General features: G+C 41.9%; 1 protein-coding gene across 1 annotated transcript; it reads right to left on the reverse strand.

Annotated features, from left to right (window-relative positions):
• Positions 1–22,835: 22,835 nt before the first annotated feature.
• usp10 (ubiquitin specific peptidase 10) lies at positions 22,836–96,077 on the reverse strand. The gene is made up of 14 exons (XM_078210596.1): positions 95,955–96,077; positions 64,079–64,147; positions 62,209–62,254; positions 60,462–61,553; positions 56,416–56,507; positions 54,413–54,522; positions 54,077–54,132; positions 53,697–53,800; positions 50,456–50,555; positions 43,185–43,362; positions 41,421–41,586; positions 40,159–40,303; positions 35,043–35,108; positions 22,836–24,737 (listed from the first exon to the last, which is right to left on the reverse strand). The coding sequence occupies exons 1-14, from the start codon at positions 95,973–95,975 to the stop codon at positions 24,550–24,552; spliced, it is 2,433 nt and encodes an 810-aa protein (XP_078066722.1). The 5' UTR covers positions 95,976–96,077; the 3' UTR covers positions 22,836–24,549.
• Positions 96,078–120,664: the final 24,587 nt, after the last annotated feature.

A 120,664-nucleotide genomic window follows, 5' to 3' on the forward strand; every position in this document is an offset into this window, starting at 1 on the left:
CCAACAGTTCCCTCTTGGCAAAAAAAAAAGCGTCTTAATCACAACATGCTGAAGACCCAATGATGAAACATAAATAACTTTATTCTAAGAGTAATATCTTTCAACCCACACAGCTTCGGTTCTTCTGCTAAGAGGATTACGATCAAGCTTTTTTTAAAACAAATATACTGTGGAGACTGGAAATCTGAAATAAAAACAGAAAATGCTGGAAAGACTCAGATGGTCTGGCAGCATCTGTGGAGAGAGAAACACAGTTAAGGTTGAAAAGTCACATCAGACTGGGAACATTAATTCTGCTTTCTTTCTCCACACAATTGCTGCCAGACCTACTGAGTTTTCCCAGCAATTTCTGTTATTATTATTGCTGTGACAGTGGGGTAGGACTCAGGGCTGAGAATTGTCGCTAGCTTTCAGATAACATACCCTTTTCCGCTGGATAATAAAGTACACTTCATTTAGAATGCCCTTCAATGCGTACTTGCTGTTCTATCCCACTTTCCTACACATACACAAAGAGCCGCCAGCTTTATCAATCTTTCCCTCATTCTGCATTTAAAATATGGGTGCAATGATGAATGAAGTAATTTAGGGAAACACGTTAAATTTTCAGGGAATATGTTGGAATGTTGATGCCTGATGAGCATTATATGCTTAGTGAAAATTAGGATGGAATCGAGGTGGGGATTTTCGGTCCAATTGGATAGGTCAGCACTTCTGCTTGACCGTGGTGTTGAATGAGTGTGAGTTCTATCCTGGGTTTGAGTTCCATCCTGGGTGTGAGTTCTATCCTGGGTTTGAGTTCCGTCCTGGGTGTGAGTTCTGTCCTGGGTTTGGGTTCTGTCCTGGGTGTGAGTTCTGTCCTGGGTGTGAGTTCTGTCCTGGGTGTGAGTTCTATCCTGGGTTTGAGTTCCATCCTGGGTGTGAGTTCTGTCCTGGGTGTGAGTTCTGTCCTGGGTTTGAGTTCCATCCTGGGTGTGAGTTCTGTCCTGGGTTTGAGTTCTATCCTGGGTTTGAGTTCTGTCCTGGGTGTGAGTTCTGTCCTGGGTGTGAGTTCTATCCTGGGTTTGAGTTCTGTCCTGGGTGTGAGTTCTGTCCTGGGTGTGAGTTCTATCCTGGGTTTGAGTTCCATCCTGGGTGTGAGTTCTATCCTGGGTGTGACTTCTGTCCTGGGTTGGAGTTCTATCCTGGGTGTGAGTTCCATCCTGGGTGTGAGTTCCATCCTGGGTGTGAGTTCTATCCTGGGTGTGACTTCTGTCCTGGGTTGGAGTTCTATCCTGGGTGTGAGTTCCATCCTGGGTGTGAGTTCTATCCTGGGTTTGGGTTCTATCCTCGGTTTGAGTTCTGTCCTGGGTTTGGGTTCTATCCTGGGTGTGAGTTCTATCCTGGGTGTGAGTTCTATCCTGGGTTTGAGTTCTGTCCAGGGTTGGAGTTCTATCCTGGGTTTGAGTTCTATCCTGGGTGTGAGTTCTATGCTGGGTGTGAGTTCTATCCTGGGTTTGAGTTCTGTCCAGGGTTGGAGTTCTATCCTGGGTTTGAGTTCTGTCCTGGGGTTGGAGTTCTTCCCTGGGTGTCAGTTCTGTTCTGGGTTTGAGTTCTATCCTGGATTTGAGTTCTATCCTGCTTGTGAGTTCTCTCCTGGGTTTGAGTTCTACCCTGGATTTGAGTTCTATCCTGCTTGTGAGTTCTCTCCTGGGTTTGAGTTCTACCCTGGATTTGAGTTCTATCCTGCTTGTGAGTTCTCTCCTGGGTTTGAGTTCTACCCTGGGTTCGAGTTCTCTCCTGGGTTTGAGTTCTACCCTGGATTTGAGTTCTATCCTGCTTGTGAGTTCTCTCCTGGGTTTGAGTTCTACCCTGGGTTTGAGTTCTCTCCTGGGTTTGAGTTCTATCCTGGGTGTCAGTTCTATCCTGGGTTTGAGTTCTATCCTGGGTTTGAGTTCTACCCTGGGTTTGAGTTCCATTCTGGGTTTGGGTTCTACCCTGGGTTTGAGTCCTATCCTGGGTTTGAGTTCTATCCTGGGTGTGAGTTCTATCCTGGGTTTGAGTTCTACCCTGGGTTTGAGTTCCATTCTGGGTTTGGGTTCTATCCTGGGTTTGAGTTCCATTCTGGGTTTGAGTTCTATCCTGGGTGTGAGTTCTACCCTGGGTTTGAGTTCCATTCTGGGTTTGAGTTCTATCCTGGGTTTGAGTTCTATCCTGGGTGTGAGTTCTATCCTGGGTTTGAGTTCTACCCTGGGTTTGAGTTCCATTCTGGGTTTGGGTTCTATCCTGGGTTTGAGTTCCATTCTGGGTTTGAGTTCTATCCTGGGTTTGAGTTCTATCCTGGGTTTGAGTTCTATCCTGGGTGTGAGTTCTATCCTGGGTTTGAGTTCTACCCTGGGTTTGAGTTCCATTCTGGGTTTGGGTTCTACCCTGGGTTTGAGTTCCATTCTGGGTTTGAGTTCTATCCTGGGTTTGAGTTCTATCCTGGGTTTGAGTTCTATCCTGGGTTTGAGTTCTATCCTGGGTGTGAGTTCTATCCTGGGTTTGAGTTCTATCCTGGGTGTGAGTTCTACCCTGGGTCTGAGTTCCATTCTGGGTTTGGGTTCTACCCTGGGTTTGAGTTCCATTCTGGGTTTGGGTTCTACCCTGGGTTTGAGTTCTATCCTGGGTTTGAGTTCTATCCTGGGTGTGAGTTCTATCCTGGGTTTGAGTTCTACCCTGGGTTTGAGTTCCATTCTGGGTTTGGGTTCTACCCTGGGTTTGAGTTCTATCCTGGGTTTGAGTTCTATCCTGGGTGTGAGTTCTATCCTGGGTTTGAGTTCTACCCTGGGTTTGAGTTCCATTCTGGGTTTGGGTTCTATCCTGGGTTTGAGTTCCATTCTGGGTTTCAGTTCTATCCTGGGTGTGAGTTCTACCCTGGGTTTGAGTTCCATTCTGGGTTTGAGTTCTATCCTGGGTTTGAGTTCTATCCTGGGTGTGAGTTCTATCCTGGGTTTGAGTTCTACCCTGGGTTTAAGTTCCATTCTGGGTTTGTGTTCTATCCTGGGTTTGAGTTCCATTCTGGGTTTGAGTTCTATCCTGGGTTTGAGTTCTATCCTGGGTTTGAGTTCTATCCTGGGTGTGAGTTCTATCCTGGGTTTGAGTTCTACCCTGGGTTTGAGTTCCATTCTGGGTTTGGGTTCTACCCTGGGTTTGAGTTCCATTCTGGGTTTGAGTTCTATCCTGGGTTTGAGTTCTATCCTGGGTTTGAGTTCTATCCTGGGTTTGAGTTCTATCCTGGGTGTGAGTTCTATCCTGGGTTTGAGTTCTATCCTGGGTGTGAGTTCTACCCTGGGTCTGAGTTCCATTCTGGGTTTGGGTTCTACCCTGGGTTTGAGTTCCATTCTGGGTTTGGGTTCTACCCTGGGTTTGAGTTCTATCCTGGGTTTGAGTTCTATCCTGGGTGTGAGTTCTATCCTGGGTTTGAGTTCTACCCTGGGTTTGAGTTCCATTCTGGGTTTGGGTTCTATCCTGGGTTTGAGTTCTACCCTGGGTGTGAGTTCTATCCCGGGTTTGAGTTCTATCCTGGGTGTGAGTTCTATCCTGGGTTTGAGTTCTACCCTGGGTTTGAGTTCCATTCTGGGTTTGGGTTCTATCCTGGGTTTGAGTTCTACCCTGGGTGTGAGTTCTATCCTGGGTTTGAGTTCTACCCTGGGTGTGAGTTCTATCCTGGGTTTGAGTTCTACCCTGGGTTTGAGTTCCATTCTAGGTTTGAGTTCTACCCTGGGTTTGAGTTCCATTCTGGGTTTGAGTTCTACCCTGGGTTTGAGTTCTACCCTGGGTGTGAGTTCTATCCTGGGTTTGAGTTCTACCCTGGGTTTGAGTTCTACCCTGGGTGAGTTTGTTTCGAGTCAAATACATGGGTTTCTGTCTGAACACGCGAGATTCTACTGGAGCTGCCCTCTAGTGGCGGCCGATGAAATTCGCCTTTTCTGTGCCCACAGCTCAGAGAGCTGAACTCCCAACATAATTAGCAGTCAGCCTTCCAAAAAAAATTATGGAATCCCTACAATGCAAAAGGAGGCCATTCATTTTCCAGTAGAGCATCCCACCCAGGCACTATCCCCGTAACCCCAATATTTACCCCACTAATCCACCAACCTACAAATTTTTGTTTTGATTTGATTTGATTTATTATTGTCACATTTATTAGTATACAGTGAAAAGTATTGTTTCTTGACCTATACAGATACCGTACATAGAGAACGAAAGGAGAAGGTGCATAATGTAGTGTTTCAGTCATAGCATGGGTGTAGAGAAAGATCAACTTTTGATCACTAAGGGGAAATTTAGCACAGCCGATCCACCTGACCAATACATCTTTGGACTGTGGCAGGAAACAGGAGCACACAGAGGAAACCTATGCAGACACGGGGAGAATGTGCAAACGCCACACATTCACCCGAGGCTGGAATCAAACCCAGGTCGCTGGCGCTGTGAGGCAGCGTGCTAATCACTGTGCCACATGCTGCCCACTGTACCTTTTTTAAAGAAATCAAAAGATTTTCTGGTTGTTGACAAACTCAGGCGCTCAGTAAAGTGATTGGAGGTTCATGTCAAAGGGCAGATCTGCTCTCCTGGTTACAAAGAGAACGTCCATTAGGCCGAGAGGGGTTTGGTTGTCAGTCAAAATACAAAAGGATTTTGACTCAGCCAAATATTGTATTGCAAGAAGAAAATAAATGTACACATTTAACACAAAATAATATTTAGCATAGCAATGGAGAGTCAGACAAATTGTATACAAGAATGATCCCTGAAATGCAGAGCTTGTTGTATGAGGAACGGTTGCGGACTCTGGGTCTGTGTTCGTTGGAGTTTAGAACAATGAGGGGGGATCTTACTGAAACTTACAGGATACTGCGAGGCCTGGATAGAGTGGACATGGAAAGGGTGTTTCCATTAGTAGGGAAAACTAGAACCAGAGGGCACAACTTCAGGCTAAAGGGACAATCCTTTAAAACAGAGATGAGGAGGAATTTCTTCAGCCAGAGAGTGGTGAATCTGTGGAACGTTTTGCTACAGAAGGCTGTGGAGGCCAGGTCATTGAGTGTCTTTAAGACAGAGATAGATAGGTTCTTGATTAATAAGGGGATCAGGGGTTATGGGGAAAAGGCAGGAGAATGGGGATGAGAAAAATATCAGCCATGATTGAATGGGGGAGCAGACCCGATGGGCCGAGTGGCCTAATTCCACTCCTATGTCATGTGGTCTTATGGTATATGTGTTTCAAATATCCGACAGAGCCAGCCTGGATATAATTGCCTCCTGCTGTGCTATAAGATTCATCACCCAGAGTGATGTTCTCATATAATCATAGAAACCCCACAGTGCAGAAGGAGGCCATTCGGCCCATTAAGCTTTCACTGACAACAATCCCACCCAGGCCCCATCCTCGTAACCCCACATATTTACCCTGCTAATCCCTGACACTAAGGGACAATTTACCATGGCCAATCCACCTAACCCACACATCTTTGGAGTATTTGGAGACATGCTGGTCAGGTGTACTGGCCATGCTAAATTCTCCCTCAGTGTACCCGAACAGGAGCCTGAGTGTGACGACTGGGGGATTTTCACAGTAACTTCATTGCGGTGTTAATGTAAGCCTACTTGTGACACTAATAAATAAATTAAACTAAACTAAGTTATCTTCAAGTTAATATCACTCATTAATAGGACAATAACCTGTTTAACGCTGCCCATATTCTGTAAGTCCTTGTTAACATAGATTTATTGAAATTCCTTTTTGTTACCTACTTCCAGTTTTGTACCATTTATCACTTAATTTTACAGATCTAAATTTACAAAATAAAGCTAGTAAAATATTGGGATTGGACTTTGAGACATTTGAAAGAATTGAGAAAGCCACAACCTATGCAGTTACCATTATTGAATAATCATGGAATTTTAAAATATAGATCGTTAAAAGTTTTAAAACTATTTAAATGTTTGGCATTTCATAGAAATCATAGAATCCCTACAGTGCAGGCGGAGGCCATTCAGCCCATTGAGTCTGCACCAACAACAATCCTATCCTCGTAACCCCACATATTTCCTCTGCTAGTCACCTTGACACTAAGGATCAATTTAGCATGGCTACTCAACCTAACTTGCAGACCTTTGAGTTGTGGGAGGAAACCAGAGCACCCGGAGAAAACCCACACAGACACGGGGAGAATGTGTAAACTCCACACAGGCAGTGACCCAAGGCCGGAATTGAACCCGGGTCCCTGGCGCTGTGAGGCAGCCGTGCTAACCACTGTGCCACCATATTAATGATGTGGTAATGCCGGCATTGGACTGGGGTGGGCACAGTAAGAAGTCTCACAACACCAGGTTAAAGTCAAACAGGTTTATTTGGAATCACGAGCTTTCGGAGCGCTGCTCATTCATCAGGTGAGTGGAGAGGTAGGTTTCACAAACACAGCATATATAGGCAAAGACACAATTGCAAGATAATGGTTGGAATGCGAGTCTTTTCAGGTAATCAAGTCTTTACAGTTACAGACAGTGCGAGTGGAGAGAGGGATAATCACAGGTTAAAGAGATGTGAGTTGTCTCAAGCCAGGACAGTTAGTAGGACTTTGCAAGCCCAGGTCAAAAGGCAGCCTTCAAGACACATGACAACGCAGAATCACCGAGCAGAAACTAATAGACAAGTTCCGCACGCCTGAGGATGGCCTCAACTGGGATCTTGTGTTCATATTACACTACATGTAATCCCCACCATATTCCTCTATTCCCTCCCTATTCATGCACCCATCCAGATGCATCTTAAATGTTGCTAATGTGCCTGCTTCCACCATCTCCTCCGGCAGCACGTTCCAGGCACCCACCATCTCTGCGTGAAAAACTTCCCCTGCACATCTCCCTTAAATTTTCCCCTCTCACCTTGAACCTGTGCCCCCTTGTAATTGACACTTCCACCCTGGGAAAAAGCCTCTGACTATCCACCCTGTTTATGCCTCTCATAATTTTGTAGACCTCTATCAGATCTCCCCTTAACTACCATCTTTCCAGAGAAAACGATCCTAGTTTATTCAATCTCTCATAGTCAATGCCCTCGAGACCAGGCAACATTCTGGTGAACCCCTTCTTTGTACCCTCTCCAAAGCTTCCACATCTTTCTGGTAATGTGGCGACCAGAAATGAACGCAACACTCCAAATGTTGCCTAACCATGGTTTTATAAGTATGATTAGTTGTGATTAATTAGCATGTAAGCAAAAGAGAACACTTGTCAAATGGAATAATCATATAGCTCATCATAGGTTGATAGGCTATTGTGGATAAATCAACAAAACCAGTGCATTGCCTTTGAGAATCACAAAGCTTTCTATCTCAGTATGCAGACGTAGGTGTCAACCATTATGGGCGGCAAGGTGGCGCTGCGGTTAGCACCGCTGCCTCACAGCTTCAGGGACCTGAATTCAATTCTGGCCTTAGGTGACTGTGTGGAGTTTGCATGTTCTCTCCGTGTCTGCGTGGGTTTCCTCCGGGTGCCCCAGTTTCCTCCCACAGTCGAAAGATGTGCAGGTTAGGTGGACTGGCTAAATTGCCCCTTAGTGTCCCAAGATGTATAGGTTATATGGATTAGCCATGGTAAATACGTGGGGTTACAAGAATAGGGCAGGGATAGTGCCTGGGTAAGATGCTCTGTCAGAGAGTCGGTGCAGACTCAATTGACCGAATGGCCTCTTCTGCACTGGATTCTATGATTCTAGGACAAATCTAATGCATTGTCAATGAAAAAGAATAAGTACCGGCATGCATTAGAAAAGGGACAGAGGCAAGTCAAACATGATTATATTGTAGGTAGTATTCAGTTTGAGCCCATGTTTTCACATTGTGCCCTAAGTTGTAAGATTTTGAGTTCAAGCCCCACTCCACACAGCCCTGTGGCCAGAGACAAATATCCCAGACCCTGAATGCTTGGGGAGAGGGAAGAGATACAAAAGGGTCCAGAGGGGCAATTTTTTCGCACAGAGGGTGGTGAGTGTCTGGAACAAGCTGCCAGAGGTAGTAGTAGAGGCAGGTACAATTTTATCTTTTGAAAAGCGTTTAGACAGTTACATAGGTAAGATGTGTATAGAGGGATATGGGCCAAACGCAGGCAATTGGGACTAGCTTAGGGGTTGAAAAAAAGGGTGGCATGAACAAGTTGGGCTGAAGGGCCTGTTTCCATGCTGTAAACCTCTATCACTCTATGATTCTATCCAGTGGGATATTCCTATCCAACAGGGGCAGAGTGGCAACTTACAGTCACGACCTTTGAAGATAGCTGGCCACCCTGGGGGTCGGTTAGTTCTATTCTCATCAGAACACAAGTGGACAAGAAACAGGAGCAGGAGTAGACCAAATGGCCTGACAAGCTTGCTTCAATACCACCCTGGCTGAACTTGGGCTTCAATCGTTCATCCAGTCATAGCCAGAGGATCACCTGCAATGGACCTCCGGTGTCACCCAAGGACCTATCATTTGCCTTCTATTTCTCACCTACATGGTGCATATTAGCCACACAATATGCAAACAGAGTGTCAGGTTCCACTTGCACTCACATCACCCAGTTCTACCTCACCATTACTTTTCTCAACCCTCCACTGTCTCTGCATTATCAGACTGCTTGCCTGGCATCCAGTACCGGATGAGTAGAAATTTCTTCCAATTAAATATGGAAGATTGAAGCCATTGTCTTTGGTTCCCAGCACAAACACTAATCCTGAGGGACTGATTCCAGCCCACTCCCTGACAACTATTAGTGGCTGAACTAGACTATTCACAACTGCTGTCAACCCAAGGTGAGCTTCCGCACATATAACTATAGAATCTGGGGAGGCGATGGCCGTGTGGTATTATTGCTCGGCTATTAATCCAGAAACTCAGCTAATGTTCTGGGGACCTGGGTTCGAATCCTGCCACGGCAGATGGTGGAATTTGAATTCAATTTTTAAAAATCTGCAATTAAGAATCTACTGATGACCGTGAAACCATTGTCGATTATCAGGAAAAGCCATCGGGTTCATTAATGCCCTTTAGGGAAGGAAATCTCTCGTCCTTACCTGGCCTGGCCAACATGTGATTCCAGAGCCTTGGCAATGTGGTTGACTTTCAACTGCCCTCTGAATAAGGGCAACTAGCGATGGGCAATAAATGCTGGCCCAGCCAATGACACCATGTCCCACGAAGAAATAAAAAAAATCACTAAAATGGCCTGTTTCCACCTTCATAACATCTCTCTTCAACCTTGCTTCAGCTCATCTGCTTCAGAAACCATTTGTCATCTCCAGACTTCACTAGTTCTCCACTATTCTGGTAGGTTGCCCATTCTCTACCTTCCACAAACTTAGGGTCATCTGACCTTCTGCTCCCCAAATCCCATCACCAACCTTCATTGGCTCCCGGTTAAGCAATACCCCTTTCCATATCTCCAGTGCCTTGTCCCTCTTTATCTCTGTAACTTCCCACAGTTGAGAGCTACAACCCCCCCAGACATCTGTTCCCCTCCAATTCAGGAGTTTTGTCCATTGCTGAACTTAAACTTTGGCAGTTATTCTCTAAATTCTGGAATTTCCTCCTTAAACCTCTCCACCTCTTTACCCCTCTTTGCTTAATGTTTATTTATTAATGTCACAAGTAGGCTTACATTAACACTGCAATGAAGTTACTGTGAAAATACCCTAGTCGCCTCACTCCGTCGCCTGTTCGGATACACTGAGGGAGAATTTAGAATAGCCAATCCACCTAACCAGCACGTCTTTCGGACTGTGGGAGGAAACCGGAGCACCCGGAGAAAACCCACGCAGACACGGGGAGAACGTGCAGACTCCGCACAGACAGTGACCCAAGTCGGGAATCGAAACTGGGTCCCAGGCGCTGTGAGGCAGCAGTGCTAACCACTGTGCCAAGGTACCACTCATAATACACTCTCCTGTATTACACTCCTTAATATTCACCTCCTTGATAAATCTTTCTGTCGACTGTCCTAGTATCACCTCATATGGCTCAATGTCAAATTTGGTTTGTACTGCTCCTGTGAAGCACCTTGGATGAATTACACCCAAAGACAATATATAAATGCAACTTATTGCTGATTACGAATCAAAGCAGCAGCTCCACCACATAAGAGTGGTCTCTGTTCCAGAAACATAAGACAGACTGGAGGAGCAGAGAGGAAAGCAAGAAAAATAATCCTCATCAGGCTAAGTTTTTAAAAATTTGTTCATGGGATGTGGGCGTCACTGGCTGGGCCAGAATATATAGCCCATCCCTGAGGAGCAATTAAGAGTCAACCACATTGCTGTGGATCTGAAGTCACATGTAGGCCAGGCCAGGTAAGGACGACAGATTTCCTTCCCCTAAAGGACATTAGTGAACCAGACGGCTTTTTATAAAAAGCAATGATGGTTTCCATTAGACTTTTCAATTCCAGATTTTTATTGAATTCAAGTTTCACTATCTGCCATGGCGGGATTTGAACCCCAGTCCCCAGAGCATTACCATGGGTCTCTGGATTACTAGTCCAGCAGCAATACCATCATGCCGCTGCCTCCCCTAAAGTTATCAGTATCAATCATTAACTATTCTTTCACAGGATTATGGGCATCGCTTGCTAGGCCAGAAACTTGTTGCCCATCCCTAATTGCCCTTGGGTGGTGAGCCACCTTCTTGAACCCCCACTGCAGTCCATGTGGTGTCAGTATTCCCTCAGCATTATTAGGAAGGGAGTTCCAGGATTTTGATCCAACAACAGTGAAGAAAAGGTGACATGTTCCCAAGTCAGGATGGTGTGTGGCTTGGAGGAGAACTTGCAGGTTGTGGAATTCCCATGCATCTTCTGCTCTTGCCCTTCTAGCTGGTTGAGGTCACAAGGATGGAGAGTACTGTCAAATTGATGAGTGCATCCTGTATCTGGTACACACTGCTCCTTAAAATCGCCTTAGAAAAAGCTGTGGAACTGGCCCAGGCGACTGAATGAGCGGAGCAGGGTGTAACAAGAGTTGCAAGAGTTGTGGGCAGCGCGGTGGTTAACACTGCTGCTTCACAGCACCAGGAACCCGGGTTCGATTCTGGCTTGCATCACTGTCTGTGCAGAGTCTGTACGTTCTCCCCGTGTCTGCGTGGGTTCCCTTCGGGTGCTCCAGTTTCCTCCCACAGTCTGAAAGGTGTGCTAGTTAGGTGCATTGGCCATGCTAAATTCTCCCTCAGTGTACCCAAACAAGTGCTGGAATGTGGATGTTCACAGTAACTTCATTGCAGTGTTAATGTAAGCCTACTTATTACACTAATAAATAAACTTAAAAAACTTTTAAACAATGTTTGCAAGGTGGCCGAGCGAGGTAAATCGTTTGTGGCAGAAAATGGCTGAGATGCAAAACAGCCCAGAATTGGGTGCAACAGAGCCCGAGAGAAGAAGTACCACAGTGAGGGCTGAAGCGTATGTGGGGGAGAACACTCCCAAGAAATTTGTCAATGCATGAATTGCGTGTGCTTTAAGTGTAATAGAAAAGTTCACTTAAAAACATGGTTAAAACTACCAGTACAGTCAGTAGAAAATGAAATGGCTGTGACTATTAGTTTAACTCCGTGAAAGAAATTGGATCAGGATCCTGACAAGAGACCAGAGTCATTCACCCTAAACCAGGTCCACCTAAGTGAAGTAACCCCTACAGTGATTACCTGGCTGGGAAATGGCAAGACACTTAAAATGGAAGTCGATACAGGGGAGGCAGCTACAGTCATAGGAGAATGCTATTTAGTTATCTTAAAAAGGGCTCTAATCATTAAGGCATTTACTAGAGAGATATTGCAGTCTTTGGGTGCAGCAACAGTAACAAAGGCATATCAGGACCAGTGTAATGATATTGTATCTTTAAGAAATGTATTTTCATCATGCTTTTCATCTGCATCATATTTTGTTGGCACCGTGTTGTCTGTAGCTGGTGTCCTTTATTGTTACTGAAGCAGTATAATTGACTCAGCTGATGAAGGAGCAGCGCTCCGAAAGCTCATGATACCAAATAAACCTGTTGAACTTTAACCTGGTGTTGTGAGACATCTTACTGTGCCCACCCCAGTCCAATGCTGGCATCTCCACATTATCAGTATCATCGACATCATGTTGATTTTAATCTGAAATAATGTTCTGTGGTTTTAACATTCCCCTAAGTGGAGCTTGATTGGTGGCGATTGACAGCTCATCTCATGGGGCGGCACGGTAGCACAGTGGTTAGCACTGCTGCTTCACAGCTCCAGGGACCTGGGTTCGAATCCCGGCTCGGGTCACTGTCTGTGTGGAGTTTGCACATTCTCCTCGTGTCTGCGTGGGTTTCCTCCGGGTGCTCCGGTTTCCTCCCATAGTCCAAAGATGTGCGGGTTAGGTTGATTGGCCATGCTAAAATTGCCCCTTAGTGTCCTGGGATGCATAGATTAGAGGGATTAGCGGGTAAAATATGTAGGGATGTGGGGGTAGGGCCTGGGTGGGATTGTGGTCGGTGCAGACTCGATGGGCCGAATGGCCTCTTTCTGTACTGTAGGGTTTCTATGATTCATGTGACTATTTTTCACGAGCATTTCAGTTTTAGTTGTGTTTTCAGATGCAGCTTGAAGCAAAGAAACAACAGCGTTTTTTTCCTCTTTCTGGAGCCTGAAGACTGGAAGTCCCCAGAGATTAAGTTTACCTCTCTGAAGTTTGGCTGTTTTGAAGAATTATCCTTCTCTGCAAACAACTGGCTTGGATTTCTGTCCATAGGCGTAACAAAGCAGAAAATTCAGCATCACGTTAGCATACTTGTTTTGTGCTAAGTCTGAAGAAGAGTGTACGTCTATGGGATGGTGTTTACATTGGAACAACAGAGATAGCTAGCTGTTAGGAGTTATACTGTGCCCTGATTAAGTCCTGTAAAGTCCTGTCGATTGCTGCCCCCATTCACCCCTCCACAGCCCCACTCCCGGTCAATTGCCACCCATTCCCCCCTGCGTCAATCACCACCCACTCCCCTCCCCCCCACGTCAATCACCGTCCATTTTCCACACCTCCTCCCCACCCCGGTCAATCACCACCCCGGCAATGCCCAATTGCAGAGTGTGCAGCTCCCCACATGAAGCCTCCCTTCAGGGCCTGCACCTTCCCTTTCAAGGACCCATCCCATGGCACTGCCCAGTGCCCAGTGAGCAGCTCCAAAGTGCCTAGTAGACACTGCCAGGGTGCCAAGCTGACAGTGCCAAGGTGTCAGGCTGGCACTACCTAAGGGGCAATGCTCACCCCTGCCCACAGCTACCCAGTGGGCCTCAATGGCCTCTGGTCCTACCGGCGAGGTCAACATGTCTGGTCCCCGTTGTGGGTCATGCGTGATCCTTGCCAGTGAGGACTCCCATTGCTGAGGCTGTTACGGTAAGTGAGCCCGGACGATTCTGTCCCAGGCTAATAATACTGAAATTAATATTAAATATTTAAATCAGCCTTGCTCACTTACTGGGCATGAGGCTGATATTGCAGTCAGCCCAGCACCAATATCATTGCGAGAGGTGAGAAATTGGGTGTGAGCTCAGTTTTTTGCCTTTCTTGCGATCTTACCGGCTTGCCACACCAATCGTCTAGCATGGCGAGCCGGTAAGAACACCCGCGTGATCTTTGAAAGTAAAAAGTTTGAAAACCCCTCATGAAGGAGACAGTTTTAATGGGATTGCGTAACTCACAGTGGAGACTGACATCTCAATGACTTACTGATAAATCCGAGGGATCTGCCTCGGTCACATCTGTCATATATTGTACAGTGTGGTGCATTTGACCGCCATTTGCCTGTTAATTTATATGGCGCTGATGTTAATTCAGTAAGTTAGATAGATATTGTAAATTCTTTTACTTTCCTGGCTTTGCCTGGGAACATTTATTTTGTTTGATCAAAAACTGAAAACCCGTGGCTTTATTCTCTCAGCCAGTACCCGAGGTCGCAAACCTTGTCCACTTTAAACGAAAAGTTATTGATTCCTAACCCAATTGCACCAAAAAGAAAGTTTTTTAGAGTTAATGTTTCTTTATTAGTCACAATTAAGCCTTACATTAACATTGCAATGAAGTTACTGTGAAATTCCCCTAGTCACCACACTGAACATTTGCCTGTTCGGGTCAATGCACGTCTTTCAGACTGTGGGAGGAAACCGGAGTACCTGGAGGAAACCCACACAGACAGAGGGGGAACGTGCAAACTCCACACAGACAGTGACCCAAGCCGGGAATCGAACCCGGGTCTCTGGCGCTGTGAGGCAGCAGTGCTAACCACTGTGCCCCACCGTGCCGCCCATAAATTGGGGGTGGTCTGGTCCAGGAGCATAACAGAAGGCAGATTAGGGTTAGAATTGAAATCCCTCAAGTAGATGGGTCTGTTAGACAAAATAACTCTTTCCTGTTACAAAAAGTGCCTGTCTTTATGAACTGTTAAATGTACACGACCTCATTTATTGAGTGCTGGTGTCTGCCATCTGGAACTAATCTTTCTTATTTACAAAAATTAAGACTATTTGTGCAAACGTATTGTTCCAGTCCTGATGAATACCTCACACCACTTCCTTGGTCGTCAACTGAGGAAAACAAGGAGTTTTAAAAATACAAAAAATTCTGCAGATACAAAAAATCTGAAATAAAAGCAGCCAGTACTGTCAATAATCATCAGGTCAGGCAGTTCTGATGGAAGGTCACTGAACTGAAATATTGATTCCGTTTCTTTCGTCACAGATGGTGCCTAACCTGCTGTGTATTTCCAAGAAATTTAGAGTACTCGACTAAGCAATTTTGTTTAATTCTTTTCTTGTGTTCATTTGGCCAGACTTGCTCCAATAGCCAGCCAGGAGTCAAAATATGTGTGATTCCAGTAATAGACCGGTGCAAATCGCAAACCAGGTTCAGGCATGCGTAACAGAAAGCACCAGCCATATATTGTTTAAATCGAAGCTTAATTCAAGTCTAACCAGGTGTAAAGTTTCACAGCAGCTTGCTGAGGAGAAAATACTGTTTTAAATTTGACAATCTTTCCAGATAGACAGCATTCAAAATTTAATCAAATGCAATAGGGATGCAGCACAGATACAAAAAATATCCATTCAGATATTAGGTGGGGGGGAGGGGGTGAACGCAATGTTCCAACAGCGTCCAAAGACTGAATGCAACGTTACTCAACAGCTGCAAGAACAAAAACAAAAGAGTAGCGTTCGCAGAGATTATGGTTCAAAAGAAATAACAGAACTCTCCCAATGGCTCAGTGACCGATTTCAGTGATTTTTTAATTCATTCCTAGGACATGGGCGTCACTGGCTGGCCAGCATTTATTGCCCATTCCTAGTTGCCCTTGAGAAGATGGTGGTGAGCTGCCTTCTTGAATCGCTGCTGTCCATGTGCTGTGGGTTGCCCCACAATGCCATTAGGGAGGGAATTCCAAGATTTTGACCCAGCGACTGCGAAGGAACGGCGATATATTTCCAAGCCAGGATGGTGAGTGGTTTGGAGGGGAACTTGTAGGTGGTGGTGTTCCCATGTATCTGCTGCCTTTGTCCTTCTAGGTGGAAGTGGTCATGGGTTTGGAAGGTGCTGCCTAAGGATCTTTGGTGAATTGCTGCAGTGCAACTTGTAGATAGTACACACTGCTACTACTGAGCATTGGTGGTGGTGGGAGTGGATGTGGTGCCAATGAAGTGGGGTGCTTTGTCCTGGATGGTGGCAAGCTTCTTGAGTGTTGTTGGAGCTGCACCCATCCAGGCAAGTGGGGAGTATTCCATCACACTCTTGACTTGTGCCTTGTAGATGGTGGATAGGTTTTGGGAAGTCAGGAGGTGAGTTACTCACCAGAGTATCCCGAGCCTCTGACCTGCTCTTGTAGCCACACCATTCCGATCAGAAGTGTCAGGTTCTATCTCTCATGAATTGAGTTGGCAGCTCTCAACTGGGATAGAAGCTGAGCATAAAAGATCAGTTTGTTACAAGATAAGACTGGAAATATTTGCTCATTTTTGCCAATTGGTAACTAGCAGCATTTATTGCAAATAAAGTACCTACGGATTGTCCAACTGTATGTTGACATTTTTAAGTCAGGATGGAAACATAAAGAACGGCCTTTAGGAGAGAAAGCAAACACTTGAACTTATTTATCTATAAAACAATATTCCTCATCAATCTTCAACTCAAGTGGTATTATAGGGAATAGATATTTCAAATTTTCATTTGCGGTGAATCATTGGTTACTTGCTTTGTTAAGTATCTCTCTCTGGCTCCATACTTGGTTCCTTTCCTCCTATCAGATATCAGACTTACTTTGTTCAAAGCTCTTTCACGCAGGTTTGATATCATACTGGTTCCAACCATTAAAAATCCCTGTTTAAGTTAACTCTTCCACAAACAGAAGAGCAATTTACCATTATATAATCCCGTTCTAAGGAAATAGCTGAAGATTTGATTTGATTTATTATTGTCACATGAATTAACATAGTGAAAAGTATTGTTTCTTGCGCGCTATACAGCCAAAGCATACCGTTCATAGAGAAAGAAACGAGAGAGTGCAGAATGTAGTGTTACAGTCATAGCTAGGGTGTAGAGAAAGAGCAACTTAATGCAAGGTAAGTCCATTCAAAAGTCTGATGGCAGCAGGGAAGAAGCTGTTCTTGAGTCGGTTGGTACGTGACCTCAGACTTTTGTATCTTTCTCCCGACGGAAGGAGGTGGAAGAGAGAATATCCGTGGTGTGTGGGGCCCTTAATTACGCTGGCTGCTTTGCCGAGGCAGCGGGAAGTATAGACATAGTCAATGGATGGGAGGCTGGCTTGCGTGATGGATTGGGCTACATTCATGACCTTTTGTAGTTTGTTCCGGTCTTGGGCAGCGCAGGAGCCCTACCAAGCTGTGGTACAACTGAAACAAATGCTTCCTATGGTGCATCTGTAAAAGTTGGTGAGAGTTGTAGCTGACATGCCAAATTTCCTTAGTCTTCTGAGAAAGTAGAGTCGTTCATTAAGGAGCAGTTTAGCATGGCTAATCCCCCTAACCTACACATCTTGGGGCAATTTAGCACGATCAATTCAACTAACCTGCACATCTTTGGACTGCGGGAGGAAACCCACACAGTCACGAGGAGAATGTGCAAACTTTTTCATTCATGTTTGTTTACTGTCAGTATTGGCTACTTTTTCTTTTTCTGTCACAGTCCAGCTGTTTGGCAAAAGTCCGTTAGTGACCTGCTAACCCTATTGCCGTTATTCAGAGGTTTCCTGGCTTTTGACTTCCTTTTCCTCTTTTGCCAACCTTTGGAGTGAAACGAAAGAACATTTTACCTGCTGTGGTGACATCAAAGCCTGAGAGAATGAGCAGGGGAAGGACATTTATATAGCAGATTGGAGGCTCAGTAGTACACCTCGACCCTCCCTCCCCCCGCCCCCCACAAATGAACCACGCAGCGCAGAAGGCCATTTGGTTTAATCTTCCTGATTCCACCCTCTGAAAAGGTCCCACCACTCCTGTTCTTTCTTGATAGCTCTGTAAATCTTTCCTATTGATTATAAGTCCAATTCCCTTTTGAAAGGGGCCATTGATTTTGTCCATCACCCTTTCAGACAATAAATTGAGACAATGAATGACAAAAAAATCAGCCATGATTGAATGGCGGAGCAGACTCGATGGGCCGAGTGGCCTAATTCTGCTCCTATGTCTTACGGTCTTGTCTTATGGTCTAATTTCAGATTTTAACTCAATAAGAAAAACTTTTTTCTGCCAATTATCTTTCAACGTTGTCCTCTGCTCACAGACACTTACGCTACTGAAAAGTTCCTCCCTGTCTCTCCCATGAAAGCCCCATAATTTTGAACACCTCTATCAAATCTTGGTTTAATCTTTTTCGATCCAAAGTCAACGAATGCAGCTTCTTCACTCCTTCCACACAATTAAATCGCCTCATCCAGCAGATCTGAACAGCACACCTCAGGAAACATACATAGGATTTGGAGAGAGGCAGCAGAGATTTACCATGGGCGGCACGGTGGCACAATGGTCAACACTGCTGCCTCATAGCTCCAGAGACCTGGGTTCAATTCTGGCCTCGGGTCACTGTCTATGTTGCCCGTTCTCCGCAAGTCTGCGTGGGTTTCCCCCCAGGTGCTCTGGTTTCCTCCACAATCCAAAGATTTCTCTGAAGCTTTCTCTACACCCTAGCTATGACTGTAACACTACATTTGGCGCACTCTCGTTTCTTTCTCTATGAACGGTATGCTTAGTCTGTATAGTGCGCAAGAAACAATACTTTTCACTGTATGTTAATACATGTGACAATAATAAATCAAATCAAAGATGTGCGGGTTAAGTGCATTGGCTATACTAAATTGCCCCTTAGTGTTCCAGGATGCATAAATTAGAGGGATTAGTGGGGTAAATGTGTGGGGCTGCGGGGATGGGGCCTGGGTGGGATTGTTGTCCGTGCAGACCCAATGATACAAAGTGCCCCCTCCTGCGCGATAGGGATTCTATGATCTATGAGAATAACACAAAAGCAAAATTTTGCAAACAATGGAAATTTGAAAATAGCAAACACTACAAAAGCTCAGTACGATTTGGAGCATCTGTGGCGAGAAATAGAATTGTTTCAGGTTGATGACTCTGACCGGAGACATCTATTGTTTCTCCCCAGATGTTGCCTGACCTGCTGAGTATTTCCAACATTTTCTGTTTTATTTACTAGCATGATGCCAGGACATCAAGGAATACATTTAGAGGAGAGATTACAGAGCTAGGGCCACATTCTCTGGAATTTAGCAGGAGTTATTTGAGTTTTCCAAATATTACGGGCAACAGATAGATTATCTCTATCTACCCTATCTTTGCTGGTGAGGAAATGTGGGACTTGGGGATATCGCTGAACGAACAAACGGGCACCACTGTATACTTCCTTCCAGTCTGAAGTAGAACTGTTCATTACTTTGCTTGTTGTCCCTCAGCCAATTTCATATCCATGCAGCCACGGCCCCCTTCAATCCCATAGGTTTTCTTGTAATGTGCAAAAGTGCAAAGAGCAACAATGCAACCCTTTATATATCAACAGCAAGTTAAAGCCAAAGGATACATGATGCAGGGGTTATCTGCCCAAGACTCCAGACATGGCTTACTAAGCACATTGACTAATGTTTCCTAGTAAGCAAACTACCCAAAACTGGCATAGCATCAATTTAACTCAATCCCTTGTTTGTCAATTCAATCCAATACACTACACAGTTTAACTTTGCGGTCTAGGCAATAAGTCAAAGACACTATAGATGCAGTTATTAGGGCAACAGTTGGCCAAGGAGATCACACAATACAGATTTGCCCATTTGAAAGCTTCTCATCCAATTGTGAAAAGCAGGAAAGTTGTTTGGTGAACAGATTGAAGTCACTTCACATAACAGTGCTGTACCTATCATAATGACAATTCAGAATAAGACAAATGGTGTGTAAACCTATAGAATACTCTTTCTCTTTTATGGAAGAGTTCAATTATGATAGAAAGCAGATGGTATCCATAGCAACTCTCGCTGTTCTAACATTGGTATAATTCATCTTGGGAGTAGAGGGGTTGAAAGAGCAATCCACAAGATTCATGGGGCGGAATAGTAGCAGTGGTTAGCACTGCTGCTTCACAGCACCAGGGCCCTGGGCTCGATTTCCGCTTGGGTCACTGCCTGTGTGGAGTTTGCATGTTCTCCCCGTCTCTGCATGGATTTCCTCCGGGTGCTCCGGTTTCCTCCCAGTCTGAAAGACGTGCTGGTTAGGTGCATTGAACTGAACAGGCGCTGGACTGTGGTGACTAGGGGAATTTCACAGCAACTTCATTGCAGTGTTAACGTAAGCCTTACTTGTGACTAATAAATAAACTTGGGGGTTTGAATTAATCTGTCAGCACCGTACACAAGAACAATTTTTCTGATTCAATGGATTTATAATCCTGCTGAAACTTTGTGGTGTGTTTTCAGGACTTGTATCCTGAGTACAGAAACCTTCTTTAATTTTGATTCTGACATCAGATCAGAATAAGCTGAATGCTGCAGGAAGTAGTTTGCATCATAACTTTTGCAAAATGAAGTTAATTAGATTCATGATGACACCACCTTTCAGTGCATTTATCTTCTGTGCAAAAGTTCAACGTTTACCTACAAGCTGCATTTCTTTAGCACATTTAGGGAAGAACTATGTACAAAGGTGTACATTCCACTGACGTGAAAGAAAAGTGAACACTGTTCCTGAGGAGCGATTAGGAGATAAGTCTATAAACAAGCCAAAGGCTATTAAAACAGATCTTAAAGGAAACAGATGAAAGTGAAGTTTGTTGGGTTTAGGGTGGAAATTTCAGTGCAAAGTCAAGACTGCTAATGGTAGGGCAAAGTGGAGACACACTTACGAAATTAAGACTCACCACACTTAAAAATATACGCAACACTTGAATGGACAAACCCCAAATTTTCTTCTGATGTGAAGCTGACCCACGAGATGCACGTGTAGGTGAATGCAATTGCCGAGATACCAGTGCAGCAAAACATCTGGGGGGAGTAGGACAACATAGACAAACTGATTCCTGTGTTTAGCTGGGAATGTGTTTAAACCAGAAGTTGCTGTGATTTAATCCTTAATAGCAAGCAATGATAGCCTCACCATTATTCTCAACTCAAAATCTGGAGACATAATATTCTATACCCAGTGTATTTCTGGGGAATTTTGTGACTGAAGTAAGAAAAATTCAGCTATTCAGAGTTTTATTTAGCTTTACGAGTGGTCTCCTTGTGTGAAAAGATATAACTGCATTAGCAGTTCAGAGAAGGTAGACTGGACTCATTTCTGGAATGGGGAACTTATGAAGAAAGGTTGAACAGGTTGGACCTATATCCATTGGAGGTCAGAAGAATGAGAGGTGATCTTATTCAAACACAAGATCCTGAGGGGATTTGATGGGGTAGATACTGGGAAGATGTCGCCATTTGTGGGAGATGGGAACGCAGGGACACTTTAAAATTAAGAGGTCTAACATTTAAGATGGAGATAAGAAATTCTCTCAAAAGGGTCATTAGTATGTGGAATTCTCTTCCCCAGGAAACAGTGGGGGCCTGAATCATTGAACTTATTCATGCAGAATAAAACATTAACAGTCAAGGGTATTGGGGGGACAGACGGCAAAGTGGAGTTGAGACCACAACCAGATCAGCCAATGATTTTATTGAATAGCGCTGTAGACTTTAAGGTATCACCGGGCTCCTATTTTCCTGTCTTGGGTTCCTAAAAACAAAAAATTATGAGAGTTCATAGTTGAACTCTAATCTTGACCACATCTTCTGCTGTATCAGCAAAATCAAATTGAAATTAAAAACTATAAAGGAACTCAACATAATTACAAAATTAAGCTTTTTGTTAAAAAAATGTTGACTTAATTTTAATTCAGAGTAACTTGCAGCTTGCTTGGAGGACTGGTTTCCTGGGCTCTGCAGCCAAATCAAACATTGTCCCAAGAACTGAACACCAATTATGTCAGTTTTATGAATGAAGTTCATATAGTGCTACCAAATGATTATGCACCATACACAAACTCGCAGCAACTTTTGAGACAGTGTATTCAACTTCACCTCAATCTGCCCAACTAAAGCAAACAAAGCAAAGAAAATAAACAACTTTTCCCCCCACAAATGATCCATCTGTTGCATGCCACTGGGCTGCTAAAATTACTTAAGTAAACCATCGCTGTGGTGTAATCGGTTTTGTGGTTCAGTGCTGGCTCTAATTGGAGATTTTAAGCTTTATCAGCTGTCTCAAGTCGGAAAGTTTCACAAATTCCTTGTGTGTCAATGTGACAGAGGCTTCAGATAACAGAGGGATAAAGTGCATCCCTGGGTGAGCTCGAACCACCAACCTTCCGGTTAACAGGTGAACGCACTAATCGATTGCGCCAGAGACAAGCTCTCACTCACCTGATGAAGGAGCGGCGCTCCGAAAGCTCGTGCTACCAAATAAACCTGTTGGACTTTAACCTGGTGTTGTGTGACTACTTATTGTGTGTCAATAGGTAGTCCATCTGTAGCATAATGCATTACTTTGAGCAAGGTGATAAAATCAATTCCAATTATTAATGGTACTGATCTTTTATTTTTAGTCAGTGTTCAGTTCTTCTGCTCCCATCAGAATTGGAAAATGGTAACAAGTTAATGGAGGGAGGAGAGAAAAGAGTCATTGGCAAGGGTGACACGGTGGTACAGTGGGAGCACTGCTGCCTCACAGCGCCAGGGACCCGAGTTCGATTCCTGGCTTGGGTCACTTGTCTGTGCAGAGTCTACATGTTCTCCCCATGTTTGAGTGGGTTTACTCCAGGTGCTTTGGTTTTGCCCCACAGTCAGAAAGACATGCTGGTTAGATGCATTGGCCATGCTAAATTCCCCCTCAGTGTATCCAAACAGGCGTCGGAGAGTGGCAAGTAGGGAATTTTCACAGTAACTTCTTTGCAGTGTTAATGTAAGCCTACTTGTGACTAAAATATATTTTACTTTTACTTTCTAATTTAAACCTCTGAGGAAGGAACAATTCTAATAGTCAATCTTCAGGTTTAATATTAACCACACACTTTAACCAAGAAATGGTTAAAAAAAAAGTTGTAACTGAATTTATTGTAACATTTGCAGGGTTAAATCTTCAAATAGCAAGCAACATGGAACTATTGTGCAAATATGGAACTATTTTTGCCATTATGCTGATAAATAAAGCACATTACATAAATGAGGACTTGAGTAGAATATTAAAAGAAACTCCTTGGTAAATAGATTACACATTGCAATACTTCATAGTAATAGACTTTTATTCAAGGTAGTTTTTCTGCAAGACAACAAATTAACTCAAGATCAAGTTCACAGAATCTAAAAGCAAATCATTTGGTTACCACATATGTATAGATCTTAAAAAGCTCTGAAAATATCTCACATTAAAATGTCAGCCATGTTTGGTCATTTAAGAAAGGATTTCAAGGTACTGGGGAAAGTCTTTAATTAGGGAATGCACAAGTTAGAGATAAAAAGATTGGGAAAATAAACCTTTGAATATATGAACTGAACAGATCATCAAGCAAAAATTGCAGATAGCTGTCTATCAATCCCTGGCAACCAAACATGGAAAAGGTTTTCGAAACAGAGACCAATCCCCAGCACCAGCTACCCTCCAACCCAACAGAAACCTACATCCTCAAAACCAATAACTAAAAGCATTTGTCACGGCCGAATGGCTCGAATGAAATTTCTTACGGCAGTAATACAAGGTCAGTCCATTAAAATGCAGGTGCACTTTAATTCAACGGTTAGCTCATGGAAAGCATGGCAATAATGAGGACTTCTTTTGATGAGACAATTACTAGCTTATTGGACAGGTGGTAATATTGAATTGACCCAAACAAACAACCAATTCCATTGGCATGTGAATAAGTTGGCGAGATCTATATAATGGGCTGTGAGGCAATCAATAGTGGAATGAGTTGCCAGTTAACTGCAAGTTTGTAAGAATGTTACAATTAGCAAACAAAAACATAGCATTTCTTAAAAGTACAGGAGAATTTCACAGGGAAGTGTTTTATTTTTGTTACGGCCCCACGGAGGTTGCACAAAAAAAGGCGGTTTGTCTGAATATTTTTGAATGGGTAACTATCTTAGAACTGCAGGAGGGGATTTGAAAGTTCATCAATTCCTGGTACCAATACAGGCCAAGTTTAAACAGACTTGTTCTCAAATTGGCCTTCTTTGCACCATTGCGAACGCGTGTCCAATTCAGGCCCCAAACAGTTATTTAGAGAGCTTGCAATGAATTTATTAACTGATGGGTGACGAACTCAATTTTCTATAAATATCACTAAATTGTGTACAGCTCCATTTCAACAATTAGAGAAGAGCAAAACCACAGAAAGTAAACAAAGCCAGACTGAACTGTTAATGGAATTATATCAATCATCTTTTTTTATATCAAGTTTCAATTGTGTACACAGAAGCATAATTGCAATCAGAAGTCTTAGTAACTGTATTAAGGTTACAATCACCCATCTACGTAGACTCAACATTTCAACCTCAAATGTGGATTTGCATGTTATTTTGTAACGTGCGGTTTTAAGTTTTTTTTTCATTAAGCATTTTTTTTTTTAACTGTCAGCATCCTACTGCTACTCAACACCCAGTAATCACACACGCAAGTTTTCTCATCAAAACACCAAAGCATTCAGTACTATGGAACACTTGTCCCTCCCCCAGAAATACGGGCTCATGTGTTACCTATTATCAAAAGCGAAAACGTTAGCAACTGATGTGTATGAAGTTAAATGTAATGAAAGATGTCACATATAGACATAAATCTACAAGATTTGCTGCTGGTGCACATCTCCAGGTTTTTTCCCCATTTAAACTTTAATCTGAAGTTACTGAGTGGATTTGAAAAGTTGCAATGAGGGAGGGAAGGGGTTTGTCTGACGGTTGGTGCTCTGGGAGGCAAGATGCTAGAGCAACAGAGCAGAGACAGTTCACAGCAGATCAACTCGGCGATAGTACAGGAGGTAGGCTGTACGTTCAGCAGAGGGCTTCACAACCTGGTACTGATTGATCACTTTCACTATCTGGTCATCAATGCGCAGCCAGCCATTCAGACCAATGTGGAAGACATCTGTAGTGTAATGTCCACCAGTTGCACTGTTTCCATGGTGATAGACGACTGAAAAGAGAAAACAAAACATTGTGGGGTACTGAAAATAAACATGATTTTTAAACTATTATTCTACAATCAGTAAGAGTCAATATTCTGTAGTTGACATTTTCACAATTTCACAAATACAAAATTTATACATTTTAATACAACGGATTTAGGATTCTTGAATCTTCTGCTTTTGTAATGATAAGATTACAAAAATAAGTAATGACAGCCTTTCATCCTATTTAGCCTATGCTTCCATCAAAAAATTTATGGTCCACTCCCAATTTTGGAGCAGTAACTTGCAATTTCACCTTATGTAACGCCATTTTATAAATTTGTTGTGGTAGATATGGAACTGGAGAGGTCACAATTCCAGAAATGATCAGGTATTTCAAAACAATACAAATTCAAAGAAACCATTGCCATATCTATGTTCATAATAATCCATGATTACCTGATGCTGATTTACAATCAGTGTCTCACTCCCCTTCAAATGTGACTGTATAGGCAAACTGCACAAGACTTCTCCTAAGCTTTCTTTCCTGCCTCTTGATTCTGAATACGTGTGCATGTGCACACACACGAACATGTGTCCACCCTACCCCCCTGCATTTTGGAAACCCTTAAAGGGAATGCGATATAAATTTACCACCTGGAAGTTGTCTTGGCTGACATCAATTGTTTCACTATTATTGGACCAACTTCTGACTAGCCTTGAAACAAAAGCCAACACAGCAGCGTGGCACCCTTTGAAACTATGTAATATATAGCAACAATCTTAGTAGCTGAATGGTCCTAACATGCCAATACTGTTTGGTTTCAAGTCCACCAGAAAAAACAAAATCAAAACTGTCCTGGTGAGAATAAAGAATAAAATATTATTTCTATTGAAAAGTTGGAGTATAATGTCAGCTGCATTCAGGCAACCCAGAAAATGTATTTAACTATCAATTTCTCCTATTACTAGAATATTTAAAATATAAATTTAAAACAGAAGAGGCCAACCATCTTAGGATTTTAAATCAGAAGGTAAAATTAAACGATTTGAAAGTAAATTGTTTCGAATTGAAAGTCATGCGATAACTTTCAGAAACACATTTTACTATCAGCGCAGCAGCTTTTGACAGAAGCAAAATCCTAAGCATTTTCTGATCAAATAGTTTAGATAAACACAAATCCCACTGTCTTTATCCCTGCAGAGCATGACTGATCGGCTTTTTATATAAAAATAAATAAAATCTTGTTAGTTCGTCAAGCCCAAAACATGAGCTTCAAGGTGGTGAACAAAGTGTGTGAACAGGTGAACTATATTAAAACAATTAATAAAACTAAAGTTGCATAGAAAGAACGAACACACGACACCATGTTCGGTTTACCAGCACCTATGCACCGCTCCCCCCCCCCCCAACAAAAATCGACCCCAGGTGGACAGCAGGCAGGGCAGCCACTTCACATGATTCATTTCCGAAAGCAGAAATGCCATAGTTGTGATTCATACATATACCCATTTGCTGAAAAGAGCACTATCAGTATACCAGCTGGATGCTACGATAATTATTTAATTTGACTAAATGTTCTTGTTCCCTAACATGTATTTGCAACATTAATGCACGTCATATATCAGTTAAACAGCCATAATACTGTATAAGAGGCTGTCTTAAAGTACACTGCCTTTTATCTCCGAGCAGATGTTTATATTTCAAGGAAACTGTGGTTGTGTGTTATACAGAAACATCCTAACTAAAAGGGCACAAAGTTAATCAAAGGCTCAGACATCCTTTGAAAGAATTATTTTGAGAGTAGGCCCACACCAGGTTCTTAGAAAAAATGGAAACTGCAGATTTTAGTACAGATTTGGTAGTACAGATCGATGAACAGTTTAGGAGTGATTTTTTATAGCTGGGTCAACCAACTCTGATCAGATGGCATTTGATTTAAAAAGTATTACTGGGATTAAAAGACATTTGTATAAGACAAATCTTCAGGATGTCCTAAAACACTTCAACGTATTACTTTTTGCAAAGTTGTGCAAGTATAAACATGGTAGCCAACTGGCACATGGCAAATTTCCATAAAAAAAGCATGTGATATGATCTACTAGACTATTTTTGTTGTGCCCATTGTGAACCAAACTGATGTAAAATGTGCTTTTAATTTTATTTCAAAGAAGTCCTTACCGCACAAATTAAACAGCACAACCGACCCAAGAACTAATAAAAGTATTGCATGTTCCGTTCAATTTTTTCCACCAACGCGCCAAATGAATTTTATGTGCACCAATTTCGAAGCGGTGTGGATGTGTGCCACCAGTAAAAATAAAACACTACATATTTTTAGAAAGGTACCACAGGTATGGAACGACCCCAGTCATTGGCACGGTGGCACACGCTATCCCACAAATTACCAGATTTAGTGTGTTCAATTTTTAATTTACTATGGCAGCATTTGAACTCTGTCTCTAGGTTTTAAGTTCAATGCAATAATGACTACACTACCATTTTATCGGAGAAGCATTTCTTTTTATACTGTAGCTTATATTTTAGTCATTTGACAGAAATGTCGAATTGGTAGCCATGGATCAAGACAAGGGTATTTTATTTCAATTTCACAAACTCAAATTCAAAAGAGCTAAGGAGGCTTGTATTTGGAGTTGATAGGAAACATGGAAAAGGTAACTTTATTCAGTGTGAAACTTTTCTTAACTGAAACTGCTATGAATAGTGAGGGGAATAGCTCAGTAATTACTTTACATAACAAACATAATTAAACAGAGGTAAGTGTCTCTGCGGATTTGATGGGTGGAGGTCAGAGTAAATGAACAGAATATCGAAGGAGGAAACTACATTTGGAAACTGGGGAAGAGAGCAATGTGGTGAAGGGAGAATGGAATTCCAGGAGGGAGAATGGCAAATTTGGAGGGTGAAGGTCAGAGAGAGAGAGAGAGAGATAGACTGTGTCTATGTACGCATGGTTTAAAATGTCCCACTAGATATCCTCGCAAGAACCTTTGCATAATTTTCAGATCTGGGTTAGCAATCTAGAATGTTTCCCAAACTCCCTAGATATATCCCTGTGTTTTGAATGTGTCAAATGTGTTTGGTATCAACTTTCTTTTAACAATTCTACAAAACCAGATGCAGCAGATGACTAGATGCAGTATTAACTGGTCCAAAAATCCACTCGCCAACTCTTTCAGCTTGAACACCCTCTTGCTAGACCTCTCTCTCGCTTTCTCCATTCCTGAGCCTCCCACATCGCTTCTATTCCCAACCCTCCCTCTTGCAGCCCTTCTCCCAAGCCATCGCTCAGAGCGAAGACTTTGAGCGGGAGGCAGCAACAGGGCCACAGGAAAGACAAGTGCTGACATAGCTTCGGGCTTCAGGAATGGACACAAATGAATTTTGGCTGTAAGTCCTCCTGATTAATCTAGTCAAATCTGGCTCTCATCTGTTAATTTCCTGCTATAGAGGTGTCTGCCAGTTTTGCTCGTAAGCTAGAGTGGCAGTAAACGTCATTTAATCATCAGGATGAGTGCAGCTGTAAAATGAAGTTTACGGCACTTGGACTATTCCGTACTGTGCAGATGAGCAGCTTAGATGGAGCACTGCTCATGTGTGTACATTAGTTTGGGGTTCACCTCGACTAACAGTCAAGCTACACAGATTCTCAACAGTTCTGCTGCCAGTCTGTCTATATGATTCTTTTTTAAGTTGGTTTAATGAATTTTTCAGAATTTATTGGCAGCCAGTGTGCTGGCATTATCCATGCACAAACTATTATGCATAGTAGAAGTTTGTTGGATTATCAGGTTTAAAGTCAGACATGTAATACTTTATGTTCGAGCAGTCCCACAAAGTTTGGTCAAGCTTTTTAAAAGATGAAATATGTCAAGTCTGCCAAAAACAGTTGGCCATGTCTAATATCACTGCTACATTAGACTGTAATACGCCTTCTGCTAAAAGGTGGTGGCTGGGGACATAAAATGGAAAGATAATTTGGCTGATATATTTAAAAAGAGGAAAGGATAGTTTGATGGTGTGATCAAATTTCAGCAAGTTGCACTGACAACATGGTAACATACTTCATTGACTGCCTTATGTCAGCATTTTACTTTCATGAACACCAAGGACTAAAAATGTTATCCAGCAGCGAAAGACCAAACAGACCACTGACTAACCCCAGAAGCCAACAATCCCACTTACAAAGGCATGACAATGCCATAGCAACCAGTGTCTTAAGATGACGCACTTGGAGATAGAGAGTACTGTACTAAACCAGGGAACTGTTTTTCTGTGGTTTGGAGAGTTTACAGGACATTTTATCCCTTCTTATAAAACTGCAAAAACATTGAATCAACCCCAAAAATGACATTTTTCTTAAAATTGAAAATTCAATAACATCACATTTGTGTGCCAGGAAAAGCTAAAAAATTAAGAGTTGCACAAAAATATATTTCATACGATTACTGAAAAATTATGCATATGCACTCCATCAAATATGAATTTGTAAGCAAGCTAGGTTTCGTTTGCAGTTTTCACCGAGTCACTACATGAATAGACTACTTTGAAAATACTAAAATCACAATGAACTAGCAATGAACATTTCTCTCAACACACAATATACAGCCAGAAATGTATCAAAACAATTTTTATTCACTAAATAAACTCTAAATAATTAATTTAGCGCTACAAGGGGTCATCAAATTCCACAAACCAGCCATTATACAAGGTAATGCCAAGACATTAATGAGTGCTGGGAATGATATGATTGATTCCCGATGTGCTGAATTACCGGATTTATGCCTCTGCATTGGTGCTAATGTTGGCCTTGTGACAAAGGGAAGTGGAACAAAATTATCACTATCCAGTGGCTTCAGTGTCGAAGTGATCTGCGTAAGTTTGATGAACCGTGCAATGTACTCCACTGTCTGGACTCTCACGTACAGGATGCTGACATCAAAACCTGAACAGTTGCTAGCACCTTGGAAACCACCCCCAGCAGACTCATCCAGCTAGAGGACAAAGCAGTAATACAAAGAGTCTCTCAAAGCATGGGAGATTTAACCTTGTTACGGTATAAAACAATGTTTGCTTTAATTTGTTTTAGTGCGGCAAAGTTACAAGAAAACTCCATTCTAGAAACTACTTTTAAAATGTAAATTTTTGATTTCCTTTGGCAGGTATTAAAAAAGTTAGGCAGAAAACAAATTAAACTTTTGAGTGTGCTCCAGTTTCCTGCTTGAACGTTTGAGTACAGGGGTCTGGCATTTTATTGTTCATGCAAAGTTTTCAAAGTTACAGAATGCTTTGCATATGAAAACTTGGACAAAGTGGATACCAACCATAGTTCTGTTGGATCCCCAGAATAGAGCAGCTTATCCCTATGAATGTTAGGGTTCTAGGCTCCATTTAGAACAGGAAGAAAACTTTTATGATAGCAGTCTGACCAAACATGAAGATTTTAAATTCCCTGTAACCACTTTATTTTAAAATTGGAGAAGTTGTTAGCACGGCACATGATTTTTCATTTATTTCATAATACACTCGAACATGTTTCAGATGTTTTTTATATATATATTTTAAAAAAATTTTAAGTCACAGTCTATTCTTTGTATCCAAATAAAATTTTACTTCTCGTCATCATAATCTACTATAAAGTTTGCATTCCTCTATTAGATTGTGCACAGAAAACCAAAACTTAAGTGTCTAGACGTTGGGTGTCCACCAGGGAATTTCCAGGGATCCCAAGATGTCAGTGCTACATTTAAAAAAAAAATTTGTTAGGTTACTGGATTGTTTATTTATATTAGCCAGAAATATATTTTTGCAAGGATAGAATGGCGTCCTTTTGACCAGTTAACATTCTCGTTTTTAAGGAAGTGAAGACAGGTGTTATGTCTATGTTTGAAGAAAGATCCCAGAGTAGCAAAATTTGCACTTGGCCCACTTGTATGAAAAAGTTTGAAATGTCATTGTTGTAGGAAGCAAAATGGTACAGGGTAAATAAAACCTACTTGAAGTTACGGCACTGCAGGTTCTAAAGTATTGTTTGTTTTTTTAAAAATGCGCAGTATGCTAAAGACATTTGTTTCTGGTACTTATGTTAACACATCCTCCCATTGAAGATAACGAAACATTAGAGCAAATTAAGGTCCCAGCAGTCAGAGGTCTAATGGTAAATACCATATGTATTTCACCCCGTCAAGTAAACATGTCGTCCCTCGGCTATAGATGGAGTCATGGTCACATTTGCTTATTTACCTCAGGTGAAACTCAAATGTCCATTACAGGAATAATGCGGTAAAAGTTATAACAAACCAAACAGTTTAAATACTTTTAAAACAGCAATTGCTTAGCAATAACCTACTCACTGACGCTCAGTTTGGGTTTCGCCAGGGTCACTCAACTCCTGACCTCATTACAGCCTTGGTTCAAACATGGACAAAAGAGCTGAATTCCAGTGGTTAGAGTGACTGCCCTTGACATCCAGGCAGCATTTGACCGAGTGTTGCATCAGGGAGCCCCAGCAAAACTGAAGCCAATGGGAGTCGGGGGAAATCCTACACTGGTTGGAGTCATACCTGGCACAAAGGAAGATGGTTGTGGCGGTTAGAGGTCAATCTCAGCTCCAGGACATCATTGCAGGAGTTCCTCTGGGTAGTGTCCTAGACCCAACCATCTTCAGCTGCATAGTTAATGATCTACCCTCCACCAGGTCAGAAATGGGAATGTTCACTAATGATGGCACAATGTTCAGCACCATTCATGACTTCTCAGATACCTGCAGCAGTCCATGCCCAAATGCAGCAAGACCTGGACTTGGGCTGACAAGTGACGAGTAACATTTGTGCCATACAACCATCTCCAACAAAAGAGAATCTACCCATTGCATTCAAAGGCATCATCATTGCTGAATCCTCACCATCAACACCTGAGGTTACCAATTACTAAAATTGCACTGGACTCGCCAAATAAATACTGTGGCTACAAGAACAGGTCAGAGGCTCTTTCCCTCCTTCCACTATCGAGCACTAGCACCTTGAAGATGCACTGCAGGAACTCACCAAGGCTCCTTATGCAATACCTTCCAAACCCACGACTGCTACCATCTATAAGGACAAGGGCAGCAGATAAGTTGGGAATATCACCACCTGGAAGTTCCCCTTCAACTCACACAATCCTAACTTAGAAACATATTGTTGTCCCTTCGTTGGTCACTGGGTCAAAATTGTCAGAATTCCCTCCCAAACAGCACTGTGGGTGTGCCTACACATCAGCGACTGCAGCAGTTCAAGGAGGCAGAGTTCACAAGCACTTTCGAGGGCAACTAGTGGTGAACAATACCAGCTGGCCTCGCCAGCCGAAAATTAATATTTATAAAAAGTTATGTTACATTTCAAAAATAGGGACGGTAAAAGGATAACAAGCTCGTGGTTTATTTTTCTTAGCTCCAATGGGTTGAGAATGAAGTCTTCATTAGAATAGCTAGTGACATTTATTTCAGCCTCAGTGGAGTATCAGATGGATTGCAAGCCAAGAACTAAAGAAAATAATTAGCAATGGGACAAGAAAAAAAAAAGAAAATTAAATTATGCAACACAATACTGACTGATTTGGTAACATACTTTCTATGCCAGTGCACACTTTTTAAAAAAAAAAAAAGATCCTCAAATGTATACCCACCTATTAGATGTTAACTTTGAATGGGTGTTTCAATACTTATTCAAATCCCAATGGTATGTCAGCCATTTCCTCAGCTCACCCTAAGAGTACCTACCAGACTCAGCTGTTTGCAGTTAACTGTGTCTATCAGCACTAGATCCATAAGTAGAATGTGAAAGCTTCAAAACAGCTTGCACATTAACCTTAAATGAATACTATTTTTATGCTGATGCTGAGTACAACCTAGCACACAGAATAAATGAAGTTTTAATCCCTTTGATCTGTACCCAGGTTATTTTTGGAATGGTCTAGTTTTCTAAAATATATTAATCTCTTCCTCTAGCAAAACCACTTTTCTTTGAAGGGCAAAAAAATTTCCCCTGCTCACATACTTAATCATTCATTTAATTTCCCATTAAACCATCCCTCAAACTTTTTATTATTCCCGTTTCATGTAAAAAAAGGTAATTAAATTGTACTCAACATGGAAATATTTAATCCATCTAGACTAATGATGAGTGTGGAATGGGTTTCAACATGAGTCAAACCATAAGCCTCATTCAGATAACCTTCAAAGACTACAAAGGTGCTTGATTAGGGAGGTTGAAACCAATTCAACACACTTAGTATTTCCGAAATTGTGGTTAATGCTACACATTAGTTGGATGCGCTTGATACTGATACAAGGTACAAAAAGTGGGAACAATCAATTCTTCAGCATATATGTCCTTCACTGATGAAAAAGTGGTAAAACATAGCTATGAAGCACAAGAACCTTAATTTTTATTTTGACTCAAAAAATGAACAAATATGATTGCAATATTCTATTGCAAATATTTAAATTCATAATTAAAGAGGATCATTAACTCCATTAGAGATGCAAGTTATTCACATGGGTCCCAGAATTCAAGTGTTTTGAAGGGAATAAAAACAGCAGATTTACATTTCTGTTTGGGAGCATCCAGAGTGTACCACGTTGCTTTGGAGGAGGGCTGTGGAGGTTGGGGAGGTTTAATTTGTCTGTGTGTTCCTGCTTCCAGAAACAGCATTCAACTTGGTTGCAGCTTAGAGGCAAGAGTGAGAAAAATCAGCCAGGGGCTGAAAAAAAACAGCTGTGGGGCCACATTGGCAGAAAGCAATCTGTGCCATCCAAAGCCAGGACAAGGTGTAGAGAGGCCATTGGGAATCAGGGTTGCTCCTGATTTTTAAAAATCACTCAGCACAAATGTACTTAAGCCCAAGCTGAACTGAGGTGTTCCTAGTGGGGTTTTGAAGTTGAGGGTAGCTTATCCAAAAACAAATGGAAGGATTCCCATATGAAATCTCATACCTTGGTGAATAGCTGAAATACTTAGGAGGGATGCAAGTGAATTCTAGAAAACTTTGTTCCAAAAGGAAAAGACTGGATTTATACTCAAGTCTTGACAAGTCTCAAGTTAGCCATGCTTGCTTTGTTTAATTGCTTTTATATAAAGGTATGCATGTTTAAAAACATGAAATCATATGGTGCTATTTCTTTCATGTTAATTACTGGGTGTTTGAATTTCTCTTTAAATGCCAATGATCTCTATAGAGATTTTAATTGAGGATACACGAGCTATTACTACAATGGCTATAAACAACCTGTTCCTCACAAAATGCTGACAAATTAATTTCCTGGGAGGCTAACATGAACATCTACAGTCATAAGGACTGAATTAACTGAATCTAACAAGTAGGATGGAACATAACAGAAACATTAAGCCAGCTCTTCAGTACAAGGGCACTAATTTCAAATTATTGCACTTTGCAAACAATTGGTAGATGATCGAAGTGTAAATTTAAACACATCAATACTCTCTGCGAATGTATTTAGCTTATTCGGAATGAGCGCAGCTGCATTTGAATCTTCCACGGTCAAACCAACTCAAAGGAAACAAGATGAACAGATAAAAATTTTCAACAAGATTCTCTAGACAAACACTGCTGGTGGGGAGCAAAGCATCAACATTTACCCTCTTTAAACTCATGCTTGTGCATAGAACTCTGCATCTGGTCAGCCAAGGGTTAGTATTAAGCAGCAAGTATTCATTACTCCTGGAACGAACTCAGATTTTGAAGTAGCCGTCCCTTTTGCATACAAAATATAGGGCTCGACTTTGGTTTAAAACTTTATGCTATATTGAGCTCCAGCCTGGTCTTCCAGGCTTGCATCGGGTGCTTAGGATCTTCATAACAGCGCTCCTGTGCAAATACCTCTATCAAAATCAATTTGTCCATTTCAAATTTCAAATAAGCATACTATATGCTTCTCACAAAAAGTAGGCTGAAAGTGGTTTTCTTCTCCAGGGGTAAGAAATTCATTCTTACTCACTGCGTACATTGCATTCTCATAACTTTCTTCAGAACTATAACTTAACTAAATGTACACTCGATGAGCCTTCAGGCTATTAAAATGTTCACGCCCTTTGGGGGGGAAAATTCAATCATTATTCCTTTGATTTAAACAGTAACTTCTCCCACATGTACACATGGGGATTTGGCAACAACAAAGCATCAAGCAACACTGAATTTAGCAGTGCTGCAAAGTCTGCAGAAATTTAATTCCCAAAGAGCACGCTTTTTAACATTTCAGTACTTTTCGCATTGATGGTTAAACATCAAGAGTTTTTAATCTCTTACATACCTGCAAAGAGCCTATAGGTTCGTTGGACTTTGAAAATCTTACCCTTCACACCAGGAGAAAGGAGATCTAAAAGAAAAGCAATAGTTTCAGTAAAATGTCAGCTTATTTTGTTATAGTCAGGTTTCAACACAATACAGGGACTATGTGGGAAAAGTCAGCAGTGAGGAGATAGTTGTGGAGCAGGCTTACATAATAAGAGTAGATTCAGCTGAATACACATCAAAACTCAATGTATGTATCAGATTCGGTCTTGAAAGCTCAGTACCCTGCATTAAGGTATCGCTGCAAATTATAAACATGCAGTTAGCATCAGAACAAAAGGAAAATGAAGGAGCTGCTGTGTCTTACCTCAATGGAATATCTTTTAGCAATTTGCAGTACACCAAAACTAACCTGTCATTACTCCCCAAGTTAATAATGCATTTTGTTTACTATAAACATTTTGTTTATAGAAAACTTAGACATTTGAAAAAACAAGAAACTGAGCCATAAATTTCTTTTAGTCAGTGTATCAGGAGCGTATTACAAAAACATATTAAAGGCACAACGGTAATGTATTATAAATGTGAAGTGCTGAATTTTATGTGTCCCATGTTTGATTTGAACCAAGATTTGCCATATAAAATTTAAATAAAAGTTAAACGGCTCCAAGAAATAGTTGAATGAATGTTTTCTCAAAAGGGAAGGAAGGGATCTTCTCGGAGTCTGTGCACTAACTAGGATAGTGCTTTTTTTCAACTGCTTCACACACACATACATAAAATGACTACAGAACTTGCTGTCCCTCGCCCAAGATGACTGCCTGCTTCAAATCTACTTCATGCAAACAACTTATCGCTTCCCTATTTGGGCTCGTACTGAGCACAAAAGAAAATGGTTGTGGTTGTTGGAGGTCAAATATCTCAACCCCAGGGCAGTTCCTCTGGGTACCTGCAGGCCTAACCATCTTCAGCTGCTTCAATGTTTCCCCCTCCATCATAAGGTCAGATGTGGAGATGTCTGCTGACAATTGCAGTTCCACACCATACTGAAGCAGTCCACCTCTACATGCAGCAACATCTGGACAAAATTTAGGCTTGGGCTGATAAGTGGCGAGTAACTCACCTCCTGACTCCCCAAAGTCTGTCCACCATCTACAAGGCACAAGTCAGAGATGTGATGGAATACTCCCCACTTTGCCTGGACGAGTGCAACTCCAACAACACAAGTGCAACACCATTCACACAAAACACTCTTGGCAACACAACCATCAGCTTAATTATTCACTCCCTCCACAACCAGCACACCATGGCTGCAATGTGTGCCATCTACAAGGTGTATTGCAGTAACTCACCAAGCCTCCTTCGACAACACCTTCCAAATGCTCAATCTCTACAACCTCAAAGGACAAGGGCAGCAGACACTTCAGAACAGCACATGCAAGCTCCATTCCAAGCCTCATGCCATCCTGACTTGAACCTGTATTGCCATTTCTTCACTATTGCTTTGTCCAAAATGTGGAAATCCTTTCCTAATAGCTGGACTGTGGTGGATCAAGAAGGCAACTCAAATCACTTCAAGGGAAATTACGGGTAGGCAAAAAAAAAATGCTGAACTTGTCAGTGAAGCTCAAATCCCATAATTAAAAAAAAAATCAAACTGCACCAAAACAAGACAGTCCCACTAAAAATATTTGATTGTGGTGAGCAGAGCTTTTATTGATGTTATTTTAAAATTGCATTATAAACAATGCCGCTGCCACCTTGTAGAAAAAGCTGACTGCATGATTAGATTGATAACACAATTCAGAATTCAAAGAACAAAGAACAATACAGCACAGGAACAGGCCCTTCGGCCCTCCAAGCCCGCGCCGCTCCCCGGTCCAGGATTGAATCCTGAATCCAGGATCCCCGCCCAATTTTCCAGCCTATCTACATACCAATATCCTATCCACCGAGCTGTCCCTCACAGCTACGATGCTTTGTTCATTACAACCTATTAACTCACCCCCACCCCCCTATTCCAGACCATGTGATCCCCAGGGAGAGGCGAAAACCCAGAGTGAAAAACCCCAGGGCCAATATGGGGAAAAAAAAAATCTGGGAAATTCCTCTCCGACCCCCTGAGGCGATCGAAACGAGTCCAGGAGATCACAATGGCCCTGATCGGAAAATGCTTCCCAACCCTAGTCATTTCCACTTCCATGAACACCATATGAATTCCCTGCCCCTGAGACAGGTTCCCAACTATCCGCAGTCTCGCTCTGTACTGGCACCAGCAAGATGATCATAGAATGAAGCCTTGAAATGAGAAACAAGGAACAATTAGCCCGCGCCGCTCCCTGGTCCAAACTAGACCACTCTTTTGTATCCCTCCATTCCCACTCCGGTCATATAGCTGTCTAGATAAGTCTTAAACGTTCCCAGTGTGTCCGCCTCCACCACCTTGCCCGGCAACACATTCCAGGCCCCCACGACCCTCTGTGTGAAATATTCAAATATTACAATTCACTGAATCGTCACAGCTCAGGAGAGGCTATTTGGCCCATTGTGTCTGCACTAGCTCTCTGAATGAGCAATTCATCTAGTGCCATTCCTCCACCTTCTCCCTGTAACTTTTTCAGATAACATCCAATTCCTTTTTGAAAGCCTCGATTGAAACTCTCAGGCAGTGCATATTGTGACTTGGCTGTTATGTTATCTATTTGTGCTCAGTTGCTATTCAATTTGATGCTGTCGCTGTGGATCTATGTGGTATATTTAGTTTGCCCCTGCGATTCTTGTCATCAGGTCCACGTCTTGTTGGTTCTAATAAAGCTCTGAATGCCACTCCTCAAGATGCTGGAGTGTTAACACAAACCAGTTCCATTTAAAGTTAACAGTAAAAAGAATAAATGCTCTAATTGGTACTTTGAAATAATATATTGCCTTAAATTCTAATATGGGAAAACTATCTATTGGAACTTACATCACTGATAAAATAACAGAACAAAAATTTAAGCAATTTATAAAGGAAACTCATGAGTACTTTCATTTTGGAACAAACTATTCTTGCCCTCCATCTGAGTGTCAAAACATACTGAGCTACTGTTTGTAGGGCAATGTCAGGGATCATGTCTTTTATATTTTAATTTGTGTCCCCGTTCATATTTTGTTTGATTTCAGTGTAATACATGCAGTGGTACATAGAGCAAGCCCAGACAGCCAGGCCTCACCAGAGGGAAGAAAAGGGTTAACACAGACAGCTAGAGGCACGCTCTGCCAACTGATAATGATTAACATATGCTATCAACTTCTAACAATAGTAACGTGCAGGAGATCTTTCTAAGTTATCATAACAATGGGAGAACCGGCATTGAGACAGCCAGGCTCCATACAGTCTAGGGAGGTCATGGTCTTCTGGAAAACATGATTACCTAGCAGAGGCGGGGAGCAATTAACACATCATTGTAGATCGGTTGGTCAAACACAATGCTTTGACATTATAATCGGGTGAAAGGGAGATGTCCGGAGAAATGATTAGCAATGATGTACTGAACAATGTATTTGCATGATGAGATTAAAAGAACCATCTTGTATCCAACTTGAGAATTAATATGATAATGTAAAACTTTGCGACATGGAAAAATAGGTTGTATGAATCTGCGATGGGCAGGGAGAACTCGCAGGCAACCTGGGATTTCAGGCCCGAGTTCATCTCCCTCATGCATGTGGAATAAAAACATTTCTTGAAGTTCAGCACGGTCTCCAAGGCTCAACTCGTTTTATTTTCCTCTTGCAGCTAGTATTTTGTGCATATGTAATTCTCTACATTCTGATTAATCATTGTAAAATGGATTACTAATAGATTTTCAAAGTAAGGAGATCCAGAATTTGCCAACTCTCTTCAACGAGAACCAATTCAATGCTTCAGATAATTCTGATCAATGTCAGCTGTGGCTCGGTGATAGCACGCTTCCCTGAGTCAGAACGAGGTCGTTTCAACTCCCAATCCCAAGCCTTGAGCACAAAATCAAGACTGACTCTTCAAGCAGGGTGTGCCACACACTGATGGAGGTGCTGTCTTTCAAGTGAGATGTTAAACCAATGCTGTCAGCCCCACAATCATAAAAGATTGTGATACTATTCAAAACAGCTAAATGACCTTGCCATTATGTATCCCTCCAATGGCACAAGGAATAATCTGGTCTCTTACCTCATGACTATTTGTGGGAGCTTGCTTTGAGTAAATTGGCTGTTGTGTTTCCTACATGAGTGACAAAACTTCAAGAATACTTAATTGGTTGCAAAACACTATGGGATGTCCCAGGGTCATAGAAGATACTATATAAAATGCAAATATTTTACCTATTCCTACCCAATTTGTTCACATAATTAGAAACAAGTTTTAAAAAATCATTTTTCTGCTAACTTCTCTGAACACTACTTCCCAGTTATTCCCAATTAACTGACTGTCTTTACTAACAGTGGCTTGTCTGTACCTTAAAATATTTCCACTGACATTTCAGATTATTTCTCACTGGATTTCTCCACTGACATGATTGGCACTGAATTGGGGAATTCTTTCATTTACATTGGTTTGTAATGCTGCTTTTCTTCCCATACAGTTCCTTCCTAGACCCTTTGGTCAGGTGTCTGCAGAGGTGAAGAATGAAGGTGATCATATCTGATATCTAGCGACTTTTAAAGCAGAAGTGAAGAAAGGTGCAAGTGATCGGGGTGATGGATGGTCCCCCAATTGACAGCATGTTGTTTTCTGGTCCTATATTTTCCTATTCTTATTTACAACAGGCAGCATTCAAATCTAAGCTTATGTTGTGCACTCTGAACTAAATTCGGCCACAGCTAAGTGCCAAATAGAAACCAAACACTTCAAGAACAAAATAAATTAAGGCAGGGATCACCTCAGGCCACGATCACATACTCAGAGCAACACTGGCGAAGCCTTACATCTGTCTATCCTCCTCCGGAGTTGTGTGGTATTGGGGAATCAAAACAGGGAAATGGCGGAGGCATGGGGATACTGCTGCATTTGATAAATGGCTGCATCACATCAGACTTCAGCAAACAAAGGCTAAAAAGTACAGCATGCCGTACAACAATCAATTCACTATTATGCACAAATAAGCTACACTAACCTTTGCTTATTTCAAGGTCAATGGGGTAATCAATATTCTTGATCAGTTTCTGGCATCCTCCAGTCTTTTCATAAATGAAGCGTTTAAGATGCAAAACAAGAACAGGAGGCAGTTCTTCTAAGGTAACACGGCGACAAATCTCAACCTGAAACAGTGAGTGGAAATGAATTTCAAGTCTTCCAGCATGAGAATATTTAATGGCTTCATGGGCAAATTAGCCATGTGTCACTTTGGAAAAAAACAATCTGCTAAATACTAAAATCATACAATACTTCTTAAATCATGAAACTAGATCAATTAATTTTCCTTACTGCAGGATTTACTTAATTCCAAGATTTTATAGCAACCGGTAAAATTTGTCCTTCTCCAAATATTTTCTAACACTTTTACTTATTTAAAACGCCGATTGAACAATTTGTCTTCAGCCAGAAATTGTACACAATTCCAAGGCATCTCCATTGTCTCTCGATTACTTAGAACTCTTCCAACTAAACCTCGCTTTTCAGCCTTTGGCCAAGACCAAGCCCAAGATGGGGTGCAATGCTTCATCCTGTCAGCTTAGATCTTGTTCGTCTCTCTTATGGGGACCATGAATTGAAGTTAGGTTTTTGGAGCAAGCAAGGAATGGATTTCGGTTTGCCTGGTCCCCCATTCTGAGCATTGGCTTTGTAACTTTAAGGGTGGAGTAAAAAATGTTTTAAAAATAATCAAGGGATTCTGCCAAAAAAATTATAAATAACCCAAAGGTAAATCAACAAAGCTGTTATCACAACTATTCCCAATATTCAATCTCAAATGGCAGTGTCAGAAATATGACAGTAGAATGGTATCCTTTGGGTCAGGATAGTGTTATAGTTCACAACACAGATGATTATATGTTGAGGCATAATATGCAAAATTATAAATGCTGGCCAAGCCAGCGACGCCCACATTCCATGAATGAATTTTGAAAGAACAGACCAAATCTGTGGCAACAAAAATCCAAATATTTTAGTTTCATATTAAAATGAATATATTTACTTGATGAGCATTTTAAATGCCACCATAAGCTACAGAGAAGGCATATACACAGGCTATTCATTCTGCAAAACAATTGCTTGTATTCTAACTTCTACAAACCAGGATAAGAATCAAAATGTTTGTCAACTAACAGCACATACAAGTAGAACTCTTTAAAAAAATGCAGCTTGAAATTAAATGGATTTTATTTATTGAGTGATCCCCATTTATATTTGGAATTCATTGTAATTAGAAACACGTACCTCCTGCTTAGTTTTAGTGGTATATCCCTGGACAGACTCCCGGGCCACCAAGCTTTCCAGAGCATCCTGCACTGTGCGGATCTTTTCAGACTGTATATCAAGCTGCAGCGAGAAGAACAGCTGGAGAGTAGCAGATTCCTTAGAGCTTTGCTGGTAAACCACGGACCTGGAGGCAATGTAAAAAGTGGGCATGATTTGAAAGCTCTAGATATTGATGTAATGTACATAATTAGCAGCTTTGCAATAAGGCTAAATATCTTGTAGAAAACAAGGGAATACCTAACTTGTAAAGCTGTGTTCCAAACATGGTAATGGAATTTATAACACACACACCTAACAAGCTCTTTGGAGGGATAAATTTGCTACACCATGTAGAATCATAAAGTGTCTGCGTCAGTTCTTAGAAAGTTACCAATTAGTCCCGCTCCACTGTTCATTCCCCATAGCCTTGAAATTTTCTCCCTCTTGCTGTGCAGCACATTTCAGTCCACTAGTTGGCTCTGTAGCTCAAAAGTAGAACACAGTTTATAGAATCAGAGGTTCACAACATGGAAACAGGCCCTTTGGCCCAACCTGTCCATGCGCCCAGTTTTTAACCACTAAGTTAGTCCCAATTGCCCATATTTGGCCCATATCCCTCTATACCCATCTTACCCATGTAACTGTCTGAATGCTTTATAGAATGAATGCTGATGGAGAGAAGATAGGTGAAAGTGCCGTCACTGGATGATCTCAAACGACAAACCTGTTGGTTTACAGCTGAATGCAGTAGCCAATTGCACCACAGAGACTTACAGTTCATTGCCTATTTTCCTGATTTTGTTTTTTGCCAACAGTTTATCCAACTCCTACCAAAATTTTAAACGGTGATGCCGTAGAAAAAAATATTCTCTTTTCAAAATAATTCCCAAGAAAAATATAAACTTTAATAGGCAAGGTATTTTTATTCACAATTATTTTAGAGAAACTTGGTATAACATTGCATCTGGTGGAAAATATATCCAATAGATGGAATGGGTATTAGGCGTGATACTACATTATGTAGGTCCTTGCTGAAGCAAAAGCTGGTCATTCAGTTTATGGTTCATATATTGGAGCCATATGGGTCTTTTTTTTTAGACTATTTCTTGAATCACATTGCTTCCTCTACTTTATGGCAAACACCTAATCAAATAATAAATCTCTGACTTTACATACTAGTTCTTTTAGTCAAAGACTGACATTGCCGTGCTAAAGCAGTTAAGTCCCACTCATGTTATTGTTGCTGTCACCGATATACAAGGTAAAAATTGTTTTAAAACATCGCTTTAAGTTCAAACAAACCAAATGTCAGATAACAAAAAAGTCACAGCATTACTGTATATGCACAAGTCACTCAAGGAGTCATAGAGGTTTACAGCATGGAAACAGGCCCTTCGGCCCAACTTGAACATGTCGCCCTTTTTTTTTAAAACCTCTTAGCTAGTCCCAATTGCTCACGTTTGGCCCATATCCCTCTATACCCATCTTACCCATGTAACTGTCCAAACACTTTTAAAAAGACAAAATTGTACCCGCCTCTCCTATTACCTCTGGCAGCTTGTTCCAGGCACTCATCACCCTCTGAGAAAAAAATTGCCCCTCTGGAGCCTTTTGTATCTCTCCCCTCTCACTTTAAACCTATGCCCTCTAAAAAGGTTCCATTAACTATAGTAAAAGGGTGGGGTTCCACAACAGAATGATACAGGTCATTCAATAATGAAATAGACAGGGATTGTAAGTTACCTGATGTGCCCTCCAAAGACATCAGTGATTGGGGTTCGAATGAAATCAGATTGGCGAGTAACAGACGTCTTATTCCGGGGGCCAACTTGCTCCCATTCATCCTCACTACCTTCACCTTGCTCCTCCAAGTCCTCTTCAGTTCCTTGTTGTAATTCGGGTCCATTTGAAACAGCAGTTCCTTTAAAAAAAAATTACTTCAAGATAAACCTCACCCGCTCTTACTGCAGTCTATATTGAAATACATTTGATAACAGCATCCCAGTATATGATTCCAGCGTGCTGTGGAAATTGAAAAAAACGAAAAAAACTCCTCCTCACCTTGGTCATGAATAGCACACTTCGTTTCTCTCTGTAAAGTATAGATTATTTAGCTACACTAAAGTAAAAAAAGATTGAATGAGTCATTTCAGTACAATAGAAGTTGTCTGCTGGGATATAGAGAAATACTTTCTGTAGTACACTGGCGATATTCTTGTATTTGTTTCCACACACAAAGGATCCAGACAAAACACAAAAACGTAAGCCATAGTTAGCATTTTGTTGAACGCCTATTAATAAATTTTGTACTCAGTGCATGCACAGCAGTTTCATGACAGAACTTTAAAAGGCTTGTATATATATTTTTGGCAGCTGCAAACTAGTTTTCTACCCCAGTTTCAGTCAAGCATGTCCAAAAGATTTTAAAAAGCCATACAATAGACCAACGTCTATTGTCTGCACGGATGAATGAACACCACTCGACAATCACCAGGCAAGACTGTTCTCTTCCTGTGGGGGAGCACTTCAGCAGTCACGGGCATTCAGCCTCTGATCTTCAGGTAAGCGTTCTCCAAGGCGGCCTTCACGACACACGACAGCGCAGAGTCGCTGAGCAGAAACTGATAACCAAGTTCCGCACACGAGGATGGCCTAAACCGGAATGGTGGCCTCTTTTTAGGTATTTATGTGACATTATCAGTAACCCCCACAGCTTGCCTCCTGGACTTGCAGGTTGTCCTGTCTGGAGACAATACACATCTCTTTAACCTGTGCTTAATGCTCTCTCCACCCACATTGTCTGTATCTTTAAGATCTGGCTGGCTGTAGGGATTCGCATTCTAATCAGTATTCTGTAATTTGATTTTTGTGTCTCTGTGCCCTGTTTGAGAGCACATTTCCACTCCATCTGACGAAGGAGCAGCGCTCCGAAAGCTAATGGCATTTGCTACCAAATAAACCTATTGGACTTTAACCTGGTGTTGTTAAAACTCTTACTGTGTTCACCCCAGTCCAACGCCGACATCTCCACATCATGTCCTCCAGAGGTCCCCATCATTCCGGATGCCTGTCTTCAGCCAACTTAATTGACTTCACATTACATCAAGAAATGGTTGACGGTACTGGATACTGCAATGGCTATGGGCCCTGACAATATTCCAGCAGAAGTTCTGAAAGCTTATGTTCAAGAACATGCTGTTCCCTTAGCCACACTATTCCAGTACAGTTACAACACTTACATCAACCCAGCAGTGTGGAAAACTGCCCAGGAATGTCTTACCTGCAAAACATAGGACAAATCCAACCCAGCCAATTATCTACCCCATCAGTCTACTCTCGACCATCAGCAAGGTGATGGAAACGGTCATCAACAGTACTATCAAGTAGCACTTCAGGAATAACCTGCTTACTAACGCTGTTTGGTTATCATCATGGCCACTCAGCTCCTGACGTCACTAAATCCTTAGTCCAAACATGGACAATCGAACTGAATGCCACAGGTAAGATGAGAGTGACTAGTCTTGACATCAAGGTAGCATTTGACTGAGTATAGCATCAAGAAGCCCCAGCAAAGCTGGAGTCAAATGGGAAATCAAGGGTAAAGCTCTTCACTGGCAGGAGTCATACCCCGCACAGAAGATGATGGTTGTGGTTATTGGAGATCAATCATCTCAGTCCCAGCACATCACTGCAAGGGTTCCTCAAGGTAATGTCCGAGGTCCAACTATCAGTTTCTTCATCAATGACCTTCCTCTATGAGGTCAGAAGTGGGGATGTGTGCTAATATTCATCACCATTCGTGACTCCTCAGATACTGAAGCAGTCCATGTCCATATGCAGCAACATCCAGACTTCGGCTAAGTGCCTAGCAATGACCATTTCCAACAAGAATCCAACCATCTCCCCCTGACATCCAATGGCATGACCATCGCTGAATCCCCCACCTTCAACATCCTGGGGTTTCTCATTGACCAGAAACTGAACTGGAACAGCCATATAACTATCGTGGCTTCAAATACAAGTCAGGAGGCTGGGAATTCTGAAGTAAGTAACTTACCTGCTAACTCTCCAAATCCACCATTTATAAGACACAAGTCAGGAAAGTGATGGAATACACTTCACTTGCTTGGAGTATCTCTAACAACACTTAAGGAGCTTAATACACTCCCGGACAAAGCAGCCTGCTTTTGATCAGCACTCCATCTACCACCTTCAACCCTGACGGACAATGACAGCAATGTGTATCATCTGCAATATATACTGCAGGAACTCACCAAGGCTTCTAAAGGCAGTATCGTCCAAACCCACAACCACTACTATCTGAAAGGACAAGAGCAGCAAATACATGGAAACACCATCACCTGTAAGTTCCCCTCCAAGTCACTCAACATCCTGACTTGGAAATATATTGTTGTTCCTTCACTGTCACTGGGTCAAAATCCTGGAACTCCTTCTCAAACACTGGGTGTACCTACAACACATGGACTGCAGCAGCTTAAGACAGCACACCACCACCTTCCCAAGGACAATTAGGGCTGGACAATAAAATTGTCCACCTAACCAGCGAAGCTCACATCTTGTGAAAGATTTTTTAAAATCCAGAGGCTCGCATTAATGACCGAGACAAGTTCAAATTCCATCACAGCAGTTACACAATTTAAATTCAGTTATACAAATAAATCTGGAACTAAAAAAAACTAGCACAAGCAATTGTGACCATGAAACTACTCTGTAGCAAAAATCCATCAGCTAATATTCTTTAGGAAAAGAAATCTTTACCTGGTCTCACCTAGATGTGGCTTAAGATCCACAGCAATATGGTTGATTTTTGCCAGTTGTAGGAAATAGCCTAGAAAACCACTCAGTTATATCAAATTGCTACACAAATTAATAAAACCAAATCGAACACCTAGCAACAACATAAGCACTGGATACGACTAAGGCATATCAAGCTCAGTCCATCCTGCAATGGCCCTCTTGCTAACATTTGATGCCATAATTCCAGAAAAATTTCAAACTCCGATGGCTAAAGTCCTGAAGGACCCAGCTATCAGATTGGTGTTCTTGTCTCTTGCAAGCCCAAAAAAAAACCCTTAGTGACCTCGTCCTTGCAAATCTACCTGCTGCAGATGCAGTCCATGAGACCGAGTGTCATTTGTTGGAATGAAGATGACATGTGATTCGGAGCCTTTGAAAAACTGAAGTCAATGGGAATTAGATGAAGTCTCTACTGGCTGTGAGTCATACCGAGTGCAAAGGAAAATGGTTGTGGTATTTGGAGGTCAAGCTCCACTCACTAATACTTCCAAAGCTTTCTGTTAAATGCACACATTATTTATACAATGAAAACATTCCCCCAGATGTGGCTGGGCCAATTATCTCAGTCATAGAATAATGCTGCAGGAGTTCTTATGAGGCATAACCATCATCTGCTGCTTCAACAATGATCTCCCTAAGACACAAGGGCAGAAGTAGGGTGTCCAAAGCCAAAAGCTCCTCAAGAGAGGTGGACCCACCATCAAAGCCGAGGGAAAGATGAAAATGGGAGGGTTGCGGTTGGAGGGAGGAGGAGCTGGCAGTAATCTGGACATGGCCTGGGAGGATGGTCGCTCGATTCAGAAGGTTAGTGAGGTCTGTTTACGCAAATCAGAAGGGGGTCGCAGCTGGATTTGTGGGAAGAAAGGGCTGGTCAATAGGCAATTCTTTATGCATCATCCATAGCCGCAAAGAACCACCCTGTGAAATAGAGCTGTGAAAGCACTCAAACCCTTGAATAAAGCAGTTTATCCAACATTATAGATACTACGTAGAACTCTTCATTTCAAGAAAGAGTTTTCATTCAGAAAACCTGCAACTGCTTCACACTGACATGTAGATCCAGTGTTTGAAGTCATGTCAGCTTGGTGCATTTAAAATGGTCTGAAGCTTGTGACTGACGAGCATCCATGGTTAATGAGTGTGTTTTGTATATTTTTCCATGCAAGTTCTTCGAGTCTCTCAAGAAGTGTTTGTTTTTTGGGAGTTCTGTATACGCTACTTGCACTGTACCTTAGGCACCACCTACTGAAAACAGTATCGAGGTCACTCATCTCACTTCAAGCTAATTATTAACATAAATATTACTGTTTACACTTCAGAATTATTGAATGGATGAGAAACACATTGGGATTATCCAAGGATATGATAGAACACTAAATGAATTTAAATTCATTTAGTCTTTCCATACCTTCTGCACAAACCAAACTCCACTATCATTTTAAGCCTAGGTAATAAATTTAAGGCTACAATAAAAACATGGAACAAAGAACAGTACAGCACAGGAACAGGCCCTTCGGTCCTCCAAGCCTGCGCCGATCACGTTTACCGATCTAACCAACCGCTGAAATCCCTCCATTCCCCGTTTGTTCATATGCCTATCAAGATAAGAGGGAAGCTCTGGCATTGGAGCGATTAACCTCCAGTCACAAACTGACATCACAGAATTGGTCAAATATCATCAAAATGAACAGGCTATTAAAAAAAAGCACATCGCCATTGTGCAACAATTGGTCATCACTGATTTGAAAGTGTCAACCTCTGCCAACAAATGCGCCAGCAAAGATTTGCAACGCAAAACTGATAACAAAGACATTTCTACCAAATAACGAAATGCTACAAAATAGGTAATTACCATCAGATTACTAGGAAAATATCTGATGAAGCTCTGCAGCATATGTGAATTGTAAGTCAGTAACTGCACAAGAATTCTCAACACACGTTTGGGACATCTTGATACAAATTCAGGATTAGTCCGATTGATTCTTTATAATACAATGCACTTTATATAATATTTCATTAAGTAACTATACTTAATTTTGGAATCATCTCCACATTTTTTTTTTAGGTAGTCGTTATCTCTGCTATTATCCAATGATCTGGAGAACTAGAAATATCTAAAATAATCTACCAGTAATTTATCATAAAGGATTAAATTAGCAATTGAAAAGATTATAAATGTCTCAACTAACATGTTGTAACATGCATTAAAGATATAGTAAGAATATGAAACATTTAGAGTTAAGGGTTTTCTGATTTTTATCGCAATGCCTGAAGAAACTTGTGGAACGCGTTTGATCTCAATATTGTCTAAAAGTTGACCCAATGACTTATCGCCATAAAAATGTAATTTGTCATGTATCGCGCATGAAAGCAGACTAGAATTTTAGGGACTAAGCAGTGTTGTGTTAATGGATTACTTAACCTGCAATTATTACGGTTCATTAATTTAAAGGCATGCGCAGATACCTCCCAGCCAATTACAAAACTAATGTGTACCACATGATCTGAGACATCCTTCATTAAAGAATATCAAATATGCAGGTCAATTTAAACTGGATAAAAAAGTGGCAGAATGGGTTAGTGAGCACTGGCAAAATATCACACCAGCTGTGGAGCCATCCAACTTTATGCCTTCAGAGAAGTGAAGAAAGTTGGTATTTTAGAATTGAAGGCCCGTGGCAGTTGGTGCACAAGGTGAATGAAAAGGCACAATTTATTGCTGCCAGAAAATGCCTGTCACATGACCTCAACAACAAAACCCTAAATTTCTACTGCTGCCATGTGACATCAAGGAGAATGTATAACAAATAGTCCGAACAGCAAATATGGATGAAACCCCATGAAACTTTGACATGCTAACAAACAAGACCATTACCAAGATTGGTTAAAAAAATCATCCTTGTAAAGATGACTGGCCATGAGAAGGTTCATTCAGTGGTTCCATTTTTTTTGGCTGTTGGCACAAAATTAAAGCAGATGATGATGGTTAAGCACAAAGCTCTCCCCAAAGAGAAATTTCAGAAAATCGTCATCCTTGCTCATGATAAAGGTTAGATGGATGAACGCAGTTGTAAGAAATAGGTCGATTTGAGACGAGGAGGATTGCACAAAGAAAAAAATGCTTGCTCATCGCGGCATATTCAAATCCCAACTGGTTGCCCATGATGTGAGATCAACCAAAACCTGGCAGTCTTACAAGTATTATTCAGCCCTTGGACAGGTATAAATAAACCTCTTGAGGGAAGTATCCCAACAATGTAGAACAATTGGATGTTGGACAGTGAAAAAACATTCACTAAAAGTGGAATAATGCAAGCAATCTCATGAGCAACATTGTGCCGATGGGTCACGGACTCGTGGAACGCATTTGATCTCAATATTGTCGAAAAACAATTTCTAAAATGTGGAATATTGAATACATGCAAAAGTACCAAGAAGGGCAGCATGGTGGCACAGTGGTTAGCACTGTTACCTCACAGCGCTAGGGTCCTGGGTTCGATTCCTGGCTTGGGTCACTGTGCGGAGTCTGCACAACCTCCCCGTGTCTCCGTGGGTTTTTTCCAGGTGCTCCAGTTTCCTCCCACAGTCCAAAAGACGTGCTGGTTAGGTGCATTGGCCATGCTAAATTCATCCTCAGTGTACCCGAACAAGGGCCAGAGTGTGGCGACTAGGGGATTTTTACAGTAACTTCATTGCAGTGTTAATGTAAGCCTACTCGTGACACTAATAAATAAACTTTAAAGTTAAAAAACTTGTGGAACAAGGATACCAGTACCACCAATGACGATGACAAAGGTAAAGATGGCCCACTTGATGTTATACAAAGCCAGGCTATTCAGATTCAAATCGTTCCAAATGACTCTTGATTGCTATGTGAAGCATTGTAGTTAATTCATTATGGCATTATTTCTATTGTGTTGGAGTAAATGTATATAAGTAGTTTTTGTTAAAAATTGTTAGAGAATTAATATGGATGCTTTATTGTCGGTGGTTTTTACTTTAGTCCATTGCTAGTCTTTTTTGGGCTCAAACCAAGCACACATATCAATCCCTCAAAAACATTACCCAAGTAAAAATCTACCCACAACCTTTGACCCAGAGAAATTCAGCTTTTACACGAACATATAAACTAGTCACATTTCAGGAAACTACCTGTAAAGTTCTGGGGGCAAGGGGGAGAACTAAAGATCGCTTACTTTCATCCTGAGGAGTTATCAGTTTCTTCAGTGCCAACATTTCCTCATGTAGGCCATTTAAAATGAAGCCCAAGTATTCCTCTGCGTCTTCTTGCCGACCCTAAACGAGAAAACGCGATTCATTAGTTAAAACATATGTTTAATAAAAACAAGCTGAAAACGAAACTAGTGATAAGAAAGTTTCAGCAGGAAAAATAACACTTGCCTTGCTATAGAACCTTATGTAATTTTTCAGAACACCCCAAAGTTTTTCAATCCAGTGAATTATTTTACTTTAAGTAATCAGATATGTGGATACATACAGCAGTCAATTTGCACACAATAAGGTCCCACAAACAGCAAGTGAGATGAATGGCCAATTAAGTTTTTTTGTGCTGTTAGTGAGCAAGGAATGCTGGCAGGACCCTAGGACAGCATCCTGTTCCACTTCAGGTTTGTGGTGCAAGATCTTTAGCATTCACATGGAACAGAGGTAGAGCCTCAGTTTAACCTCATGAGTTCTCGTCCCGCAATCCCTCAGTTCTGCACTGGACGGTCGGCACGTTAAGTTGCTAAAAATAACAGGCCTGTCCTGATTATAATCAACCATTTCCCTCAAATAGACATGCTCCTAGGATACTGGGCAATGCAGCAGACTGCGGTTAGTGTAGCCACTCCTGAAACTGCTTTCTCAAGTATGACCTGATCAAAACAACAGTTGGAGAGCTTCGACAAAGGATGTGGCTGCAACTACAGCAACTTGGCTAACAGAAAGTGATTAGTGCAAGAAAGGCGGCCACCTGGTTTGGTGTTCAGTTGAAGCAAACAATATTACAGTCAAAGAACATGCTCATAAAAACTAAATGCTGAAAAAACTCAGCAGGTCTGGCAGCATCTGTGGAGAGAGAGAAACAGAGTTAACGTTTTCAGTCTGTATGACTCTTCTTCAGAGCTGAATATGCTCCTTGTGGGGGACCAAGGGTCCTTAGGAGGCATCTTAAAATGTGTCTTCGAGAGAATGTCCAGGCTTTCTTGAAATCCATCAATCTACCGTCAAAGCACATTCATGAAAACAGCTGTTGCAGATTGAAACCCCAGGATAAAAAGTGTTCATACTCTCAACGTTTGACTCAGATAGTTATGGGTTCAAGCTCCTTCCCAGAGACTTGAGCATGTAATCCAGACTGATAGCTTTGTGGCATCTTTAAACAGGGGTCCTTGCCTGCTCCAACAGGTGGATGTAAAAGATCCCATGGCACAATTCAAAGAGCAACAGGGAAATTCTACCAATGTCTTGTCCAACACTGCTCTCTCAACCAACATAAATATAACACTTCAGAATATTTAGCTTGCTGATAATTGTGGGATCTTGCTGTGCAGAAATATGCTGTTGCCTTTGCCTATATTGCAAGTGACTAATGCTTAATTGGCTGTGAAGCACTTTGGAACATTTAAGGCCAAGGAAGGCACTGTATAAATAAAAATCTTCTCTTTAGTTTGTAATACAGCAATCATGAAAGACCCGAATGAAATAACTGACAGACACTAAATCTTTACCATGTTGTAAATTCATCTAATGGGCAAAGACAGAGCAAATGACAGCAAGTGGAAAATTTACTCTAAAGTGTGAAAAGTATTATTTCTGATTAGTTTTATTCCTTATGCGAATAATTAGCTTTAAAGATACAATTTTGGTTACCAACACTATGCAACACACTCCTGAAATTATAGCTAGACTTTCATAAGAAACTGGAGCCTGAAATATCTATAAAAAGGGATAAATAAGATAAAATACTTTGTTGTGTTTTGAAAAATGAGGCAGAAAAATACATCTCCTTTGAATCGAACAGAACAGTTGATAAGACAGTGGTAAATTTATCCTGCTGATCTTTCGTCAAGTTTATAGGAAACCAACTAAAAGTCGTTAAATAGTAGAGGCTTGAAGGCCAATGCTACTCAGCTACCACAAGCCTAGCCAGAGTGGAGGAATTCAATCTTATTCCAAATTTCCATTTGCAGAACTCTTGAGAAATGTTATGGACACTGAAATGGAAACTGGCAAGTTGTTGGGTGGGCGTACTATAAATGAGCCTATACTCTATAGAAAGAGTGCTTGTAACTGATTCGCAGATTAGTCCATTGTCCAATTACAAATTTAACCCATGTGCATACAGAGGTTTTTACCATTTTTTTTTAAAAAAAAGGTTTTTTTCTTCCATGTAATTAGTTCAATCATTAACCACAGATTTTCTATGGTAAAGGAGGCGAGATGAAAAAGTACATTTATTTCTTCGAAGCTACAGCCACATTTGCAATTTTAGGTTAGGTGTCAGTGGATAGACACTGCAAGACATTTGCTTCTTGCAGTGCAAGGGAATTAAGTCAACTGCATCTGGTGGCACAGTGATGTACAATGTTGGAGTTCCAACAACCCAACGTGAAGATGAAAAAGATGTCCATGATCCCCTTCTGGGGGGGGCAGGAGGGAGGGGGCTCTTGCGGATAGGGAGAAGGGGTAGACAAATCCCCAATCTTAATGAGGTGGAGTCACTGGGAGATTTCTCTGGAAAGCAGGAAGCTTAGAGGGCCATCACTCTCAATTCACCCAACAGCTGACTATGCACCAGCAATCGTAGAGTGATTGGGAGCCAGGTCTCCAGTACTCCTAAAATCAGGAAAAGCGATTTTGATGTATAGAGAGACTTGGGGGCGGGGAAAATTAAAAATTCAGTTGCAGACAGACAGTCGAAAACAACTAATGATTATTAAAAAATACCTTTCATCATCACAGGAAGAGCATGGCTCGGTGACAACTCTCCTCTGTGAGGAAGGGCACGGCCTCTCTTCAGCACCTCCCACTTTGGTACGAGAGAGATCGGAACAACTCAGGTGTGGGGGGAGGAGAGAGAAGAGGAGAAGTCACGGGCATAAACTCACAACCCAATCCATGGCACCATGCACTGCGCCACCAATAACTTTTTTAATTTCAAGTTCCACTTTGACATACAGGATTTTACCATTATGAATTATAAAAATGATAAAATCAATCTGGATTGTTAATGAGCACAAGGGGTCTTACATAATTCAATTTAATTTTTGTTTACAGTTTCACTGCAGCATTGCATATTCAAACTGCAACAGAACAATAGCAGTGGTTCTAACAGGACTTGACAGAGTCAACATTACTGAAACTCCAAAACACTATTTGGGATTAAGAAAAATATGACAATATACTTCAGGGCAAACAATGCCTCAAACTTACCTTTTCAGATAAACTTGACTTGATAACCGTCAGCACTCTGTAAATGTAGGTTGGTTCGAAAGGAATTCCAGTACGAATATCTTTAACAGTTTTATCACCAGTACCTTATATAATTATGAAAGATGATCAAAAGCGATTCTAGTAAAATGCAGAAGTAAAGCATTTACACAGCAACATAAGTTACTTCCAATCATGAAGATTTTCTGCCATTCATTTCAAAGTAGGTTATAAATACCAAAAATGAAAAATTAAACTATTCTGTAGTTGGTCATTTCAGAATCAAGCTGTGTGTCGTTGTAAATAAAATGGAGTTGACAGAAGTCTTAATTAGCACACAGCCAATAAAATGCACAGATTAATGTGGTACCTAAATTACATACCTGGTTTTGGCTTGGAGGGTACTGGCATTGTACAGAACTCATTCATCAGTCGAACGCTATTAAATTAAATTAACAAAACAGAACAAGGTTCAGTTTAAAAAACACTTTTACTGAAGTTTTCAATGTGTGCATTCTTTTACTTAAATATAATTAAACTAAGCTACAAACTCTTAGAAAGCGATTGTATCAGGCATACTGCAATATGATTATTCAAATTCTGGGAGGACCTACTTTCCTTTTAAATTTATAGAAAAGTGAGCAGACCTGACCATATCATCCACTACAGCATTTTTCAAAACATTTTCAAGTATATGTATAAACAAATGTAATACGTACAAGCTGTCAATCATTGGTGTAGAACTGCGAGGTCTCTGTATCTCATTATATATCGGAATAGACTTCATCAGATGAAACATGGGTGGGCATGCAACCAAAGCTTGCAAAGTCTATGTCACATTAGTTAAGAAGATAATAGTTCCACTTGGTTTACTACGGGTCTACAACACAGTACCTGAAGCCAAGTGGTGGAAGCAGCAGAAATCTATGTCCTAACACAACTGCATCAAAGTATATATTAAAAAATCTGATGGGTTTTGAAGACCTTTTAACGACCATACAAGATCAAAGACCTGAGACTGGCTTGCCTGCTTTATTCATGTACAGGTATAGTATCCCAAACCTAGAGCCCTCACTGAAGCCATGCCAGATTTGGGGTTGGGCAGTTCTGTCAAGCTGTGGTGGGTGGGGTCAAGGGTCGCTTGGAGCATGGAAGAGAACAGCACTCAAAGCGGTGAAGTGCTAACTAGTCTGGAGATACACCACACCATTATAGCGGTTAACCAATATCCGGATAAAACTTTTGTAAAATTTTACTCTCAATTAAATTTAATACAGTATGATAAACCTGCCCGATTTGTGGACATTAGGTAACTAAGATTTGGACTACTCTACCAAGACTATACATTAATGCATAACAGGGGCAGCACAGTGGCACTGCTACTTCACAGCTCCAGGGGCATGGGTTCGATTCCATCCTTGGGTGACCATCTGCGCAGAGTTTGCACGTTCTCCATGTCTGCCTGGCTTTCCTCCGGGTACTCCGGTTTCCTCCCATATTCCAAAGATGTGATGTGCAGGTTAGGTGGATTGGCCATGCTAAATTGCCCTTTAGTGTCCCAAGATGTGTAAATTAGGGGGATTAACAGGATAATTAAGTGGGGTTACAGGGATAGGGCAGGGGTGGGCCTGGAAAAGCTGCTCTGTCGGAGAGTCGGTGCAGATCTATTGTGGTAATGTTGAGTTAAGATGGGTAGAGAAACAGGAGACAGTTATGCTGATGCTTCCCAGATCACTGGCATATAAATTATTACAATACAACATGAATCTCAAACTTATCCAACTTGATTCAACCGAAATGAAACTCCGGGGCCATCGTAAGAAAGTTAAATAAATCTGAAGGAATGGGACAGGTTGACCCACTCCAATTTAGAAATGTAAAAAAAAAATTGAAAACATTTAAATTTGGCTAATTTATATACAAGCAAAGTGACAATGCAGGGTAATAACTGATAATTGTACTGCTTTTTATTCCAAAAGACTGCATACTCGCACTAACTCAGCTGAAGTTCATTCAGGACTGTAGCATAATTATGAGATTCAGATTTTTTTTTGAGTTCCAGTCTCTCGCCATCTGAGCGAGATTAAGTGGTTCCAATGATTTCAAGTTTTATTGGCTTAAGTCACCCAAGTATGATATTTTTCAGTTAAAATTGAAAGGGGGATTGATAATCAACGTACTTGCTTTAAATCACTTTCAGGTTATGTATTTTGCTTGCAGACGTTCATACCTGCCTATTGCAACTACTGAAGGGAATATCCAGAAATATTTATTTGAAAATTATCTTTAGCTGAGCACTAACATCTGGCCTTGGGATGGGTTTCTTAAATCACTTAATAGGAGGGACATCACAACATTTAATGAATTACATAAATGCAAATCAATGACTCAAATGCGAACTGTTTTTGGCGACAGAAAAGTAAGCTTTGTGGATTTTTGAAGGAAAGACCTACCTATAGGCAAAATAATCTTAATGGAGCCCTGCTTTAAAAATGTTTGAGAATTCTGACTTCATTGTTTCCTAGTTATTCCCAGCACTGCTTTCTGCAGTGGCACACAATTATTTATTTTAAATTTAACTCATTACCCACCAGCACGCTACAAACATGTTCAAATCATATTACATTATTTGTTTCAACACTAGAGCTCACGTTACAGTCTTTTGGGTATACATATAGATTGTTGGATATTAGCTGTCATGTTGTATTCAGATTAAGGATACAGCATTGATATAGCACCAATTGCTTTTGTTGATCAGACCTCGCGGTTGCAAAGACACTGGTTTATGAACCAATTTCACATTTTCCAGCAGTTCTATAGATATGGAAAGAAAAAGAATCACATTATAAGATTAATATATTGAATTCAATTTTACCCTTTGAGGCCACTTTCAATCTGGTCCTCAAAATGCATACTGATCTTAATATAATATATTAAAAACTTGGTTAAACATGCTTAACAGGTAACCGATTTGGTATACCAATTATTATACATCTGCATACCCCCCTGTCTTATGACTATGTTCCCTCTCTGCGCAAAAATATTTTTCCTTGTTAGCCCTGGTACCATTATCTGACTCAGGCAGCTAGCAAATATGGTATGAGCTTGACGGGTGGATTCACTGTCTCACAGTTTATGCAGGTAGCTGTGTTTAGGAATTGCCTTTCTTTGGGATATCATAAACACAAACCTGCACTTCAACGCCCTGTGGCATAGCCTACTACTGCTTAATGTACTGGGGCAGTTAATGGATATTACATTGCTAATAATTTTACAGGTGTAGCATATACTATTGTACAATATCGACTTTTATATCCATATCCAACTTCATAAAGAGTTGTTTATTCAGCTTGATCCAAAAACAAGTTAACCAGGGAGACACACTTCCATGTAGTTTGTATGTATGTAAAAACAATTCCACCACAAACGGTAATAACGTAATAGACTCTAACTGAAGATTTGAAACCCAGATTGCACTCAAGCACACAAATTGCTGGTAGTGCTCATTCATCCTCAACACAATTCAATTTACCCATTGGAAGGATAAACTTGTTTTTAAAAAATTTTTTACTCCATTCTTAAAGTTACAAAGCCAATGTGCAGAGTGGACAGGACAAGCCATCTCCTTGCCTGCTCCAAAAATTAATTCTAGAGAGACATACAAGATCCAAGCTGACAGGAAAAAGCTATGCACTCCATCGTGGATTGATCTGATGCTTGACCTTAGCCAAAAGGCTGAGAAACACAAGGACAGATAAACACATTAACTTAAGCTTTCCTCAATCCTATTCCTAGCAATATATGCAAAGCACATCAACATAACACTTTTAAAACAGCATAAGTGCAAGGATATACTATAGACAGACCATGGTACACTTTTCAGGTACTTGCCAACCGCATTCTTTTGGCCAAATAGATGGAGCCATATCAAGAAAATGTTTCCAAGTTTGTTGGAATCCATCCTGTTATTCTGACTGTAGGGCAACATTAATGTTGTTTTTAAGCTGCTGCTGTATTTTCTTCAGCACAATATTTCAGAAATAAAGCTCTACAGATCTAACAGCAAAACTGGAACACGTGCAATTTTGTTAAGAAAGAACACACAAAAGCAAGGTTTGTTCGAAGATGACTACTGAGTAGATAATTGAAATGCATTTATTAGAAAGCATCTGATAGAGCATGGGAGATGAAATAATGCAGTGTAAAGAGCTGGAACGGTTGGAGTGGAACAAGTCTGATTTCTAGTAATGAGCAACAGTTAAACTTGGTAACAGGTTAACACAATCGGCAAGTTTTGGAAGATGAACAAGACGAGGATGTCTCATTACTTAATCCTTTCAACATATGATCAACATCCACGACGAGAATCGGTCTGGTTTACTTGGGAATTATCACTGGAACATAAACATATGTATATCTGTGAAACAGCATTGGCCACATCAGAAAAACATCTTCGGAGAAGATAAATCCACTGATGCAAAACAACAGTAGAGGAATTAAAAGAACTGTTACCAGTTGGTGGAGGTCAAACAAAAAATTATCACTGGCATTACAAGGTGAACAAGAACAATTTGTGAGTTATTAGCACCATCTTGTGGCAACAGTAAGGTGGGACTATTGAACTGAGCAGTTAAACGGAAATTTACATGTGTAAATGTTGACCTCGATGGATTCTCAAAAATATATATCCACATCTGGCCTCTGATGGATATTGATTAGAATTTTAAAACTTATCACAAGTGGATACTGATTTACAGCTTTCCAGCTATCAGCTGATGTAGGTTAAGCTACACCACAAAAAAAACAAAATATTTTACAGATCAATATGTGCAAGTGAATCAGTTGAACAGGAACTAAATAAGGGCGGGCCTACACAACAGCAGACTTATAAAGAAGCTATTATTTCTGAACCTTGGGTGATTTATCTTCAATCACCCAAGAGCACCAACAATCCTGGTAAAGCTGCAATACTATAGTTTCAATCTGAATACAGCTGTAAGCACCTCTTGAATTACCAGTAGAACGTTCTGTTCTCAGGCCACCATTGCATTAATAATTGTGGTTAATACAAATGTAGGCTCCTTGCTGAGCCATGTGGAGTTTGAAGGGCCCGCCTTATACTCTTGCATGATCACCATACATAACTTAGTGCATAAGGCAATTCATAGTTAGATGCATTGATCCGGACAGGTTGTGGTGAATAGGGGAATTTCACAGTAACTTCATTGCAGTGTTAACGTAAGCCTTACTTGTGACTAATAAACAAACTTTAGTCTTGTGGCAAGCTACACCATTCATGATACACATACTGGCACAATGCCTTTTCTCCATTCAGCCGGAAATACAAACTATGACTTTGGCCTAGCAATTAGGGAGACTGCTGTTCAAGATTTTAGGTGTTGCTATATTGCATAATCAGCCAAATAAAATGCTTGCTGAATTTTTAAACCTCGCTTAACAAAAATAAAACAGTCCAGCCAAACATGAATTGTTACTTGTGAAAGGTAGGATCCATAGGACTATAACTTAGTCACTGATTTTGTGGCAGAGAGAAATTTGAAAAAGAAAATGGAAATATTCCCATTATGATCTTAACATGCAACTTTTCTGTGACTCCTCCCCCAACATCTTTTATGGAGTACTCAAGAGAAGGCAAACACTCGTCTCAGGAAACCAAGAGGCCATTCATGGGCTACTATCCAGTGGTCACAGTCTTTACAGAGTATCAATACTACTTCTTTTCCAAGTTAACCAAAATCCAAATATTCCCATGTCTTGGCAATTAGATGAGTTAATGTGAGACTTGAAGTCCATTCCTGACATTACCTCTTATTCAGCACCATGGTAAGTTAGTAAACAAATGCTTTCTGGTTTGCAAAAGCACCAATCCATAATAATGATTAATGCTTAAGCAAAGTAGATACAGCTTCATGTCATCCCACTTACTTATATACTTGACTGTTGCCACATTGTGTGCAAACCCTCATTATGAAATGGGTGCAGCTAGCCACACCATCGAGCCCGAGAATGCTTGATGCCTATTCAACAACTTGCAGAGCACAAAATGGAACTGCTGTTGATAAGACATTCTCCTGATTGAAGGTCATCTTTCAGTTTGTTTTAATGTCAAATGGGAGAATAATACAGATAATCTTGAGCTAAATTGGTTTCTTATTGGGATTCAAACAGTGTAAAATCATAAGCTGAGATACACTGGCTATAGTAATTGTGATCGCTGGTGCACAAACAAAACTTTGCATTGCACTGATTTAAAAAAACCACTAGCTATCAAAGCTCATCACTGCTGTCCAAATTAATGCCAAATGAACAATCCAGTCTATTTTTAATTAGTGTGAATAAACTGGTTTTCGCACACCAAGCATCAGTGTGTAGTGACATAATCTTTATCTTTACAGTCCCCACAACTGGACCAAAGTTCAGGTATGAAGACACAGGTTTGTCAGTGCCAACCTGTCTTCTGCAAGCACCAATGGGAGTCTCTGCACTCTCTCTTTCAAAGTTTAAGCTACTGTCTTATACATTATAGCAGCTGCAGCAATACATACAAGTCAGGAGGTAGTTGCTTAAGACAGGAAAGGTCTCAGGTTCTTGTATAACTGGAATGTCAGCTTTGGAAAACCTCAGATTTCTGTTCCAGCAATTATTGGGAACAACCTTACTATTAAATCACCAAATATTTAACTTGATACCATCCAAGGAATACTACATGTAAATTGACGCCAGTTTTTTAAAAAATATATAAGTTACCTGCTATTGGTTGAGCTGCAGAATCCTCCGACACCGGAACAGGCACATCCATTCTTATCTCTGGTTGCTTTTCAGGTAACTGAACAGAAGCATTGGTTGGTGTAAATTTTGCCTCAACATAGGCCACAGGTCCTGCTGAAGAGGGCTTTGAATTGTGGAAGAGACTAGCCCAGGATTTGGCTGGCAAAGGAGCAGAAGCGGTAGAAGGAGCTACGGCCGTCTGCTCTGGCTCAACTGCATATACATCCTCTGGTTTATCTTGCTCACATTCTGTGCCATCAGTGTGCAATCCTTCCCCATCAGAAGTATTAGGAAGTGTTACAGCACTATCGCCAGAAGATTCCAGTGTTTGTCCACTGTCATTTTTAACATCCACAGTAATATCTGTGCCTGCATATGATTGTGCAATAGCTGTCCTTATTGGGCTACTCCTTCCAGTCTCGGAGAGATCAGGCTGTTCAGAGGAATTAACCTCATTATCAGCCTCAGTGCTAGCCTTAAGCTCAAACCCAGGCTGCTCAGCAGTCCTGGCCTCATCTAATGAACTAGAGACTGTATTATTACAGAAGGCTCCACTAATGAAGTCCGCATCATTCTCAGGGCTATCACAAGTCCTCTGATTAGCCTTTGAAGAAATAGCTCCATGAGATTCAGGGATCTCTTTCTGGCCAAGTAATTCGACCTCTTCTGGGCTTATAGCATTTAGCCCTGAGTTTAACACATGTCCATTAACAAGGCCCGAAGTTTCAGAGGGAACACCAGTATCACTCACACCTTCCTGATAGCGATAATATCCAGGAGGTCTTTTCTTCTTGTTCCTCCTTTCCCTTGGGCCTTGCCCTCGATAAACAAGATCATCATTCCCCTGGCAATTGCCGCTGTCCAGAGAAATATTACCCTCTCCAAATTGGCAGTCAATGGAGCTGTAGGCAGCTTCTTCCGACAAGTTGTCTAAGGATTTCTGTACAGGTTGGTATCCCAGTATAAATTCTGGTGCCTGTGGATTCAGTGTACTGGAAACTTTGTAAACGCTGCCCTGTAAACCAGGTGGTTCCGACTCATTTTCTTCAGTGTCTGAATCATTTCCATCTCCTATTTGAACAAAACAAAAAATTAGCCGCAAAGTTTAAGCCCTAAATACAGCTCCACACTAGATTATAAACTCCCCTTCCTCTTGCTCCAAAAACCCATTATTACAATGTACAATTTTTAAAATATATCATTAAGGCTAATGATGTGTTATGAACAAGCATCAAGTCTAGAAACATTCCCTCTGCAATGGTTTAAACAGTTGCTCATTTGGGATTTAAGTTGAAATCACACGAGTCTCCAGGGGCTTAACACCGATGACATATTTACCAAACAGCCAAAAGCAATAAAATATATATTTTTAAAATTTTATTCGTTCCAAAATTATCCTAAATCCTGGATCTCAATATGAAAAAAATCAGCCAATATGTGCATAAATCAGAGTTCTGGTAACTGCAGGTGAAAGGGTTTATTTAAGCTATTTTTAAAAATGTGTATTCCCATTGCTAGAGACTATTTGCCAATAGCATTAGTTTGCACCAAAAGAAATCAAATATTTGTAAATCAAGACTGCTCCGAATAAGAATTGATGAATTTTATTACGTTCATTTGATTTTCAAAAGTTAATTTTACATTGACCTTTACTCTGGCCCCAAGATCCTTCCAGATTTTCAAGCTCAATGGAATATTAGCAAATACACTGAAATCAAACACTTACCCACTGATTGACTGCCATGCAAGACTTTATCATTATATGGGGGGAGCTGTGCCAAACAGAAAATAGAAGTTTTGTATTATATTGTAAATAAAATAAAGTACCACCAAGATTATGTTTCACCATATCTTCCTGTTTTGAGTGATACAATTGAGTGACAATGAAAACAATTCAATCCAGAAAACCATGACTGAAACATGCAAGATTATCATTTCCATCAGTAAGCACCATACAATATCAAAATTCCTCACACCTTTACAGAATACATTACTTTTAAAATGCAGGGAATGACTCAAAGAAAAGCAATTATCCTGCTCTCTTTATGCTGCTCCTTCATTAATGTTGGGTGCAGAGAGTAGAGTTGCCAGTGTTGGAGGAAAAAAACAGAAGTTACTCCCAAGAGGCTTTGGCCACTTTTCAATGCTTCTTCATTTACAAAAAGCTCCACAATTCTAACTGAACAGCAATTAAAAATATTCAAGAACTCTTCAAAATCAAAAGTTGATTCAAAATCAGAAGTTAAAGATTACTTGAACACATAAATGGGCATGTCTCAACTTTCTGTCTACAGTGGCCCATTGCGACGTGGTAATGGGACGACACAGTGGTTAGCACTAACGCCTCACAGTGTCAGGGACCTGGGTTTGATTCCCGGCTTGGGTCACTGTGTGTGCAGTTTGCATGTTCTCCCCTTGTCTGCATGGGTTTCCTCCGGGTGCTCCAGTTTCCTCCCACAGTCCAAAGATGTGCAGGTTAGGTGGATTGGCCCGAACAGGCACCGGAGTGTGGCAACTAGGGGATTTTCACAGTAACTTCATTAGTTACTGTGAATGCGAGACTAATTATGACTAATAAATAATAAACTAAACTTTTAAAAAAGCACAACACTTTATGTTGTCGTTGAAAGGTTTTTTTACTCATGCTTTATCTAATGTAATGTCTTGTGAACGGTCTGTCTGACTGTCAGAACATGATGGACAACATTGCTACTGCCCTAATTCAACACCATACACTAGCAATTCCAACAGTGGTCACTATATAGCAATCTAGGGTGCTTACTGTTTGTAAATGTTTCATTCTGTTTCCATTACAAAAGATTTCAGGATTTTTAACCAATCTTTTAGGGATTATATTCTGTTCTTGTCAATTCTAACAAGAAAATGAGCACAAAAAAACACCCAATGAGTTGACTTTTAAGGGGCGTCTGTACAAATACATGAACAGGATGGGAATAGAGGGATATGGTCCCCGGAAGAGTAGGGGGTTTTAGTTCAGACAGGCAACATGATCAGGGCAGGTTTGGAGGGCCGAAAGGCTTTTCCTGTGCTGTAATTGTCTTTATTCTTTGTAAACTGAGGTAGATATCAAATCAACTTGTGTGAAAGATCCCTAACTGAAATATGTAAAAACCTAGCTCTCTCATTTTTAAAAACACAAAAAAAGCTGTGCCCTAACAGCTATAATGTAGCTGCAATGTGGTGGCTACAATATGTAAGTCAGCATCATGGAACCACCACTTAGCACATAAAGCTTTTTAAGCTATCAATTTAAAGAAATCAGAGAGGGAAGTTGACATTACATGTATTTAAGATTTGATTCATGAAATGTATGCTTTTATATCAAATTCAGAGTGATTGGAAACGACAAATAATTTAAATACAAAATCTTGTTCCTCTGAAAAGCCCTCAACCAGTCCATCTATGCACAGCACTCCACTTTTTAAATAGTTTCTGACCCCAGTATTTGGTTAAAATTCCATCTGTTAAATCAGCTGATAGACATAACTTAAAATCGAGTGAAAATCATCAACTAAAGACTGTTGTACAAGAAACAGAAATAAAAATTCCAGGTTTTCCTCAATGAGTATGCTCACCTCAACAGAGCTGCGTGATGTTACAAAGAACTGATTGAATTCATCAGGGCTGAACTCCCCAAAGATGTACTGAAAGAAAAGGGAAAACATTGATGTTATTAACCAACACTGCAAACATACACTATAACCTAGGAGTAAATGCTGTAAATGGGCTATTTATTGTTTATCTTGGCCTGTACTGCGCTGTAATGTTCTATGTTCTATTACATAGAATACCAGCCCATGTTTTCCATTAAATCCTTGTACGTATTCTTTGATGCATGTACTACATAATCATGCAGAAGTTACTCAGGCAACAAGTTCCTCTACGCTCACGAAATATTGGGAGAGAAAACATTTACACCAACTGGGGGAACACAGAATATTTACACTAATTTCATCAGTTTGAGACAATGTTAAGGGTTGGCACAGAAGTGTTTTGCTGGTTTTTTCTTTTTAAAAATTAATCTCCGGATGTGGCCATCGCTGGCTGGCCAGCATTTATTACAGATCCTTAATAAGCCTTAAGAAGCTGAGCTGCCTACTTGGACTGCTGTCTCTGTGGTGTGGTACTGTTAGGGAAGGAGTGACCCAGCGAGGCTAAAAGAACAGTGATATATTTCCAAGTCAAGATGGTGAGTGACTTAGAGGGAAACTTCCAGGTGGTGGTGTTCCTATGTGTCTGCTGCCCTTGTCCTTTTAGATGGGAGTAGTAATGGGTTTCAAAGATGCTGCCTAAGGAACTTTGGTGAATTCCTGCAGCCCATCTTGAACATGGTACACACTGCTGCTACTGTGCTTCGGTGGCAGAGAGTGAATGTTTGTGGATGGGGTGCCAATCAAGTGGGCTGCATTGTCCTGGACAGTGTCGAGCTTCTTGAGTGATGTTGGAGCTGCACTCGTCCAAGCAAGTGGACTGTATTCCATCACATCCCCGACTTGTGCTTTGTAGATGGTGGACAGGCTTCAGGAAGTCAGGTGAGTTAACTGCTTCAAGATTACTAGCCTCTGACCAGTTCTTGTAGCTACAGTATTTATTCGGCTAGTCCAGTTCAAACAAACAAATGGCAGAGGTGTAATTAAGTTTTTATAATCCGAATTTATTTCAGATCCCAAGAGACCAACAACTTGCATTCACATAGGATATTTCACTCTGTTGAAGGGGCTTTGATGGTCAAATTTTAACACTGAACCACACAAAATATTCGTGACCAAAAGCCTAGGCAAAGACAAAAAATAATCCGTTTCTGGTCTAACTCCTAATCAACACCTCCTGCTTGAGTTTTGAAATTGTAGAAGAAAAGCACAGCAAAAAGTCAAATGTTTTCAGAAAGAGGAAGTGCAAAAACCAAGGAAAGGTTTAAAGTTTATTTATTAGTGTCACAAGCAGGCTTACATTAACACCGCAATGAGGTTACTGTGAACATCCTCTAGTCACCACACTCCGGCGCTTGTTCGGGTGCACTGAGGGAGAATTTAGCATGGCTAATGCATCTAACCAGCATATTTTTCGGACTGTGGGAGGAAACCAGTGCACCCGGAGGAAGCCCGCGCAGACACAAGGAGAACATGCAGATTCCGCACAGGCAGTGACCCAAGCCGGGAATCGAACCCGGGTCCCTGGCACTGTGAGGCAGCAGTGCAAACCTTGCAATATCAGTGTTAAAATTTTAAAAAGTGGTTGACAAAATGTTTGTGAAGGCTTAGATTTCAAACTTAATTAGATTAGCAAGAGTGAGAATTCAGTTAAACTTATTGGATCAATTGTGCAAAGAAGCAAGCTGTATAAAATGTTAATAATGGGTTATAGCACAAAGAAGGGATTATATTGCCACTGGCTGCTGAGAAGAGGGATCAATACAAACTGAACTGCTTTCCTCAAAGGCTCATTAAATTTACCAGCAACGGAATAAGCAACACAGGTCAGGATGGTTGCAGATAGAATACTCAGTTGGTGCTGAACCAATGATAGGCGTGTTGGGAGTACTTCAATTGGCTTCAACCTCTCCAGATTAGCATTGTGGAAGGAATTCAGCCAATATCCAGTAATTGTTAGAAGTGGATGCAGAAGGTAGTTGCAAAAAAAAAATTAATTCTTCATACAGTCAAATAGTTAGCCAGAATTCCATTGCAAGCTATGACTATTGGACAGCAACCTATACCTGTTGAATCGTACTTTGGTACATACCCTTTTTTGGAGGGTAGGAAAAGAAAACTAAACTGAAGAAAAACGGCAAGAGAAAAATATAGCTTTGATAAGTTAGTGCACTATGTCCAACTGTCTTTAGAGGCTCCAAGTATGCATCTGTTGAACAGGGGCAAAATTAGTCTCAAAATTGAATTTGCCTTTGGCTTCTGATGCTGAAAACAATATGCACTGCACAGATCCATGTTGAATGGATTTTTACCTCTGCCACTGAAGGTGGATGGAGGTAATGTTGTCATTCCTTTGCCTGTAAATAAAATCTCGAAGCCTAATGAAGTGAAGTAAAGTTTATTTATTAGTCACAAGTAAGGCTTACAGTAACACTGCAATGAAGTTACTGTGAAATTCCCCTAGTCGCCACAGTCCGGCACCTGTTCAGGCCAATGCACCTAACCAGCACGTCTTTCAGAATGTGGGAGGAAACCGGAGCACCCGGAGGAAACCCAAGCAGACACAAACTTCACACAGACAGTGACCCAAGCCAGGAATCGAACCTAGATCCCTGGCGCTGTGAAGCAGCAGTGCTAACCACTGTGCTACCGTGCCGCCCCCAAAGAAAGGATCTCATGGAAGGATCTCAACGCAACATGGTACATGGATAGGGTCTGACCCAAAGAAGAAAATGGATAGATCCTGGAATTTTTTTTAAAGGATCCGTTAACATTGGGAGAGAGGGTGAACTGACATTTTAATGGATTATCATTGTTTTATTCAGAGTGTTGTTGATTGTGTTTTAGAATGTTGAAAGTGGTCTCAGTTGCTGTGTTGGAATTTGTTATACCTGCCAAAACGCAAGCAGAGTTTTCTGAGCAGGTTGTTGGATTTGCATTTGCTTAAATGTGGATAAATATTAAATGTGGATAAATATTAAAATGTAATTGAATGTTGAGCTAACACAGCATGAGAAGATGTGCACTGTACTGAGTGCCCTCTTCACTTGTTCAAATAGTTTACAAAACAACTGACAAAACCTTCTTTTGAATGTGTTCTTGCAACTTTATTTTAGCTCAAATCTGCAAAGTAGAAACTTCAAAATAAAAATTGTACTCCAAAATGCACAAGTCAACCCTGATTTGTATGAATTGTAGAGTAGTCCTAGATGTATTCCCCAGTAATAAAATACCAAAACGATTCAAAGTACAAAAATAGATTTGATATAATTATTTTCCACTTAAGGTTGCAACATACTTCACATTTGAAAATTTTGCCAAGCATTTTAAAAATGTTGCTCATCTCAATGTTAAACAAACATTATGTAACCATCACTGCACACATTTGAAATAAAGTTCAGTGGTATACAAGCCCACGATGTTGTGCCGAGCTTTATCTGAAACCAAGATCAAGCTATCCCACTCCCTATCATCCTGGTGTGCTCCATGTGCCTATCCAATAACCGCTTAAATGTTTCTAAAGTGTCTGACTCCACTATCACTGCAGGCAGTCCATTCCACACCCCAACCACTCTCTGCGTAAAGAACCTACCTCTGATATCCGTCCTGTATCTCCCACCACGAACCCTATAGTTATGCCCCCTTGTAATAGCTCCATCCACCCGAGGAAATAGTCTTTGAACGTTCACTCTATCTATCCCCTTCATCATTTTATACACCTCTATTAAGTCTCCCCTCAGCCTCCTCCGCTCCAGAGAGAATAGCCCTAGCTCCCTCAACCTTTCCTCATATGACCTACCCTCCAAACCAGGCAGCATCCTGGTAAATCTCCTCTGCACTCCTTCCAGCGCTTCCACATCCTTCCTATAGTGAGGTGACCAGAACTGCACACAATATTCCAAATGTGGTCTCACCAAGGTCCTGTACAGTTGCAGCATAACCCCACAGCTCTTAAACTCCAACCCCCTGTTAATAAAAGCTAACACACTACAGGCCTTCTTCACAGCTCTATCCACTTGAGTGGCAACCTTTAGAGATCTGTGGATATGGACCCCAAGATCTCTCTGTTCCTCCACAGTCTTCAGAACCCTACCTTTGACCCTGTAATCCACATTTAAATTTGTCCTACCAAAATGAATCACCTCACATTTATCAGGGTTAAACTCCATTTGCCATTTTTCAGCCCAGCTTTGCATCCTATCTATGTCTCTTTGCAGCCTACAACAGCCCTCCACCTCATCCACTACTCCACCAATCTTGGTGTCATCAGCAAATTTACTGATCCACCCTTCAGCCCCCTCCTCTAAGTCATTAATAAAAATCACAAAGAGCAGAGGACCAAGCACTGATCCCTGCGGCACACCGCTAGCAACCTGCCTCCAATCCGAAAATTTTCCATCGACCACCACCCTCTGTCTTCGGTCAGACAGCCAGTTGCCTATCCAATCGGCCAACTTTCCCTCTATCCCACACCTCCTCACTTTCATCATAAGCCGACCATGGGGGACCTTATCAAACGCCTTACTAAAATCCATGTATATGACATCAACTGCCCTACCTTCATCAACACACTTAGTTACCTCCTCAAAAAATTCTATCAAATTTGTGAGGCACGACTTGCCCTTCACGAATCCGTGCTGACTATCTCGGATTAATCCGCATCTTTCTAAATGGTCGTAAATCCCATCCCTAAGGACCCTTTCCATCAATTTACCAACCACCGAAGTAAGACTAACCGGTCTATAATTACCAGGGTCATTTCTATTCCCTTTCTTAAACAGAGGAACAACATTCGCCATTCTCCAGTCCTCTGGCACCATCCCCGTGGACAGCGAGGACCCAAAGATCAACGCCAAAGGCGTTTACATGTTTATTTTCTAAAAACCCCACTCTGCCACATAATTAGCAAATTTTCCAAGAGGTGAAAAGCAGGTTTTGTGCTTTATGAAATTGGGAAACCTCTATATTATGCATGATTATAGATAAACAGGATCTGCTAATGAATATGCTTCTAATTAGACTATTTCTTAGTAAACTATCTGCAGATTAGCCAAGATGGAGAAACTTTGTTTGAAGGTTATCAGATGAACTAGATCAGTACATTGCATGCAAGGCATGACCGGAGTGAGGAGCAAATCAAGTAATTCAATGCAGATCTGTAATGACCTTGTTAAAATTTGGTTAATTAAGTGATCTTTATTCAGGAAGCCTATTGATCTGAAACATTTTGTACATTTTTTCTTCAATATCAAACTCAGTTTCAGTTAATTCTAAAGGCCAGCTCTCTGCAGAGGACTGGAACTTTAACTCATTCATACAATTATTGCAATGATGTCTATCAAACATTAACTTACCCAAGTGTTTCAATTTTTTTTAAGTGTCTGAAGATAGTTTAAAAACTCTTGAGGAATGACTATTTCAAATGCTCATGTTCTTCATGCTTCCATTTAAATAAATCCACAGATGCTGCAGTCAACTGAAAACCCAGGTATTTGTATTTAGTCCCTTTTAGACTGGACATAAGATAGGTAGTTTGGGTATTTTCAGAGACAGAAACAAAAGCTGGTGAGACTCTTGCGTGATCACCATACATAACTTAGTGCAAAGGGCAATTCATAGTTAGATGCATTGATCCGGACAGGCTCCGGGTTGTGGTGAATAGGGGAATTTCACAGTAACTTCATTGCAGTGTTAACGTAAGCCTTACTTGTGACTAATAAACAAACTTTAGTCTTGTGGCAAGCTACACCATTCATGATACACATACTGGCACAGTGCCTTTTCCCCATTCAGCCGGAAATACAAACTATGACTTTGGCCTAGCAATTAGGGAGACTGCTGTTCAAGATTTTAGGTGTTGCTATATTGCATAATCAGCCAAATAAAATGCTTGCAGAATTTTTAAACCTCGTTTAACAAAAATAAAAACAATGGTAATCTTAGGAATTGGATGAAGACATATCATTAATGTGGATTTGGCAGCATTTGCAGTGCAAGAGTAGTCCTATACATGTTCCTCCAGAAACAAAACATGCTATATGTTCTTGTGTAAAAGTTGTTCTATGTAAAAGTCAACACCATGATTTCTGGCTTCAAGAAAAAGTCCACCCTAGTTTTTCCAGACCAAAAATTTCAGAACCAAGTAAAATCTTTACCATTGCATTGAAAACTTCAATTCATTATTCAATCAAAAGTTACTCCCAACCTGTTAGGAGCTAGGGATAGCTTAAGTTATTTATATTTATGCATATTGGGAACAAGTTATAGCTTTAAGTTTAATTTATATTTCTGTATGCATGTGTTGAGAAAGGGGGAACCTGAGTTTTGGATTTTGCCTGCAAGTCTGAGAGTTTGGATTTGCATTTTAATGAGGTTTTATTATTCTTGAAGTGGAGAGCTGTTTTATTTGGGGAGGGGGTGATTTCAAGAAGTTAAAACAAAGCAGGAAAGACTAAGCTGTTGCTTAGCAACAGGACCCACACAGGGAGAAATATGAAGACGTTCTAGTCGGAGGAAGGTGTTCGGAGGCGCTAGACAGAGATATGAATAGGAGTTGCAAAAAACAGGGAGTGGACAAAGTCCCAGAAAGTCACCGAAGTCAAGGAACAAGAGCAGGAATCCGAACAAGGTCTTGTTCAGTGAAGTTAAAGAAATGAGCAGAGGAAAAGGCACTGAATTAAAGAGAGAAAGCTGAGAGGAACAGAATTCACGAGTTTGCGAGAAGCCAGAAGAACAGAGGAGACAGCCAAATGTTTGAGACTACTTTCTACAAACTTGTGTACAATACTGTACTGTTGGCATGGCTGAGTTTCCGAGAGATGCTTGGAATGCTTGTGGCGATCTGGGGAAAGGAGGTTGAAATCCTGGAGGTGGATCCTTGTTGTTTGTCCAAATGAAAGCATAGCTTGGGAGAAAATTCCAAGGAGAGTTGTCAGAGTGGAGATTGGAACCCCAAGTTAAAAGAGCTTCTGAGACAACAATTGGCTCAATGTGACAAGCATCTGGACAAGCATACTGCCATATATCGCCTACTGGTGTACATGGACTGTACTTACTGTGAACATGAGTGTACAAGATAGACTTTGTAACTCATGTTGTCCTTACAATTCTGAACTATCTGTAAAGTTATGGTTGGGGTAAAAGAAGTGTAATATAGTTCATTTCTTCTTATTTAATGAATGTTTTATTCTTTTGTTAAAGTCCTTTGCCAGACCCTGTGGCTCTATTCATTAGCTGCCCTCGGGTTTCTAAATGAAAAATAAAGTTAGGATCAATCAGGCCAGGTTCCATCCTGGGATCTGACACGTCCAGTAGCAACATCAGCTGGGATCAAAACATTAATCTGTTTCCTCCAATCTCCTCTTGACAATTAAAATAGGAAAAACGTAGGTTGATTTTAGATTTTTGGGGAGAAGGGGGAAATAAACTGGCAGATTCTTTTGAGAGCCATGTTAGGTGTTGGGTGGGTGTGTTTTAGTAGAAAGTACTGTAGATTGCAACATACACATTGACCATTAAAGCCTGCAAAAATCCTTCCAAAAACATGGGCTGATTTGTATGCCAAGTAGAACATGAACTGCCAAGTGTTGGTGCAGGTGGTCACCATTTTTAAACCAGCTTTGTACTTCATTCTTTTTGCCGGAGGAGCCATTTCCGTTTGTAACTTGTTCTGCAAGATCTGCTCTGTGAGAGCAAGTAAACACTTGTGCATCTTCTTGGCAACATTGCCCGTATTGCCTGCTTGATCCCACATGTTGATTTGTAAGGCGAGTGCATTTCTGAGGTTAAATTGAGGTAGATGCCTAATGAGCGTATAGCACTTGAGCAGAAACGGGGGAGGGGGTTGACATACATCAAATGTAGACCTAAATGTGTGCCCATAAAATAGGGTCGACTTGCCTACTGCAATCTAAGGAAAAAGTAAAATTCTAAGCTAACTCTTCAGCCTTTTGCCTAAAAACTAATTTGACTTGTGCACTAGTATATACAGTAACCACAAAGTTACTCACTGGAAATACTAGATCCATTAGAGAAATAACAATTCAATTAATCTGGGTTCAACCACAAAATTACCCACACAGGAATTACTTTACTGATCCTTCGTTAGAAAACTATTACAATTAGATCTATCTAGATGGACCATAAAAACCTTACACTCAATTTTAGTTTTCACTCAATTTCATTTTTTTTTCCATCTCTGGCAAAACAATGGCAAATAGAATCCCACAGTGCAGGAGGCCACCATTCAGCCCACCCAGGCCTTATCCCCCTAACCCCACATATTTATCCTGCTAGTCCCCCTGACACTAAGGGGCAATTTAACATGGCTAATCCACCTAACCCGCACATCTAACCCGCCTGCATGAGGAAACCCATGCAGACACGGGGAGAATGTGCAAACTCCACACAGACAGTCACCCAAGGCTGGAATCGAACCTGGGTCCCTGGCGCTGTGAGGCAGCAGTGCTAACCACAGTTCCATCTAGACATAGAAATTGCTCAGAAATTCAGCTAATTCTATAAAAAACGTTTAAAAATGAAATACTTGCAATAAGTTTAAAAAGAGCTTCCAAACTAGTCAAGGACAGAGGATGCTGGAAACACTCAGCAGGTCTTGCAGCATCCATAAGCAGAGTTGGTCTTCATCAGAAGAGGGAGAACATGTCAGATATTTAAGTGTAGCTGTGAGAGATTGCCACAAAATGTTGCAAATTTAAAAACAAAAAGAACTCGATAACTGTTTTCTCTCCTTGATACTGCCAGACCTGCTGAGTTTTTCCAGAATCCTCTGCTCGTTTCAGAATCCAGCATCCGCAGTATTTTGCTTATTTTACAAACGATTCAAACACTTATCTTCTGAGAAAAATTATTTTGTATCCACCCACATTAGAAATGCTATTTATAACATTCTAACATCTTATAATAGTACAATGTATACATTTAAGTCAAGGTGCTTCGGAAAAAAATTCTACAGCAAAAATTCAGTCAAAGTTGATGCAGCAAATATCTAAAACCACAAGTCACAATGACCGGGGAGCTGCTGGAGTATTGTTTATGGGAATTCTAACTTGCCTGCACTAAGCTGCATTATTCAATACCTCAGGTTCTTCAGGAGACTAGCCAAGATAATCCAATAGAGACCAGTCCTGTCACAACTGCTTCCATCTCCTTGCCTATTATGTCACCAAAATATTTGAAGCAAACATCCAAACAAATAGTTGGCTTTAGGTGCCATACAATCTTGTGTCTTTGCAGTTAAGATTTGTTTTACTGTTGAATGTATCAATGCAAACACAAATATAGATCATATTATTCAAGACAGCCTAACTTTCCTAGTCTGGGACATGGGAAGTTTCTGTGGAATATCAAAGATGGAGATGATAGGATTACAAGTCCCAAAGTAGGTGAGGCATCATCCAAAGGCATTCTGGATAGAATCATAGAATCCCTACAGTGCAGAAGACTGCCATTTGGCCCATTGAGCCTACATCGACAACAATCCCACCCGGGCCCTATCCCCGTAACTGCTGTATATACTAGCCCTCCTGACACTAAGGGTCAATTTAGCATGGCCAATCAACCTAACTTGCACATCTTTGGACTTTCGGAGACCAGAGCACCCGGAGGAAACCCACGCAGACTTGGTGAGAATGTGCAAACTCCACACAGTGACCTGAGGCCGGAATTGAACCTGGTCCCTGGTGTTGTGAGGCAGCAACGCGAGCCACTGTGCCACCGGGTGTCTTGCAGTTTTTGAATTAAAGAATCACAGAAACCAGGAGACCTCCGATACGATGTGACAAAAGCATAAACTGAGTTGACAGTGCAGGACAGAATGGGATAGAAGCAGGAGAGGTGTAATAAAGCAGTCTCAGTGACAGAATGGATAGAGGAAAGAAGCTTTATATACATGCAGAAGCTGATCCAATGGGGTCAAGTAACATAGTCAGAGTTTTAACAACACCAGGTTAAAGTCCAACAGGTTTAGAACATAGAACATAGAACATTACAGCGCAGAACAGGCCCTTCGGCCCACGATGTTGCACCGACCAGTTAAAAAAAAAAACTGTGACCCTCCAACCTAAACCAATTTCTTTTCGTCCATGAACCTATCTACGGATCTCTTAAACGCCCCCAAACTAGGCGCATTTACTACTGATGCTGGCAGGGCATTCCAATCCCTCACCACCCTCTGGGTAAAGAACCTACCCCTGACATCGGTTCTATAACTACCCCCCCTCAATTTAAAGCCATGCCCCCTTGTTTATTTGGTAGCAAATACCATTAGCTTTCGGAGCGCTGCTCCTTCGTCAGATGGAGTGGAAATGTGCTCTCAAACAGGGCACTGACACAAAATCAAGTTACAGAAGACTGATTAGAATGCGAAACCCTACAGCCAACCAGATCTTAAAGATACAGACAATGTGGGTGGAGGGAGCATTAAGCACAGGTTAAAGAGATGTGTATTGTCTCCAGACAGGATAGCCCGCAAGTCCAGGAGACAAGCCGTGGGGGTTATTGATAATGTGACATAAATGCAACATCCCGGTTGAAGCCGTCCTGTGTGCGGAACTTGGCTATCAGTTTCTGCTCAGCGACTCTGCGCTGTCGTGTGTCGCTTGCCAGACCATCGACACGGATGCCATCATCTCACGTGAGAAACCATCTACCAGGTACACGGTACCGACTCTTGCAACTCGGCCAACGTTGTCTACCTGATACACTGCAGGAAAGGATGTCCCGAGGCATGGTACATTGGGGAAACCATGCAGACGCTATGACAACGGATGAATGAACACCGCTCGACAATCAGCAGGCAAGACTGTTCTCTTCCTGTGGGGGAGCACTTCAGCAGTCATGTGCATTCAGCCTCTGATCTTCAGGTAAGCGTTCTCCAAGGCGGCCTTCACGACACACGACAGCGCAGAGTCGCTGAGCAGAAACTGATAGCCAAGTTCCGCACACGAGGATGGCCTAAACCGGGATGGTGGCCTCTTTTTAGGTATTTATGTCACATTATCAGTAACCCCCCACAGCTTGCCTCCTGGACTTGCGGGCTATCCTGTCTGGAGACAATACACATCTCTTTAACCTGCGCTTAATGCTCCCTCCACCCACATTGTCTGTATCTTTAAGATCTGGTTGGCTGTAGGGTTTCGCATTCTAATCAGTATTCTGTAACTTGATTTTGTGTCTGTGCCCTGTTTGAGAGCACATTTCCACTCCATCTGACGAAGCAGCAGCGCTCCGAAAGCTAATGGTATTTGCTACCAAATAAACCTGTTGGACTTTAACCTGGTGTTAAAACTCTTACTGTGTTCACCCCAGTCCAACGCCGGCATCTCCACGTCAAGTATCACATGGTATACATATTAAACAAAGACATCGACTCTTACAAGTGCAGAAAACTGACAGAACGATCTGGAACAGGGAGTGATGGAAAGATCTTTGTCACAAACAAAAATTAGATGCCAAGAGGCTGTTCCCCTTGTAGGAGTGCCTGGGACCAGAGAGCATAATTGCAGAGTAAGGTGTGGCCCATTTCAGAGAAATGAGGAGGAATTCTTCACCACAGAGAACAAAGAAAATTACAGCACAGGAACAGGCCCTTCAGCCCTCCAAGCCTGCACCGACCATGCTGCCCGACTGAACTAAAACCCGTAACCCTTCTGGGCACCATATCCCTCTATTCCCATCCTATTCATGTACTTGTCAAGACGCCCCTTAAAAGTCACTACCGTATCCACTTCCACTACCTCCCCCGGCAACGAGTTCCAGGCACCCACCACTGTGTAAAAGATCTGCCTCGTACATCTCCTTTAAACCTTGCCCCTCGCAGCTTAAACCTATGCCCCCTAGTAATTGACTCTTCCACCCTGGGAAAAAGCTTCTGACTATCCACTCTATCCATGCCTCTCATAATCTTGCAGACTTCTATCAGGTCTCCCCTCAACCTCTGTCGCTCCAGTGAGAACAAACCAAGTTTCTCCAACCTCTCCTCATAGCTAATGCCCTCCATACCAGGCAACATCCCAGAAGATCTTTTCTATACCCTCTCCAAAGCCTCCACATCCTTCTAGTAGTGTGGTGACCAGAATTGAACACTATATTCCAAGTGCGGCCTAAGGTTCTTATAAAGCTGCAACATGACTTGCCAATTTTTAAACTCAATACCCTGGCCGATGAAGGCAAGCATGCCGTATGCCTTCTTGACTACCTTTTCCACCTGCATTGCCACTTTGTGACCTGTGTACCTGTACACCCAGATCCCTTTGCCTATCAATACTCATAAGGGCGCTGCCATTTACTGCATATTTCCTATCTGTATTAGACCTTCCAAAATGCATTACCTCACATTTGTCCGGATTAAACTCCATCTGCCATCTCTCCGCCCAAGTTTCCAACTGATCTATATCCTGCTGTATGCTCTGATGGTCCTCATGGCTATCCGCAAATCCACCAACCTGTCGTCCGCAAACTTACTAATCAATCAAGTTACATTTTCCTCCATATCATATATATATATATTACAAACAGCAACGGTCCCAGTACTGATCCCTGAGGAACACCATTTGTCACAGCCCTCCATTCAGAAACGCACCCTTCCACTGCTACCCTCTATCTTCTTTGACCGAGTCAGTTTTGTATCCACCTTGCCAGCTCACCTCTGATCCCATGCGACTTCACTTTCTGCACCAGTCTGCCATGAGGGACCTTGTCAAAGGCCTTACTGAAGTCCATGTAGACAACATCCACTGCCCTACCCTCAATCATCTTCGTCACTTCCTCAAAAAACTCGATCAAGTTCGTGAGACACGACCCCTCTTCACAAAACCATGTTGCCTCTCACTAATACGTCCACTTATTTCCAAGTGGGAATAGATCCTGTCTCGAAGAATCCTCTCCAATAATTTCCCTACCACTGATGTAAGGCTCACCAGCCTGTAATTACCTGGATTATTCTTGCTCCCCTTCTTAAACAAAGGAACAACACTGGCTATTCTCCAATCCTCTGGGACCTCCCCTGTAGCCAGTGAGGATTCAAAAATTTCTCTCAAGGCCCCAGCAATTTCCTCCCTTGTCTCTCTCAGTATTCTGGGGTATATCCCATCAGGCCCTGGGGACAGGTAGACAAGTCCGCAGTGCAATGTAAACCGACATAATAAGGGGGTTGTAGAGGCTGGATCATTACGTTCAAGGATGAGACACAGATTTCAGCAAGGGAGTCAAGGTTACAGGGATAAAGTGTTGAGGATTATCGTATCAGATCAGTCGTATCATTGAATAAGTGGAGCAGACTCAATGGGCCAAATGGTCTACATATGCTCTTTACAGCACTTAAGTAGGGAAACGGAGTTATCGTATAGGTGAAATCTAAAGCACAGCGGCTGTATTTGGGAGCAAAAGTAGCTTTAAGTTAACTTGTCAGCCACTGTTCGCATTTGCCAAGGCTAAGAATCAGGAAAGAACAAAAAGAAAACGAAACATGGATGAACAGGAGAAAGCCTGGAGACAAGTGGCAGCAGTCAAACATCCATTTCATTCCTGACAAAGTAGGTGTCATGTTGCTTTCTCCATAGCAACGCCTCAGTTGATCAGAATTAGCCAAGCAATCAGCACCCTTTTCTGTGTGGTGTAAGTTGCTGTGATGATTGAAATTTGGCATTCTTGCATTTGTGCTGAAAAGTACATGTAATTTGGGTGCTATTTTGCTGTTCGCATGCGCATCTTGATCTCATCAATTAGATGCAATCCTAACGTATCCTGCATTAATAAGTTCCTTTCTTCACACAAGCTATCCATTATCGGTCCACTATTTCACTCCATTCTCACCCATCCAACTGGTATCATGGACATGCATAAACAATCCTGCGGGGTGCTTGATGTTTAGCATGGTTTTATGTTTGAAAATTACCATAGGCTTCAACTTCATTCGATCGGACATGCAGATTGGTACCACAGGGAATTATTTCATCTCGCGTTATCGTATAGGTGAAATCTAAAGCACAGCGGCTGTATTTGAAATATTTTCAAACCTTTCCACTCCAGTTTGGTTGCTGGGCATTTCGAAACTCATGAGCTTTTCATCTATGTTGTCCATGTGACGCAATGGGTACTGTGTATTTTGCCACTGCCTGATGAATCGCTGGAAACTGGTAATTTTTGCATCAAGGGCTTTTGGTAGTCTGAGTTATCTTGATCTTTAACCGTCATACTACATTTTTGTTCCATAAAGCAACTAGCAGTTGCTCTGAAATATTTGCTACACTCGCGTTTGATTTGACCACATTACATTTCTGGTATTGATGTAACCACTGCCAATTGCTGAAGACCCAAATGCTTCTCAAGATCAGGCTTGTGCCTATTCTGATGCAGCATTTGGTCTTGGGTATCTTCAGGGTGGATTGCCATCTTCTCCGACTCTATCTTCAGTTTCTGATTAACACCAAATTCCCTCATTATGGCTGACAAGTCAGCAAATGTTATAACTTCAAACCAGCTTCAGACTTCTTTCTTTTTTCTGCGGATCCAGTGATGTTCGGCACCCACCATTTGCAGTCTGCCCATTATGTGAGAACTTCCAAGCAATCTTGGCAGCACAGTCTGTACCATATGAAATGAGTAAAGCATGCATTTCCAAGCTGAAAAGGGGGGTGGGTGGGGGTGGGGGTGGGGTGATGATCACCTCATATGCTGAGTCAACCAAGTTAAATATAAATTTGTACCCAAATAAATGGGCTCATCTTTACTCACCGAATCAAGATATATATTCCATGATTTACTTACTGTATTCAATTTTTTGAATTCCTGGATCAAGATATTTGGGCCTTTGGTATGAGTGACCACGATACATTTGTTGTCATTTGAATACCACAGAACATTAAGTCCAAAGAAACAAATATAGAGTATAGCAGAGAATAATACAGTCTATGCGCCAAGTACAAAGTTGTAGAGTTGACAGTGAAGGGGGCAGGTGGGGAAAGAGAACTGCTCTCATATCAGCAATGGTTGGATACAGAACTGAAGGGAGATTTCACACATTACTTATGACAATTTAAAAATGAAGCATCAACTTTTGTGTTGTAGATCATAGATTTATTTTAGTCCTTTATCAAGTCTATAAAATCAAAGGCAAAACAGCAGTGGTCCCAGGATTTTAGAACTACCAAATTCCTTTTGTGATTAGGAAGGATTAATAATTATAACTTCAAAATTTAGTTACCAACAAAAACAATTTTCTTTTATGTAGCATCTTTTATATCTTCAGATTGATCCAAATCATTCATTGCCAATTAAATACTTGTACTTGCAGTCACCATTATAGATAAATGCAGCAGACGATTTGCACACAAGTTCCCATAAAAAAGTGCAATTAATCAATCTCAAAGTTCAATCACAAGCACAATGTCATCCAAGGAAGTAAACTGTACATAACAGATATTTATTTTACTCTGCATATTTCACTTCATTATACAACACTGTGACCTGACGAGTGCACTCTTCTTACAAGCATTAAGGAAAGTAGACAGTTACCACTGGTACAGCTAAGTGACAGTCCTGTACATTAATCTTAAATATTATGAGGTTTTTTATAGTTTGACAGTCGTGCGGTTTAATGCAAATGACAACCTGCATTACGTTATTTGCAGCTGTAAGCCACCCTCAATTGTAGAAAAACATGGACACCAAAAGACTGATAAAACAGCCACCAAGTGGGACAAAGGTTATGCCCAAGAGACCAGTCAGAGGAATGTAGAGTATTCTGGAAGTTGCAGAGATAAAGGTTACTGAGCTGGACCGAGGACGCACATTAGTAGAAGATTCAGCAGTCAACCATGCCAAACGCTGCAGAGAGGTTGAAGTGAAAAACTCTCCACAGAGAATGTGATTTGTGACTGAGGGCTAAAAGGAGGGAGGCCTTCATCATGATGGGGCTAGACATGGTCAAAAGGAAGGATTTTAAAAGCAACATAAAGGTGGAAAGAGAGAATGTGCTCAAAGGAGGAAAAAAAAAGAACTGGGCGAGCTTTGGGATATGACGTGGCGTGATTTGGTGATGAATTTCACATAGCCACCATGGCAGTTTGGGCAGGGCAAGTAGCGCAAAGAACAACAAGGCAACACCACAATGTCACCTCAGTTGCCCAGAATAAGATCACAGATGGGATGGCAAGTGCCTTGCTAGCTGTGTAAATATTTTGGTGGTGATTGTTGGTCCACTGGCAGGAGTACAAAGGGGCAGTGCTGGACAAGAAGGTCAGTGAGATTAGCCCTCAGTGAACATGATGGACAGTAAGGTCAGTGAAAGATGTGGATGGCTGGGGGTGGCTGCACTGCAGCGACATTTATGGTTGCTCTGACGATGGAAGTAGTGGCAGATGCCTCAATAGGCCTTCCAGAGGGCATGACGCGGAACGGGTAGCTGTGACCTTAATTAATGGAGATTCAAGCCTGGTATAACAGTCGAATAGTGAGACAGCCAAGGAATAATTTGTAGTTGAGATGGGGGAAGAGGAAGAGACAATAAAGTGAGATGGGGACAAAGGGATCTAAGAGGAGAGAAAGAGAAGGTCTTAGCTATGAGGAGAGATTGGGTAGACTGGGGTTGTTCTCCTTGGAAAGACGGAGAATGAGGGGAGATCTAATAGAGGTATACAAGATTATGAAGGGTATAGATAGGGTGAACAGTGGGAAGCTTTTTCCCAGGTCGGAGGTGACGATCACGAGGGGTCACGGGCTCAAGCTGAGAGGGGCGAAGTATAACTCAGACATCAGAGGGACGTTTTTTACACAGAGGGTGGTGGGGACCTGGAATGCGCTGCCAAGTAGGGTGGTGGAGGCAGGCACGCTGACATCGTTTAAGACTTACCTGGATAGTCACATGAGCAGCTTGGGAATGGAGGGATACAAACGATTGGTCTAGTTGGACCAAGGAACGGCACAGGCTTGGAGGGCCGAAGGGCCTGTTTCCTGTGCTGTACTGTTCTTTGAGAAGTAATACACACAGCAACTAGAATGGCAGCCAAAGTGCACAGAAGCAGACTGATACACAGGCAAATGATAAAGAAAAACATCCACTGAATTGCATGTTACATTTCAAGGTCCTGTATGAGAAGAACGTGCCAAAGTCGGTAATATTTCCAGAGAATTGAAATATTGCTCGAAGGTTCTTTTTTTAAAAAACTTGCAAATCTGAAATGATTACCAAAATACATGAAATGTCATTATACATTTACTTTGCTGTTTTGCATATGGAGATAATGAGCCAAGAGATGAAGCAACTCGGGTGCCGGAAGCCGAGTGCGCCACCCAAGGAACAGTTTTAGTCCATGTCTTAAATGGCAACTTACACAAAAAAAACATACTGAACAGCAAGGAGGCTGAAGCAGTCATGCATGAATGGGAGGGGAAGATGATTCGTATTGTTCATATACCAGTGACCAATTACAGCTATGAGTGTAGAAACATTGTTACGTTCAGGGAAAAACCCAAGGGAAATGAATATATTTATATATTACTTTGCATAGCAATAGCCATTCATAGTACATGTTCTATAATAGGTACTGCACATATTCCAACTAACTGCCATTTCTAATTTTTTTAAAACACTCTCAATTGAACTTTTAACAAACTGAAGTGTGTGTTTGCCAGTGTCTTCCCATTTTCGGAGCACTCACACCTCAAACTTTCTTCTCTCAGGTTACTATAACCTTACATCAATACATCTTTGAAAACCTACAAGAAAAACTCTGCACAGTGGTTAGCACTGCTGCATCACAGCACCAGAGGCCTGGGTTTGATTCCCGACTTGGGTCACTGTGTGGAGTCTGCACTATCTCCCCATGCCTGTGTGGGTTTTCTCCAGTGCTCCGGTTTCCTTCTACAGTCTGGAAGACGTGCTGGTTAGATGCACTGGCCATGCTAAATTCTCCCTCAGTGTACCCAAACAGGCGCCAGAGTGTGGCGACTAGGGGATTTTCGCAGTAACTTCATTGTAGTGTTAATGCAAGCCTACTTGCGACTAAATCAATCAATAAACTTTTTTAATAGATAAAAATTATATTCCTTAGCACCATCTCACTGTATGACGATACTTTGGTTAATATCTGCCAATCAACAGAATTTTCTGTGTTGAAGCTTAGGCACTGAAATAAAACTGAACGTATAAAAAGATTTAAAACGAAAGGAAAATGAAGCCTAAATACGGGAATGTTCAATACCTGTCATTCTAATTATACAGCATGAGTTTTGACAATGGTCATTTACAATCCCACCACACTTAGTGACAGAAAATCAGTAATGCAAAGAAAGCATTCAAAATACTTACGAAGAGTCAGCCAGTTTGTGCGTTTGAACCCACAACTTTGATACCAAGGTATGTGCTGAGCCAAACTGGCACTCAGGCATGAAAGGGGTCGGGGGAATGAAGGCCAAGTTTGGATTTGCTAAACCTCCCTGACACCACTAACATAATTAAGACTGAAGTTATCAAATCACAGGGATTTCATAGTGAAAGTATGGCATTAGTTGCAATTTGCGGTCAAAATAAAGAACAGGACAAATAAAGTACAAGGTTTTAAAAACAATGAAATGCATGAGGTGCTGTGAATTCAATTTTAAATGTACAAGTTTGTTACGGAGTTGACAGGACACTTGGGATTTTTAAATTTGGCAATGCAAATTCTACATGATCCATGAGGTAGGTTCCACAGTATTGTAAAAGGGCACATTGTGACAAATAAGTTGAAATTTGACTTTTCTACCAAAATTAGAGATTTTTAAAAATAGACAACTTTTTTTGTTGAACAGATCACAAGTACCAGTGTCTCTGATTAAATATGTAAGTCATGATGTGGAGATGCCGGCGTTGGACTGGGGTAAACACAGTAAGAAGTTTAACAACACCAGGTTAAAGTCCAACAGGTTTATTTGGTAGCAAAAGCCACACAAGCTTTCGAGGCTCTAAGCCCCTTCTTCAGGTGAGTGGGAATTCTGTTCACAAACAGAACTTATAAAGACACAGACTCAATTTACATGAATAATGGTTGGAATGCGAATACTTACAACTAATCCAGTCTTTAAGAAACAAAACAATGGGAGTGGAGAGAGCATCAAGACAGGCTAAAAAGATGTGTATTGTCACATCTTTACAATACACATCTTTTTAGCCTGTCTTGATGCTCTCTCCACTCCCATTGTTTTGTTTCTTAAAGACTGGATTAGTTGTAAGTATTCGCATTCCAACCATTATTCATGTAAATTGAGTCTGTGTCTTTATAAGTTCTGTTTGTGAACAGAATTCCCACTCACCTGAAGAAGGGGCTTAGAGCCTCGAAAGCTTGTGTGGCTTTTGCTACCAAATAAACCTGTTGGACTTTAACCTGGTGTTGTTAAACTTCTTACTGTAAATATGTAAGACAGCCATATAGATCTGAACGGTCACAGATTTCTATCTGCTGTCCGAACTGCACACCAGCTAGATCCCTCAGCTGTGTTAATCATCCTAAGCTTTAATTTGCTATAAAATCAGTTTCCTCTCATTACTCAATAAGCTTCCTTCTCCAAAGACAATGTATATGAAGCCAAGACGCAAGAAAAGACTAAACTTTCCCACAATCGCAACCATTAAACCATGAACCAGGTTTGTAAAAAGACTGGCTCTTTGGTTAAGGGTTCAAATAACTGTCACCTCCTGTGAACCTGGACTTATGGCAAGTACTAATGCAGGAAAAGAAAGTCAACAGAAGAACTTAAAAAAATGATAATTGAGCCACTTTCTTCTGGCCCACAGTTACCAGAACCATGTCAATTTGAATAGTCATGCATAGATAGGATCAAGGACAAAAGATTGAGTGATGGATCAGCATTATAGAAATTCCTCATGAAAAACAAACAAAATCAAGATCAACTTTTTTTAAATATTCATTGGGATGTGGGTGTCGCTGGCTGGGCCAATACAGGAGTCAACCCTTTTCAGTGGATCTGGAGTCACATGTAGGCCACGCCAGGTAAGGATGGCAGATTTCCTTCCCTAAAAGGACATTAGTGAACCAGATGGGTTTTTATGATAGTCGACAATGGTTTCATGGTCATTAGACTTTTAGTTCCAGATTTTTAACTGAATTCAAATTTCACCATGGGATTGGAACCCCGGTCCTCACAACATTACCCTGGATCTCTGGATTATTAGTCCACCAACAATATCACTACATCATTTATATAGCAACTTCCCCATGGAAAATATGACAATAGATATGGTACAACTGGTTTTGGAACCCCTACCACCAGATTAGAGTTAAAGGAGGCAAGGTGCATGGGGGTGGGGTGCAAAATCATTCAGGATTTTATCAGCATCTGCGACAAACTCCGTTCCCTGACCATTGATTAGATTCCTCTCCCTGGTCACTGTCTCTGCTGAACCAGACTGTTTGCAACTTTAGCATCCTTTCTGGCCAAAGTAAGCTTCTGACAGCACACCACCTTCATCGCCAAAACCACTGCCTCCACCCTTGCAGATATCCACTCCATCTGACGAAGGAGCAGCGCTCCGAAAGCTAATGGCATTTGCTACCAAATAAACCTGTTGGACTTTAACCTGGTGTTGTTAAAACTCTTACTGTGTTTACCCCAGTCCAATGCCGGCAGCTCCACATCATGTCCACCCATGTAACACAGTCCACTTCTACCAATGCCATGCTCTAAGCCAGAGTAAATAATATCAAGTCAATGGGAAAATAATTTGGATGGGTGAGTATTGTAAAAGAATGCCTTGAAAGGAGTAATTGAGTCGTTGCTGGAGGAAATGCCACAGTTTATGGTCGAGACAGCTGAAGAAATAGCCACCAACGCTGCGGTGCAATATGCTGTATGCTCACAAGGGAAAACACAGTAAGAAGTTTAACAACACCAGGTTAAAGTCCAACAGGTTTATTTGGTTAGCAAAACCTGTTGGACTTTAACCTGTTGTTGTTAAACTTCTTACTGTGTTTACCCCAGTCCAATGCCGGCATCTCCACATCATGCTCACAAGGGACCAGAATTGGATGAATGCAGCGTTCCTGGGAGGAATGTGGGGTGGGAGGTGGTATGAAATGGGAACTTAGGAATTAGAAGGAGGCCATTTGGCCCATCAAGCCTGCTCTACTGTTCAAACAGATCATAGCTTATTATCTACCTCTACACCCCCCCCCCCGTATCCCCATGTCACTAGTAGCAAGTATCTATCAATTTCTGTCTTGAACATGCTCAATGATTGAGATTCGACAGCCCTCTGGGGTAAAGTTCAAAAAGTCACCAGCCTCCGAGTGAAGAAATTCTGCCTCATCCCAGTTTTAAATGGCCTACCCTTTATCCTGCGGCTATGGACAAACAAGGTCACAGAGAGATTTGATCAGAAACAGGCTTCGAATCAAGGCACCCGAGGGCCAGTGTAGATCAGTGAGAATAGAAGTAATGGGTGAGCAGGACATGGACAGGATATGAGCAGAATTGGATGAGCTTTGTGACGAAGGGTGGAAGTTGGAAAGCCAGCCAGCATAGCATTTGAGTTGTCTAGTCTGGAGATAAAAGCATGCCTGAGATTTCAACACTAGACATGCTGAGGCAGGGTGGGAATCGACAATGTTACAAAGAATGAATTGGGCACTCTTGGCGATGGTGAGGAAATGCTGTCTGGTTCAGCTCAAGGGTGTTGCAAACTGGCACATTCCACGATCCAGATCTATATGCTGAGGGGCATACACAATTGGGGGCAGACATCAATAGGCCACTGTCAAAGCGGCCTTAGTGTAAAGAGCGGCTGCAAACCATCTAAAACCCCTCTGGCTGTATGCAACAGTGAACGTTTGACATGAAATACAATTGTACATTGCAAAAATAACCTGTAATGGCAAGCATACTGATGTACCGCAGATACTGTATTGAAAGAAACTGACCTGTGTTGCACTTTAAATATAGCCAAATTTGAACTGATGTACATTTACAATTTTTGTGAATACAGTATATTTTTGGAAAAAATATTGCAGTATTAACAGTATTGCAAAAGCTGTTTTTTTGACTGGCCATTGTTAACCATTTAACTATTGTCAAGTCTCCATGAGGTTATTAGCCATTGTACTCTATAATCTGGTTTGCACATCCCAAATCCATGGAAACAATCAACAGACCACAAAACTAATTACCTACAAAGAGGGAAGGGGAGAGACAAAAGGAAGGAATCCATGTACCTAAACACATGCTTAAATTGTGATGACTCATTAAAGTCCAGTTGTCACTTATTCAATAGGCCATCATGGAATCTTAGCTCATTCATTCTCCAGCACATGGTCATGGATTTGTGAAATCTAATCACTGATATACAAAACATTTGTACTAGTCACACATTTTATCAGACTCCAATTATACACGACAAAAACAATATGTTCAAGTCTCTCACTTCAAATTTTAGAGACAGTATATTCTATAAAATTTAATGTTGTAAAATATCCTCAAAATCGATTAAAAATTAATGTTCAAAAGATTTTCAAAAGCAGAATCAGAATAAAGCAGAGCACTTACTGAAAACATAAAATTATGTTAAACTGAAGTGAAAATCCCCATTCCCATTTTTGAAATGTTTGAATAGGTGAAAACAAATAGCAAAAAAACAGCCCAAATTAATTTACTCTATAGTTTATCCTCTCCTTCACCAGCTAAACAAGATTCAGGTAGCAATTTTCAGCTACAAATTCAGTAATGTTTCATCATTTAGGTTTTGAGCTACTGACCCCAGATTAACCACAAACTTTCACTTAATGGTAGCCACATTACTACTTACTTTTAAGCTCCAAGTGAAGAAAACACAGGGCAAGATGAATTGGGCCAGTTGTGTACAATTTAAGTAGATAAGGATGACTGATTGTTAATTTGCAAACATACACTGCATGAATCATCAGGGTATTGAGTATACATTGTTCCCTAGTACCCCTGTATACATTTTTTCTTCATTCATCGAATTTGGGTGTCACTGGCTGGACCAGCACTTATTGCCCATCCCTAATTGTCCTTGAACTGAGTGGCTTGCTAGGCCATTTCAGAAAGCAGTTAAGAGTTAACCACATTGCTGTGGGTCTAGAGTCACATGTAGGCCTAGAGTCACATGTAGGCCAGGCAAGGTTGACAGATTTCCTTCCCTAAAGGATCAGACAGGGTTTTTTGCAACAATCAACAATGGTTTCACGATCATTAGACTTTTAATTCCAGATTTTTATTGAATTCAAATTTCACCATCTGCCATGGTGGGATTTGAAACCAGGTCCCCAGAGCAATACACTGGGTCTCTGGATTATTGGTCCAGTGACAATACCACGATGCCACTACCTCCCCAAATTATAGTTTAACATGGCCAACATCAGTTAATGGAGTACAAGTCAAAAACTGCACCAGAGACCTTCTCATCTAGGAATCACGGTGACTTAGTGTTCAAAACAATGTCTTGGGCCATCTCGCTACACACACTTGCCTCAAACTAGCTGAGAGTTAAATCTGCATTATGCAGTATCTGACAGTGCACAAATTAGCTCTCATGCTTGCCTACATAACAGTGGCTTTATCAAGAAAATAACCCATTGATTATAAAGTACTTTGGGACACGCTGAGATAGTAATAAGGTACGATATAAAGGCATTTTCTTTCATAATCTCCTTTTGTAAAACATAGACATTTTCTATTGTTAAAGACATTGATAGCTTCTAAGTACCCCAAAGTAAAAAATTGTTACAGCCCTTATTTTTGATTTTTCCTTTTGAAGTGTAAATTTAATAGCTTTTGGTGTAGCCAGCTTCACAGAAGGTGAGAAGCTTTTATCTTTATTCAAGTACAAACCTCATGATATTTATTTCATAATTTAGCATGTTGACACAATCTAACTAAAACACAGTTTGCGATCAAACATTTAAATAGAAACCAATGATTTTATCATAATGTCTCATTGAATTCACACCACGTTACCCCATAATGACAATTAAAAATTTTGAAAAAGTAGTACGGTGGTCTTCTTTCTAGTCAAAGCAGCTCTTAATGACATGCTTTGCACTGGAAATTCAGAAGCAAATCCTCTCAGGTTCAGCAATCTGATAATGAAAACAGGGTACGTCCAGTTTGCCAAATCACTTAATTAACCAACAATTCATGTTGCCTGGAAGGTGGAGAGTGGACCCTGATGGTTCAAAGGGCCAGAGTCTCCATAAATTTTGCCCAGTCCTTGGAGAGGACATTCCAGTTTCGAATGTGAACACCAGGTAGGCTTAACACAGAGCTGACCACCAGTGTAAACCATCATCTTGCAAGATGGAAGACTGTAACTGGGTGGATCTGTCAATGTGGAGTCTAGGTTCCAAATAACCTTACAAGTCATAAAATGGATAGTATACCTACTGAGAAACCCCAGAAAGCCTACCAACTCTCTGATAGAATGCATGGATTTTGCTGATTAAACTCAAGCAGTATTCCATTGCACAATTGGTTGCACAATACTAAGTTTGAGCTCCACAATTTTGCATGTAAACTCCCTAAATCTTAAGTGCATTAATCAATATTATAGTTTAAAAGATCCTTACATTAGAGCTAATGTTATCCAAGTGGTGCTGCTATGTAGATCGACGTAGAAAGACGTACCCAGTAACAAGTTACGGTCTCACCATCTGTCAATGCTTAGCATATCTGACAACTTTACATCGATACTGGAGTGAGAGATCTCCATGTGCTGCACTAGTGCAACATTAAAGCTGCTTCAGGCATGATGACAGGTTTCCACAAGTCAGGCACCAAAAGACAATTAAGTTTTTAAAAACACGAAACAGGAACAGGCCTTTTTAAAAAAAATTAGTAGCAAAGATAAAAGACCATGTGAATGAGTGATTTTGCTATGTTGTCTGCATATGAGAAAGACAATGTGCATGATCTTTGGTGAATGAACAAACAAAATGGCCCCTTTCAATGCAACGTGGATGCATGAGGCAGGAAAGCTCTTTTGTTTGCACTGGGCAGATTCGTTAGACCTTTAACATACTCATTCAATTGTGCTTTTTACATAGGTGAAATAAAGTTGAAATTTGTCCACCCTATAACTGTACATTTACTTTATCCTTTTGATAAAATTTATTCCAGTTACACAACTCAGGTTATTACACAATACATCATGTGCCTGTTACAACTGCACAAAATTGCAGACATACTTTAAGTTGGTATAAATATTTTAGGAAACAAGTCAATGATTTCAAATGGTTTGTGGACATGAGATGGTTAGATTTTGGTGTTTTTACAAAGTAAATATATAAATCTTGGACTTGGTGGCACAGTTGGTCAATTAACTCCATTATTTTATCTCTGGGACGCAAGTTAAAATCCAACCCAGGATTAAAGTCTTTTTTTCTGAGAACTGTAGCTGAAGTCATTCCCAACCAGTTACAATAGGGACAAATCCAAACCACAAAAATTGGCCAGTATTCAGCACTAAGCTTATTCAGGTAATAAAGGGTGGCTGGTACAGAACAGATGTAGTCAGACTGCAGATGGTCGAGATTTATGCTAAATCTAATCTGAAGTGGCTGGTGCAAACAGACTAAAATTCATGGCACTTCTCATTGGAAACTAAATGAAATATAAAGTTTTGAAATGTTCTTTGAAGTGCAACATGTAATATACTTCACTTGGTAACATTAGCAAAGGTGAAGTATGAGGTTTCACTAATCACTAAGTTTATATGTGATTGTTATGCTTACCTTCAATAACTGATATGTTAATTTATTTTCTACTTTTAATATGCCCTTCAGACATGGATGACCCTGACAAGAGCACATCATTCCACAACCCTTGTTGTCCAGGAAATGTGAGCCACCTTCATCTTAGTGCTTGATTTTCAGTGCAGGCTCGAGGGGCCAAATGGTCTACTCCTGCTCCTAGTTCTTATGTTTACAACTCACTGGTTTGCTACAAACTCGCAGTACAACCGACTCCACCTGAAAAAGCTCTTGCCTTCTGCATTCAATGCTGCAATGCAAATAAAACTCAAAAGCACCAGGAGCTTTAATATATTATGTAAATATTATATAGTCCAGCTCAGAGACCTAGGTAGAGAAACATTTCAAATATCTTCAACTGGAACTATCAATTTAATCACTATTCAACAATATAGATCCCTCCCCCCACGCAAAGATGTTACACACTGTGTTAAAGGATATATCATTTTACTGTAATGCCAATATTACATTTTGGCATTACAGTAATCATTACATGTAACGTAAGTGTGTATTATACTTGACTTTCACTATATTATAATTTACAGGTGCAATAATCAGATTAAAATGGAATGAAAAGGACACTTCCAATAACTTGCTCAAAAAGCCACCTCTTGGCGAGAACCTGAAACTACATTGCAACAGTTGAAATTACAAAATTTAAAACTGAAATGTTGACAGAAATTTACAACTGCCAATGCTGCAACACAAGCATGTCCAACTATCACAACACAAGTAAGATCTTTCAGGACATGCGCATTCTACCCACGATTGGTCATAAACTAGAAGTATAAATTCTAAGTGACACTGAAGCTCCTGGGAAATTGGTGATGGGACAGAAAGGAGGGAGTAATGGTGAACAGTTGCTTTTTGGACTAGAGGAAGTATACAGTGATATCTCCTAGGGTTCCCCACAGTCCAAAGATGTGTGGGTTAGGTTGATTGGCCATGCTAAATTGACCGTGTCAGGGGGATTAGCAGGGTAAATATGTGGGGTTACGGGATTAGGGCCTAAATGGGATTGTGGTCGGAGCAGATTTGATGGGCCAAATGGCCTCCTACTGCACTGTAGGGATTCTATGACTCTATTAGGACGGCTGCTCTTTCTGATACACAAATACATGCCCTGGAATTAGGTATACAGGACATTGCTGTATGGCAAGACTCAAAAATGCAGCAAACAACAGTAGCAGACATCTCATCTTACAAGTAAAATGGTTGTCAGGCAGGGCCTGTACTCACTGCAGTTTAGAAGATTGAGAAGTGATCTTGTCGAAACATACAGGATCCTGAGGGGACTTGACAGGGTGGATGCTGAAAGGAGAATCTCTCCCTTGTGGGAGAGACTAGAACTAGGGGACAAAGTTTAAAAATAAAGCGTCTTCCATTTAAGAAGGGGATAAGATAAGGGCGGCACGATGGCATAGTGGTGAGCACTGCTGCTTCACAGCGCCAGGGACCTGGGTTCAACTCCAGCCTCGGTCACTCTGTGGAGTTTGCACATTCTCCCCATGTCTGCTTGGGTTTCCTCCAGTTGCTCCAGTCTCCTCGCACACTCCAAAGATGTGCGGGTTAGGTTGATTGGCCATGTTAAACTGACCCTTAGTGTTAGTGTCACCCCTTAGGGTAAATATGTGGGGTTACAGGGATAGGACCAGGGTGGGATTGTTGTCAGTGCAGACACAATGGCCAAATAACCTCCTCCTGCACTGTGGATTCTACAAAGATATTTTTTTCTCTCAGATGGTCGTGAATCCTTGGAACTCTGTTCCCCAGAGAGGGGTGGAGGCAGGGTTAGTTAATATTTTTATGGAAGAGGTAGACAGATCCTTGACTAACAAGAAGCCAAAGATTAGCAGGGGTAGGCAGAATGTGGAGTTGAGGCCGCAATCAGATCAGCCATGATCTTACTGGATGGCAGAGCAGGCTCGAGGACCAAATGGCCTATTCCTGCCCTGAGTTCACATGTATATATGTTCATACATCAGTACATCATAAAGCAGACCAGTGAAATGAGCAGACACATTGCACATGAAATTTAACCGTAAAGAAAGAAGTGATACAATTTGGTAAGAAGAATGAGGATAGGCAATGTTAATTACTTGATATCATTTTAAAAGGGGGTGCAGGAAGGGAAAGAGCTAGGCATGTGCAGAAAAATAAATTAAAGTTAAAAGGCTACTGAAAAGGGCGGCACCATGATACAGTGGTTAGCACTGCTGCTTCTCAGCACCAGGGATCCGGGTTCAATTCCCAGCTTGGGTCAGTGTGTGGAGTTTGCACGTTCTTCACATATTTATGTGGGTTTCCTCCGGGTGCTCCGGTTTCCTCCCACAGTGCTGGTTAGGTAATTGACCCGAACAGGCGCCAGAGTATGGCGACTAGGGGAATTTCACAGTACCTTCATTGCAGTGTTGATGTAAGCCTTAATTGTAACTAATAAATAAACTTTACTTTTACTTTAGACCTTTGGTTTTATTAATAAAGGAAGAGATCACAAAAGCACGATACAGCAAGGTTAAACCTGCAGAAAGCACTGACTAGACCCAAATTGGAGTAGTGTGTTAAATCTGAAGCACCACACTTCAGGAAGAATGTCAAAGCCTTAAGATTTACCAGAACAGTACCGAAGACAAGAAAAGATAGACTTGCTCTCTGGAGAGGTGAAGGGCAGGAAGAAAGTTGAGAGATGTTTAAAGTCATTAACAGTTTTGATGAGCAAATAAGCAGTTACATTCCAATGGCAGAAGAGTCAGTGGTAAACAGGGAACTTAGATTTAAAATGATTGGCACAAGAAAACCGGAGGCGACTTGTTGCAAGTTGGAATTACTTTCTGAAAGGGCTGTGAAAAATAGTTATTTCAAAAACGGAATTGGTTAAATACTTGGAAGGAAAAGATTTGCAGGGCTACAGGGAAACAGCATGTGACAGGAACTAATTGTAGAGTCCTACCAAAGAGCCAGCAAAGGAACGAAGGTCCAAGTGACCGCCTGTGCTGTGCCAATGGTTGAAGTGACAGCGGTCATTGTTGACCTTGAAGAAAGCTGTACACCAACATCCACCACCCTGGTGATTTCCTCTTTCCTGGCATCTGTATGATGCTGGCGCCAAGTGGAGGAGATCTCCAAAAGTCCAGCAACAGTGACATTATCAGACTAAACAGCCAATCACACTGAACAATTTCGGGGGGGAGAAATAAATATTTGGGCACACAAGGTAATCAGGCATATGCAAGATAATGAGGAAGAAACAAATACAAAACAAACTTAAAATTTAAAGGATAGAACTAACAAGTAGAAATTTGACATTCCACAAACATAAAATAAGCTTTAAGATCAGCAAAGTTGCTCAGTTGACTTTAAAGTCCACTAAAAGCTCAATTATGCTTCATTTAACAAGGAAAAACGTTTTTGAGATTCTTATCAGTGCCATTACAGCATAAGGAGGAATGTTCACATCAGTTCATGCCATTTCTGAGGGCTGCCACCTGCAGGGTTTTCAACAGTGTACCCTACGGAAGGTCGTGGAATCTTTGATTTCCACATGTTGGGACACCAAGAGCTGCTGCCAGTTTCAGTTATATTGATGGCTTTATCCGGCAACATTTAATTTTCTTTCACACTTGCAAATGTATAGGGACAAAATAATGGTTTTTCACTCAATTTCTCCCCACCCAAAGCACCCCACTAATAAAAAGGCAAGCACCTAATTCAGACATTTTATAGCACTTGACTCTATATTCTTGCTCTCAGAAGTTTCTTTGGATTTTCACACAAGTATTAAATTGAATGGCTTGGCACTTACCCAATTTCTGGCATTAACCTGCTCAGAATACAGCATTAACCATAGGTTACTATAATGTCATGATTTATCTGCTGCAGGATAAAATAGGAAACTAGAAACAATAGTAATGTCATCAAAATAGGTTTTGCTTATTAAAAGCCATGCATGTTTAAATTAAACCTTAAGATCAATTTGAGGTTTTCTATGATGTATTCCAACAAGCAAGACCAACTGATTGCAGTGGTAGCAATGATTTTCAATGTTGATTTAAGACAAATCTGCTGTCCAGGTTCCCTAAGGCATTTGAAGGCACTGCACAAATGCAAAGTACTGTTGTTTTACAGTTGCTTTAGAAAGTGCCACGGTTGTTGAGTGTGAATTTCCATTTAGCATTATAATTTCTGCATAAAAAAAGAACTGGGCAAAGCAAACTAAGTTAAAATTTTAACATTTAAACAAATACAAAATGAATTGGAAAATTATTTTCATAATTACAGAAAACAAATGAATCACAAAAAGGTGTTACTTTGGGAGATCTGCATAGTTGCAAGGCGGCATCAAAACATCATCTGTTGAATTCTGAAGCATAAATAAGTACATTTCTCTTACAAAGCAACTGATATTAGGAAGTGGTAAGATTAGTGATAGTCCCTGGGCTAATAATGTTCTATCATCTTTACAGCTGAAAAGCTATACTGGTAGGATAATATAAATATTTTAAAAAGCTCTGTATTCAATTGAGTCAAAATTGAGTTCCTCGCAACCAAAAGAATGACATCAAGTTGGTGTAATCACCCAATCCATCACCTGCCCAGTTCTTGGTCAACCCTCTTCCCCATGAGTCCTAATCCCTAATAAAAGGAATTTTCTGGAAACAGAACCTTGGTGTACAGAGGTTCAAGCATTATCCACATGGTGCATGAAATGAAATATCGGGAACATTAAGCAGTCACAGCTGAATTTCAGTTCAGAACTTATGCAAAGATCATCTTTTGGGAAACCTCCCATTGTCCTAAATTCATTTTGATAAAATAAAATGAACAGGGCAGCTCTAAGTGAGGCCAATTGAAAAATCCACCATCAACCAAGAAGCTTCAATGAATGTCGTTCTTCCCCAAAATATTGAACTGAATGTGAAAAATTGAATTAAGTTGACAATTTTTAAAATGTTTGCCACAGATAGTTTAGCTCAACTCATATTTGTAGTATTAAACTAACAGTACTTAATGGCAGGTTGCTTTAAAGATAAATTTGTGCATCAGTGATTCTGATGATGATTTATCAGGGTAGAGAATTTACATATTAAAAACAACAATACATTTAGCAGCTATTGCTGGACTACAATAATTTGATCTTTTATAAAGCTATGAACTAATCAGAACGATGTTGCTACCAAACCTCCTTAATGTTAAAGGAGAGTGTGCCACAAGCACGATGAGACAACATAGTCACAGTAACTTCACTGCAGTGTTAATGTAAGCCGACTGGTGACACCAATAAATAAAACTTTAAACATACATCATAAATGAGGCTTTAAAAAGGATCTCTGGTGTGTGTGTATTTATAGTACTACGAGACCATAAGGAAGGGACTTCGTTCAGACCACGTGCAAAACTGGACTCCCCTCCCCAAATAAAAACGTCGGTATCCATTTTAACCATTCTTGAGGATAAATGTCCAGAGAGACAGACGGATCACGAATAATTTCCCATTAATATTAGTGTTGTGATTAAAAAAAAACACACACACACACTTGCATCTTGTGCTTCCTTCCACCCTGGAGTATTCTTTTCCAGTTGAAATTGCTGGAGACACTGACTCGGTTGCACACACACAGAGGGAGAGTAGAAGCTGGAATGAATCATCATGCGCCCCTCCCCCACACCCCCTTATCTCTTTCGGAGGGGGAGGGGGGTTGGTTCTGGCTGAACCGATTATTGATGTATTTTTAAAAATTGCCTGCGATGAAAGTGAAATGGAATTCCGGGCAGGCAGGCTGGGGTGAAGAGATGTTTTCTTTTGGAGGGGGGAAGAGGTAGCAGCGTGTGGGCCCAGGGCTACAACTCTATGTGACTCAGGCTGAAGAAAATACCCCGGGGCCTAAACCTCATGGATTTCTCTCTCTCTCTCTCTCGCCCCTCGCCCTCCCTCATCCATCCATCCATTCCGGCCGCCCCCATCCCGGCCCGGAGCTCGTTTCCTCGCCCGCCTTCCCTCTCCTCTCCCCACCCTCCCTCTTTACCTTGATATTGTTGCTAGCCATTTTGCTGCTTTTTGAATGAGATAACTCATGCTTCCCCGTCTGCCGCCATGTTGTCCGCTTACGCGAGAGCCCAGTGCGCCTGCGCACTGCCGCTCGCCTCCACTCCCCCCAACCCGCCCCAACCCGCTTCTCTCCCATTGGTCGGCGGCGCCGCCCCGCTCCACCCTCTGATTGGCTCCCCCGGCGAACGGTGCCGCGCTGCCAATGGCCAGCGGGCCCGGGGCGCGGCCCTGATTGGACGGGAGGCGCGCGGCGCTGATTGAACGAAGAGCGCGCGGCCCGAGAGGTTCCACTCGCCGATTGGTCAGCGCCCGCCCCCTGCTTCCCCATTCGCCTCTCCCATTGGTGGAATCAGGGAGAGCCTGGGCGCATGTGCAGGAGGCTGGGTGGTGGAGGTAGGGAGGAGGGGGGAGTAGATTGCCTTTTCTCAAATAACAACCCAAGGGAGACCGCAGAGGGCCAGCTGTAGAAACCCTCTGTGGCCTTTGATCATAGGTATCAGTGGCAGGTTGTTCCAAACTTTTCTTAGAATCTTAGAAATCTTTTATTCATGGACAATTAGTCTCAGGGCATTTCAACCCTTTGGCTCTTCAGAAATTGTCACAATTCCAATGTGGAAACAAGTGGGAATCAATTTGCACACAGTAAGCTCATGCAACCAGCAAATCTGTTTTTGTGATGTCGTTTGAGGAATAAATATTGGATTTGATTTATTATTGTCACGTGTATTAGTATACAGTGAAAAATATTGTTTCTTGCGAGCTATACATACCGTTCATAGAGAAGGAAAGGAGAGGGTGCATTCTGTAGTGTTACAGTCATAGCTAGGGTGTAGAGAAAGATCAACTTAATGCGAGGTAGGTCCATTCAAAAGTCTGATGGCAGCAGGGAAGAAGCTGTTCTCGAATCGGTGGGTACGTTTCCTCAGACTTTTGTGTCTTTTTCCCGAAGGAAGAAGGTGGAAGAGAGTGTGTCCCGGGGTGTGTGGGTTCCTTGATTATGCGGGCTGCTTTTCCGAGGTAGCAGAAAGTGTAGATAGACGGAGTCAATGGATGGGAGGTTGGTTTGCTTGATGGATTGGGCTACATTCACAATCTTTTGTAGTTTCTTGCAGTCTAGGGCAGAACAGGAGTCATACCAAGCTGTGATACAACCAGAAAGAATGCTTTCTATGGTGCATCTGTAAAAGTTGGTGAGAGTCGTAACTGACATGCTAAATTTCCTTAGCCCACCAACGCCTCTACTTTCTCAGAAGACTTTCTTAACTATAGTGTCGACATGAGGGGAGCAGGACAGGCTATTGGTGATCTGGATATCTAAAAACTTGAAGCTTTCGATTATTTCTACTTGGACCCCATTGGCGTAGACAGGGGCATGTTCTCCACTACGCTTCCTGAAGTCGATGACAATCTCCTTCATTTTGTTGACATTGAGGGAGAGATTATTATCATCGCATCAGGTCACTAGATTCTCTATCTCATCCCTATGCTGTGTTTCATCATTGTTTGAGATCTGACCCACAACGGTAGTGTCATTAGCAAACTTGAAAATCGAGTTGGACGGCAATTTGGCCACACAGTCATACTTATAGAAGGAGTATAGTAAGGGGTTGAGTGCACAGCCTTGCAGGGCACCAGCATTGAAGATGATTGTGGAGGAGGTGTTGTTGCCTATCCTTACTGAATGCAGTCTTTGGGTTAGGAAGTCAAGGATCCATTTGCAGAGGGAGGAGCAGAGTCCTAGACCACAACGTTTGGAGATGAGCTTTGTAGGAATTATGATGTTGAAGGCTGAGCTGCATGATGGACAGAGGGATGGGGGTGCAGGGGGGAGGATGTACCTCCCCATGGGCCTGGCCAAGGTGGCCATTATTTGATCCAAGCAGTGGACAGTCATAACAACGAGGAGCAGGAGTAGACCATCTAGCCCCTCGCAGCCTGCTCCGCCATTCAATAAGATCATGGACTCAGCTCCACGCACCTGCCCACTCACCATAGCCCTTAGTTCCTTTACAGTTCAAAAATTTATCTATCCTTGCCTTAAAAGCATTCAATGAGGGAGCCTCAACTGCTTCTTTGGGCAGGGAATTCCACAGATTCACAATCCTTTGTGTGAAGAAGTTCCTCCTCAACTCAGTCCTAAATCTGCTCCCCCTTATTTTGAGGCCATGCCCCCTAGTTCTAGTTTCACCTGACAGTGGAAACAACTTCCCTGCTTCTATCTTATCAATTCCCTTCATAATCTTATATGTTTATATAAGATCTCCCCTCATTCTTCTGAATTCCAATAAGTATAGTCCCTACTCAGTCTCTCCACATAAGCCAAACCTCTCAACTCTGGAATCAACCTAGTGAATCTCCTCTGTACCCCCTCCAGTGCCAGTATATCCTTTCTCAAGTAGGGAGACCAATACTGTACACAGTACTCTAGGTGTGGCCTCACCAGCACCTTATACAGTTGCAACATAACTTCCCTGTTTTTAAACTCCATCCCTCTAGCAATGAAGGACAAAATTCCATTTGCCTTCTTAATTTCCTGCTGCACCTGCAAACCAACGTTTTGTGATTTATGCACAAGGACATCCAGGTCCCTCTGCACAGCAGCATGCTGCAATTTTTTACCATTTAAATAATAGTTCATTTTGCTGTTATTCCCACCAAAATGGATGACCTCACATTTACCAACATTGTACTCCATCTGCCAGACCCTTGCCCACTCACTTAGACTATCTATATCCCTTTGCAGACTTTCAGCGTCCTCTGCACACTTTGCTCTGTCACTCACCTTAGTGTCATCTGCAAATTTTGACACACTACACTTGGTCCCTAACTCCAAATCATCTATGTAAATCGGAAACAATTGCAGTCCGAACACTGATCCCTGAGGCACACCACTAGTCACGATTGCCAACCTGAAAAACACCCATTTAGTCCTACTCTTTGCTTTCTGTTAGTTAACCAATCCTCTATCCATGCTAATACATTACCTGTAACATATAATGCTGCATCTTTATCTTATGCAGCAGCCTTTGGTGTGGCACCTTGTCAAATGCCTTCTAGAAATCCAAATACACCACATCCACAGGTTCCCCATTGTCCACTGCACATGCAATGTTCTCAAAGAATTCTACCAAATTAATCAAACATGACCTGCCCTTCATGAACCCATGCTGCGTCTTCCCAATGTGACAATTTATATCCAGATGTCTCGCTATTTCTTCCTTGATGATAGATTCAAGCATTTTCCCTACTACAGAAGTTAAGCTAACCGGCCTATAGTTACCCGCCTTTTGTCTACCTCCTTTTTTAAACAGTGACATCACATTTGCTGTTTTCCAATCTGCGGGAACCACCCCAGAGTCCAGCGAATTTTGGTAAATTACTACGAGTGCATTTGCTATTTCCCCCGCCATCTCTTTTCGTACCCTGGGATGCATGCCATCAGGGTCAGGAGACTTGTCTACCTTTAACCTCATTAGCTTGCCCAACACTACCTCGTTAGTGATAATGGTAGTTTCTAGGTCCTCACCTGCCATTTCCTTCTTGTCATCCATTTTTGGCATGTTATTTGTGTCTTCCACTGTGAAGACCGACACAAGTTATCTGTTCAATACCTCAGCTATTTCCTCATTTCCAGTTATTACATCCCCCTTCTCGTCCTCTAAAGGACCAATGTTTACTTTAGCAACTCTTTTTCGTTTTATATATTTGTAGAAACTTTTGCTATCTGTTTTTATATTCTGAGCTAGTTTACTCTCATAATCCAATATAGTACTTCATGTACTTTTTATAGCTTTTTATGGCTTTCTGTTGACCTTTAAAGATTTCTCAATCCTCTAGTTTCCCACTAATCTTTGCCACTTTGTATGCATTTTCTTTCAATTTGATACCCTCCTTTATTTCTTTAGATATCCATGGCTGATTATATATTTTTCTACACTCCTTCCTCATCACTGGCATATACTTTTGCTGAGCACTGTGAAAAATCAAGGCGGGTCATTTGTCCCAACTGCCCCTCTTCCGTGGCTATGTTTGTTGCTGAGTGTCCCTGGAAAGGGAGCACAGAGTGTTCGCTAGCGTGATCGAGACCTTCCATTGCCCTGTGGGCACGATGTGGACTGGAGTGTTTAATCAACCCCTTCAATCACATTTTCTTTTGATGTTCAAATTTCTTTTGAGATTTTGTTTACTTTGATGAAGTATCCCTTTAAGGGGCTGCCTTTTAATTCAGCACTCAATTTGATGATTTAGTTTATTTGGTGACCCAAAAGAAGCACACATAGAAATTGCTCGGTGTAGACACACCCTCCCCGTGCTCCTCCTCCTCCCTCCCCAAAAGCCTAACCACACACCGGATCAGGAAAGGAGGAAAACCCAAGCTGAAAGACAACCTACTTCCGATCCACACTTTCGTATGGATTTATCAAGGCCAGCATGGAGTGTGCTACAGGCTACTGCAAATTCCGTGCTAGTAAAACTCAACTCCTTCGCTCAGCCCCAGTCCTTCCCTGTTCCCTGGTGACCAGCACTTGAGGCCTAGTCTGTCTCACTCTAGCTCTATTTCCTAAGCGAAAAGGCACAAAAAGATTTTATTAAGCTCTGCTGCTTGGCACTTTTTAATGGCCATTTTTATTCATGACACAGTTTTTTAAATGATTGCTTTGAAATTATTTCCTTTTGCTCAGCAAATTATTGATATTTTCTTCACAACTTTTAAATTTTTCAAAAGTTCAAGTTTAATGTTGTGCCACACCGGATTTCAGGCAACAGTTTCTGGGTTTCTTGCTGAAGGAGAATGATAGACCCACAAGAAGTCTGACTGCTTTTTTTGGAGGGCTGGCAAAAGGAGTTATTTTTGCTCCAATAGAAATGGGAAATGTTGGAAATGCCCAGTACGTCTGTCAGCACCTGTGCAGAAACAAGCAGACGTCAGTGACCCTTCATCAGAATTAGTGCGATCATGTACTGAAGTGTTGACTCTGTTTTTCTCTCCATGGATGCTGCCTGGCTGGCTGAGTATTTCCAGCATTTTCTATTTATATTTCTGATTTTGAGAATCTGCAGTACTATTTTTCTATTATATGCTCCATGTTGGGCATTTGTAAGTGTGATTGGTTTCAAACTTAAAATGAGAAAATATTTATCATTCAGTGCACATGTAATTTTTCCATTAACAAAGCCCATTTGTATGGATGGAAATACCACATCAATGAAGTTGAATAGCTCGGTGTGCAGTTACTGAAAGCTTTTCCCATTTTTAAACTTGGAAATTAAACCAGCAGTTATAGAAACATAGAAAACTACAGCACAAAACATGCCCTTCGGCCCCACAAGTTGTGCCGAACATATCCCTACCTTTTAGGCCTACCTATAACCCTCCATCCTATTAGGTCCCGTGTACTCATCCAGGAGTCTCTTAAAAGACCCTATTGAGTTTGCCTCCACCACCACTGACGGCAGCCGATTCCACTCGCCCACCACCATGAGGCAATAGAATATGTCACTGTTATTTTCAGATATTATCAGTTTGTACATGGGATTGTTTGCGGTGCTTGTGAGGTTCATGTCATTGCTATCCACTTCTGCATGAAGTCATTGGCTGTCAATGCAGGCAAACAACCTCCCATTCCTTGATGTCACCATCCACTACTGGCGAGATCCCTCCACTGTTTGGTGTTGTCACTGCCTTACACCTCCTGTTGCCCACTCACTGGCTTCAAGGTCATTCCTGCACGTGAAATATTGGTAAACAACCGCCTATCCTTCCCCACATGGACCAAACACGTTCCCACCTAGCTTGAAGAATAATGGGAGAATAATTGGGTAAGGATGGGAGTGACTTCCAAAAATAGATACAGTTGGTCTGGAGGCAATGGCCGAGTGGATTATCACTGGACTATTAATCCTAAGCCACAGACTGCAGTCAGTAAAGATAGGCAACAACACCTCCTCCATGATCATCCTCAACAATGGTGCTCCACAAGGCTATGTCCTCAGCCTCTTATTATACTCCTTATACACCTTTGACTGTGTGGCCAAATTCCCCTCTAACTCGATTTTCAAGTTTGCTGATGACGCCACCATTGTGAGTCGGATGTCAAACAAAGACAAGACATTGTACAAGAAAGAGATAGAGAATCTAGTGAACTGGTGCGATGACAATGATCTCTCCCTCAATTTCACCAAAACGAAGGAGATAGTCATCAACTTCAGGAAACATAGTGGAGGGCATGCCGCTGTCTACATCAATGGGGACGAAGTAGAAATGGTCAAGAGCTTCAAGTTTTTAGGTATCCAGATCACCAACAACCTGTCCTGATCCCTCCATGCGGATGCTATAGTTAAGAAAGCCCACCAATACCTCTACTTTCTCAGAAGACCATGGAAATTTGACATGTCCACGACAACTCTCACCAACGTTTACAGATGCACCATAGCCAGCATTCTTTCCGGTTGTATCACAGCTTGGTATGGCTCCTGCTCTGTCCAAGACTGCAAGAAACTACAAAGAGTCGTGAATGAAGTCCACTCCATCCACACTGTCTACACTGGAACCTTGCATTATGTTGATTTTACTCTACACCCTAGAGTGTAACACTACAGCCTGCACTGTCTCGTTTCTTCTCTATGAACGGTATGCTTTATCTGTATAGCATGCAAGGAGCAATACTTTTCACTGCATACTAATTCACGCGACAATAATAAATTAAATCAAATCAAAAATCACTTCCTGCTGCCTCGGAAAAGCAGCCAGCATAATCAAGGACTCCACGCACCCCGGACACACACTCTTCCACCTTCTTCCGTTGGGAAAAAGATACAAAAATCTGAGATAACGTACCAACCGACTCAAAAACAGCTTCTTCCCTGCTGTTATCAGACTTTTGAATGAACCTACCTCACATTAAGTTGATCTATCTCTACATCCTAGCTATGACTGTAACACTACATTCTGCATTCTCTCCTTTCCTATGTATGGGTGCTTTGTATAGCGTGCAAGAAACAATACTTTTCACTATACTAATACATGTGACAGTAATAAATCAAATCAGAAACTCAGCTAATGTTCTGGAGACCCGGGTTCGAATCCCGCCACGTCAGATGGTGGAATTTGAGATCAATAAAAAGTATCTGGAATTAAGAATCTAATGATGACCATGAAACCATTGCAGATTGTTGGAAAAACCCATCTCGTTCACTATTGTCCTTTAGGGAAGGAAATCTGCCATCTTTACTTGATCTGACCTGCATGTGACTCCAAAGCCACAGCAACGTGGTTGACTCTCAACTGCCCTCTAAGGGCAACTAGAGATGGGCAATAAATGCTGGCCCAGCCAGCGATGCCCATGTCCCACGAATGAATTAAGAAAAGGATGAACAGGTATTAGAGCTTGTAGGAGAGAGAGGATTACAGAAAATTGGGAGGTCAGCAGATAGGGATTTGGGTGGTGAGAGGGAGAGGATGCTAGGGATTTGGGGGTAGGGATTGGGGTAGACAGGGTGAAAGGGAGAGAGAAATACTAGCGTTAAGCAGTGCCGAGAAGGAGACTGGGAAATGGGGACTGTTGCGTGTATTCCCTCCATATCCCCGTCACCTGGTTCGTTTGCTCTATCTCCTTCTGTACCTTATCCAGATGTTCACTATGTATGTGCGCGCCAAACCAGCTTGTAAGACCCTGATCCTGTCCTTGCCCGACAACCACTGACAGTTTCCAGTGAGGCTCATTGGATAGCGCTCAACAACTTGAATTTATATACCAACTGTCACAAAATAAAATGTTCCCATGTGCTACACAGGAATAGTGTCAAACAAAATTTAACACCGAGTGACATGAGAGATTAAGGCAATTGGCCAAATTTGATTTGATTTGATTTATTATTGTCACATGCATTGGTATACAGTGAAAAGTATTGTTTCTTGTGTGCTGTACAGACAAAGCACAGCATCATAGAGTACATTGGGGAGAAGGAAAGGAAGGGGTGCAGATTACAGTAAAAGAGTTAGAGTACAATTTTAGAAGCAGAGAACGAGAGTAAAATATAGCATTAGAGGGTATGCCGGGGACAGCTCGCAAGAAGTCACCACCCTCCAAAATTAGTTTTGAAGTGCATCTTTAAGGAGGAGGGAGGCAGAGATTTCAGGGAGGGAATTACATAATTTAAGACTCAGGAAACTGGAGGCATAGCCAGCAATGGCTAAAGTCAGGAATACACAAGAGGCCAAAATTAGATGAGCACAGATATCTCAGAGTGATGTGGGACAGGAAGGGATTTCACAGATAGGGAAGGGTGAGTCTGTGGAGCAGGAACGCTGACTGCTTTCCCCATTCTTCATTCCAGGGCCCCTGGAGAGTGAACAGGAACCCTGCCTAATTTTCTCATTCCTTATTCCAGGGTCCAAGGATAACAATCAGGTGCAGGGTCACTTTTCTGCATTCCATGGTAAATGGGGCATGATCAGAAGCAGGAATCCCTGGCTAATGTTGTGTTTCTTCTACTCCAGGACAGTGGATAGAAATCAGGACAAAAGCCATTTCTGTGGATGCTGGAAATCTGAAGTAAGAACAGAATTATTCAGCAAGTGGGGGCGGTGGGGGAGGGGGGGGGGGGGAGTCAAAGGCAGTCAGGTGGTTGTGGTGTGGGTTGTGTGGTCAGGGGGCTGGGGGAGATCGGGTGGTCAGTGAGAATGTAGGCGGTGGTAGGGGGTGGTAGGCGGTGGTAGGGGGGGTGGTGACGGGGATAGGGAGAAGTTGGAAGCTCGGGGTCCGTGGGGTGGTCTGTCAGTTGTTGGGGAGGCTGGGTTCTCAGATGAGAGGGGGTTGGAATTGGGTACTTGGAGGGGGTAGTCAGAGGGTTGGGGGTTTTGGGTTGGTCGGGGGTGGGTGGTCAGGTATGGAGCGACTTTGCGTTGTTCGGGGCGTCGGGTAGTCAGGGGCGTGGGGAGCATCGGGTTGTCTGTTGGGGAGTGGGTGGCTGAGCACTGTAGGCTTGGCTGTGTGAGCACTGTCTGAAGGGGAGGGGAGAATATCACTGCCTGGGAAGGAGGGGAACGGGAAATGTGGGTGCGAACATTGCTGTTGGTTCTGGGGTGCTTTGACACTCCAGCTCAGTGGAGGGCAACCTGAGGCCTGGGGTCCACATGTGGCCCATCTGGGCTTGAGTGCGGCCCAAGGGACATTTGGTTGACCACACACAGGGTTGCCACATGCCGCTGATTTCCATCCGCGTAATTTTTTCCTACCAGTATGACTGAAGTGATACACATGTAAAGCAAGGGCAAGTGAAGTGAGGTGCGTGCTGATTGCTCACAACATTGACTGTGAGAGCCGTGCGCTCCCTCTGTGTCCAAAGTGTAAATATTTCTTTTGATTTTTTTCCATTTGAAGTTGATGATAGCTCTGTGAATATATGGATAATTAAGTATTTTCTATAACTCATTGGTTTTAAACCTGTGATTAAAGTAACTCTATGTAAAAGCAGAAGGAAGTATGGGGCAAACAACCCAAATCAGCGTGGTTCTGGCCCATTGTGAAGTAATCTGCCTGGGGTAAAACCCGCAATAGGACGTTTAAACTTCCTGCGTTAAGTACTGGGGATGTGCACACTTCGGGATTCCTGATGGGTTCGATGCATATCTTTGAGATCTCCAACTATCTAGAGACCGGAAGATTGCGTCGATATCTTCATATGCGGCTCGATGCAATATTTTGTTTTATAATGTGCCTGTGAAATGTCTTGGGATGTTCTAATACAGTAAAGGGGCTGTATAAATCAAAGTTTCTGTAGCTGACAACAATAGAAGGCAAGTTCAGCAGAAAGAGACAGAGATTCTTTGTCCTCTCTATTTGCAATTTCAAAATGTATAATCATTTGCATGGGAATTGGTTACACGCACACAGAAAGTGATCAAAGTGCTAATTATATGCCATTCTGTGCAAAGCCCAGAAACTCTATCAGATTTTTATTGTAATATCTCAGTAACAACACAAAACCTAATGTTACCACTAGATTTTACCCAAAGAAACAATTGAGACTCTTGCCTCAAACAATATCATTTTCTGAGGCAAAGTCTTTAAGGATTTATGATTGGCGCTTGGGCGGAATACTGTTTGCCAGCTTCATCCAATTCCACACACTTCCAATAAATGCTTAACCTAATTTTGCTGGTTGACGATAAATATGAATGTTATTAAAGCAGCTATACTTCAATTATTAATGTGGAGAGGTTTAGAATGGAACATTTACATTTATTTACGCAGCTGTGGTATTTATTTAGCAAAAGAAAAGTGTATTTTTTTCCAGAAACCAAATCAAAAAAAATGAATGCGTGGTATTTTCATGATGTGGAGATGCCGGCGTTGGACTGGGGTAAACACAGTAAGAAGTTTAACAACACCAGGTTAAAGTCCAACAGGTTTATTTGGTAGCAAAAGCCACACTTTTGCTACCAAATAAACCTGTTGGACTTTAACCTGGTGTTGTTAAACTTCTTACTGTGGTATTTTCATGGCAGACAGGGCAGTTAATTTGGCCTGAATGAAAAAAATTCCCGCCAGTGGAAAATTAGTTTGGAATTTTGTTCTCCCGACTTTTAAGGGTGGTAAAAGACATAGAAACTAGAAGCAGGAGTAGGCCGTTCGACCCTTCGAGCTTACTGCCATTCTTTTTGATCATGGCTGATCATCAAATTCAATATCCTGATCCCCCCCTTCCCCCATTTTCCCTTGATCCCTTTATCCCCAAGAGCTAATTTATTATCTCATTTATTCTTGAAATCCGACAACGTTTTGGCCTCAACTACTTTCTGTGGTAGTGAATTCCACACATTCACCACTCTGGGTGAAGAAATTTCTCCTCACCTCAGTTCTTATCCTCTATGAACTACGGCCCCTAGTTCTGGACTCTCCCACCATCGGAACATTCTTTCTGAATCTACCCTAAAATAACCCTGTTAGAATTATATAAGTTTCTATGAGATCCCCTCTCACTCATCTAAACTCCAGTGAATTTAATCCTAGCCGACTTAGTCTCTCCTCATATGACAGACCTGCCATCTCAGGAATCAGCCTGATAAACTTTTGCTGCGTTCCCTCAATAGCAAGGACATCCTTCCTCAGACAAGGACATCAAAACTGCACACAATACTCCAGGTGTGGCCTGACCAACACTCTATACAATTGCAGCAAAAGACGCATCAAGTTTCCTGCAGAGCAATGTCGGGAAGTCCATTTGCATTCATTTGCATCATTTGAATGCTTATTAATAGGCTAACTTACCGGAATTATATTCCCCCTCCAAATTAAGTGCCTCACCGGTAGGTAATTGGATTGATCTCTTTTATGACTGTAAACAAGTGCCATGCACTTGGCAAGCTTCACTTCAACCATGACGTCAAACTTTGAAACTGTCCCCCCCACAACAAAATCTAGATCATTCATATGTATCAGGAAAAGCAAGGGTCCCAATACCAATCCCTGGGGAACACCACTGCAAACCTTCCCCCAAGCCTGAAAAATACCCATTGACCTCTGCTTCCTATTTTTCATGATGTGGAGATGCCGGCTGGGGTAAACACAGTAAGAAGTCTCACAACACCAGGGTAAAGTCCAACAGGTTTATTTGGTAGCAAAAGCCACTAGCTTTCAAAGCGTTGCTCCTTCATCAGGTGAGTCAACCTGATCACCTTCATCACCTGATGAAGGAGCAACGCTTCGAAAGCTAGTGGCTTTTGCTAGCAAATAAACCTGTTGGACTTCAACCTGGTGTTGTGAGACTTCTTACTCATATTTTTCAGCCAATTTTGTATCCCCAAGAGATGGGAGGAGGAAGCCCACCTGACTCACAATGGGAGGCAGTCGCTAGGCTGGTGAGTGCCAACTGCATTCATCAGGACAGCCCTGCAGTGCATCCGTGCCACCAGGGTAAGTGAACTTTCTACTCCATATACTCACCTCACTGTATGGGAACTGGGTCATGGGCCTCAGTGGCAAGGTACCATCTGTGCAGCCCATACATCAAAGCACATCTCAACCTGATGTGGTGATGCCCCAATGCCCACTGCGGTCCATGTAGTCTGCATCCAGAGAAGCGACTGTGGATCTTTGATCAAAGAGCTCTTGTTGTGTGCCAGGCATTGGCATATGGGGCCATTCACTGCTGATGCCATGCCTCAGTCGGCCTTATCCTTCTATCTGAATGAGCTCACCACTCTGGAGGGTGCTGTTGAAGGTCCTTGTGGACTAGCTGCAGTGCATTTTTCACATGGCACACATTAGCTAGTGGGCTGTTGGTGAAGGCTGGCATCATGCAAACACCACCTGCATCCCAATGCCTCCAAAACGATCTTATTTTCTTGCAGAGGATAAGTTAATGCACAGCAAGAGCGAGAGAGAGGGGACAGGAGGAGGCATGGCTGCCCTCTGGCATCTCACACCATTCGAAGAGTGGGCTGCTGGGCTGGCAGGGGAAGTTTCGGATTGTTCATGTGCAGACGGCAAGGTTGACATCTGACCTCCACCCAGTGAGGAACTATATTTACTGTCTTTACACAGGAAGCTAAAGGTCATGCTCGATGCCATGTTGGAGGCAGCCCATGAAGTCACTCAGTCTCTCCTCACTTGATTACAAGTACCAGCAAGAAGAGGGTGAGGCCTGACCTCGAACCCAACTCCAGCAACACCTCCAGCCTGCAGAGGAACCAGAATGACAAAGATATTGGACCACTAGAGCCGTAACTGCAGTTCCACCCTCCCCCAGCCCAGAGACACAAACCTCATGATCTAGTTCAGGTATCAAACTCAGGGGGGTCACCTCACTGTCATGTGTCCGCAGCAGGAAGAGACATGGGCAGCCAAGGTCACCAGCGATCAAAGGATTGCTGGGGAAGCGGCTTCAGTTAAGTCTGTGTCAAATGATGAGCCTCTGGAAGGGGGGGGGTCTTGACAAGATGTTGGCAGCCCTCAAGAGAGTGGCATGAGAGGCGGAGGACTCCACCTGCCTGCTGGCTCATGAAGTGGTACCGACAAGTGCGCATCGAGATCTCCATAGGGAGAATGGCGGATGTCTTGGAGAACGAGCAGAATGCGCAGTTCATTCTGGCGTAATGTCACATTGACTGGGTGGGAAGATAGGTTGAGGGCGGAACTAACTGCATCACACCCAGTATTATAATGAATGCTAATATATGCAAATCAGGCTCATGCTCTTCCTGGGCACGAACCTGATTGCACCATCAGAGGGGGCGGGGAAGATCCCAACTGAAATCTCGCTGGTGCAAATCCCATTTTCAGCCTCCCGCAAGGTTCAGCGGCCATTATGGGATTTGCACTGCAGCTTGCATGGTGGCTAAATCACGGCCATAGAATTCTTAAGGGGCTGACTGGGAGGATGCTTCCCCTGGTTGGAAAATCTTGAATGAACAGACTCAGAATCTAGGACTGAGATAAGGAGAAATTTCTTCACTCAAAGGCTTATTAATCTTTGGAATGCTCTACCCCAGAGGGATGAGGCTACTGAGTCATTGAGTATACTCATGACAGAGATTAATATGTTTTTGGATACTAAGCAAATCAAGGGCTATGGGGATGAGGTAGAAGATCAGCCATGATCTTACTGAATGGTGAAGCATTCTAAATGGGCCATGATCTCAGCCATGATCTTACTGAATGGGGCTTCACAGTGGTTAGCACTGCTGCCTCACAGCGCCAGGGACCCGGGTTTGATTCCCGGCTTGGGTCACTGTCTGTGCGGAGTCTGCACGTTCTCCCCGTGTCTGCGTGGGTTTCCTCCGGGTGCTCCGGTTTCTTCCCACAGTCCAAAAGGCATGCTGATTAGGTGCATTGGCCATGCTAAATTCTCCCTCGGTGTCCCTGAACAGGTGCCGGAGTGCGCTGACTAGGGGATTTTCACAGTGACTTCATTGTAGCGTTAATATGTAAGCCTACTTGTGGCACGATTAAATAAACTTTTAAAACTTTAAAGCAGGCTTGAAAGGTTGAATAGCCTACTCGTGCTCCTACTTATTATATTCTTATGTTCTTGGCGGGAGTAACTATCACTCTCTTGGATGGGTCTCACCGGAGAGTCAACTCTGGGTAGTTACCTCTGTGGACGTTTTGGCATGTTTTTGGCGACCACAGTGACAGTCGTGCCTCCCCGTTGGCCCCGCTGGTAACCTTGGTAGCTTGCTGCCAAGGGACTAAACGACTCAGAAAAAACACGTGAAGGCCGTTGATCTGCGGAGATCAGATACTTGTCACGAGATAGTATCACCCTCAAAAAAGTAATGAATAATCCACCTGTAATGGAGGAGTCCGGATGTGTAGCGTCTCGGAGAGACAACCACCCCGCAGATGAGTCCATGACCGCTCACTGTGTAAAATACAAACCTCAAGGTTGCAATGGATCTAGTTCTAAGGAGCTAGCTACAAGATCGACCTCTACGCAAACAGAAGAGGAGATCTTGGGACCCGGACGATACTACCCCCCCTATTGGGAGGTGCGCTCAGGGACCAGACCACAAGAGTCAGTCTCCGTGATAGTGGAAGGCGAAGAAATTATTGGAGAAGAGCCCGACTGGACGGCCCATCCAGCGGATGATATACTAATACCAACTTGCACCTTCTATAATAAAGAATATCAAACCCTGAAAATGGGAACGGGAATTACGGCAAACAACACCAAAATTGAAGAGGATGGCGGTACCGAGGATGCGGTAACCTTCGTCGAAGGAGTGATTATTGAACCATCTCAAGACTGAACAGATGTAAGGGAAGTGACCATCCATTACCCCACTTCTGCAAGGCCTGTGGCATCATCCTTCCAACGGCGGCTCATTTAATAAACATCTGAATACAGTGCATAAGATCAAGACAATTCGGACCATGTGTTCGCGATTTTGGTAATCAGGAGAGTTCCACTCCATCGCCTGCCACTACCTGAAGTGTAAAGGTGAGAAACAATTATGGTGGACATCAATTTTCAATTTATAATGTTATAATTGATTGGCCATATTCATTACTCTGTTAGTGTTTTAAATAATGTTTCATACTTATTACTTTGTTGACTGTTTTAATTAATGTTTGAAATATTACATTTATGATGTTTTGTTTATATTGTTCTATTAAAATTTAATAAAGGCTTGGCCAGCCCCATAGATCCTCCCACCCCAACCCACCCTTTCCCCAAGGAGGCGTGGCCCAGTGTACTGGAGCAGTCGAACCCCTGACTGATAAGGCCCCCTGTAGAGGCTGGGACGCAAGCATAGAGTCAGTATAACATCCCACTGATAGGACCCTTATGAACCGCGCCTCAGTTTAGATCAGCGATACCTTTCCCTTGGTTGTGGTTTCGGTAGAGATAGACAACCATGTTGACGAGCGACGTAAAGACTCGAACAAGGCACTCACTTGAGTGTTTCTAAATAAGCCTACTTGTGGCACTAATAAATAAACTTTTAAAACTTTAAAGCAGGCTTGAAAGGTTGAATAGCCTACTCGTGCTCCTATTTATTATATTCTTATGTTCTTAAATGGAGCTTTATGAGCTGGAGATTTCCATATGTGTATCTACAACATCAGTAATACACTCAACAGAAAATAATATCATCCTGGTTTTCTGGACAAATTAAGGGAGGTTTACGCGTGTACAATAATGGGCAAAACTATTCATTTAAAGTTTTCAGAGGAGAATAGACATAGAGAGATCACAGCAGAGATGGGGGTGAACAAAGTTATGGAGGTGAAAATCTGGGTGTGGTGATAGATAGCATGCATCGCTTCAAGCTCCAGTTCTATATTGAACAGGACATCAAAATTTCACAAGGTTTTTTGGCTTAAAGTCAAACAAGCATTCTGGAAGCGTGGAACCAAGTGAAGTGGTGGAGAGGTCAAATTCATTTCTGTGAATGATATCTGTTGGAAGCAGTATGTAGCTTGAGTAGTGAAGAGGCCTAAGTCAATATCTATGAACTCCAGAGGTGAATGTGCAGGAGCAGAAAGGAAAAACATTGCTGGCGTTGGGCTGGATGTGTTTTACAGAGATAAGAATAGAATCATGCAAGGGGGGTTCACAAAGGCCTCAATGGCCCCTGTCCCCACCAGTGAGGCCATTATGCTTAGTTGCTGGGGACCAGCTTTAATTCCCATTGATGGGAACCTCACCCGGTGAGTTCGGAAACATTAGTGACCCTGGATGATACTGTCCCAGGCTCGCTAATGAGATTAAAATGCTGATTTCAATATTGTAATCAGCCTTACACTGTGTCCCAGTGCGAGGCTAATTATGCCATAGAAAATGGATTGGGAAAGAAGCCGGTCGCAACTTCCGTTTCAGCCCTCCTGCCGGTATTTCCCAGCTCACTGCGCTACTCAAACAGTGCAGTGGGCCGGGAATATCACACCCAGTATCTTCCAAAGCGCTGTACAAAATTAATGCTTGGATCCACTCCAAATAATTCTGGACAATTGATGTTTCCAAACAATATATTTCCAGGCTGGAGAGGTTACGGTGTAGTTAGAGTACCTGGTGAAGGATACAGCATGTTTTGGAGAGGGTGGTGAGAGAGGAATATTAGATACAAAGTTAGAAAGCACAGCACAACAGGAGCTGAAATGAGTAAATAGGCCTAAGTTCAATCAGAAGGATTTGCATTACATGATAAGTGATAAACACTATACAATAGAAATGATCAGACTATGCTGGCAGTATACAATAGGCGCAAGCACAGGACATAGAAATAGGCTGCAGTGTTATAGACATGTCTCTGAACTGCAATAATGAAACTCTGCACTAGCAACTTCTTTGTTCAGCCTCTGTTCCAGGAATAGCTGTGCTATTGTCCTTAGCTTAGATACGCCCATTTGCCTGCTTCAGACTTTGCCACACATAGTTACAGATAACAGATTACAGACCCTTGTTCCAATACTGATTGAACTTAGGCCTATTTATTCACTATTGTGCCAAAATGCTCTGCTTTCTAACTTTGTACCTAATATTCCTCTCTCATCACCCTCTCCCAAACACGCTGTATCCTTCACCAGATACTCTAACCTCTCCAGCCTGGAAATATATTGTTTGGAAACATCAATTGTCCCGAATTATTTGGAGTGGATCCAAGCATTAATTTCGTACAGCACGTTGGAAGATACTGGGTGTGATTTTCCCGGCCCGCTGCACTGTTCGAGTAGCGCAGTGAGCTGGGAAATACTGGCGGGAGGGCTGAAATGGGAATTGCGACCAGCTTCTTTCCCGGGCCATTTTTTATGGCGTAATTAGCCTCACACCAGGGTACCGTGCAAAGCTGATTATAATATTGATATCAGCATTTTAATCTCATTAGCGAGCCTGGGACGGTATCATCCAGGGTCGCTAATGTTTCCGAACCCACCAGGGGAATTTCCCGCCAGTGGGAATTAAAGCTGGTCCCCAGCAATAGGGACCAGGCATGATGGCCCTGCTGGTGGAGACAGAGGCTACTGAGGCTCCCCTCCCGGGGGTAATGGGGGGTGTCCCTTGGCCAGTGCCACCCTGACATCCTGGCACTGCCCACCAGGCACTGCGTAGTGTCAAGGGGGCGGGGCCTGATGGGCAGGGCCTTCTGGACACCAGAACAGACTGGGGCAGGGCAATCGGTCGCGCGGGGGCGGGGGGTGGGAGTAGGGGGGCGGGGGGGAACCACGGCGCACTCTACACAGTGATCGATAGGAGGAGGCAATCGGGGATAGCCATGCGGGGGAGGGGGGGTTATCTTGGGTGAGGTGTCGGGGAAGCCATCGGGAGGCTGGCGATGGGGAAAGAACAGTGCGCAAGTGCCGATCTCCACCCCCGCCCCCCCCACCCACTACCAGCGTGAACCCCCCGGCAGACTCTGTGAAGCACAATGTGCCGGAAATTCAACCAAGTAAGTTCGCCCAAAAAACGTAGCGGGAAAATCTCCCGTTTTCCCACCCATTGGGCACTTAGTTTCATTTTGGGCAAATTGCCCCCACTATAGTTGGATAAGTTTGACTGGAGTTCTTTGCAGAGGTAATAAGCAACATGGATAAAGACCTACTGTATCTAAAGATCTACTGTATTAGTTTTCCAGATGAACATTTGACAAGGACCACATCAAAGGTTACTACACAAAATAAAAGCTCATGTGAGGAGTAACATATTAACTTGGAGAGAGGCTTGGTTAGCTAATAGGAAACACAGAGTAGGCACGAGTCATTTTTGGGTTGACAAGTGTCGAGTGCCACACAGATTAGTGCAAGGGTCTCAGCGGTTTATCTTATGAGGAAAGGTTGTACAATCTTACTGAAACAAGGGGTTATTGTAGATGCCAAAAGGATCTTTCTCCTTGTGGAAGAGACTAAAACTAGGGGACATAGTTTAAAAATAAAGGGGTCTCCCATTTAAGACTGAATGAGAAGGATTTATTTCTCTTAGAGGGCTATGAATCTTTGGAAGTCTCTTTCACAGAAAGCATCTTTAGTCAATGGTCATTGAATATTTTTGAGGTAGAGGTAGATAGATTCTTGACTAACAAGGGAGGATATTGATGGGCAAAACTGTGGGGATGAGGACACAATCAAATCAGCCATGATCTTATGAAATGGCAGAGCAAGCTCGAGAGGCCATGGATAACATCACTGGACTATTAATCCAGAAACTCAGCTAATGTTCTGGGGAGCTCAGTTCAAATCCCGCCACAGCAGATGGTGAAATTTGCATTCAATAGAAAATATCTGGAATTAAGAATCCACTGATGACCATGAAATAATTGTTGGAAAAACCCATCTCGTTCACTAATGTCCTTCAGGGAAAGAAATCTGCTATCCTTACCTGGTCTGGCCTGCATGTGACTCCAGAGCCACATCAATATGGTTGACTCTCAGCTGCCCTCTGAAATAGTCTAGCAAGGCACTTAGTTCAACTAGGGATGGGCAATAAATGCTGGCCAGCCTGCGATGCCCATGTCCCACAAATTGATTTAAAAATGACATACTCCTGCTCTGAATTTGTATGTTCAATTGTGCTGTTTTATAAGGTTTTATCACTGTTTTATGCTTTGGGTAAATATTTATATCTTCGGTGCTTTTCAGTTCTCTTGTTAGGCACTCTAACCTCATTCTGTAATCTAGAAAATTCTGAAATGACTTGGCCCTAAGCATTCTTGACTGGAAGGGTTAGTGTATTACCTGAAGATTGCCATGAGAAATTTCAAAGGTGGTCTATTCATACATGTAAAAACTTTGTGTCCATGACACTCTACACGTAGGTAAGTTGTGCCAAGCGTATAAATAATGCATTTATATAGGTCATTCCAATTAGAAGTGTGATCAGTCAAAAATATACTGGGCAGGATTTTCCTGCTGCGCTTGCCCCAAGACCGGAAAATCCTGCTCGGGGTCAACGGACTTTGCATGGTCTGCCCCTGTCCACTATGATTCCCGTGGCAGGTGAGACGGGAAAATTTCACCGCCCACTGAGTCAAAGGAGGAGATGTCAGGACCATGTCTGAAGATTAGAGCAAAAGGTAAATTTTAAAGAGCTGTTATTGAAAAATAACGTCACGATGAACCAAAGGCCTCTTTCTGTGTGTAAGACTCTAATGCAGTGGAAAGGCAGAGAGATTTTAGAGAGGGAATTCCAGAGCTTAGTGCCTAGATTCTATTTGAATCACTCATTATTGGTGGCTATTCTTTCAGCTGTCAAGACCCTAAGCTCTGGAAATCCCTCCTTAACTTCTCCACCTCTCTTCTCTTTCCTCACTTTAAGACGTACCTTAAATTTAGTTTCTTTTGGCAAAAAGTTTGGTCATTTGTCCCAATATCTCCTTAAGTGGCACTGTGCCAAATGTTTTATGAGAAAGCTCCTGTGCAGTGCCTTGGGATGTTTTAGGCAGTTGAAGGCTCCCAATGGTGGCGTAAAAGGAATGGGGGTACACAGGTCAGAGTCGGAGTGACACAGAATTCTTGAAAGAAGAAAAGACAAACCTTTCCAACTGGCTTCTTATGACTTTTAAAGTTAGGAATTTATAAATACACACCAATCTGCAATCTCCTCTCACCAAGAGCAATCAGCCTCCAATTGAACACAGAAAATGCTTACTTAGAGCAACCGGAGATTGTGTTCCAGTCAGCTGTTTTCAACATAGCTGAATCATGCATAGTATGCAAAAGTCCCAGTGCCTCAAGCATGTATCATCAGGAACTGGAACAAGAGGGAGGGACGGGCTTGGCAAAGTAAAAGGTTTGTTGGCTCAGTCCCTAAACTATTGTGAATTCTGATGTTCCAGGTTTATCAGAACTGATTTGTATTACTTTGTGATCAGCTGTCAACTTCTGAACTATTGAAGACAAGGGAGAAGGTTAGCGTGGTGTCCGATTATCCAGTCTCCACATCATTAGAAATCAATTGGCAAAATCATTGTCATACTACAAAGAGACTTGATCGGTCAGTCTTGTTTCTGTATAATTTTGCAGATTAAGTCCAGGTTTTTAAGAAAATGGACTACATTCATACAGCATAAACGGGCCTTCAGTCCTTGGAGTTTAAAAGAATAGATGGTGATCTTAATTTTGATTTGATTTATTATTGTCACATGTATTGGCATACATAGAGTCATAGAGGTTTACAGCATGGAAACAGGCTCTTCGGCCCAACTTGTCCATGCCGCCCTTTTTTTAACCACTAAACTAGTCCCAATTGCCTGCGTTTGGCCCAAATCTCTCTGTACCATCTTACCCATGTAACTGTCTAAATGCTTCTTAAAAGACAAAATTGTACCCGCCTCTACTACTACCTATGGTACCATGTTCCAGACACTCACCACCCTCTGTGTGAAAAAATTGCCCCTCTGGACCCTTTTGTATCTCTCCCCTCTCACCTTAAACCTATGCCCTCTAGTTTTAATGATGTGGAGATGCCAGTGTTGGACTGGGGTGGGCACAGTAAGAAGTCTCACAACACCAGATTAAAGTTCAACAGCTTTAGTTGGTATCACGAGCTTTCGGAGCGCTGCCCCTTCATCCCCACTCACCTGATGAAGGAGCAGTGCTCCGAAAGCTTGTGATACCAACTAAAGCTGTTGCACTTTAACCTGGTGTTGTGAGACTTCTTATTGTGCCTCTAGTTTTAGACTCCCCTATCTTTGGGAAAGGATGTTGACTATCTAGCTGATCTATGCCCCTCATTATTTTATAGACCTCTATAAGATAACCCCGAAGCCTCCTACACTCCAGGGAAAAAAGTCCCAGTCTATCCAGCCTCTCCTTATAACTCAAACCATCAAGTCCCGGTAGCATCCTAGTAAATCTTTTCTACACTCTTTCTAGTTTAATAATATCTTTTCTATAATAAGGTGACCAGGACTGCACACAGTATTCCAAGTTTGGCCTTACCCATGTCTTGTACAACTTCAACAATGTGTAGTGTGTGTATGAGTGTGCGTGTATGGGGCAGAGGAGAGTGTGTGAGGGGTCGGGAATAGAGTCTGTGTGAAGGGTGAGGGAAACAAAGAATGTCTGTGAGGGGTGGGGGCAAGAGAAAGTGTGTGTGAGGGTGGGGGAAAAGAGACCGTGGGTGGAATTTTCCCATTCTGCTCGCCTATTTCTAGTTTTACCTGCCAGTGGAAACAATCTCCCTGCTTCCATCTTATCTACTTCCTTCATAATCCTATATGTTTCTATAAGATCTCCCCTCATTCTTCTGAATTCCAATGAGTATAGTCCCAGTCTACTCAGTCTCTCCTCATAAGCCAACCCTCTCAACTCTGGAATCAACCTATTGAATCTCCTCTGCACCCCCTCCAGTGCCAGTATATCCTTTCTTAAGTAAGGAGACCAAAACTGTACACAGTACTCCAGGTGTGGCCTCACCAGCACCTTGTTGTGCCTGCCGCACAGTCTGTTTTAACCCTTATACGATGGACAAAGAACTGCGAGTAGACTTCTTGTTAGTATAACCAATATTTATTTAAACCACACAGTCAATAATCACCTACCCAACCAACAATAAATTATCTTACAGAAAATACTAAAGTTCAAGTTCAATACGAGACCTTGACTTAACTTTGCATGATTGGCAAGTACCCAAGCAGATATTGGCCTTTATCTGTGCGCTGGTCTCGGTAGTCCTCTGCATAGTCTGGTCCTTTGGTCTGGTCTGGCACTCCGGCTCTGGTTTTCCTTCCTTCTTGGGTGTGGTGGCTCTCCTCGTGCTGGTTGTTGTAGTTCATTAGTGGGGTCAGAGAGAGAGAGATTCTTGGTTGTGCAGCACCCTTTATACCCCGTTGGGTTTCGCGCCCCTTTTGGCCATAGCCAATCAATTGATCAGGACTTCATCAACCTGATCGATAAAGTCCAATCGGGTGCTGCCACACCAATCTCTGGGTGTGTACCCAATGGCCATGTCTGTAGGTGCTGGAGGCACATAGGTCACTTACCTCCCTCCCAAATAAGGGGTTAACGTAATCAAGTATGTTTGACCAGAAAGTGTCCATTGTCTTTGGGATGGCCTATTTCCTGTGTATTCAGTTGTCTGAGTTGCAGCCTGTTTATCTCTATCTTTTACACTGCAGCCTGTCGTTTTAGTTCTTGCCCAATTGTCCCAGAGTGCTTTACAAATCGCCATTTTAGGTGGCCCGTTTGACCACATCCTTATACAGCTGTAACATTACCTCGCTGTTTTTAAACTCCATCCCTCTAGCAATGAAGGACAACATTCCATTTGCCTTCTTAATTATCTGCTGCACCTGCAAACCAACATTTTGTGATTCATGCACAAGGACACCCAGGCCCCTCTGCACAGCAGCATGCTGCAATTTTTTACCATTTAAATAATAGTCCATTTTGCTGTTATCCCGACCAAGGTGGATGACCTCACATTTACCAACATTGTACTCCATCTGCCAGATCCTTGCCTACTCACCTAGACTATCTATATCCTTTTGCAGACTCTCAGTGTCCTCTGCACGCTTTGTTCTGCCACTCATCTCAGTGGCATCTGCGAATTTTGACACACTATACTTGGTCCTCAACTCCAAATCATCTATGTAAATCATAAACAATTGCGGTCCCAACACCGATCCCTGAGGCACACCACTAGTCACTGATCACCAACCAGAAAAACATTTACCCCTACTCTTCGCTTTCAGTTAGTTAACCAATCCTCTTTCCATGCTAATACATTACCCGTAACACCATGCATTTTTATCTTATGCAGCAGTCTTTGGTGCGGTACCTTGTCAAATGCCTTCAGGAAATCCAGATACACCAGATCCACACATTCCCCATTATCCACCGTGCATATAATGTTCTCAAAGAGTTCCACCAAATTAGTCAAACATGACCTGCCCTCCATGAACCCATGCTGCGTCTTTCCAATGGGACAATTTATAACCAGATGTCTCATTATTTCTTCTTGATGATAGATTCAAACATCTTTCCAACTACAGAAATGAAGCTAACCAGCCTATAGTTACCCACCTTTTGTCTACCTCTTTTTTTGAACAGTGGCGTCACATTTGCTGTTTTCCAATCTGTGGGAATCACCCCAGAGTCCAGCGAATTTTGGTAAAATTACCACTAGTGCATTTGCTATTTCCCCCGCCATCTGTTTTAGTACCCTGGGATGCTTTCCATCGGGGCCAGGAGACTTGCCTACCTTTAGCCCCATTAGCGGCCCAACACTACCTCTTTCGTGATAATGGTAGTTTCTAGGACCTCACCTGCCATCGCCTTCCTGTCATCAATTTTTGGCATGTTATTTGTGTCTTCCACTGTGAAACAGTGTTCAATGCCTCGGCCATTTCCTCATTTCCAGTTATAACCCCCCCCCCCCCCCCCCCTTCTCATCCTCTAAATTACCAATGTTTATCTTAGCCACACTTTTTTGTTTTATATATTTGTAGAAACATTTGCTATCTGTTTTTATATTCTGAACTAGTTTATTCTCATAATCCATCTTACTTTTCTTTATAGCTTTTTTGTGGCTTTTTGTTGATCTTTAAAGATTTCCCAATCCTCTAGTTTCCCACTAATCTTTGCCACTTTGTATGCATTTTTTTTCAATTTGATACCCTCCTTTATTTCCTTAGATATCCATGGCTGATTATCTCTTTTTCTACAGTCCTTCCTTATCACTGGTATATACTTTTGCTGAGCACTGTGAAAAATCGCTTTGAAAGTCTTCCACTGTTCCTCAATTGTCCCACCATAAAGTATTTGCTCCTGGTCTACATTAGCCAACTCCTCCCTCCTCCCATTGTAGTCTCCTTTGTTTAAGCACAAGACACTGTATTGGATTTTACCTTCTCATGCTCCATCTGTATTTTAAATTCAACCACGCTGTGATCGCTTCTTCCGAGAGGATCCCTAACTGTAAGATCATTAATTATTCCTGTCTCATTACACAAGACCAGATCTAGAATAGCTTCCTTCCTTGTAGATTCGATTACATACTGTTCGAGGAAACTATCGCGGATACATTCTATGAACTCCTCCTCAAGGCTGTCTAGACTGACCTGATTTGACCAATCGACATGTAGATTAAAATCCCCCATGATAATTGCTGTACCATTTTTACATGCATCAGTTATTTCTTTATGTCTTGCCCCACTGTGATATTATTATTTGGTGGCCTATAGACTATGCCTATCAGTGACTTTTTCTCCTTATTATTTCTAATTTCCACCCAAATGGATTC

The sequence above is a fragment of the Mustelus asterias genome, chromosome 4 (assembly GCF_964213995.1).
Source record: "Mustelus asterias chromosome 4, sMusAst1.hap1.1, whole genome shotgun sequence".
Classification (NCBI taxonomy): Eukaryota; Metazoa; Chordata; class Chondrichthyes; order Carcharhiniformes; family Triakidae; genus Mustelus; species Mustelus asterias.

What these genes read in the sequence shown, in the direction of transcription:
- usp10 (XM_078210596.1), bottom strand. Translation starts at nt 95,975, where the DNA reads ATGGCTAGCAACAATATCAAG. An exon ending in TGGCTAGCAACAATATCAAG is followed by an intron (nt 64,148 to 95,954) that starts GTAAAGAGGGAG and finishes CTTTTCTTTCAG; the next exon opens with TACATCTTTGGGGAGTTCAG. An exon ending in TGACCTTGAAATAAGCAAAG is followed by an intron (nt 35,109 to 40,158) that starts GTTAGTGTAGCT and finishes CTTTTCTTTTAG; the next exon opens with ATCTCCTTTCTCCTGGTGTG.